The sequence below is a fragment of the Podarcis melisellensis genome, assembly GCF_964234715.1.
Source record: "Podarcis melisellensis genome assembly, chromosome: 15".
Lineage (NCBI taxonomy): Eukaryota > Metazoa > Chordata > Lepidosauria > Squamata > Lacertidae > Podarcis > Podarcis melisellensis.
The window spans coordinates 21,920,251-22,043,713 of NC_138532.1; the positions used below are offsets into that span (position 1 = coordinate 21,920,251).

Here is a 123,463-nt window from a genome sequence, read left to right on the forward strand (position 1 = left end):
TGCTGGCCACATGACAAGGGAGTTGTACGCCGGCTCCCTCGGCCAATAAAGCGAGATGAGCGCCGCAACCCCAGAGTTGGTCACAACTGGACCTGATGGTCAGGGGTCCCTTTACCTTTACCTTTAAGTATGTAAATCTGTGAATACAGAGGCAGATCAAATTTTAGTGATTTGTCATGATTCATGGGTGGCCTAAAGTCCTTGATGATATGCCTTAAAGGCATTAATTGACAGCAAAGTAAACAACAGAGGTACTCTTAAAATCAATGGCAATTAGGGGTTCACAAAACTGGAATGGCAAAGCTAGAAACAGCAACGACAATCCAAGGTTACCACTGTTGCAAAGGCTGTGAGTAAATATGGTGTTTATCGCTAGTTAAGCTACATGAGGGGACTTCACTTTTGTTGTAGGATATAATGTGTATCTCCTAAGAGGAGTGCTGCTATTCCAGATTTCAGCCACACACACAAACACACATCCTGCTTTCCCCCCAATCAAACAACACTTTCAGGAAAGACTCAAGTGGAAGAAAGTGATGCTTGTTTGCTTTGTTGGATGTACAAAACAATCATGCACAAAATGGCTTAATTTATTTGTGTTCAGAAGGGCAATTGGTCATGTCAAAGTTATGCATGACTGGGCCGTCAGGACTGGAGAGATCATCATCCGACCTGACTCACGGTGTGATAATTACTAGACTAGGCAGAGCCATAAGCAAACATATAATCAACACTGGCCTTTTAATGAAAGCATAGAATTCAGAGGTCCATGGAACCAAAATGTTGTGTTTGATCGAAGAGCCTTCTGGGGCCATCAGCCCAGAAAAGTCCTCCCCACCTCAATTACCCTGTACCTTTGTTCTTAAATGACTTGCTATGGGCTGCTTCATACAGCGTCAGAAGATTTTCCTACCTTACCTACCCACCCACTTTTTTACCAGTATTTTCCACTCTGTAGGTGGAAAATGTGGCATGGCAGTGTGGGAGAGAGACACTTGTAAGCTGCATACACACTATAATTTCAAATTCATTTACTTATTTATTTGATTTCTATCCCACCTTTCCCCCAGGAAGCATACATGGCTTTTCCTGTCTCCCAACTTTATCCTCACAACAACCCTGTGAGGTAGGTTAGTGACAGGCCCAAGGTCGCCTAGTGAGCTTCACAGCTGACTGGGGATTTGAACCCTGGTCTTCCAGATCCTAGTCTGGCTCTCTAACCACTACACCACACTGACGTAGCTGTTGGTCCACCCCTTGTGGCTGGTGCTGATGGGAGTCGTAGTCCGGGAGTTCTGGGTGACACCAGATTGAGAAAGGATGCCTGAGGTCTGAGCATGGGAACTTGTGACCCTTCTGATGTTTTGGACTCCAATTCCCATCAGCCTCAGCCAAAAAGGCAAATTGTCAGGGATGATGGGAGCTGCAGTCCAGCAACATCAGATTTCCCACTCCTGTTCCCAGGTTCTATCTCAGCCAAGCATAGGCAAACTCCAGCCCTCCAGATGTTTGGGACTACAGTTCCCATCATTCCTAGCTAACAGGACCAGTGGTCAGGGATGACGAGAATTGTAGTCTCAAACATCTGGAGGGCTGGAGTTTCCCTATGCCTGATCTAGGGCAATACTCCAACCATGAAACCACTTAAGCACCTTCAACACACTTTCCCTCAAAGGATTCTGGGCACTGTAGTATGCAAGTAGCGGTTCTCAACCTGTGGGTCCCAGATGTTGTTGGACTACAACTCCCATCATCCCTGAGCTCTGGCCTTGGTAGCTAGAGGTGATGGGAGTTGTAGTTCAACAGCATCTGGGGACCCACAGGTTGAGAAAGGCTCGTGTAAGTGGTAAAGCACAGGGCTCAGAATTCTTTGAGGGGAAGAATGTGCTTTAAACGGTGTTTCCGTGTGCTGCGCCAGTGCAGGCTTGCCAGAGCAGCTTCGTCACACTGGCCATGTGACCCAGAAGTGTCTCCGGACAGCGCTGGCCCCCGGCCTCTTAAGCGAGATGGGCGCGCAACCCCAGAGTCGGACATGACTGGCCCCTACGGGCAAGGGTACCTTTACCTATACTTGTAATATGTACCTAACCATAGTCATTGATCGCATTCTCATCCATGAATTTCTCAGTGAGCCTGAAGCAAACTGCTGTCAAAATGATGTTTTCAGCTTAGGGAGGATTGGATAAGTCTTTCGAAGGGGTCACGTCCTGCTCACCTGAGTGATCAACTGCACTTGAGATTTTACTTGTTCCTCGCCGGGGCTCCTTGTTCCTGGAAGACCTGGCAAGAGGCACGGAAGCGTCTCTCTACACCTCCCGCCCACTGAAATTATTGATAATCAGACACCCGCTCATTTCCTTTCTTAATACACGCGCACCTACCAATTCCGATCACGCCATGAAACGGGTGGGGTGGGTGTGTTCCCAGTTAAGATCTGCTAAACCGCTTGAAATGAATGAATCTAAGTGGCTCATGTCCATTAACTTCAAGGGCCTACTCTGAGCAGGACTGACATTGGTTGACTGACAACTGACAACCCTCACAACCATGGGTTGGGCGCTCTTGTGGGGTTGACGCTCAGCTCGTCTGGAAGCGACCTTGGGAGAGGGTTTGTCGCTCGCCACCATCTATCCTTTTTCTTCCCTTTCTCTCTCCTCCTTCTCCCAAATACGCCGAGGGGGTGGACTGCTTCAGGCTCTGCCCTCCTTCCCGAGCCGGCCCCTTGTCCCCACCCTGTCCTCGGCGCTGCGATCTCTCCTCCCCACCAGCAGGTGACCCTAAGCCGGCTCCTCTCCGCCTCCCTCCCTGTCTGCCTTTCTGCCGCCGCCGCCGTCGTTGCCGCCTCCGGCTCGGCGATCATCGTAACGCGGAGACGCCTCGCCTGCCCGGGGGGGCGGAGGAGCCGCGGGAGGGGGAGCGGCGCGGTGGCCCCGTCGGCGCTCCGGGCCAGGTAACCTCTCCAAGGAGCGCGCGGGGGCTCCCCAAAGCGGGCGCACGACCCTGCTGGGCTCTGCAGGGCAGGAGAAGGTCTTTGGGGGCCGGAGGGAAGAGTCGGGGGCCGGATTCCCAGGCTGGGGACCTCCTGTTGCGCTCCATCACGGCGGCGGAAGCCTCTTTAAGGGAGGGCGCGGAGAGCGCGCGCGGCGCTTCCCAGGCATGAAGACGGGATTCCCAACGGGGTTTGAACCCCGGATCTTCTTTCGAGCGCCAGGGATGCCTCGGCCCTGAAGACGGACGAGGCATCCAACAAGAGAAGCTCAAAGCACGTGCAAAGGGTCTCCCGCCTCCTCCCCACCGATCTGGAGGAAAGGGGGAAAGGAAGGGACTTAAGAGCTCAGCTGCAAGGAGCTCGGGTTCCCTTTAAGAAATTGTTGAAATGAAAAGCCCCCCCACACACCTGTTGCACCTCCACTGAAATGGCTCAGGTAGGAGGTGGTGTGCTGGAAAATCTCAGTGCTTGAGTACTGTGGCTCACCTTCCAGATGTTAGGCAGCATTTGCTGATCCAAAGGCTGTAAGTGGGGGGGGGAGGCTTTTTCTTTTAGAGTTTTCCCTTCCGAACCTCACATACCTCCCCATCACCTGTAATTTTTTTCTCCCATTTTCATTTCACGCTTAACTTGTACTTTAACCGCCCCCCCAAACTGCCAGTTTCTTTCATCTCTCATTTTACATTTTATTCTTCCTCCCATAACAGTTTCCCCTTCTTCCCCTCCTCCTTTCTATTTCGGATTTATCTGTTGTCATTCCAATAATAATAATACAGTGGTACCTCGGTTTAAGAACAGCCTTGTTTATGAGCTATTCGGTATAAGAACTTCGCAAAACCAGAAGTAGTGTTAAGGTTAGCGAACTTTACCTTGGTCTATGAATGGAAGCACCGGTGGCAGGACTCATTAGGGAAAGTGTGCCTCAGTTTAAGAACGGCTTTGGTTTAAGAATGGACTTCCGAAATGGATTAAGTTCATAAATCGAGGTACCACTGTATATATATTTAAAAATACTAACCTTTGATCTCACTTTATAATTTCCTTCTACACTTCTTCTGGCCCTGCAGAGGAGAGAGAGCTTTATTCTTTTCTCCCTTCTGAATTTCTCTGACTCCTGGCCACCTTTATTCACCATGCAACAACTTAGTCCATTGCAAGAGGCTATGGTGAGGCTAGGGGTTGGGGCAGGCAAGTGAGGAGGCACTGGGCAAGCTGTGGCATGTGAAAGTGCCCCCCCCCCAAGCTCACTAGTAGGTCTCAGTCCACTATCTAAGAAACACTGCTAGTGGAAACAGATGCAACTGTTAACCCTCCTTTTAAAAACCTAGTAAGTTTCCAGTCCTCACAGAAGCTGCACATTGTGTGATCGGAATAGACGACACCTTGCCTTACACAGGCATGGAGAGGGTTAAAGAAAAATACAAAGGATACAGAGTACTGCTTAGCACTGAGTGAAAAGTTATTGGAAATAAATAATTTGTGGAAATAAATAATTGGAAATCACTTGACCAGCATTTCAGGCTCTTTGTGCTTTGCTAACCTTTAGGTTTTCCCCAGAGAATGCTGGCACCTCCCATTTCTCAAAAGCTTCTGTCACCTCTTTTTGACAACACCCACCAACCCAAGATTGCTATTAGAAGCAGTGTTATAGAAACTAAGATATATGCCCCCCTCGAACCTGGGTTCAAATGGCACCTTGAACCTGGGTTATGGTTGCCACAATGGAATGTCTATTCACCAGGTGGTTGGACTACTGTAGATGAGCACTGGGGTCTCTTCCAATGCTACAGTTTTATGGTTCTGGAATCTTAGCTACATTGCTTGACTGTAGCTTCGTCTTACAACAATTCTCTTGCCCCAGTATGGAAGAAGGAAAAAAACACACAGTGGAAATGGAACTAACCATGGACTAAGGCAGAGGTTTTTGAATAGTGGTTGTCAACTTGGTGCCCAGAAATTGCAGTTGGCTCCAAACCAGTAGCAAAATGCACCTGGCGCCTGGCTAATTTCTAACTAGCAGGAGTGATTGGTGGCAAGTGATCCCGCATCTTGTGAGGGGCAGGGGGGTTTCTGGTTAGTTGCAAGAACTGAGGGATTTAACTTCATCCTTTTCTTTCTCCCCTCTATCCCACCACAGGATGGTGGCTACCATGGTCCTCCGAGTGGCCTTCAGCCTGATTGGCTGGCTCTCCCTCTACACGTGGTCTTGCCATTGGTTCAAAGGCCGCACCTACGAGTGGAGCTGCAGGCTGGTCACTCTGACTCACGGGGTTCTTGCCACTTGCTTCTCCGGCTACATCAGCTTTATCGATGGCCCGTGGCCTATGTCTTACCCAGGTACGCTGCAACCGCCTCACCTTAGATCAGAAGTTGGCTCCACGCTGGCTGAAAAACAACGTGGGGACAGTGACAGCAGCAAAGTAGATATAAGGAGCTATTGAAAATGGAATTGAAAATAGTTCAGATGGTTCAGGGTTCAACGTGATGCGCACGTGTGCAGTCGTGCACATGTCACACATGCCTAAAACGGTCAATGCCTGAGCAGGTATCCTCCCCCACTTAATGTGCAATCAACTTGTGTGCAACTATGTACACATGCAGCACAGGGAAATAAATAAATGAATGAATTCCTACTCAGAAATGGCAGGAGTTGGAGAGTCCTTATGGCTCATGTGGAGACCCTCCCTGGAGCCCAAAGAGGATATCACGGAGGGTGGAGGAAGCCCTGCAGAGACTGGAGATGCAGCAGGTCTTTGTTTAGGCTGCTCAGCCTCCCTGCCTAACAGCTGATGTGCAGGGGTAGCGCAGAAGCAGCCAGTTTCCCGTACATCCTCCAGCCTTCTGCCAGCCCCAGAGCTTCAGTTCTAGTTGTGGATATTTTTGGATACAGCTTTTTTTTTTTTGCAAAGATTGAAGAGAGAATGACAGAGGGTGTTTAAAGGATGCTCCCCACATTACACAATTTCACTTATGTGCATGGCGGGCCGGAACATAACCCTAGCATTAGTGGGGGGGGGGGGGAGCCTGTGTTGTATAATCTTAGAAAGCTGTATAATCTTAGAAGGCTGTGAGTATCATGAAGACTTCTGAATTTGCCACTACACTACTGGCTAGATGGACCAATAGTCCGGCTTGATATAAATCAGCTTCTTACAAGCTGGATGCAGTCTGACCTAGGGGTGGGTGATATCTGGTTTTCAGCATCGTGATATACCAATACAGAACTACCTTGGTTCTCGAACTCAATCCGTTCTTAAAGTCTGTTTGGCTGCTTGGCCCCAGAAACAATGCCGACATTCGGCTTCCAAAAAACGTTTGCAAACTGGAACATCTCTGGGTTTGCGGCATTCGGGTACTGATTTGTTCGTCAACTAAGCCATTCGGGAACCAAGGTACCACTGTATATCACAGCGTCTGAAATAAGGATGGCCCTATTTAGAGGCACAGGGGACGCAGGTGGCGCTGTGAGTTAAACCACAGAGCCTAGGACTTGCCGATCAGAAGGTTGGAGGTATGAATCCCCATTACAGGTTGAGCTCCCGTTGCTCAGTCCCAGCTCCTGCCAACCTAGCAGTTTGAAAGCACGTCAAAGTGCAAGTAGATAAATAGGTATCGCTCCGGCGGGAAGGTAAACAGCGTTTCCGTGCACTGCTCTGGTTTGCCAGAAGCGGCTTAGTCATGCTGGGCACATGACACGGAAGCTGTATGCCGGCTCCCTTGGCCAATAAAGCGAGATGAGCACCGCAACCCCAGAGTCGGTCACGACTGGACCTAATGGTCAGGGGTCCCTTTACCTTTTTATGTAGAGGCATTGGCTGGCTTCATGGTTTTCCCCACATTGTAATTTTTGCATAGCACACATACACACATACATCATGTTTCACAATACATTGCCAGGTCAAAAATTATGAAACTGATATAAGGGTGTGGACTTCAAACCGGTTTTGGATGATATATTGATATATCACCCAGCCTTAGTCTAACCTTCTTTTGCCTTTCCTTTCAGGGTCACCTAACACCACCCTACAGGTCCATGCGCTCTGCATGAGCTTGGGTTATTTCCTCTTCGACCTTGGTTGGTGCGTCTACTTCCAGGCAGAAGGGGCTCTCATGCTGGCCCATCACACCGTCAGCATCCTGGGCATCACTGTCTCCCTCGCCCAGGGCGAGTCAGCCGCAGAGGTCAATGGGGTCATCTTTGGCAGCGAGATCACCAACCCACTGCTGCAGGCCCGTTGGTTCCTCCGGGAGAAGGGGCTCTACCACACTCTTACGGGGGACGTGGTGGACTTCTTCTTTGTGGTGCTCTTCACAGGGGTGAGGATCGGGGTCGGAGCGTGGCTGATGTACTGCGTGTTGATGTCGCCCAAGCCCAAGTGGTTCATCAAAGTCGGTGGGGTGATCATGTACACCGTGTCTTGGGTCTTCATGGTCAGCATCTGCCGGTTCGCCCGGAGGAAGAGCATGAAGAAGTACCATGCCTGGAGAAGCCGGTGGAGCAAAGAGATGAACTTGAACACCAACGGGCACCTGAAGGACCATTGACACCCAATCTGGGTCTGTGTTCATGATCTGGTTAGCATGGGGCAGGGGGAAGTTTCCAAAGGTCTGGTGTACAAGGCCATGTGTGCAAGACAGGTCATATTGAAATGAATACCCCGGGCCGCCTAGTAGATATGTAGAGTGCTGAATTAAGACTGGGGAGACCCTGGTTCCAAGACCTCCTTAGCCACGAAGCTCACTGGGTGACCTTTGCCAGCCACTTTCCTCTAAACCCAACATACCTCCCAGGGATTTTATGAGGAAAATAGGATAACTCCTACACCGGGTGATTTGGAGGAAGGGCGGGATACAATAATGACCAGTTGATAGACCTACGTCATGCTGGAGTAGGCTGGAATAGGTGTCAACTCCAGGGAAATTTGCACTATGGAAACATTGGCGTATCGTGCTGCAGACGAGGTGCATTCAATGAGATGAAAACACTTGTGTACAACACAAAACCTGTTTGCACTCCCAAGGCTGTGAGCACTTGGAATGCAATTAACCACAACCTCCTCCAGCAACGTCACTACTATACATGAGAACAGAGGATGCTCCTTTATCTTGAGTGGGATCATTGGCCCATGTCTACACTGTACACTAACTGGCAGCTGATCCCTAGTTTTTTCAGGCAAGCAATGTTCCAGTCCCAACCCTATCTAGAGATGCCAGGGGACTTGCTAAGCAGCACCAGTTCATTTTTACGGTGCATTTCCCCAACATGCCATTCAAGGATCAGGATAGCTTGTCGTTTATAGCATCCAAAAACTAAGAGAAGTGGCACAGGAAGAGAAAGATTCCCATTCCTGCCACTTTTTGAATGTGTAATATGATGCTGAATCGGAACAAAGATTCACCCAGCCAGTATTTGTTTCTGACAGGAAAGCCAGATGTCAAGCATGAAGGTGGCAGCAGCTCTTCCATTCTGCCACCACTATGAGCCAATATTCGGGAGGTATTCCTCCTCTAGGCGTGGCAGTTTCACTTCCAATCATACTTAAAGGGACGCTTCCACTTTCTCTGAAGACCAGGCTTGAAAATGGGAGGTTGGGATATATCAACCAATCTTGTGGTGGAAACCAGGTAGACAAAATCATCTACCACCTCCTGCCCCAGCTGCAACAAATCCTGTCTCTCCAGTATCATTCTCTGCAGCCACAGCAGGTGCTGTACCTCTCCAGTGGTTTGACTTCACTCTCAAAGGCACACCCCTCCACTGTCTCCCGAGACAGACAGATGGATGCCAACCATCAACCCATTTTCTTAAACCACGCACAAACATGTATTTCAGGAATCGTTGCTCCAGTACGCCTGGGACTTCCCTGAACAGTAAATCAACGTTACATTGCCCAGTGTTAATGAAACCATTGATTATTGTTGGCTTGAAGATAATGCCTGAAAGCACATTTTAGAATTCAGGGGGGAGAGGGGACTAATCCTTAAAGTAGTTCTTGTTTTCTGATAGCTTGCTGTTTTCTCTTAGGCACACTCTTCTGTATTTTGAGTGCTAATAAGCAGAAGAACTAAAATGAGTGTTGTGGCGCTGTTGGGGCGAGAGATGTTTGGGTTTGGCTCCCCTACAGTCAGTGCTGAGGTTCTCTTGTTCAGCCAGAGCTGCAACAAAAGTCCTATTGGTATATTTGGGACGATCTGAACAGTGTCATGCTCGCGGGGGTGGACTGAAAGTTTGTATGTATAGTTTCTAGCTGTTTCCTGGGCTGTGTGGTCTGGATGTTGGTATAGTGAGTCAAAAGTCCCAGGTAGGCATTATATACCAGGGTTGAAGTATAGAGGCACCTGACAGCTTCCATAATATGAGCTACAATGTGACTGGGATTTATTTTTATACGTACCTGGGATACTGGTTAAGCTGGCCCTAGGAGTTTGAATGAACTGATTTCCTCCCTACTCCTTGGGGTTGTGGAGGAAGAAGATGCAGTCTCTTGCTCTTATGCCTCAGGAACATAGGAAACTGCCTTGTAATGGGTCAGAACGTGGGTTCCTGTAACTCAATACTGTCTACACTGATTGGCAGTGGCTCTCCAGTGTTCAGGCACGGGTCACTCCCAGACCTGCAGAAGCCAGAGATTGAACCTGGAACCTTCTGCATGCAAGGCTGATGTACTACTGAGCAATGGTCCTCTCCATTGTGTGTGTGTTTTATAAAAAATACATACCTCTGTTCATAAAATCAGAGTGGTTTACAGGCGGCCATTTTGCATGGGGGCGTTTCCATTCCCAGCCCCCATGTCCATTGGCTGAGTGTGCATAAGTATGCCCCACCCCTGTTCTGCCCTCTTCCGGGTCCAAAAGGACCTGTGTGTCGACAATCGCACATCAATTAGAGACGCCTAAAATTATTGCTGCCTGTACAACACTCAAAATATGAATCCATACAATAAAAAACATATAGAAAATTTTGAACTCAGAAATCAGCTCATTGTTATGGAAAGGTGGATTCTTAATTTCCTTCATAAGCCTTGCAGAGTAGTTTTCAGCAGGTAGTTTAGAAGATGACAGATGACAGTAGGTGATTGCTGAATCTCCATTGACAGAGTACAGTGATACCTCAGGTTACATACACTTCAGGTTACAGACTCCTCTAACCCAGAAATAGTGCTTCAGGTTAAGAACTTTGCTTCAGGATGAGAACAGAAATCGCGCAGCAGCAGGAGGCCCCATTAGCTAAAGTGGTGCTTCAAGTTAAGAACAGTTTCAGGTTAAGAACAGACCTCTGGAACGAATTAAGTACTTAACCCGAGGTACCACTGTATTCCACAAGACCGAACCGACGGCACTAAAAGCTAGGTTCCTTGTTGCTCTCAAAGGAGCCCCACCAACTAGAGGAACAACTGGTGATGCTCTTGCAGATAGCCCCTGTGATCAATCTGGGGTATAAGGATTCAGGGTGTCCCTAAGGTCCCTCGGACCTAAGTTGTTCAAGGCCTTGTAAATTAATAAAAGGGCCTTAAACCTGGCTTGGTACTAGATGGACAGCCAGTGCAGGTGTTTTAACAATGCTGCCTCCATCAGCAGTCTGGCGGCCCTATTCTGCACCAGCTGCAGCTTCTGAGCCAAGGGCAGCCCCACCAAAAGCACATTGCAGTAATCCAGCCTTGATGTTGTGCTTGGGCAGCATGCCTGCCATTCTTCGCTGGATTTTGGAATCTATATGGCTTTGATAATATAATAGAGCACATAATATATATCCTCTGAGGATATATATTTATCCTCTGAGGATAAATCTGGTAGCTTCTGCTTCCTAAAAAATAAAATTGAAAGGAGCAAGTTCCTTAGTCTGGGTTGTTGTGGACTTGTCCATTCACTAGTTTATCATTGTGGTGGAAAGCTGGGGAACAGGGGCTACTTAGCACCTCAGCTTCAATCCTTGGCATCTCTAGGTAGGACTGGAAGAGTAAATACTGACCTGGGTGGACCAAGGAAGTTTCCTTTGTTCCTAGGCTTGGGAGCCCTGGACTACCCATTAATAATGTCCCTGCAGGGATCTCTATAATGGCACTGATGCTGCTGGGCCTAATTTTATATATGTACATGAGACTCTTCCCCTTTTGCGTGCTCAGTGGGATCTCTGTGCATTAGAGGCGTGCAGGATGGAGACCGACTTGTGCAAGAAAGAAAGCTGAGCCGAGTGCTTAACTTGGCATAATCGCCTTATCCCCTGGATAAGGAAGGTCACTCAAGCCACCCTGATGCTTTGGAGCGGCATCTGTGATGTACAGGAGCAACTGCTTCCTTGATAAGGTAGTCCAAGTATGGGCAGGTGCAAGAAACCGATCTTGCAAAAATCAGGGAAGCTGCGTTCGCTGCCATTGTTCTCTGAAGGGCAGGCAGGCTCCAAATACTACACAAGATTGTAGCCACGTGTCACAATAACCAAACCTAGGATTAATGGGAGCAGGCTCATATCATAAAAAAGGGGCTCAGCAATTCCACCAATAACCAGGACTCTGGACCCTAGAAGAATATGATCAAACACTAAACGATTATATATGCAAATAAATGAACGGCCAGATACAGGCTTAGCACTGTTTAATTAAACATTCCTGTTTCTTCCTTCCTCGATAGCAATTCTTGAGGCTTCAAATGAATGTTGGGAACCAAACCAAGGCAACAGTTTTAAGAGCACTCAAGGTGGAAGGAGTTTGGCGTATGAAAGATAGTTTTGTTTTGTTTCTAAAGGAAACTTAAGCCCCACATAGAAATGAAGAGTTGCAAGTGGGATCAGCAACAAAATGTTACAGTGCAGAATGTTCCTGTTCAGGTTGCCAGACTTTTTCATTATATTCCATTCCATACCTGCCCTTGCAGTTTTCTGTCCCTCCCCATCACAATAGGTAACCAGCATTCTGTGGGTATGAAACATTCTCCGTCTTCATTGGGCTGTTCTTGTGTTTCCCCTCTAAGCACTTTTTGTACTTCTCCCATTTCTTCAGATATCTCTAACTTGTCTGTGGATGGTGCTGTTTTGGCTACACAGGGACCTACACTCAGAAAAATGAGTTTTCCATTATTATATAAGAAGAATATAGGATCACCCAGATAAGAGTTGATCAGGTGTTAGATACAGCAGTTCCCCTTTAATGTTTTTGGATTTGATTATTGCAAGTAGATAAATATTTGGGGGCCACAGCTCCCATCATCCCTGACCATTGGTCATGGTGGCTGGGGCTGATGCACTCCAACAGCATGGGGGGGGGCACAGGTTCCCCATTCCTTCTCTGTAAGTAACATATCCAAGTCAGAGTGACCATCAGAATTAAAATGTTTCAAAGGAGGTTGATTGAGCTTCTTTGCCAAGATTGCTGATGTGTGATTCCTCCAAAACCCATTTGCGAAAGTCTGTTCTTGTGCTTGCATTAAGTAACGTAGATTACATTGTTAGACATGCGGGTGACATTCTATTTAACAAATAGGTCTTATCGCTTGTTCTGCTTTTTAAAATATTTTTGCAAGGTAAGTGCAGGTGACTGGGTTCACCTGTCTGTGACTAGCATTTCAGAGAGAAGGCTGGATTCAAACACTATCTTGACATGCTAGATTTCCACAGGCAAAGACGTTTCTTTGATATGGAAGAGTGTTCAAATATTTGATCTCCCACTGCTTCCAGCACCTGCATTCTGAAGTGGTACACCTCAACACCAGGTGTGTCATGCCTTGATATTGTATCTCGGCTCCTACTGGCTCATGAAAGGCTCTAGAATTAAGGATGGGTCTCCTTTTAAAGGGATGTGCAATGCTTAAAATAATTTGTGATTTCACTATTCAAGGTGTCCTGACTCCAAGTGCGTACAAAGGACAGCATAAAAATACTAGCATAAAAGCACCATGTTTTGAATTACTCTGTAATAATTATTTAATGTTCCACCAGTGATGGGTGTAGCAACTTTGTATTATATTTTATAAAAAATAAAAGAGATTTTATGTATGAAAGGCTTGCCATAAAATGTGCATTCCTCTCCTTTTTCCTCAGGGACACAGATGAAAAGGAAACTCAGTTACGTTACTCTGTTCAAATTTCCTGGGGAGGCTATTCTGTAGATGAGGTGCTACTACCAAAAAGGCTCTGTACTTGGAAGGCACCCATCTAATTTCACTTAGCATGGGTGGCTGGAGGACCTTAAGGGTCAGTTAAACATATGCAGGAGGGAGCATTCCTTCAGGAAACATGGTCCTCAGTGGGGCACTGGTCCCAGTTTGTCAAGAGGAATCGGGGGTGGGGTAGGGCTCCCTCTGGATCAGTCTCCCCATGTGCAGACTGGGTGTTGATGACTGAACACACACAGATCCCCCAGTCTTGCTCCCATAAGCAGCACCATGTGTTGTATAATTGGTGGTGGTGTTGTTTAGTTGCTTAGTCGTGTCCAACTCTTTGTGACCCCATGGACCGGAGCACGCCAGGCATTCCTGTCTTCCACTGCCTCCCGCAGTTTGGTCAAACTCATGTTGGTAGCTTCGAGAACACTGTCCAACCATCTCGTCCTCTGTCGTCCCCTTCTTCTTGTGCCCTCAATTTTTCCCAACATCAGGGTCTTTTCCAGGGAGTCTTCTCTTTTCATAAGGTGGCCAAAGTATTGGAGCCTCAGCTGTATAATTGGTAGGATGCAGTAGGTGGTTATACGTACTTTTAAGAACTCACATTCCACCATAAATTAACTTCCACCAATCTTCCTTTTTGCCCCTCTCTCCTTTTGACAGGGTCCTTTGCATAGCTTTATCTTGTTTATATACTTCCAGCAGGCTGTAAAGTTCAGAGCTTTCTTCTCAGCGGTTAAGAAACGGAGCTTCAGGTCTGGGCCATCTCATGGAAAGCCAGCACCGTAAGCAAATCTGTTCCTTGGATCCAGAGATGAGAGGAGAACGTTTAAAAGTCTCATGAAAGCTCCAAACATGAATTGCTTGGTTTGGAGTTGGGGTGAAAGGCTGAAGAAAGCTTTCATTTCCAAAGAACTACGCCAAAACAGTTTTCAGCAGACGTTTTTCATTTCTTTAAACCGTGCCACTTTGATCTTTTCCACCCAGACTGAAACGGATGTTTTCTCTCTCTCTCTCTCTCTCTCTCTCTCTCTCTCTCTCTCTGTGTGTGTGTGTGTGTGTATCTCTGTGTGTAAGAGATTGGAAGAGACTGCTCATTGGAATTAATCTGCTGGATAATGATCATTTGTGCGGACCCATGGTGCCATCTGGGTAGGACTTTGGGGCAAATGTCCAGGGACCCACTCGGCAGAATTATCAGGGTGGACGCCAAATGCACTAAGGATTGCTTGCCACATTTTAAAGCAAAGTTGTGCACATTACTATCTAAAGGAGCAGGTAGCCCGATGCACCATTAATTCCAGAGTCTAAAAACTGATGGGTACAGGAATAATTTGGCTTGTGGGTCTTCCCCTATTTTGGGAGGTGGGGAGGAACTGGCAAGATTTTGCACTCTTAAGCTTGATGCCATTACCTGATATTGCGATGTTGTGAACTGCTTTGAGATCTATGGATCTTTTGATAATACTGTAAGAGTTCCACAGGTTAATTATGTGAAACAAGAAGAAGTACTGTATTTTTCGCCCTATAGGACGCACTTTTTCCCCTCCAAAAAATGAAGGGGAAATGTGTGTGCATCCTATGGGGCGAATGCAGGCTTTCGCTGAAGCCTGGAGAGCGAGAGGGGTCGGTCCAGGCTTCAGGAGAGCCCCAGCGCCAGCCCCACAAGGTCAGGGGACAGCAGGGAGGCGGAACGCCGCCATCCCGCTGTCTCCCAATGTGGTTTGGAGGCTGACGGCGGGGAGACGCAAGCTCCGGGGACAGCAGGAAGGACCTGGTCTGAAGGCGGGCGGCGGGGAGAAGAGCGCAAGCTCCGGGGACAGCGGGGAGGCACAGCGCGTCTTCCCGCTGTCCCCGGACCTGGTCTGAAGGTGGGTGGCGGGGAGAAGAGCGCTTCTCCCCACTGCCGGTCCCGCAAGCTCCGGGGTAGAGGGGAGGTGCAGCACGTCTTCCCGCTGTCCCCGGACCTGGTCTGAAGGTGGGTGGCGGGGAGAAGAGCGCTTTCCCCCGCTGCCGGCCCCACAAGTGCCTGGGAGGGAAATAAATTTTTTTCTTTATTTCCCCCCAAAAAACCTTGGTGTGTCCTATGGGCTGAAAAATACGGTACCTCTTTTGTCTGTCCAGAATCTACTGCCCAGTGGGTGACTCCAAGGTCTACTTTCCTCAGTATTTGGAATATTTGTGAATATTCCATGGTATCACAGCAGTTTGGAAAATTTGGGTGGAAGGCTAGGAGAGCCTCTGTGTGTTTATACGTTATGTAGGTTGCCAGCTCAGCCTAGTGCTGTGAATTAAGGAGAACTCCATTTTTGGCAGCCATTGCTTAACCATGATAGATTTCCTGCATTACAGAATGAAAAAAGGGAGGCTGCCAATGGATTTTCTGGCAAGCCAAAATAAATGGACAAACCTCCCTTCCCAAACAGTTCCTGCTTCAGCCAATCAAGATGCTTTTCCCTGGAGGTGCTAGATTCAGAGAGATGCTGAAAAACTCAATAAAACTCAATAAAAAGAACATTTGAATTCCTTTTATCCTAAGTAGGTTCCAATCCATTTATCAGGCTGTGTGTGTTGAATACTGCATTGTAGTTCAGCTATTTTTCTCTCCTATGTCAATAAATTGAGTCCCCCCCCCCCACATTTTGTTAAGCATACAAGGATTAGTTCCACCACACCCCCAATCATGCACTGTCTTTGTGTCTGAAACTACTAAAGTCCAAACTGTTTCCAAGAGTTGATTGTTTTGCCCCACTCTTTCATTTTAAAATGCATCTCCCATTGATTCACTGCCCTCTATCCATGAAATATACTCGGAGTTGAGAGTGGATTTCATGCTCTTTATTCAGCTCATAGTGTTGAGGAGGAATGGAAGTTCCCCCAGAATGTCTGCTTTATAAACATTATTTACACAATGGCCCCCATGCGATTGGCTAATTCTGGGATTCTCCTGTAGGCCAATCAGGTTGTGGATTCACTTCCACCTGGAGCTGGATTGGGTGGCTCCTGTGGACCAATCAGACTGCTGCATTCCTATTGCTCTAGGACCAATCAGTCTGCTGCATTCTGAATCCTATTGTTCTAGGACCAATCAGACTGCTGCATTTTGGATCCTATTCAGCTCAGTACATAACAATCCAGATAACCATAATAATATAATTTATTGGTTTGCTCATCTATCTATCTGTCTTTACAAGGCAGCAATGGGGGATTTCCTCCCAATGCAAACAGCACACCTGGAGGCGAGATTTTCCTTCAACCACAGCAGGGCACGAAATTGGGGGTGGATTTTCCACTCCACACCTGCTGTGATCTTGGTAATAATCACCCTTGTGACCCAGTTGCAGGAGTGGGAAACTTTTGGGGAGCACATGTCAGTGATGGGTGGAACCAGATGCAAAAGTGGATTGCCATATCCCCCCCCAAAAAAAGTTATGGGTTTTTTTCCATTTATTTTTAAATACCTCCTTTGCCATATGCCTGGGTTTTCCCAGACATTTTGCTGATTTTGTGAAAAATTGACCCAGACGTCATTAGTCATTATACTGCCCGATTCCAGGACATGTCCGGGAAAATCTGGACATATGGCAGCCCTAAAATTGGGTAGAGCAATGCTTGTGATCCTTATCTTTGCAGAGCACTTAGGCTATATTATACTGCTGTGCAGAGGTTTTTGAGGGGCACAAGGATTTATCTATTTTATTTTTATTTTATTTATTGAATTTATATACCGCCCTCTACCTGCAAGTCTCAGGGCAGTTCACAGGATAAAATCAGAAAATAAAAGCACAAAGTACAGAATCAAAATGAAAACAACAACCCAATTCTTCTTATTTTTTGGTGATCACTTGTAGCGAAGTAGGATTGTCTTCCATGAACACAGTCTTAACAGTGACTGTGGAGGCCAATTCTGGATCCCCACGTCCTTCCACAGTGGGGACATAGGTTTCCAGGCGGGAGTTGATCATTGTGAGGGTTTGCCAAATGTGTCTTCCTCTTAGCTCGTTTCTCCCTTTCATCCTGAGTTTGATCCTGAGTTCAAAGTCCACAATACCTTTGGTAAAGGCTATTCTCCAACTGGAGCACTCACAGGCCAGTGTTTCCCAATTGTCAGTGTTTACACTATGTTTCTTTTTTAAAAAATTGCCTTGAGAGAGTCTTTAAACTTCTTTTGTTGACCACCAGCATTATGCTTTCCATTTTAAAGTTTGGAATAGAGTATCGTATTTTTCGCTCTATAAGACGCACCAGACCACAAGACGCACCTAGTTTTTGGAGGAGGAAAACAAGGGAAAAAATATTCTTAATCTCAGAAGCCAGAACAGCAAAAGGGATCGCTGCACAGTGAAAGCAGCAATCCCTCTTGCTGTTCTTCTGGCTTCTGGGATAGCTGCACAGCCTGCATTTGCTCCATAAGACGCACACACATTTCCCCTTACTTTTTAGGAGGGAAAAAGTGAGTCTTATAGAGCAAAAAATACAGTAGTTGCTTTGGAAGGCAATAATCAGGCATCCAAACAATATGACCAGTCCAACAATTCTGATGTTGACGAATCATTGCTTTGACACTCATGATCTTTACTTCTTCCAGTACACTGGCATTAGTTTGCCAGTCTTCCCAAGTGATATGTAAAAAAAAATTCAGAGAAACCATTGTTGGAATCTTTAGAGTAGTTGGAGATGATGTTTATAAGTGGTCCATGTTTCAAAAGCATACAGTAAGGTTGGTAGTACAATAGCTTTTTAAACAAGCATGTTGGTTTTCCTGCAAATGTCCCGGTCCTCAAACACTCTGCACTTCAATCAGGAGAAAGCTGCACTCGCCAAGCCCAACCAATGCTGGATTTCGGCATCAGTGTTGGCCCTTGTGGAAAGGTAACTGCCCAGGTAGGAGAAGTGTTCAACACTTTCCAACACTACATCATTGAGCTGGATTTGTGGCACTGCAAAGGGGTTGTTTTGTGCTTGTTGGTGCAGCACTTTGTTTTTTGGATGCTGAGTGATAGGCCAAGCTTTCTGTAGGCCTCTGTGAAGATATTTAGGATGGTTTGGAGGTCATCCTCTGAGTGTGTGCACACTATGTTGTCATCAGCATACTGAAGCTCTATGATGGAAGTTATGGCAACCTATTCTTTGCTTTCAGCCTACTCAAGTTAAAGAGCTTTCCATCTGTTCAATATATGATTTCTGCCCTGGTGGGGAGTTTCCCTTCCACAATATGAAGGATCATGGCAAAGAAAATAATAAATAGAGTTGTTTAACGCCTGTTCGCACTGTGATTGGTTCACTTTGAGAGCCATTGTTATCTGTGATTGTTGCTGTCATATTATCATGGAGGAGCCGAAGCATGTTCACAAATTTATCTAGGCAGCTGATTTTCAGAAGGACAGTCCACAGAGCATTATGATTTACAGTGTTGAAGGCCTTAGTCAGGTCGATAAACGCTGTATACAGAGATTGGTTTTGTTCTCTACATTTTTCTTGAAGCTGTTGAGCAGTGAAAGCATGTCTACTGTCCCCCTAGATGATCGAAAACCATTTTGGGATTCAGGAAGGGTAGCCTCAGATATATTTAGGAGATGGTTTGCTAAGATCCTTGCAAGAATTTTGCAGCCTGCAGCTAATAAAGAGATGCAGTCCATTCTATCACCTTTTTTAAAGAAGGTTGATAATTTTAGCATCCCTTAATTCTGCTGGGATTTCCTCTCTCCCCCAGATTTTTGATGAGCTTGTGAAGCTGTTGTGTAAGTTCAATTCCACCCACTTTGAAGACTTCGGCAGGTATCCCTGGCTTTGTTGCTTTTCACTTAGTTAATAGCTGTATTAACCAAACTTCCCCAGATTTTGAGCTATATCTCCAACCCAATAACCTCCCCCTAAACCAAAGGCCTGCTTAAAGAGGGATGTTTTTGCCAGGCACCTAAAGGTGCATAACAGGGGTCAGCAAACCTTTTCAGCAGGGGGCCAGTCCACTGTCCCTCAGACCTTGTGGGGGGCCAGACTATATTTTGAAGGGGTAAAAAATGAATTCCTATGCCCCACAAATAACCCAGAGATGCATTTTTTTAAAAAAAGGACACATTCTACTCATATAAAAACACGCTGATTCCTGGACCATCCATGGGCTGGATTTAGAAGGCAATTGGGCTGGATCCGGCCCCTGGGCCTTAGTTTGCCTACCCATGGTGTATAATGAAGGCATCAGATGAACCTCCCTGGGGAAAGCTGGTAAGGCCTGGGAAGGGGGTTGGGAAGAGTGCTGAGGGTCAGATATACAGGCCCCAAGCCCAGCATTTGCCCCTGGGCCTGAAGCTTCTCACTCTTGCTCTACAGTCTACTCTGTGCTATTCAAAGTAGAGGCAAACAGGGTTTCTTAAAGAGGACTGGCCTCTGTTTCTCATCTGCTATGCAAATAGCGATAATGGAAATTTGCAGTACTAGGATCTTCCAGTAGATGGCAACATGTTGCAGAATGCACCCAGTCACTTCTGGTTTTCTTCTGAGGTGGGCAAATTGCACCCAACCGTTCTGCAAAACTCTATTTTTATGCTTCCTGGCGGTTCAGTATGCAAAACTGCATGCTGTGTGCACTATTAAACAGGATTTCTTTCTTTCTAATTTTACCTTAAGCTTTGCAGTTATGGCTTCCACCGTTTAACTCCAAGGGAACAAAGGCAGATGAGCCAAAACAATGCTCAAAGATGGGCACTTGCCCAGATCGTTCACCTGGGCTACCATCTGGTACACTAGCCCAGGCATAGCAACATCATTGATTTTTTAAAAGGGTGACTTTCAGACCTCTCTGCCTAGCAGGATTTCCTACTTGAATCATTAACATTTCCTCTGTTGGGTGAGCTGGAGGACTGTACTTCAGGGCTGGCACACACATGAGGCAAGGTGAGGCGACTGCCTCAGGTGGCAGGATCCGCAGGGGCAGTAGACCCAACCTCCAAGGAATGCATCATGTGCACTAGAGTATCTACATAGGGTCGGATTAAGACATGCTGGGGCCCTAAACCATGACAGCGTTCACACTATACCTTTGGAGCATATTCAAGGTACAATCTTTTTCTCAAAGAACTCTGGGCACTGTTGTTGGGAACTGTCACTGTTTGAATTCTTTGGGGGAAAGTATGGGCTTGGAATGTGCTTCTCAGGTATAGTGTGTACACAGCCTGTCAGGTTTAAGAAGCTCCACACCATTATGAGGAGGGGAAAGTCTCTAAACACAGTATGCAGGGCTGGATTTAGGTTTGATGAGGCCCTAAGCTACTGAAGGTAATGGGGCCCTTTATATTTCCAGCTGTCCTTTGTCAACGACAAATTGTCACTCTTTTTTGTGTTGAATATATGCTATATGGTTATTTATGGACCTAATAGGTGTAAAGCCATTTGCCACTGATGCTGTATGTATTTCTTTATTTTATTTGTTTTTTATCTTATATTTTGGAAATGTACATTCAGGGTTTTTTTACTTTAAATTTTTTTGGGGGCCCCCAAGAGAGTGGGGCCCTAAGCTATAGCTTGTTTAGCTTATATGTAAATCCGGCACTGACAGTATGACAAATAATTGTCCAGTATCTTTTTATCACATCAAACAATAATGTCTGTTTTAGAGTCTGTTTTCCCTGTTTCCTTTATTATGTAAAACGCAAAATTAAGTGGTTTTTTTGTTTTTTTGTTTAGTATTTAGAAACACTTCATAATCAGAGGCCCTAAGCTGTAGCCTACTTTGTTTGTGTGTTAATCTGCCACTGAACCTGCACCCAACTCAGAGATTTAACTGTGAGGGAAATGAAACAGTACACAGGGCTGAACCCTGGTGAAGGAAAACTTGAGCAACTTACCTTAACGGCATTTTAATACAGCAAAAACTGGGACAAAATGGGGACAGTGATTGAACAAAGCTGGGTACCAGAAAATCGGGACACTTGTATACTATGATACCAATGATAAATGCAAAATAATTAGTATAGATCCCACAAGCCTGAAGACTGCCCACTCCTGCACAGGTAGCAGGCAGCTTTCTGCAAGATTGAGGCCACATTCACACCATACATTCAAAGCAGTATTGTACTGCTTTCAATAGTTATGGCTTCCCTCAAAGGATTCTGGGAAATGCCGTTTGTTAAGGGTGCTGAGAGTTGCTAAGAGACCCCCTATTGCCCTCCCAGAGTGGTTTAACAATCAATCTCTCTTCCCAGGGAATTCTGGGAATTGTAGTTCTGAGGGGAATAAGGGTGTCCTAACTACTCTCAGCACTCTTAACAAACTACAGCTCCCATAATTCTTTGGAGGAAGCCAAGACTGTTGAAAATGGTGCCGTGGTTCTTTGCAAACCATGGTGCAATGGTGTGACTGTGACCTGAATGGCAAAAAAATGGCTACCTGCTGGAATCAAGGGTGCCATAAGTGGCTTAGCAGGGTGGGAAAGGGACATGCACTTAATATTAACAGGGCTAGTTGAGTTGGTAGAGTATGAGGCTCTTAATCTCAGAGTCGTGGGTGAAAGATTCCTGCACTACAGGGAGTTGGACTAGATGATCCCCATGGTCCTTTCCAACTCTACAGTTCCATGACTCCATGGCAGAATCTAGACACATATAAAAAACTTTGTGAAAAATATGTTTTGAAAAATACATTGGATTTGCCATAGCTCAGCATCGCCATCTAGTGCCACATTTGGCAATAAAAGCCATAATAAGGCTGTGTGCACACTATACATTTAAAATTATGGTAAGGAAAACTGTAATAAGGTTGTGTACACACTATACCTTTGAAGCACATCTGAAAGACTTTATTTCCCACCCTGCTCAAAGAATTCTGGGCACTGTAGTTTATTAAGAGTTGCTGGGAATTCTAATTCTGCCAGAAGCAAACTACAGTGCTCAGAATTCTTTGAGGGAAATAATGTCCTTCAGATGTGCTTCAAAGGTGCCCCAAAGCCCACCTAATTCAGCATCCTGTTCTCCCAGTGGCAAGCTGACAAGCAGGACTGGAGTTCAAGAGCCCTCTCCCCTCCTGTGGTTTCCAGCAACTGGTATTCAGAAATACAGTATTATTGCCTCCAGTCATGGCAGATAGTAGCCACTGACAGGCAAATACCTGGAGAATAAGTCTTGTCTGAAAGCCATCCAAGCTGGCGACCATCAATGTCTCCTGTGGGAGTGAGATCCATAGTTTAACCATGCACTGCGTGAAGAAGTACAGTGGTACCTCGGGTTACAGACGCTTCAGGTTACAGACTCCGCTAACCCAGAAATAGTACCTCAGGTTAAGAACTTTGCCCCAGGATGAGAACAGAAATTGCACCACAGTGGCAGCAGGAGGCCCCATTAGCTAAAGTGGTACCTCAGCTTAAGAACAGTTTCAGGTTAAGAATGGACCTCCAGAACGAATTAAGTTCTTAACCCGAGGTACCACTGTACTTCAATATGCAGTGATAGAACAGTACCCAAACTTCCAAACTTAGCATCAGGCAAAACAAAAGAACTTGGGAGTGAAGGGTCTCCTGGGACGCAAGACTGCGTTTTGCACAGTTCACACCACCCATTTCAAGCCTCTGCAACTACACATTTAAAGCACATGACTTCTCCCTACGAATCCTGGGAATTGCAGTTTTGTTAGGGCTCAGAGAAGGGAAACTATGGTTCTTGGGATTCCTTGGGGGGGAAAGTCATGTGCTTCAAATGGATACATATTGCTGCTGCTCTGCCCAAATAAGTCACCTTCTCGGGACAAGAGGGACGTGAGCGACGGCAGCGGAAGGGCCAAAGGAAGACCTGCTAGGTGTGGCCTCGAACGGACTCCTTTCCTTCTCTCTCACTCCTCCCTCACCCCCACCCTCCCGCCACGGACTGCGGAGGCGGCGCGCTGTGTTCGGCCGAAGAGCCGCGACGACGGAGATTCCAAAACGACGTGTGACGCGTCCCGGCGGAAGGATTCGAGTAATGGAGCGCCGGGAGAAGGAGGAGGAGGAGGAGACGAAGAGCGAGGCGGCTCCCTGAAGTGAAGCGCTGTGTGTGTGTTGGTGGAGGGAAGAATGCATTAAAGAAGTGGCGAGGGGAGGGGGGAAGAGGAGGGGGAACAAAATAGTCCCGGAACCGCCGGAAGAGGCCGAACGGAGCCGAGTGGAGTCGAACCTGGGCCTGCCCCAGCGAAGCCGGCGGGGAACGTCGGCCTGAGGAGAATCTACCCCGAGCGAGCGAGCGCCGGCGGGAGCGGCGAAGCCGAGTCGGGCCCTCAGACGGCGGCGGCGAGAGGAGGAGGAGGAGACGCGGCCTGTGGAAAGGAGCCCACATTTCTTCCCCTCCCGCTCCGCTTTCTCCCCCTCACATTCCGGACTCGGCGGCGGGAAGGAGCCTCTCCGAGAACGGCAGCTGCCTTCGCTGTTGTTTTAATCTTCTTCTTCTTCCACTCCTCGTCCCAGCCGTCGACGGGAGAGGCTCGGGTGGGTTGCCTCCACCGGCGAAGCCTCGGCGGCCAAGCGGGCCCCCAAACCGGACTCGAACCGGAGTCAAGCCGGTTCGACGCGGAGGGGCGAAAAGAAGTCGTCTCATCTCTCCTCACACACCCCCCCCCCACCCCGCGGCCGCCGCAACTGCTGCTACGACGACTTCGGGGCGTCCGACCTCCCCACCCCCACCCCGGACCCATCGACGAACTTAGTCCTGTCAGGAAGAAGATGATGCTCTTCGGGGCCTAGAAGAAGAAGAGAGAGAGGCGGAGATAGAGGAAAAGGGCGGGGGCGCGTCGAGAGAGCACCCCCCCCACCCCTGGCCTGGCTCGTGTGTCTTTTCATACTCCCAACCCCCACCAAAGTAGGGAATATTATGCACCCTTCCCTGAGGGGAGGCTCCGAGGTGCGACCTCAGTTCATGCAAGACTGATTTTCTTTCTTCCTTTAATCAGCCCCAGAGCCTATTTTTGGGCTGGGGTGCGTGTAGATCTCATTTCCCCACCCCTTCTTAGAGGAGGGGGGCTGGTTTACTCTGCTGGGGGTTTTTTGCCCTCCTAAAAGGCAGAGTTTCTCTTTACCCAAGGGAGAAAGAGGAGGTTCTGCCCAGTTCTCCATAGAAGGGCTTAAGGGGGTTTCCTGTTTTCCTAACATCCCCCCACCCCTCCTTGGTGGAAACAGCTCAAAAGTGGGACACCCCTATCAGCTTTTCTTGACAATCCTATAGAGAAAGGTCAGCAGGGCCGTAAGGGCTAGTGCTGCAAAAGGGGTTTCCCCACCCCGCTCAGAAAGGAAAAAGAAAATCAAGTGCAGGAGAGAAGTGCCACCCCACACAGTCCCATAGAAGGTCATCAAAGGGTTCTTCAGTTTAGAAAGTGGTGGAGCCCAGAGAAGCAACTTTCAGCAGTGGGGAATTGACCCCAAAGTGTATTAGATGAGGTGTTCCTGCCCTCCCATGGGGTAGTAAGGGTGGGAGGAGGCTAGTTGCTTCCCCACAAGGTTCCCTCACCCCTTTCTTTGGACAGGGATTGCTACGCTATTTGACTTCTTGTTGGTTTGCTGTGGCCTAATGACTTGAGAAGAGTTCTGGAACTGTGATGCCTGGACACAAGGCTTGGGAATAACTTGAAGCAGATGTGTCTGTGTCTGACAGTTACCATCTTGAGGCAACGGCAGGATTTTCAGAGGATTGAATCATGACTTTGAAGGCCTTCTCCCATACTACTTGGAGGATTTGGGGCAGAAAAGGTGCTTTGTGGCTTTTCCTGAGCGTACTCTGATATGGATCTTTTGGGCAATCGTGAAGAACTGCATTGCTGTTGTTTTTAACTGACTTCACTAGTACTTCTCTGGAGCAAAGCTGGTGTGTGTATGGGAAATTGACAGTAATGTACTTAAATTATAACTAGTACAATGCAGATTGGCTAAAAAGTCGTCTCCTTGCCAAGGGCTCCAATGAGTGGCACACAGTCTGCAATCACGGACAGGTCAGTATGAATAGTGTTTCTGTGCACGTTCTGCATTGACTGCTTGGAGTTTGGTCAGATTTTAAGTTTTAATATTGCAACAGTGGGAAAGGTGCAAAGGTTGACAGCCTTGAGTAAATGAGGTTGGAATTTACTTTTTGAGTTGGCAAGCCCAGCTTTGATCTGATGATGATCAAATCATCTGGGTTAGGTTCTAAATGGATTCAGATAATAGGGTTTTCAAGGCTGCTAGTCACTTGGTCCAGATGTGCGTTCTGGTATACTGTCGTAATAGGGTTACTTCTTGAAAGTATTTCCTAACTTCAGTGAAGGGGCTGTATAGAAGATTGATTCATCTTGGGGGTGCAGATGTTTAGTGGGCAGGTCGTTCTGAGTGGAGCTGGAACACACTACGTAATAACCTAACCTATTTCCCAGTTGGCACGGTGGCATTCTTTAGTTTCATAGTTCCTGGCACCCACGGTATTTATTTGGAGCATTGTATTGTGTTTGGACTTATATTTTGTTCTTCAAAATGGGATGCTGAAGTGTCTGTCTTTACAGTAGATCTGCTGTAGTTGGCACATGGGAGCCTGTGCTTCTCCCCTTTTCCTCTCCTCCTTCCCCTCTGACTCATGTTACTTTCCCTCGCTTCTCTTTGCATCCTATTAAACTGCAACCCCACCCCATTTCCTCCCAGCAATTGGTACTTAATGATACTGACAGTTCTGGAACCTAGGATATGCCCTCTTCATCTGGAGGGAAGTCCTGGTTATCTGGGACATGCAATATGTTGAGTTTAGATAAGAGGTTTCATATTGTGCTTTTATTATTAAAGTCTGCTTCCTCCTCATTAAGTACTAAATTAAAAAACAAAACCTTGGAAACAGCCACCCCTTCGTATTTTGGAGTTTGGATGCATAACCATAAAGAAAAGGATGCGGGGAATGAACTTGACAGCTGCTTTTTCTTTGGCAAGTATCTGTTACTCTTCTGGATAGGAATAGTGTTAGTTTGTACTTCATCACCCAATAACATAGGCATTACAAGAAGTGAAGTTTGGTCCAAATGTTTGGCCTTGTGACTGCTGCAGCAGTCCTGAAGAGTTTGTTTTGTAGATGAGTCATGGAGTCAACAGGCACATAATCCAGCTCTGTTGATTATCTCAGACAATTTTCTGGGTTCCAGAGCTGGCTACAGAACTGCTAAACATGCTGCTTATTTATGCTTCTAAAATGCTGAACCTTTTCTTTAAAAGCAGCAGCAGACTCAGTTTAAATGCATAATTGGATTTTGAATGCATTTTCTTGTTTGAATCATTCTTCCAGAAAAATGGGAAGAATTCTTTGGATTTTCTTGTACAGAGCATGTGCTTCAAGCTCTAATTATCTTCCTACAAATCTTTTTCGAGCTTAAAAAATAAGTGTAAGTGTTTTGTTTCAGTAGCTTACTGGAGGTTCTGTTAGGCCATTCATTTATTTCATGTTATCAAACAGGTTTTAGTCAGCTAGTAACTGATCTGAATAGCAGAAAAATAGGCTGCAGGTGAGCAGTTATAGTGGAGATGGTTGGTTGCTGAAACAAGGTATTCTTTTTATCATTGTACAGTGGGTACCTTGGGTACACTTCAGGTAACATACGCTTCAGGTTACAGACTCCGCTAACCCAGAAATAGTACATTGGGTTAAGAACTTTGCTTCAGGATGAGAACAGAAATTGCGCTCTGGCGGCGCGGCGGCAGTGGGAGGCCCATTAGCTAAAGTGGTGCTTCAGGTTAAGAACAGTTTCAGCTTAAGAACAGACCTCCGGAATGAATTAAGTACTTAACCCGAGGTACTACTGTATTAAAATAACCATTATAAAAATTGACACATTGTCTTTTTATATTCCTTGTCTTTTTAATGTACACATTCAACTTACAGTATTAGCAACTACTTGCTAATGGTGGTGAAAGCTAGCTTTCTGTCTTCAGCCTAGGTGTGCTGTATGGCAGGAATCTTGGACTTTTTATGCCACCCTCCTTGACCTCTGTTCTTGAGCAACTTCTTTTCTAACGGTGATAATGGTGTTTTCACGTTCCCACATTCACTTTCCTAAGCTTTGACTCTGAACATGATGCTGCATGAATATATGTCTGCTCAGTAGTTTCCTCTGCTCAGAAAACACCAGATAAATAATGACTTGGTGACTGTCCTATGCTTTATTTTGGTAGGAAACAGATAAATGATTCTCCCCCCTCAGCTTTTTTATTATTATTTAGGAAAAGAAATGAACAGTTCTGTTATTCCTTAAAGTCAGCTTCAAGCATAGTGCTTCGTAATGTTGTTTACTTGCAATGTATCCAACCTGGCCTTGGTTTGTCATGGACATCAGTCTTCACTCATAGGCTGATTTTTTACCAATTACTCTTGAAGTTCTAGAGATGAACTGGTGAGAAAGGGCTAATTCCCCCATGTCTTGCTTGTGGACCTCCTATAAGAACCTGGTTGGCCACTGTGGAAAAAGGATCCTGGAATAGATGGGCTTTTGGCCTGAACTAGGAGGACTCATCCTCTTTGAAATTTATTTCTTACATAGTGCTAATTTCTTCACTCTGTGTTGGATTAAGCAGGATATAGCTTTTCTCTCTGCTTTTTTTAAAAAAACAGAGGTTATGCTTGCAGGACAGGTTGCAGATCAAGGTCTAGATCTGTATGTCAACAGTAACTTTTATTTCCTGTTGGCTTCAGATCTGATTACCGGTGTTGATGCTCTTGTGTCCAGAACTGAACCTGCCCCTTCTTCTACTTGCAGCTTTTCTAGTTGGTGGTGATTTTTGCCTTATAATAATCATGCTTCCTATATGCTAAGATCATCCAAAGAGACTTTGCTTAGGTCAGTTTTTTTTGGTGTGTGTATGTGAAGCTGGGTAATCGGGACTTTCATTGAAGTAACACTTTTCAGAATTCTGGCTCTAGGACTAGTTTTGTCATTATCTTCTGGAAAGTAGTTAAGAGTAAGACATTTTTATTTCAGCAATATATTGCAAGGTGAAACCAATGCAATTTAGTCAAGTTGGAAATTAAACTACCCACAGGTTGTTGTTTTTAATATATAGCTTTATGGCTCTTTTAAAAAAATGTATACCTTTACAGGTTCTGTTTTGATTAACTGAATTATTGTTGTTAAATCTTTGTGTTAATATTTATATAATTTAGCTGCCTCAAGGGCCTTCTTAAAACTGCAGTATATGGCAGGGTTTGAAAAATATGTGTGTGTATCTATATCTCTATATATATCTATCTCCACCTAACAGTAGGGAGACTCATGGCAAATCTGTTCTCTTTGCCCTTTTATTTTATATATAGTAAAGAAACTTGGGGGTAGGGGTTGAACTGTTTAGAATGTGTTTTGGAACTGACTGCTTCACATTTTCAGTTTTCAAATACTGTATCTGCTTAGAGCTTAGTAATTATTTTTTATCACAATGTATCTTCCGTCCATATACTGAACTATATTATTCCTCTGTTTTGTTCATCTTTATAGTATGTTTCTTTAAAGGGAGCTTAACATCTCTCCTTATCTCTTTAAATGTTACAGAAGACTATTCTGTAGTTTAAATCTTTCATTGTAATGTAATCTTACTGTATCATGAGTTATATTTAACAAATTTTGCTTATCCTGTTCCTCAAGAGTGTGAAATCAGCACACCTATTACCCTCAGTGAATATCACTGTAATCTTTTCTTACTCATGCACAAAACTTGCTCCTTTTTAATTTTTTCACCTTTTTTTTAAAGTCATACCAAATAAATGTGAAGTCTTAATGACTTCTGGAGCCATTCTTGGTTTCCACTGAGTTAACAGTCAACATACAGATTTTCATGGCCATTGTCTTTGCAGTTACATAACAAAGATAGAAAACAATATTTTTGGTCTCTGCTGTCTGAAAGCAGGCAAGCGTTGGCTTTGAACATCCTATGTTTTGCCATTTGTGGCAGGCGATACATGGCTGAGTGGGATAAAGTGTGTTTTTCCTTCATTGCTGAGCAATTTGAAAACGTTTAAGATGATCATGATGACTCGAGTGCATTGTGTTGCTACAACCTAGAAACATCTAGATGTGCCTGGTTCCCTTTTTTGTCAATCTAATTAACTGCATTTATTTTCATAAATAATAAATAATGTTTGAAGCTACGAACATGAGTTTGACCAAGCTGCGGGAGGCAGTGGAAGATAGGAGTGCCTGGCGTGCTCTGGTCCATGGGGTCACGAAGAGTCGGACACGACTAAATGACTAAACAACAACAATTTTCATATAGCATTGCCAGTCATTGCCTCACACATTGTGTGCATTTTTTGTGTGTCCTTAGAAGGTAGTGTGTCCCATGTTTAGCAATTGATATCTTCTCTTCCAGCATGTTTTTGTTAAAGTGAATTCTTATAATAGCATCTAAAATCCCTGCTACCATGAGTGAAATAAGTGTTTGTCAAGAATTTACACAATTACTTAAAGAAGATTTCTTAATTGTTGTTTTCCTTCATTACTAGATGCTAAAATTGACTCTTTCTAATTTGCCTCGTATTTCGGGGTATGCCTGCATAATAATAGTGACATCCAAATGGGTGGAAAATAAGAATTGTTCTGCTAAGCACAACCATTTTCTATGAAATTCTTATCCTTTGTTGCAGTTGCTTAACTGAAAAGTTGTAGGTATATAAAAGTTGTGCATACTTCTCATTTTGCTAATTTGTAGTGCTCAGACATTTAAACTATATTTGTAGCAGACTTTTTAGCCAAACATTTCCAGTCATCAGGTTATCTTTTTTTTTTTTAACTTGTGTTGCCTATCACTGTAAAGTACCTATTCCCAGGTTATCTGGAAACACATTAAATGATGGTGTATACATCAGAATATAAAGAAAGATATTCTGTTTCAGTGTGCAGTGATAATTCAGACTGTTAGTGGCACTGATTTTCTCTGAGAAGAGACAAGCTATGCCTTTTTGTCCTCCCACCTAGAACATTCTTATGCTGCTTTTTAAAGCACCACAGCCCACTGCGTGAAACGGCAAGCTGGGTTTTTGATCCATTGTCAGAAAGGGGTCTAAATACTGACATTTCAAGAGGCAGCCTCTCGCGCTTCCCAGACAGAGGGTCTGGCCAGTTCTGTTCCAACATTTGTGTCAAACAGTACAGAATGTGAGTATTTCATTAATGAGATACTCCCTTTCCCTCAGTGGAAGCTGGAAGTGAAGCAACCAGTTGTTCCACCCATGAAATGATACAAATGATACAAACTGCACTAGCTGGTATGACCATATACTTAGTCTGAGCTTTCCTTTACTTATTATTTCCTCCCTTCAAGTTGGAAATTTTGATCATTGTTGTTGGTTAGTACTAGACAGTTTCTTCAGGCTTTTATTCTATCTCTAGCAAAAATTGGAGCTTGCTTTTCTGGTTTTGAAGAAAGCTGTGGGTGCCAAGGTAATTGCTTGGGTGGAGGCGGGATACTGCTGGCCAAATGCATGTAATCCTTTGGTTGCACTGAACTTACTATGACATAAATTACTAATGCTGAAAGGTTCAAGGCGGTAATGGATACCAAGTTATTTTCATTCCATCCAGTACATCATATTTAAATCCTGCCAAAGTCTGAAAGAAGCCAGTTAGGAGTACCTTATATTTCAAATTGGATAACAGTCGGAATGGGGATAAATGAGAACTTCACAATGACGGCCAATACACTGGAGGGACAAATATTTCTACCTTTTCTTGTACGTTAGAGCTGCTTCATTTCATCAGAATTCAGTTAAAGCCTGTGGTGTTGCATGCAGGATTCTCTTAAGTGTGACTATTGATTCATATTGATTTATACACCAACTAACAACCTTGCATAGACAGTCAAACTTAGTCAAACTTCAATTCCTTTCTATATTTTGATCATCAAAATTTGCTGTGGATCTGATGTTAAAACCAACTAGATGGGCAGTGGTGATTCCTTTGTTTAAACTGTGAGACACACTTTTTGTATAATCAAAACCTATAGCTGGTACTGCATGGGTATATATATATGAATGCTGCACTAAAAAGTATTGATGCTTTATATGCGCCATATTTTAACAGTACAACCTGAAGCCTATGTAACCCGAGGTACCACTGTACTAGAAGAACTCAATGGGCTACCATTTTCTAATGCAACCAAGGTGCTGGTTTTAACCTTTAAAGCAGTGCAGTGGGGCAGCCAGTTGGTGCCTTCCAGATACAGTATTATGGACTCCAGCTTCCATTATTCTTGGTGATTAACTGCATAGCCATAGACTAAGACTGATGGAAGTAGGAATCTACAGCATCTGCAGAGCACCACACAAAGGAAACATTCCCTCTTGCTTTGTGAGGAATTTCCCATCACCTCCTGGCAAATAGAAGGGGAAGAAATGGAGGCAGTGAGAGATTTTACTTTTTTGGGCTCCATGATAACTGCAGATGGAGACAGCAGTCACAAAATTAAAAGACGCCTGCTCCTTGGCAGAAAGGCGATGGCAAACCTAGACAGCATCTTAAAAAGCAGAGACATCACGTTGCCAACAAAGGTCCGTATAGTTAAAGCCATGGTTTTCCCAGTAGTGATGTATGGAAGTGAGAGCTGGACCATCAAGAAGGCTGATCGCCGAAGAATTGATGCTTTTGAATTATGGTGCTGGAGGAGACTCTTGAAAGTCCCATGGACTGCAAGAAGATCAAACGTATCCATTCTTAAGGAAATCAGCCTTGAGTGCTCACTGGAAGGACAGATCGTTAAGTTGAGGCTCCAATACTTTGGCCACCTCATGAGAAGAGAAGACTCCCTGGAAAAGACCCTGATGTTGGGAAAGATGGAGGGCACAAGGAGAAGGGGACGACAGAGGACGAGATGGTTGGACAGTGTTCTCGAAGTTACAAACATCAGCCTGACGAAACTGCGGGAGGCAGTGGAAGACAGGAGTGCCTGGTGTGCTCTGGTCCATGGGGTCACGAAGAGTCGGACACAACTAAACGACTAAACAACAACAACAAACAGACAAGCAATTACGCATTTGTCACTTGTTTTGGAATAATGAGCTCTGGTTAAGGAAGGTGGAGATGCAAAGTTAAAAACAAAGCCCCACAACAAAATCTTTAATATATTGCTTAATGTTATAAAAGAAGAAATGAAATTTATATGACGGCACCCTTTTTAGAATTCAACATTTCCTTAGTGTATGTTATGAATCCAAAGGTATAACAAATGAAGATGGGAAATGGAAGTCTGTCTGATCTTAAGACATGCTTATTTTATTTTGCTTCCTTAGGGGGAACATCTAGTAAGTTTCTGGCACCATGTAAATAAATGAAATTTGTTCCAAAACATTTTAACTCTTGAGCCACATGCATCTACTCATTACTTGGTGCCATTTTCAGAGACACTTCATTTATATATTGTTAGTGAACTCAGTTCTAGAGATGTGTGTGTGTTTTAATTAATTTGTAGCCTACCTGATCTCAGAGGTTCTGGAGAAAAAATGGGCCACTTTACAATCCTGATTTCTGGTCAGCAGAAACATGTATTGCATATGTTTAGAAATTAGAAAGGTAAGCAGCTACCATTTCTTGGCAAACACTTGCATATTTCCTATCCCAATGCTTGATTGGACTTTCCACTCCCCCAATCTGTAGCTTTTTGTTCTGTAGAGCAGTGTTTCCCAAACGTTTTTGGGCAACGGCACACCTGTTTACTGAAAAAAAATCTCGCGGCACACCACCATTAAAGCCCCGCCCCGTGACGTCAGCGCGCAGCGTCACGCCGGGAGGGACGCACAAAAGTGAAAGTTTTTTCCCTCCCCCTTGCTGGGGAACCTCCAAGCTTTGGGGGTGGGAGGAGGCAGCAGAGCGAGGGACTGAGGGACGGCGGCAACTGAGGCGGCGGCGGCTGAGGCAGAGCTGGGAAGGGGGTTTCCAGGGGACACGGCAGCTCCTCGAAAGGCTTCTCTCAGCTGCGCTCAATCCGCCTCGGAGAGGATTTCCCCTCCGGTCCCATGCGTTCGTTTGGGGCATCGCTCCGGCTGCTCCCTCTCCCGCCGCGCAGGAGCGATGCCTCTCTCTGGCTCTCCCTCCGCGCAGGCTGAGGGAGGGAGGGAGGGGCGCGTGTGACCCGTCTCTGCTGGGAGACCAAACCCAGCGAGGCAGAGTCGCGCGGAGGCGCCCAGGCAGCGCTGCCGGCTGCGAGGAGGAGCGCCAGGCAGCAGCAGGAGGCGCGGCCTCTCCTCGCCGCCGCCGCCCCGCCTCTCGCCGCCCGACTCGCCCGCCTCCCTCCAGGCATCTCGCGGCACACGAGGCAACGTCTCACGGCACACTCGTGTGCCGCGGAACACCGGTTGGGAAACACTGCTGTAGAGCAACAAGAACTTCTACAATTAACTCAAAGCAGTAAATAAGCATAGAAATGCTTCCCAATGGATGGAATAGTTGTGTAAACTATTCCCAATCTGTGCAGTTCATTCAAGTTCATCCCTTGTTTCTGTGTATTTAATTTGCGTAAATCATCATCATGTTTGTCAGGTGCCCTTCAGCTACTGATGGCCAAAGTATTGCTGTCTCTGTTGGAAACACATTGTCCTCTTTAGGATTGCAACAGGATATACTTACTGACTCGGGAGATGCACTTTAAGCTTCTAAACTTGTTTAAACAGCTCAGTGAAATTATGGCTTCTCTGTTAATGATCTCATTGGGGGATGTAGCATGAAGTGCAAGGTGTGAATTAAACAGAAGGGCCTCTCAGTGTGGATAAAGAAATGGCATGCATAAACTGCCAAAGGGAGAACTGCCTATCTTTCTGCCTGTACTCACATGAATGAGGTGTGGCTTTACAAGGGCAGCACACTTGGAACAGTTTGTTGCACTCCTGAACTAAATGTGTGATGCAAATAAATTTGACTTATTCAAGCAGTTTTTATTGTAGCGATGTGTCCTGGTCTGGCCAAATAGTTCCTGTTTGTGTAGGAAACTGATCTCAGACCCTCTCTATTCATAGTCTTGGTTTATCATGTCACATGGCATAGTGTTTGGATAGCTTCCAATGTTAAAAAATTAAAGCTGATGGTAATCTGTGAGCAGTTTAGGCATGTTTTTTGTGGAATTTCGAATGAGCCAGTATTCGAAGGTGCCTGGAGGAAGTGTTATTGGAATCTGGAGGCATGAAGAAGGGTCATTTGATTTTTGGCACCAGATGCAGGCAAAGGAGGGGGGATACAAGTTTGGAGAGACTATATATAAGAATTGAAAGAAATTGCAGGATTGCAAATTCATTCATGTTTGGCTGTCAAAATTAAAACAAGCAGTAGGTCTTGGGAGCATACAGATTTCTTTATACTCTGGTTGTGGTGCTAGGGACCAATTTATGCTCCCTGCATGTAGAAAAATAATGCCAGAGAGAAGGATTTGACATATCTTTTTCACTGGTACATATTCATTTTCTGTACATGAGTATACAATATACAAGCGCTCCCACTGCAACTGAAGTGGTACTTTACCACTTGATGCTACTGATTCTATAAATTGCTACTCCATTTATTATAGCTATTATGCACATTTTATTCTATTCAAGACTCTTTATATATGAGAGGGAGAGGAAGACTGAGGATGGGTATCATAAGCTTATTCCAAGTATTTATTTGCTGCTGTTTAGATATTTATCAACTCATTTACACTCTGTTTTTGCAAGGTAGGATACTGATGCTACCAGAAATTGGAAAGGGTGATATTACCCATTAACAATCCAACTGCATACAAGAAGTGATGAATAAGATACAGAAGGCAACAGAACTTGTAAATAGTCAGAAATAAGGATTATTATTATTATTATTATTGATTAAATTTGTATACTTTCCTATACCTGCAGAATGGCTTTAGCTGCAGAATTTTTATGGCTTTTCTGTCTGGGTAATGTTATTGATCACTACAGAACAGCTGAATAGGAACAGAATAGTAAACCTCAAGTTTGTATTACAGCAGTGTTTCCCAACCTTTTTTGGGCAAAGGCACACTTGTTTCATGAAAAAAATCTTGAGGCACACCACCATGCCAGATGGGGAAAGGTCACTTTTTACTTATGTAAAAAAAAATAAAAAAATAGTAACAGCTTAGAAGGTAGAGAAGGTAGGACTCGAACCAGTGGATTCACGTTACAATAAAGATTTTGACTAAACATGGGAAAGAACTTTCTGCTGGTAAGGGCTGTTCAACAGGGGAATGGTCTCCCTCGGGAGGTTTTTCCCTTCTTGGTGGTTTTTAAGCAGAGGTGGGATGTCTGTCTGCCATGGATGCTATGGCTGAGATTCCTGCACTGCAGGGGTTGTACAGTACTGGATAGCCCTGGGGATCCCTTCCAACTCTACGATTCTATTAGGATCCCTTTTATAAAAGAGAGAACTTTAATGGCACGGCCATTATTTATTTCGGCTTCTCCCAACGGGGCCACGAAGGATCAGAAAAGCTGAAGAAGAGACCCTTCCTCAGAGGAGGCGGGAGACCACCGGACCCGCCGAGGAGGGGAATCCGGCCGCCTTTCCCTCCAGAGCTTCGCCTTTTGCCCCGGCCAAGTTGCGCCGAGGGCGCCTTGCAGGCTCTGCGTGGCTTCAGGCGGAGCCTAGGAGCCACTTCCCAGCCTGGAGGGCAGGCTGTGCGCGGACCCCGCCACTCTCGGGGCGCGACCCAGACCCGGCTGCCTTCCACGGCCAGCAGAGGTAGGCCGCCGGCTTCTAACCCGGCGGAACTGGGGCATCCCGGGCGCAGCGCCGCGCTCCCCACTCCTCCCGCCCCGCCCCCTTCTCCCGGGTGCCCCCTCCCTCCTTTGTTTTCCGGAGCCCCGCCTCCCCCTCTGCCCCAGCTCGCCTATTGGCTCACGCAGCCGCCACTCAGGTGGGGGCCCGCTTTGGCCCCGCTCCCCGGCCGCCGAGAGAGAGTGGGAGCGTGCGGGGCGGGGCTGGGCGGCCGGGTGTCTCCTTCCCTGCACTGCTTCGGCCGCGTCTGCAGCCACCGCGGGACCAGGCGGGAGGCCAGTCATGCCCAGACACTGCCAGCCGCTCGGAAGGAGCCGTCGCTCCGCCGGGCAGCGCCTGCCTGCGCGCCCCTCGCTCCCTGCGCCGAGGATGGCGGGGGCGCCGGGCGCAAGGCAGCGCCGGGGCTGCTGGGCAAGCGGCAGATGCTGATGCAGTTTGGGGAATTCCTGTCACAGGGAGCAAGGCAGAAGCGGATGACGGGGCACGTTCCCCGGGGGAGCGGGGCCGGAGGATTAGCCCGACTCGCCCGCCTCCCTCCCACGGCACACTAGGCAACGTCCGGCGGCACACTAGTGTGCCGCGGAACACCGGTTGGGAAACACTGTATTACAGGACAGTGGGTGGAAGAGAGATGGAGTTATCTTCATATTGAAAAGTGCTATATAACATTTTGAGTCAGTTTGATTTGTCGCATAAAATGAACAATAATAGATCCATGAAATGAAGTGTAAAGGGAATTGATCTGCCTACTTCCTGGAAATAAACATGAATTCTGGGATAGAAGACAAAGGAATCTCCTTGGATCTTATCACAGATAGCTGCACATTTCAAACTGGGAACCCACTGTAAGCTTCTGGGGAAAAAAAGCTGTGGTTTGCCTTCTGCTGTGGTTTTTTGTGGTTTCAAAAGCGGAAGTGGCTCTTGTGGGTAATGATCTTATCGCATTTTGTACCACATGTTTTATTTCTGTTTCTATTGGCTGGTTGAGTAACCATTACCCCAGGGTGGCTTTTATAGACTTGAGATGTTTTTCAGTCCATGTAGAATTGAGGCATTAAAGTCTCCAGAGTTTTGTCAGTGAAGCTGAATTTGTTGCTGAAGTCATACACTCTACAATTAAATGTCACAGTCCTGAGTAGACATGAGAGTGCTTGGATGAGATACAGAAAGTTGTGTAGGGTTCTGGCATAAAAGGAAAACGTTTTATTGTTGCCTTGTTGTAACAGCAGCAAAGGGTAAGTTAACAAAATATTGAGATTGCAACCTTTACATCTTTACAATATAACATGGAGGTAAAAATGCCTCTGTATACACATAAAATTACTTTAGTGTGGAAGCCAATGCTCTAGTGTGAACACTGATTTTTAGGAACATATTATAAGAGCTGTTCTTGAAGCTACAAACATGAGCCTGACCAAACTGCGGGAGGCAGTGGAAGACAGGAGTGCCTGGCGTGCTCTAGTCCATGGGGTCACGAAGAGTCGGACACGACTAAACGACTAAACAACAACATAAGAGCTGTCCCCTCCCTCACCCCTATGTGGTGTAAGCCTTATTTGCCATAAGAAAATTTTGTCCTGGTTTACCTGTTTCAGGGGCTACCATATCCCTTGCAAGTTACTCTCCTGCACTCCATTCCCTGCTTTTATTGTTGGGGATAACAAGCATTTTATAGTGGTACCTCGGGTTAAGAACTTAATTCGTTCCGGAGGTCCATTCTTAACATGAAACTGTTCTTAACCTGAAGCACCACTTTAGCTAATGGGGCCTCCCGCTACCGCCGCGCCACCGGAGCATGATTTCTGTTCTCATCCTGAAGCAAAATTCTTAACCCGAGGTACTATTTCTGGGTTAGTGGAATCTGTAACATGTAACCTGAGGTACCACTGTACTTGTAGCAAGATCTTATTCCCATGGAACTCTCAGAAAATCTTGTGCAGTAGAGGAGGAATAACAGTTTTTGCCTGGCTTTGAAAATAAGTTCACAAAAGTTATTAGCCCATTTTAAATTTGTTTTTATTAGGTGGCCCATACTCTTTGTGACACTGAGTAGCCTGCTGTAAACATCAAGAAAAATATTTCCCAAGTTTTAGCTATAGATAATAAGTTCTAAGTATTTTCCTTTCTCTCATACTTGAGGGTTATCAGTTAATAAGGAAACATACCTACTTGATGATTTCACTGTATGGTCTTTCACATCCCCTGAAATTCTATGTGCTTTTTGGGAAAATCAGAAAATAATATCTCAACTTTTGGGGATAGGAAGCTGGCAAAATATAGAAGAGCTTCCAGCTGTGGTGACTCAGCTCTGCCATTGAGTATGGAAAGCTTTTTGGAGCTCTTTGGCCTTTCTGCAGGCTGACATCCTTTAGCAGTTGTGCTTAGTGGGTAGGTGTTGAACAAAGGTGCAGAAATAGATATGATGTGAAAATGTCTTCTAGAAGTGTTCCTTATTCACTAATAAAATAGTAGATGATTAAGCTTTGAGGATGAAAACTAAACTTGCAACAAGTTGCTGTGAGTCACAAGCAGTTTGATGTTCTCTGCTGTATTCTGGAATGCAGCCAGTTGACAAGAATCCCATTTTTTACATCAGTTGTTCCATAGCTGCTGGAAGTTCTTTGTTTATTTACTCCTTTGACAAGAACATCAGGATGACTGAGACATACTTCTAAAATCTTCCCTCTCCCTATCATTTGTTTGCATTGCAGGGAAATGGTTCCTTCTGATCTGCACTGTGTTTCCTGAGATACTGAAACAGTGCTTAGTCTCCAGGCCAGCTGCTGATTGAATTGTACTGGAAGTTCGTAGAAGCTTACATCAATGTAAAAACATGCCTTTTGCCTGCCTGTCCTGGCAGTGTAGAGCAGGCAGCTTTTGTAGAAACCCTTCTTGCTTCATCTTAGTATTGAGGATTTATTCTGAATTCCATTACTGAACGAGGTAGATTTCTTATTTAAATCACCACTTAGATCAGATTAATCAGAAATAAGCAAGCAAGAAAAACAGCAAAGCTAGCTGTTAGTGAGGTAAAATGACCGCAGAGATGACTGGGATTCTGGTGTTTGTCGTCAAAGGAGGACTGTTCTTTTCAGGGATTTTCCTAGGTAGAAGTCTGCTCCCAATTTGTTGTAAAGGCCACTAATGGGACCAATAGTTAGTCATTTTCATTTTGCTGTGAGATGCATAGTGACAGAATCTATGTATAGTAATACCATTGGCAGCTGGAATTTCCCAGAGTTTGTTGTATGTCTGTATCAATCCATATGCTGGATTGTGTGTGCCTGAGTGCACATTGGGTTGGTGGTGGTATTGTTGTAACTGTTAAGCAGATTGGTAGGGAAAGGTGGAGATAATCCCTCCCAGGGATGTTGCACTGACTTGGTCTTTTGGAGAGAATTGTGTTGCATTAGTAGCCTCCTTACATTTTTTTCTTTGCCAAACATTGATTGTGTGCAAAAAGCATAATAGACCAAAAGACCCCTTGGTTACCATCTCATGGGTGAAGAAAAGGTTTCATCAGTATGTGAACAATTATGTGAACTGGTTCTGAATACTTAACTGGTGTGGATTTTGGTGACAGTTCATTTAAGATTAACAGTGTGGATTGCACTCACAATTAAAAAGTGCTTTGGATTTTCTTCATTAATACTGGGTATTTTTTAAAAAACAATTATATCTATATATAGATATATATGTCTCCTGTTTTTCAAGATGAAAATCCTTCCAAGGTCGCTGAAATGGTAACCTCAAATAACACTTTTAGAAAACACAATAAACAGTATTAACAGCACTGTATAAAGTAATGAGAATCCTTCACACAGGACAGGTGGTTGGAAGGCCCAAAGAGATAGTCCTGCTAGAGCAGGTTCTTAGGTAGTCTTGTCCTCCCTCTCCTGTAGATCAGTATATTCATATATTTATGACATGCATACAGGTACCTTATAGGAAAGTGGAAATTAATAATTGATCAGTACATGTTCAAGATGAGAACACTGCAGACATTGGGATAGTGAGGAGACAACTGTGTAAATGACTATTTATTCAGGTACTCTTTGGTCTAAATCAGCAGTATGTCAGGCTGATTTGGTTATTGGTAGAAATGCATGACTTTTCTCCCCAGGCTCACATGGGAGTGACTTGGAAACTAAGCCAAGCGAGTTTCACTCCATTTTCTTTATGGAAGAGTTACGCTGTGGAGGAGAGCTTCAGCTATGGGAAAAATAAGAAGAGGGAGATGTGTTCTTTTTCTCTTCCTCCCTTTTCTTTCTTTCTTTCTCTCCAGTAAGTGGAGGAAGGCAGACCCTGGTGGACCTTGCAAAACCTATTGCAGAGGTGGATTTAGGGCAGTGCGACTGGTTCCCCTGCACAGGGTGCCGAGCTGAGAGAGTACCTTCCTGCCTCCTTCCCAAAGTCTAGTAAGTGCTGGGCTTTGGGAAGGAGATGTGAGGACTCTGCAAGGTCCTAGAATCTTCCTTACTCCTTCATAAAGCTTAGTTAGCGCTTGCCCAGCTTTTGGAAGGAGATGGGAGGGCTCTAGGACCCTGTCAGAGCCTCATGCCTCCTTCCCAAAGCCTGGTGCCTTGCTTAGCCAGCTTTGGGAAGGGGGTGTGTCGGCTGGGGGTGGGGAGCAAATGTTGGCCTCACACAGCACACCATATTACCAATGTCCGTGCCTGGCGGTGGGTGCCAGGGCCTGTCTTCCTGTTGTGTTCCAGCTGCACTAGAAAGGGTACAAGGGCACAGGGATTGATTCTCCCTATTTTCACAGCTTTTTGTCCTTGCTACTGTTGCCAGATGCCTTTTTTCTTAAGGGGTGGGAGGGGCTCTAGACTGGACTAGAGAAGGACTAGAATAGTCCATAGATAGAATTTTAAAGAATATTTTCAATTTTTCTTTCTGTAAACTGCTTAGAGGTTGTTGTTCTAATTGAGTAAGTGTTATGCACAATGTGAAGTAGGGTAGTGCAGATGCACAGCCCATCTTTGACTGCAACAGTATAATCTGCTTTAGAAATCTCCAGGAGAGGGGAAACATTCACAGATTCATAAACTGGTTGCTGATTTGATGATCAACATGGTGGCTTAAAAAAAGTTTCGCAATTTTTCTACACATGGCCCCATTTAGTAAGGTGAATGTTCACATGGTGATCTATGGTGTGTAGTTAACACTTTTCAGCTCTTCACTTCAAAGGAATTCCAAGAATTAATTTTTAAATTATAACCAGCCGATCAGAGTTCAGTGGCAGAGAATTGCTGAATTTTCATTGTTTATCCTCTGGACTATGCAGGTTCTTGGTTCCATTATTAGGTAAGCAATCAGACTAAATTCAAGAGTCTCTGTGAAAACATATTTAAAAGAAAAAATGGAGTAATGACAAAAAGTTAACCCCTATGATTGTTCAAACTCCCCCCCCTTTTTTCAAAGCATTGTTTTGAGTAGCAGTGCATGTTACTGTTAAACATAAATTTGGGAAGTGACACCAGAAGGCCTGGAAAAAAAGACTATTGATCATATATTGGCTTGGAGGGGAAGGGAGTGAAATTATCAGTGTGGAAAAAAGTCAATAGCTTTATCAGTGACAAAAAAAAAAAGATTAATGTGTGATGAGTGAGAATCAGAAGGTCTGTTGTGAGTCTCATACATTTTCTGGGCTTAAATTTGCTCATTGGTCTCCAACATTGAGATTTGAGCATCTGAAGCTGTTTTAGGCAATGGATCTCTGTGTTTTCAGAGGCTGGGAGAATGAAAATAGGTACTGTTGTTTTTTATTCTGTATCCATCCTATTGCTTTCTGATATTGGGTGTGTTCAGTTCTAGACTTATAAGTACCCAGATGTATAGATTTCAAATAGATTTAGGTATGTTAGTCCATATAGTAGTGACCTGCAGTGTTCTGGGCTGGTGCTGAAGATAGCATGGGATTGCCTGTGGGACTTCTAAAATGTTTTTTTGCCAGTGGAGATATCTCCTGCCAATTGTTCCAGAACTATTGGTAAGTACTGAAGGAATAAATATTTTACCTTGATCTAGGTAGGTGCAATAGATTATTTAATTCCTGCCATTATAATCATCTAGCAACTTGTTCTTTTGTTGTTGCCTTAATAGTTAGCTCTTTTTTTGTAGTTCTTAAGTGGTATTCACAAAAAGCCTGTACTGGAGTTGCCTCTAAGATTCATCACGTTATTCGAGTTGCTGCCTTTTTTCTTTCTTTCTTATATCTACAGTTTCTCTCTATTAATACTATACAGAGATCATGAACAACATATGATGTGTACATTCTCAGGTGGTTTAATAAATGAAAAAGAAAACCATAGCACTGTATGATAACTTGAAGTGAATGTTAGAATGCTGCAAGTAGCAAGCACAGCATGGTTTTATAATGTGCAACAGTCTAGACTGGATTAATATCACTTAGTTCAATATTGAAACTTGAAAATTGCTGAGAGTCTAAGTGGGCCGCTTAATAAACTTTCCCTTACTTTTACTAATCGAAGCATATACATTGTGTATGTAATAATAGAAAAAAATTTGAACACTGGCTTCTTCCAGCACAACTGGTGTTTTAATTGTAAAATTAGTAGATTTTAATATGAAAATCAAAGGCTCTAAGCCAGGGCCTTAGCAGCCTGTTTGATAATTTGGCCTTGTGGCGTTGTGTGGAAACAACTTGACATGAAGGACTGAAACAACTGTAACACCATGCTTCTGAGCCCTGTTCTAACCTGCTGATTCAGGAAGATACTATGGTCAATGGTATTGATTTCCCAAGCATCTCTTGATGGTGTTCAGCAGGGTCACATTCATTTCATTACCAGACACAACCAGAAGGAAGTTTGGAATTGTTCTAAATCAGGGGTAGCTTACGTTGTACCTTCCAGATTTTTTGGACTACAACTCTACTGGCTTGGGTTGATGGAAATTATAGTCCAAAATATTTGGTAGCCATCCAGTTGGCTACCCCAGTTCTAAACAATCCGCTCCAAACATGAATACTAAGGTGATTCATGTTTATTGCTCTCATCAATGTCAAAAGACCCATAGATTCAAATTCTGAACTTTTTTTACATTGAGCATTATGGGTTTTGAAAGCTTGCATGAATTAAAAGAAACTGTTCAACTTTTTCACATGTTCATTTATTCTGTGACAGATGTTTCTTTTTTTTTAATGCAGAAGATGGAGGAATCTGGGGCTAGTGAGAAGCAAGAGAAGTTGGAGGCTGTGTTGTATAAAATAGCTTGCCATTGCTTGGTAGACACCTAGCTTGGCCAAAATATATCTTAAGATGCTCTGTATTCTACAACATTTGAAATTACTCTTCTCAAATGAAATGTGAGAGCTTCTAGTTTAGCAATCTAGGCTGATGTAGTAGCAGTTCTCTTGTGAGTTTTGCAGATTCTCTCCCCTCCTCCAATTTTCTTTTTAAAAACTGGAGAAAATTGAGAGGCAGAGGACCCCCCGCCCAACACACCCACCCCAAACACACACACACAGACGGCCTTCTTGCCTCTACTCTTAAGATGCAGGAAGTGGCTGATATGAACATCTATACCTTTTCCCTTCTTGCTAGCCCTTTCCACCTGTTGGACTGTTGGACTGATTGCTGATGTTTAGACTCTTACTCTTAAACTTTTATTCAAGTGTTACTGCTGACATATTGTCTTGGTCTGATGTGTTGAGAGGGTGAACTTATCCAAGACCGCTTGACAATCTGTGGCTGTGCGTACTGTTGAACTGATACAAATCTTTGCAGAAGGGAAACCAGAGACTTTTTAGTATGACCCAGGACTGTAGTCACTGCACTTCATCTTCCATTGGTGATAAAGCTTCCGTTCCTCAGGGACTCCTCCATATCCGCTGTGTAGAGCTCTGGGAAGCTGCTCATTTCCCATGCCTGGCTCCTTATTTGGGGTAAAGGTCTGTGAATTCTGCGTAAATATTTACCATATCTTGTTCTGAGCAGCAGGAGAGCTTCTTGTGTTGTTTTTTTCCAAGAAGCTCCAATTTGCTTGGTTTGTTCTTGCACGGGATCATGCCTCTAGTAATCTAAAACAGGAAGGAGTTCCTTTATTAGCAAACAGGGTGTGAAGAAAAGCAAAGGCCAAATTGAAAAATGAAAAGACCTTATAACAGAAATAGCAGAAAGATAAGCAAGGTATAAGTCTGATTTTTAATGATATTTCCCAAGATGAGAAGTTGATTTAACTTATGTCCCCTAAGACCAGTGCTTTTAGTATAGTGGAACCTTTTCTTTGGAATGCATTCCCAATTCAGTGTTTGTCAGACAGACACCTACAGTATAGCACTTAAATACCTGTGTAGAACTAATCTTTTTGCCCTTGCTTTCCCTGAGGGCATGATTCAGTTATGTTTTAACCTGATCTACTGATCAGGGACATGGGTGGCACTGTAGGTTAAACCACAGAGCCTAGGGCTTGCCAATCAGAAGGTCGGCGGCTTGAATCCTTGTGACGGGGTGAGCTCCCATTCCTTGGTCCCTGCTCCTGCCAATCTAGCAGTTCGAAAGGTAAATGGCATTTCCGTGCGCTGCTCTGGTTCGCCAGAAGCGGCTTAGTCATGCCGGCTCCCTTGGCCAATAAAGTGAGATGAGCGCCCCCAACCCCAGAGTCATCTGCGGCTGTACCAAATGGTCAGGGGTCCCTTTACCTTTACCTTTACCTTTACTGATTAGTTATGTATTTTGTAGTAGTTTTATAAATGTAATTTTATTGTTTATTTTATCCTGTTTGCCATGATAATTATTTCTTAATATTGGTGATATATAAATATTTGCTGAATAAATATTCTAGGAAAGCAGTCTTATTTTAAGGCAACTTATGCTGCATGAAAGAAGAGGCATTTAAAGAATTTAGGCCACTTACACACTTCTTTTGATCTGACAATCCATATGTAATCTATTTTTAACTTGCTAAATTGCAAATGTATACCAAATAAAATACAGCCTTTTTCGTCTGAGTAAAGTATCATAAAACACAAAACAATGCTATCTTTGTCATGTATGTTTTCCCTGTCAGTATTTTCCTCTTAATAGGCCTACGTTTCCTCTCTCTTAGCTCTGTGAACAATTTTTTTTTTTGAATGATCATATATCTGCAGTGTTTCTCCTTACAGTGTGGTAAATTTCTTTGTTCTTTTACTTGTGCTGAAAATCACATTCTCACAATGCCTTACAGAGCTGTTGCAACCTTCATGTAACCCCCCCCCCTCGGTAAAATGGCTGTATTCATTCATGCAGTTTTTTCTGTTTGTTCGGTTTTTAGTCACTGCGGCTATTATGTATGCTCATAAGTATTTATTATTCATAATGTATGGAGGTGCCAGGGATTGAGCATGGGGCCCTGTGAATGCAGCACATGTACTGTACCACTGAATTACAGCCCTTCTGATATAGGTTGATAGCAGATATAGTAGGGTCAGCATTTCATAGGATCTGAAACTGCAGTAATGAATCTGTAATTTTTAAAAAAATAACTTGTCACTGGGATTGTTTATTCCCAGCTAATGATGATTTGATGGTTCAGTTAGTAAATGGGAGTGGTGTTTTGAGAGCTTTTCACTTTGCTGAAGGATATTTTTAAAAGCACTGCTTGCTTTACACCTTTCTGCATTATAACCTTGAACAAATCATGATAATTGGAACATTAACCTAAAATAACAATAATTGTAAAAAAAACCCAACAACAATAAATCAGTTAATACCAATGGTTTAACAGAGAGCTTGATGATATATGAGTGTCTAGGTGGGCTTTTTATTTGATTTGTCCTTTAATGCTGACTTTGATGTTTTAATTACTTGCCATACTGCCTCTTTCTCTGGCTTTAAATTGTTTTAGTTGCTTGGTGGTGCATTTTTGAGGATGTTCACTACCTTGGACATTATTAAGGCAAGATATCATTTATCTTAATACATAATAAATATGGATTTTTTTACATCACCAAAAATCAAGACACACTAATACTGGCAAGAGTTCCATTTAATCCTCAGATTGAACAAAAGTAAGTAACATTATACCTGTTTACAGCTAAGGGAACTGGAGCGATCTAGTTACTCAGTACATGAGAGTAAAAGAATGAGGAACAGAATTGGTTTAATTTTTTGTTCCCCATCAAAGTATCTGTGTCATATATGGGAATATGCATGAAGTATGGACAGTTGAAAGTTCTAGGAATGAGGAAGTTTCAACCTCCTGTCAGCCGTGTGCTGAGGATACCACTTAATGAAGTCCTCAAAGGCAAGCTGATAGAGGCTTAGTGTGAGAGGCTGTGGCCCAGGGCATCTGGCTTCCAACTGAACTGTCATTTAAACCCAAGTTTCCTAGATCAGATTTCCAGCACTATATAAAAAAGTCATATTGGTTATACAGAGAGATGTCTGCATTTTCAGTGTATCCAGGGCAGTGTTGGAGCAGCAACTGAGCAAGTGAGTTGGACATTTAAGAGCCTGGTATAGAGTTTTTAATCCAGTAAGGGTCCAGAGGAGACAGAGACATATTAAGACTGTTAGCCTCTCCTCTTCCTGGTCATCTGCTTGGTGTTTGAGGCTGGTTCTTCTCTCTCCTCTGAAGTAAACCGTTTTTCCTGAGGAGCCCCCTGGTGACAGAGCATTTGAGGCCCATGGGGCAAAAGGGAAGAATCAAAGATCAACGCAGGGCTTGCGATGTTGCCATTGGTGTAGTGGGGGCAGTAGAGCCACCAATGAAGTGGGGGAGCTTCAGGCTGTCTTCTGACTTCAGGTTCCTCTGGGTTCTCAGTTGCACTGTGGTTCTCTATGAGGTCTCAAGACAATCTCAGAAAAAAATATCCCCGGGGTCTGGGCAGTGTCAGGTCTTGACACCATGGTAACTGGACAAAATTTGGACTCTTTGGCTTAGCACCTACTTTTTTGACCAAATCCTAGGAGTCTGTATCAAACTCCTATGTAGCATAGTAAATGTTTCTAATTTTGCATGTGGGGTTTTTTTTTGGAGGAATTTTTGCTAAACTCTTCAGTCTTTTATCTTGGTTGGGACTCGTGTGTTGTCTGTAATGTGGAAATCAATGACTTTACTGTATTTCATCACAACAGTTGTTTTGTTTTTTTAAATCTTATATTGATCCAGACTGCAGATGATGTGATGCCTGTCTTGTAAGCTACAGGAAAAATGTAAAGAAATGCTACAGCTTCCTTTTCAGATTTGTTATTCCACACAGTTCTCTGGTTTCCAACCCTGGTAATGTGAGAATGAAGTGATATCACAGACAGTAGATTATTTTAGGGAAAATTATTGAGGATTCCCCCCTACTACTACCACCTTTGTGTTTTCTATCTGTTGTATTCAGCTACATGGATGCTTGTTAACAGAGCTTCAGCCATCATGTTGCCTGAGGCATGGTTAGTGCCTTGGGAAGATTTACATTAATCAAACACAAACAGACAGTGTAGCGTGAAGAAATTTCTCTCCCGCCAGCACTGCTCACAATCCTAATTATGTTTATTGGGGCAGAAAAAGAAAACAGCCCTTCCATCCTTGCCCTCCTTCCCCTGGGCTGAATTGGTTATGTCTCCGGAAGAGCAGTGAGCTGACTGCTCTCTGCACTGACCTGCTGACCTCCATTCTCCCTTGTGGGAGGAAGGGATAGGATTCCTGAATGTTGGTGCTATTTTTATAGTTGCCAGGTGTAAACTTCTGGAAGTCCTTGCAGGATTAGAACTCTAATGAGCAGATGAATTCTGCATATAGAAGTGTTCTGGACTGGCGCACCACATAAAAGTTGCCAACATATCTATATGAGAGAGAAGTGCCAAAGAAAGACAGGATTTAGAACTAATAAAACCATCTAGTTGAACACAAAGTAGATTTGGAAGTGTGGCCAAAATTGACCAGGCAGTAAAGGGCAGGGATTGGACAGTGAGCTGGACTGGTAGGCAAGCTGGGATATTTATTGTTATAGTTACGTGGGGCAGTCCTAAAAAGAGTGGGCCAGAGGTCTTCTTGCAAACAGAATAAACCCCTTGATTGGTGGAAAATCTGCACATTTAGGTTTTTTTTGGGAAGGTACAACTTCTTGGAACCGAGGATGCGAATTCAAGGCATTTTTTCTCCCTTGCCCTCATTCCTCCAAGGTGCACTTCTCTGCTTAAAGCAGTGAGAGTCAAGATTGCCTTGGGTGGGGGATCTCTAGTACTTGGCTTTGTCTTCTAATTGCCGTTCTTACTCCTACACAGTTACAAGCTCACCAGGCATCATTTTTAACTACATGCACCCTTTTTTGAGCAAGGGCATAGCTCAGTAGCACAACAGCTGCTGTATACATAAGATCTCAAATTCAATCCCCAGCATATCCAGCTATGGATGAAAATGCTCTGTCTGTAAATGTGGAGAGCCACTGCCAGTTAGTGTAGGTAGGAAGTACAAGCTACCGCCCACTAGTGGGCTTTTCAGGATTCTAGGTGGGCGGTAGGGGGTTCTATGGCACAAGCTGAATCCTCCTTACATCAAGCACTGGTGGGCAGTAAGGAAATTTTACCTTCAAGAAACATGCATTAGTGGGTGGTAGGTATAAAAAGGTTGACTATCCCTGAGCTAGATGGACCAGTGGTCTGACTTTGCACAGGACAGCCTATGTGTTCCTATGTTTATATTGGGAAGCAAAGTAATTTGCTGGCAGACCTAAAGAAATGATGGCAGTTAGATATTAAATTGTAATATATAGATACAATTTATTCTATGAAGAGATTAGAATAAACCTATATATTGAGATGTGAACACCACAAAAAAGAACTGACCCAATTTGTGGCTGTAGTATCAGTGATTTTTTTTACTCCCCTCACACTGCTATTGTGATTATATTTTTAAATATCTATTTTTTTGGTCTCTAAGATAGCTAAACACTCAGACCTAAGCTGTCCTTCCTCCTACTGGCTGAAGTCCTTTCCCGAAGATGTACGTAGATGCTGTTTTCTTCCTTTCCATTAGCAGTCTTCACTGATAATAGCTAGGAGGGAGGTATGAAGAAACTCCACCTCTTTTTGCCTATCCCAAGTGGACTGACCAAATGCATTTTCAAGAATATCAGATGAGCATTTTTAAGGAGCCACCAAAATCAGATGGGGTGGCTGGGTTTCTTTAGCAATTTGACCTTCATCAGAAATAGTACTGCTGGCTAATTTCTCTGGTCCCTTTCAATCCAGGTAATCTCTGTAAGTCTTTGTTTCCTTGTTCTGATGTGTGATGTGGGAAGAGGGATAGAAAACAGCTTTTCTTGGTGCAGAATAATAAAAGGTGAAACATTCTTCTTTATGGAAAACAATGTTTTAACAGAGAAGAGAATGCTGTACACAACTGTGTTGTGTTTTGTGGTCTAGCTCCTACTTTTAAAAAAGCATATTTCAAAAAATCTGAGCTCAGCCTCGGTTTGAGAACAAAGGTTTGACAGCCAGGAAAAATGTCTCACACAGAAGAGGCAGACAGCAACACTGTCTCCGCTATGCAGAATCCTCAGCTGAATCCTTATGCTACTTTGCTGGAACCACTCAACCTGCTTTTGTGATTTACCTGTAGGTTAATCTGTTTCATATTCATTTAGTAGTTACTGTTAGGTGTATGCTAGATCATCTCTTATCTCTGTAGTAGTCCTGAATATAGCATATCTCATTCTTATTCTTACCAGAAAAAAGCAAAAAGACTGCTTTTTAACCAAGGGATGTAAATTGATAGGAGTAAATGCTAAGGAACTGTATTTATTTTCCCTCAATTTTTATGGTCTATGGTTCATTTAATAAATTTGACATATGCTTCTAAAGCAGACCAATAGATTTTTGTCATAAGACACTCAAAAGCACAATTGCTGACAGGATCTCTGTGCTGAATTACTATTGCTTTTTTAAAAAAATAGGATGAGGGAGTTAAATTGGTAGTTTGTTTTCTGCAGAACATTGCTGAATAACAAACAGAAAGCATTCTGGAGATTCGGTTGTATTATCAGCAATACGCCATGTGTGGTGAAGCGGCTGTGTGGGTTTCTGACAGCACGGAGAGTGTTATGGTATCCATCATGCCTATTAATGCATGGATGTTAGATTAGATGTGATGGGCGGAGGATGTTGTGAAACCATTTCCTTGAGGGGAAACTGCTTCAAAGGAAGCAGCATTTTTTCATAGGAGGCAGTGTTCCAGTTACTCCTGTTCTAGGGCACAGCTGTGTAAAAAGGGATGTGCTTGACTAGACAAGGCATTGTGAGCTTTCACCTTTCTCTGAACTTAGTGAGAATTGACAACTCTTTGTGCTGAATAGAATTGGACATTTTAGTTTTCAGAGCTGGTTTTGTCAGCGATGGTTCAGCAGAAATATATGGAAGGGAAGGCTTTGGATTACAGTATTTGCATGTCTTTCGTCTAACCCTAGTGATCTCTCTGTCTCTCAGTCTCAGTCTCTTCTTTAAATGGGCAAGTTTTGTGAAGATGATCCAGGACAGATGGAGAAGGGTTGAAACTTAGTGGTAGGGCACATGTTTTCCATGCAGTTCAGCCCTTGGCATCTTGAGGTAGGAGTGGGTGTGACTCTTGACAGAAAATCTGAATAGCCATTGCCACTTAGTGTAGACAACACTGTGATTTAATGTTTTGCATGTTCCTAGATAATATGCAAATGTAGAATAGTGTTCCTGTTCATACTGTACTTCTATTAAATATCTTGCAGTATTGTTCTGCTTTTATTTTTGAAACAGGTGTGCCTCATCTATTCTCTATAAAAAAAATCTTCCTTTTAAATATTATTTGTGTACACAATAGCCAAGTCAGTATATGTGATAAAATATAACAGTAAACTGAGAGGAGAACAGGGTAAATTGATTTACATACAATTTACTTCCCAGGCAGTTTGCAAGGCTATCTTTTTTGTTGTTGTTGTTATTGTTTGGGGTAGCCAAAGCAACATTTTAATCAAATGGGATTCAACTTTTCCTTAAATTGTCACTTTTGATGATGCAGCTAAATAATAGACTAGACAGAATTTCTTTACCTAAAAATACATACATACTCCAGGTAGAAGAAAAGAACTTGCATAACTTATAATTTTAATTATTTATTTCATAAGATGTATATATCACTTGATTGTAAAAATCCTCAAAGCGGTTTACAAAAAGATAAAACAAGAAACTAAAAAAAAAATTCACAACCATACTTTAAAACATACAGCAGTTAAAATACTGAAATAGATAAAAATTACCTCACTGCTAAGCATCAAGCAACATATATATACCCTTTGGCTCACAGGTATTTTGGGACAATGGCCAGATGATTTCTAGGGAAGCATAGTTTGGAATCTCAGTAATGTATAGGTTCTGTCTGCCGAGAAGAATACCAGAATGCTCAGATTTATGAGATCTTAATAAAACTGCTGTGTTATGGGCAGTCCATGAAACCTAAGATGTGGAAACATTCTAGTTTACTAACTAGCATTCCTGTTTAGGCACTTACGTTGTGTAACTTACTGGGGAAGAATGATTTCACTTTCTCCTTAGATCCCCCCCCCCCATTTTGGAGATCTGGTAGCTTTTCCCAACATGCCTGTTGGAATCATCACTATGCTAGATCCCAGAGGTGCACAGGATGTGGCATCAACGCACTGCACTAGGACCGCTGAGCATGTATATGGAAAGAGTTGCTACTTAAACCTCAAAACCGAATGCTTTGTGTAAGTGTGGAATATGCATGATGAGTTGTGTAGGGTGGAATTTATACCAGGTTTGGAGTATCCTGATTCCAAACTTCTCCCAATATGCTTAAATTAAGGGATGACTTCATTCATTTTAATTCCCATTGGTAGTGTCAGACGACGGCTGTATCTCTGTGCAGTGAAAATATGGTCTTTAGAAACCTTTGAGATGGGAAAATTTGGTGTCACGGCACTTAACAATACTGTCTTGTGAGTACCTTGCCAAATGTAAACTAGTTTTGTTCCACAGGTTCAGTGGGCCTAAAACACTTATAGTGTCTTAGATGTAGAATGAACTGCCCCATGGGAAGTACAGTATTCAGGGCTGGAAATGTTTGATTGTAAAACACCCTTCTTTCTAAACAGGCATAATTTCTGCAGCAGCTAAAACCAATCTGCAAGGCTCTGCTCTGGCTGCAGCTACAGAGCAGCACAATGACCACATTGAGAGTAGCTGGGGAAGCCCTCCTTCCTTGCTGGCTCTGTAAATGCAGCTCTTTCTCTGTGAAAAGCCCTGACATCAGCTACTGGAAAAAATCAGAGGACTTGTGTCATGGAACAGTGCTGAGGAACTTGCTTGAGCAGGGTCTGAATGGCTGGACTGTGGCTGAAACTTAAGTAGCAAGACTTTTACACTTCCACCCCCTCTATCTTCAGCCTTTCTCTAACCCTCTTGCTGAGACAGATATTAATCTATATGCTTGAAGCCTGGCTTGGAACAAGAGCAGCACTGTACTTTGTTTCTGGCAATATATGTAAAATAAAAATGCACCTTGCTGTTTGAGGCTGATGAGAAGCTTTGGAATCTCTTAAGTGTTTGAGTGGGTTGCAGAGGAATTGGGTGGGAATGTGAGAAGCAGACTTTGAACACAGCATCCAGGGTTGCACCATGGTGGCTCTGGCTTTTAGTTTTTCCTGAAGTGGCACAGTCTCATCATGGGATGCACATATAGGGCAGAAACAGTAGCCTGATGCATTGATTTCCCAATCAAGCTTAAAGCCCATACTTAGATTTAGTGGGCACAGCAATCTCTTAAAACAATGGCTACTCTTAACTGCCACAGGGCAGTTGCATCAACAAATTAAAATACAATGAAAACAATTTCATTAAATTATTTTTCACTTCGGTATAATTCCCAACTGTGTGAGATCAGCTATCAAATCTTTACCCCACCCCTCCTCTGAAAGCCTGCAAAAAGCAATGTTTATTAACCTGTTTTCTGATAAATATATATAATGAAGAGGCTGGGTACATCTAAGTGGGGAGGAAGTTGCACAGATGTGGAACCACCACAAAAAATGTCTTTGTACTGTGCAGGGACCACTAGTCTCCTCAGATCCAAAGGCACAGGCAGGTTATATGGAAACAGGTATTCTCTTAGATATTTGGGCCCAGGCTTTTAAGGGATTTATGCAGGTGTAAGCACCTTGAATTGGACCCAGAACACAATTAGCAACCAACAGAGCTGCTGTAAAATGTGGTTTATGTGTGTTTGACCTGCTGTCACCATCATGATCCTAGCTGCCGCATATTGGCATCCTTGCATTTTCTGGATTGTTTCCATGGGCAACCCCATGTACAGTGGTACCTTGGGTTAAGTAGTTAATTTGTTCTGGAGGTCCATTCTTAACCTGAAACTGTTCTTAACCTGAAGCACCACTTTAGCTAATGGGGCCTCCTGCTGCCGCCGCCGGAGCATGATTTCTGTTCTCATCCTGAGGCAAAGATCTTAACCCGAGGTACTATTTCTGGGTTAGCAGAATCTGTAACTTGAAGCGTATGTAACCCGAGGTACCACTGTACTGCATATTACAGCAGTTCAACCTGGAGTTTACCAGAGCATGGTGACTAGCCAAGCTGTCCTGTGCAGAAATTTTCACTGTAGCATATAGTTGGAAAAAATATTATGAACTGGTTGGTTGTCTGCCTGTTGCCATAGTATCTAGTTGTTTATTTTAAAAACTAAGTCACATTGGCCACATGTCTCTTGGTATTCAAATTAAAAATGAATAGTACATACAAAAAAATTCTTAACACATTTACTGTATTTATATTTAGACATGCCTACCACTGAATTTGATAACACTGTGAAATGTGAAACTGGATGTTATAACTTGCCTCAAGTTCTGAGTTCCTTAAATCATGAAGCTTTAATGTTATTGCATTGAAGGTGGAGACTAGAAGTGTTTGTAGAACAGCCAGAAATCTAAAGCAAATAATACCGTGCATCATTTTCTCATGAGTCACTTTTTGGCTGTGTCTGCTGTCCTATTCTTCTACTAAAAATGTTTTTGTTGGTTTATGTACATGAAATTTGGGAGCAACTCTGGCAGTGTATATCAGCTGGTCATTCTCCTAGGCCAGAGCTTTTCAAACTTGTCATGTTGGTGACACAATTTTTTAACATGCATCATTTTGTGACACATTAAAACAGTTTTACTAGCAAACCAGAGGTTGAACTAACCCATTTCCAGCCCTGAGAGGAGAGCAGGGAGCGTTCACTTGACACACCTACACACTGCAGCCGACACACTAATGTGTCGCGACATAATTTGGAAAGCTCTGTCCTACACTGACAGGTTTTCTCCAGTCTGTGTCATATAAATCCTGTTGTCATCATTGGAACTGTAGTAAAGCGGTTTCTTTAAGAACTGTGTTTCTCTCACCTAAAACCAAAGCAATGCTTTAGTGAGAGCAAGAAGTATGAAACGGACTAGCTGCTTTATATGTAGTATCTGGAGAAACAGCAGAGGTGTAATCACTGGATGTGAATGTAAATCTAAAAAAACTCAAACCTAAATTGAGACTCATTGCTGTAGTTTGCACCACTACTATACACAGTTCTGCCTGAATCATACATATGGTTGATATATTAGTAAAAATGATTGTCTTCAGCAGACTTGCATGTGCTGTGAATGTTATATAAGTGGACTGAGAAGAAGAAACTCTTTGCATAACTAAATCTTTCTATTTTGTTTAATAGACATTAAAATCATATTTGATTTAATATGCGTTGTTCTATGGTTTGTGGAATATCTCAGAGATTACTGAATTATCCTTTTTAAGGAAGGTGGTCAGAGTCTAGCTTGACTATTTTCATTAAGTGAGCACTAAATAAAAGAATTTTATACTGGAAGGAATAAATGAGACATTATTAGATTCTACTTTTCAGTGAATGAGCCGGATATGTGAAGGATTGTGTGAGGTTACCCTGTGATCATGACTTGCTGGCTGCCCTGCCTCCATATCCCTTCTCTCTCTCTCTCTCTCTCTCTCTCTCTCTCTCTCTCTCTCTCTCTCTCTCTCTCTGTGTGTGTGTGTGTGTGTGTGTGTAGAACGAGAGACTGGGAAAGCTGGCCTGCAGCCCAGGAGCTTCCGGGAATCTATCACAGAATCCCTTTGGAACAGTTCTCCCCTTGACATATGCAACATTGTTTGGTGACTGGCATTCTCATGTAAGAAAGACTGAGGCTAAGGGAGATAAGCTTGGAGTTTATTCTCCCAGAACTGCATTTTGGAGTGTTTACGTCCTCAGGCTTCTGAACAAATCTGCCCTGGTTAACTGCAGATGCTTTGCTGCAGCATGGGGGTGGGGATATTATAGAGAAATGTCAACTGTTTAAAACAGCTGCTTCGCTGTGCAATAATGTTGTATAGCTTGAGCCACCTTTATGAAGGTAGATGTATATAGAATGGAGTTGCCCTACAGATTTACTTGGTGTGCAACAAGTACTTACACACCTTTCTAACTGGTGTTTTTAATAGTAGCAGTCAAAATATGTAGTTGCTAAAAGTAATTAGGCCAAACTCTGTGAGGTTACTTTGAGGTTTGTGTGTGGAGAGAAGCAATAAAGGAATGATAGAGCTATGCTAGAATTCTTATTCGTGTGATTCTTAAATGTTTTAACTATTCTAAACTAATTTTTATTTTGTTTTTTTATATTTCAGGTTTCCCCTCAAAAAACCTACAAGGTGAGTGTTTGATAATTTGACTACCTACATACTACCTACAATATTCTCTTCATAGTCAAGATAATATTGGCAGACTACCATACTTGCGCAGACAAGTGAGCTCTTGGATCCAGCTCGGTGCTTGTGTGTGCTTAAGAGTTCCAAGGGTTATTTACGTATCAGAGATGGATCTGCAACTGCATGAAGTTGGCTTTTCTTAGGCACACATTGCCTCCCTACATACAGGCAACTCCCCATTTTTGTGCAATCTACTTGCACGTGACTGTGCACACACATGATGTTGGGGACCTGGAAATGGGGAGCATCCTAGAGAGTCCTAGTGACTTGCAAGAAGACCCTCACCAGAACCCGAAGAGGATGTTCTATTTTGTTTCCTTGTGAGCTGGAAGCACAGCAGGGATTTATTGAGGTTGCTAAGCCTTCCCACCTAACAGCTGATATGTAGGGTAGCGCAGTGGCCACTACTGTTTCCCTGCACATTAGCTGAGAAAGCCCCGCTGCCCCTCTGGTTTGTGCAGGGGTGTGTGTCTCTGCATGAGCTGGAGGGGCAGCAGCGCTTTGTTGAGCTGTTAGGTGGAAATGTTGAATAGCCTCAACAGATCCCCACTGCCCCTCCAGCTTGCCAGGAGACCTTCCCTGGAGCCCAGAGAGGACATCCTCTTTGGGCTCGGGGGGGGGGGGTCTCCTCACAAGCTACTAGGATTCTCCAGGGTGTTCCCCATTTATGCACATTTCACCGATCTGTGTGGAAGCATGGAACGTACCCCCAGCATAAATGGAGAGTTGGTTGTAAAAATAATGTGGGAAGCCCAGCACTTGTTAGTGTAGGGCTAGGAATCAATCAGAGTTTTTCCATGCAGAAAACTTGGGCACAAAATTGACACCCTCCACCACCCCGCCCCAGTTTATCTTCAGGTTTGTGTCTCCTGTAACTTCTTGCACTGGAAGGCAGGAATTAGGCACGTCTTCCCTGTCTCTTCAGGTGCTATAGAACAAAATGGCTGAGATTACCATAGCTGTGACCATTTACAGAAGACAAACTTGAAGGTAAATAGAGTATGGTCAACTTCATACCCTCAGTTGGGTATTGCAACTTCACAGCCTGCAAAGTTAGGATAGCTTCAGCTCAGCTTTATATAAAACCTTAAATTTTTTAAAATGATATTCTCTGCAGATTTAGACAGCAGAATAGAAGTAGCAGCAAAATTTTACTCCTTTACTAGATACATGTGAGGAGCTGTACAGATTTCTTAAATTCTGCAGGGTCATTTGTGTTTATGATTTTATAGTATCTGTTGTCTTGGTTGATCCTCCATCTTTGCTTCTTTTTGTTTTGCTTCAGACATGGCAGCATTCTGAGCAGAGAGTCTCCAGCAGACAAGAAGCAGAAGGTTGAACGCTGCGTCAGTGCCCAGGACTTCGACCCTACAGGTAGATTCCTCATAGCCTCCCACACAACTCATTGCTTCACAACAAAGTGCTTTTAGAGTGAAAAAGTGACCTAACTTTTTCCCTAGTGTAACATTAAGAAGCTATTGCCGCCTTTCTTTTTCACAGTGATTGCATAATTTTAGATATCCCCTTTTCACAAGTTGAATTTCCCAATGTTATTAACTGTTGTGTTCTTCAGTTATGTAGATAATGACTCCAGTAGTGATAGCTGGGGTGAGTTGGTGGTGGCAGAATCTTTGGCCAAAGCAAATATGATGGACTTCTGTTGTTACCTGTTCTGTTTGATTTGATTTCTTTTATTTTAAGCCTATTTGGAGAGAAAGGGCTATTGGTGGAGCACACATATTCTGGTGGAAGAGGTGTTTTGAAACCTTGGAACCAAGCTATTTGAACTATGTGTTGGATCTCCAAACATTTCTGTTTTTGAATAAGTCTTCTGTGGCTGCATTTTTTTAATTGGACCAGTGGTCTCCTCCAGCACTCCTTCTATACTCAAAATTGTGGTTGCGTTTTGGAAACACTAGAACATCCAGTTGCACATCCTATGTCATTTATCCCTAAGGCTTTAGGAAACAATTATTTAAAGCAGCTGCAGCCCGTAACTATGCAGGTGCCAGTCTTGCTGATTTGGCACAACTGCAAGCTGCATGGGGATTATGCTGATCTGCGTGCATATTTCTGCAATGCAAAGGAGCAGACCATATGACTAGCAGTCATCGCCAAAATGGGTATTACTGAGGGTTTTGTTGTACAAAATCCTGCACACCTTTGCATCTCTTTCCCCACTTCACCTATTTTTAGGACAACATTATTAAACCACCAGTATCTGGGGACCTCCCTTTGGTAGGTTTTATAGCTATTTTTTAATAATCTAAAGCTGACTGTAGCACATTACTGGTCTAGATAAATTATTGGTTACACTTAAGGCTATTCTTTATCTGTGGAGTGAATTTTAAACATCACATGGCTTTGTGACCTGAAGAACTTCTTTTCAGTCTCCTCAGTGAAGTTGTACTTTCTCATTTTGTATTTTTATAAACCTTTAACTGGACATGGCTATTCAACTTTCTTTCTTTTTCCCTATACTTGTAGACCATCTATGTTGCATTCAGAGTCTATTGCTGTCTTGGAAATTAGTCTGCATGTGGAGGTTCCACCCACCCCAACCTACTAACCCAGTGACTGCTGTGTGCTCCTAACTGTATGACTGGCTTGCGGGTGAGCCTCTTGGCCCCATGTGTTGTGTTGCTTCTTGTCTGTGCACCATACTGTTTAGCCTGTTATTTCCCCAAATCATGCAGCAGGTAAGAGGTGACTCTGAAGGTTGCAGAATGTGATATGCAAAGATAGGTCAATCAGGTATTTATACTACATCTTCATGCTGGCTGGGTTCAAGCATGTTGGGCTTGAATTTTGGAGAGCAGGATTCATTGTCTAGTTAAGCTGTGGTATATGCTGAGTTGCTATAATTGTAAATATAATCATTATATATTTATTTATTTATATAATAACTTATTTCCCCTTTTGTAAAATTGAAACAGTTGTAACCTATTTCACTGTTTGTTTACGAGGGTGAGTGAAAACAGAAATATCTATCCATTACTTCATTTGCCCTGCTTAAAACTACTTATTTGTCACAGGAAGGACATACTGCCCATTTTTATGTTACAAGCTCATCCCATTTCTAAGAGTGAGGCTGGTACCAGTTCTTTTTTGTGAAAGTATAACATGTAAATTTGCATCCACAACATTCTGATCGTAGGTGTTCAGGATTCTTTCACCTTTGTATCCTAAGTTGTAGTGATGATCTGTTCCGACTGCCATGAAACATTATGTGATTCTAGCTTAAATAGGGAACTTGGGTAGCAGAGCTGGAACAAAAATATTTCACAGACAGATTCAAAACTTGATTTCATTCCCCAGAGTGGTGGGAGCAGCCCGTTTATTATATGGTGTTGTTATAGAGTAGGGCCTGGATGTTGATCATATTAAATACAATTCAGTAGTTGATATAGAAAAGAGAGAGCTGGATTGTGTTAACATTTTCTTCCTTATAAGAACCTTACAGTGTGATGTTACCTGTATTGTTCAAACCTCTGGTATTCACATTCTGATTTCAAAATGTTATCACCTCTGTGTTGCTCATACCTTGTTTGTGTTTTGCATGCATTAACCCAATTATACAAATCATTCTGACTTTTATGAATTTTTTTTCATGTTGGTCTCCATATTTCCTATATCTTTTTCTCCTGCTTTCGTGCAGATAGCTCCTCCAGGAAGACAAAGTGTAGCTCGGAGGAGAGTAGATCCGAGACGTATGGTAAGCTGAAGCAGCCACTGCAGCCTTGTGCCTTTGTTCAGTGTGCTCTGTGCTGTTGTTCTGTGTGCCCAAGGCCTCTGCCCTTTACCTGCCATGCATGGCTTATTCTGCAGCAGGGAAAAGGACTGAGCTTTTTAATGTGGCTGCTGTGTGCAAGCTTTTGGCAGATGGACACTAACTCGCATAGTAAAAGCCAGATGTCTTTTTATTTTGTCTTCCATTTCCTAATAGGAATCCTTTTTAGGGGTTGGAATATTTAGGAATCAGTGTCAGCTAATAGCAGCTTAGGGACGCGGGTGGCGCTGTGGTCTAAACCACTGAGGCTTGGGCTTGCCGATCAAAAGGTCGATGGTTTGAATCCCTGCAACGGGGTGAGCTCCTGTTGCTCGGCCCCAGCTCCTGCCAACCTAGCAGTTTGAAAGCACCCCAAAAAGTGCAAGTAGATTAATAGGTACCGCTCCAGCGGGAAGGTAAACTGCATCTCTGTGCGCTGCTCTGGTGTTGATGTTCCGTTGCACCAGAAGCGGCTTAGTCATGCTGGCCACATGACCCGGAAAAACTGTCTGCGGAGCGGAAAAACACTGGCTCCCTCGGCCTGTAAAGCGAGATGAGCACTGCAACCCCAAAGTCATTCGTGACAGGACTTAACTGTCAGGGGTCCCTTTACCTTTACCTAATAGCAGCTTAAAGGTTTGTGAATAGGTTGAGTTACAGACCATACAGGCTATGGTGCTGATATGGATGTATTTGCATTTTGTTTGAAGGAAATTACAGTCATTTCACTTTTCAACTGTTTGGGCATCTCTTGCTGAGTTTTCCTTAGAGAAGTGGATATCCTTACCATACCTAAGATTGGCAGCTAATTGCATAGAACCATTAGAACAGCATGGGTAGTTTTGTAACTGAAAATATTAAAACTTCAGTTAACCTTATAATAGGCATGCTCCACATCAGGTATAATTTCTACCCCTTAATTTCTGTTCTGCTACTTGTCTTGTGAATGATCAGACCTTTTAAAAATGGGTAAATCCAAAACTGTTAAGATTCTTTAATATCAGTGTTCCCACCGCTTTCCTTGCCTAGATTCCACCACCTCCTTACATGTATGTTGGCACAAAACCTTCTGATAATGATCTCAACTTGAACTCTGTATAATCACTTGTTACTCTGTGTCACTGTTGTTGTTTTTTTAGCACTTGAATTCTTTTCAAAACCATTTCTTTCTAGATAAGTTGTTTCAGTTTCTAGCTTTAATGCACTTTGGAAGAAATCCCATGCTTTCTCTAGAAAAATAAAAAATTAAAGGGTCCAGTCTTGTTACGATTTATGTACTGGTTTGCTGAACTAATTGTTCCCTGCTGCAGAATCCTCCTCATCAGTTTTGCTATGCTGAACTGCTCTGTGGGATGGAATGGACAGTGAGGCATGGTTTTTGCTATTCGTTCCAAACAATGCATATGCAAACTCTCCACAGCTAATTCATTCTTGTGTGGTTCCTTAAAAATGAGTTTAAGTAGCAGCCATAGTGGTAGCTGCTGAACCCTCTAAAGCAGTGGTTCCCAGTTTGCTATGTACTGTGGACCCCCTGTTTTTCAAAATCCAAACCAAGGACCCCCTACTTTTGAAAATTCTGATATGTCTATGGTAGTTTTGTTATGTGAATGATACCACAGACCCCTTGGGTAGATTGTGCAGACCCCCTGGGTTCACAGACCCCCATTTGGAAACTACTGCTCTAAAGCAACCTTGGCCAACCTGGTGCCCTCCAGAGATTTGGACTGCAATTTGCGTTGGCCTTATCCAACATGGCCCTAACAAATAGCTTGTACTTCTCTTTGAAGTACTGTAGAAGAGCTGACTATATTGATGTGCTCCCCTTTGGGAGAGGGGTTCCCCCTCCCCTGCAGCTATTTGCATATCCTCCTGCTATGTACAAAAAGGAGGAATAACAATATTGCTACCTTAGTGGTCAGAAGAAATCCCAGTGCTAGTTGTATTGAATATTGGTCTAAGTATCATTCAAAACTTCAGTAGTGGAAACTTTCCACTGCCATCAGTTTTTCTGTGAAGTAACCAATTAATCTGTCTTGATTACAGGAAATGTGTTGTGTGCCTTTTGGGATCCATCTTAAATTTTGTTCCCCCTGCCTTTACTGTGTGCCTTGGCTTTTCATGAATATGTAGTGAAACATGATTTCCTAACCCAAGCCTTTCTGCTTCCTCTCATACTTCCTGCAGAAACTCTGTCTTTGGTTAGGATTTATCTGTGTGGTTCCCATTCCTTTCCTTTTTTTCCTGTGCTGGCTCTCTTCCTCCCCTCCCCCCTCTTCCTACTGGTGGTGTAATTTGTGTGGAAAAGTTTGCAATATTTGTTTTGGATGGGGTCAAGCTATTTAAGAGCCTGCAAGTGGAGAATGCTATGCTTTATACGACTGCAGCCTCTTTTGCTTGTCTTTCGATATTACTGAGGAAATGTCTTGAACAGGTAAAATTGATTAGAGGTGTTGCAGTTACCCCTTTAAGGTGAGACCTGTTGAGATGCCTGTTTTGAATGAGAGATCAGTTCACAATACTTGATTGCGTATGAATTGAGATGTAACATAAAACATAAACAGGGACTATGGTTTTAAACTCCTGGATAATACAAGATGTGTTTTGCATTCTACTTTTTAAGTATTGCCAATTTCTCATATATTCAGCTGATAAAGACTAAACATTCCCCCCCCCCCCCTGTTTTGGAGAAATAGCTCCATAGCAGAGTTTGGTACCTTCACATTGACTCTCTGTGTTGTGGTGACTATTGCTGTGGGCTGTTTCTCAATACCTGTAATTTCAGACATTTAAGAGGTTCAAGGAATGAGTATTGATATCAGGTTCTTTGCATAAATTGTCGTTTTTGTTCCAGGAAAGCTTAGCCACCTCATGTTCATGGCAGATAATTTGGGGGTTGAGGGTGACTCAATTAGACTTTGTTGATCCTCCCCTCAACAATTTTCTTTATTCAACTTTATGAATTTTTGCAAAACATTTGTGTTACATAAAGCTAAATCTGAGATTCTTAGTCCTAAAATCTTTTTCTATATTTTTTGGGGGGATGGGGAGCTTACATGTCTATATTTTATAATGCCAATTTTTTTCTGTGGCCTAAATGGATGCTAAAGGAGTCTATAGATATTGTACTGCTCCTTTCCCCTCATTTTACGCCTTCTACGTCCTTGCAGTTGTAGCAAGAACAAGGAGCAAAAATGATCATGGATGCTGCCAGCTGTGTTACATCCATAACAATAACTTGAGCATAATAACAGCAGGGCTGACTGCTCAATGCCCACGAACTGATGATAGCTGTGGCTAAAGTGGGGGATGGAGTGGCAGAATAGGTGAATTTTGTACCAGATACCATAAGTAAAGGAGCACTATGTTGTTTTTTAAAAAATGACTGTGTCATCATTGGAAGAGAAGTTTAAGTGAATGCGCACAGGGTATGGATCTGTCTGACCTCTGCAATGGAATGTTAAGACTTGTAATTGGGAAGAGTTTTACTAGGAAAGTAAAAACCAAAAATATTTCATGCAATTTTTGAAGTGGCATGTCCTGTAAATCCTGCTCTTTCCTTCCCTTTGGCATTGTATTTTGAAATGAGACTTAGAGATACTTAATCATATTAAAGAATTGGAGATGAGGAGAAGAAAGTGGTGTCTTGTGCCACAAATGCAGGATACCACCTCTCTTCCAGTTCTGTCCTGGGAAGCTTCATATATTACCTTGGCAGTGTGGTTGGACCAATAACTCAAACCACATCAGCGTGCCTCCAGGCAATTGCCTCCTGGGTAAAACAATGCATAAGTTTGAACCTTTTTTTATACTCCTCAAAATTTTTGTGGGAGGCTTTTTTTGCATTATCAAAATGGGACCAACCTCATGGATGCCACTTCGCCAACCTGTATGGTGAGGTCCCTATATTGTTTGCTTCATAGAGTAATGACCATAGCTTAATAGATGTTTGAAGCAAGTCCTATACCTTTTGTATATATGTATGTATGAATGAATGTATGAATGAATGAATAAATAAGTTGAGCACTGGAAAAAATGGAATTGATTGAATTCTACAAGTAGTGTGTGAGCTATTGCTACTGTAATAATAAGCTCAGAATGCTTGACATATTTCTACTGAAATAATTAGTTCAGAATGCTGTAATACTGTTGAGTTGTTGCTTCTATACAGGGCTATGATTTTGGTTTTGCTTCTTCTCACCTATCCCATGTGTCATTGTCCAAATAGCTCGTTGTACTGATAGAAATGCTGGTATTCTTTTACTGAACGCTTGAATTTTGATTTATTGTTACATGATTCTTATGTCAAGCCAGTTGGCCAATTACCTGAAACAGAATTTTACCTCAGGATTTTTATTCCCCCAACCCCTGCTGCAAGGAAATAGCTGGACTAATGGCCTGACTTGGTTATACGGCTGCTTCCTACATGTACTGCATCATTTAAAAGACAAGCAACAAATATCCAAGGAAAAAGCAATCTGTAAAAACAATACTTAATTTTTTTATCATTTTCATTTATATACATTACAATTAATCAACAAACATTCTAACATTTCAAACTTTGACTCCCTTCCCCCTCTTTTTGTGGTTCTTTGCATTTATTTTCATCATTTCCTGCAAATCTTAACTTTTTTATTCATCTATCCTCATAAATATCTCATATACATTTTTGAAACTGCAGGTTGTAAAAACAATATTTAAGAGAATATTTAAGTTGGGAAGATGACTAAAAGATTTTCTACGAGGCAAAGCTTTAATGTTGCTTGCTACTTGCTTGTGCAATCTACTTTTGATTGAAAAGCAATGGCAAACTCTCAGCTGATTCTGATAAATCTGGATTGCATCCAGTATGATTCAAGTTTTATACTGAACTTCAGATATATAACCAGAAAGATAAAAATCTGTGTGCCTAGAGAATGTGTTGCTAGCCCATTCATTTACTTGCATGGAATTCCTAGTCACCTATGGAGATCAGGTGAATCGTGAAATAAAATACTATATTCAGTGCCACCACTTGACAGACATTCATTCTGGCCTTCATTTGCCAAACTGTTGGGCAGAAGGCGGTTTTTAAAACTGGTTTGCTTTGAGGCCAGTAGCCTGTGTTTCCTATTGGCTAGAGAAGAGGGGAACCTCTCTCCACCCTCTGCAATCAGCCTAGAAATCGAGACTAATTAGAGATAGGCAAGTCAGTGAGTTTTGTGGCTTTATTTAAAAGGTTAATTTTACATTATAGCTTTTAATACTTTACCAGGCTATTTGTGTTTTAAAAAGGTATGCTTTTAGTGTGTGGTTTGTTTAGCCCATCTGAATATCTGGAGTGGGATTATCCATTCTGCTTTTCTCCAGATGTTGTGAATTGCAGATCCCATCAGCCTAAACCAGCATGGCCAATGGTCAAGATTGTTGAGAGTCGTACCTTCCATATGTTTTGGACTACCATTCCCACTGCATATCAAATTTGGTAGCTTATTGGTGGCCATTTCCCTGATATTGGGATGCTCTCCTTGAAATGTACAAACCTGAGGATGGTGAGCCTGTGCACAGCTTTAGCAAGGGAAGCAGTTTTTATGGCAACTGTAGGTGCTGTATAGAAAACATTGGAAAGAGAACAAGTGTGCAGAATCATTAAGTAGCCTGTTAACTTGGAAATGCAGGAAAAAAACAGTATAAATGTAAGAAACTGCAGAAAGAGGGGAGGGGAGTCAAAATATGATGTGGAATAATGCAAATTTATGTTTTGTGTTTGTTGTAAAATGAAAAGTATAATTTATTTATTTTCATAAAAAGAATCATTAAGTAGCCCTGTTCTCTAAAGGTTATTGTTAGTTGACGGTGTCGCTGATGTGCCAGTGTACTTTACCTTTCTTTACTATACCTCTGTGTCATGCAATCAATGTTGTAAGCATGGCCAACCTGCTGTAGTAATTACCTTGCTTATGACCTGCTCTCCCATTGTTGGTTCTTTCCTCCTTCCATGTCCACCCTGCAGCTTCCCTTTTGCACACATTCTGTAGGTTGCAATTATCGCTTACCAAAATGATGTTCTGGCTTGATGCCTATATTGTGTCTCTTTAATTTTTTTCTTAATGCAGGTCTTGTCCAGCGTTGTGTTATTATCCAGCGGGATGAAAATGGATTTGGGCTGACCGTCAGTGGAGACAATCCTGTCTTTGTGCAGTCCGTCAAAGAAGGTGACGATGCTTGTTCAGGGCAATTCCATGTATTACAGTTGTAGTGAACACAGGTGTGTCTGCTTGTACCAGGCATAGGCAAACTCCGGCCCTCCAGATGTTTGGGACTACAATTCCTATCATCCCTGACCACTGGTCCTGTTAGCTAGGGATGATGGGAATTGTAGTCTCAAACATCTGGAGGGCCAGAGTTTGCCTATGCCTGGCTTTTACCTTGTAGTGTGAAACATGAATATGCATGTTTCACATTACAATGCATTCAGAAACATGGCAAAGAGAGCTTCCATTGACCCTTGTTATTAGCAGTTTATTTTTGTAGTGTACAGGTAAAATGAACATGATTGTTTTGTTTCACATTACAGATGTGCAAATAGGTCAAATATTGTAATGTGTATCCACTAAAATTCTAGCATGCAAAAGGGCACTAAGTTTTCATATGAATTTTTGTGTTTGAGGAACAATACTCATGTAGAAAATAGCATTCTGTGTATTTCGGTTGTGAATTCTGTATGTGTGTGTATAAAAAGGGCAAGCATAGAAAAAGAGGATGTTCCACATTCAACATGCAGTATACAGAATTTGTATTCAGGTATTCTGCCAAGTATATAAATCTCTTATGAAGTGATCATAAGTATGCTAGAGACAAAAATACAGTCCAGTAGTTAGTCTGTAGTCGATAGAGGCCTACATGAGGATAAAGTCTTGCTTTATTGCATAAGTGCAACTCTAGAGACTGAATTGAAAGAAGTGCTTTATTGTCTTTGCTATGAAGGAAACTAATTAGTTATAGCTCTGCTTGCAACCAATCACATCAGTTTCCTAGAATATATAGGCTCTTGGAATGGTAGAGGTCTTCCTTCTGTAAGGCAGAATAAAGACTTGGATGCAGCTGCATGGTAACTCGTATATTTTGGCCCCAAACAGAAGCAGGTAGGGAGGGAGGTAGACAAGTGGACTGTCCTTTTCCTCCTTATGAAATCCAGCAAAGCAGGTTTTGTGGCTCATGCTGGTGATGGTCTGGCATGGTCTGCAGTAGGGGACAACATGTGCCATTGGAACAGCATACATCAAGCATGTCCAAATTCCATTTTGGGGGCCTAATCCATCCCTCCAGTCGTTTAAATCCAGCCCCTGCGGCAGTTTATTTCCTGGGGTAAAATCCTAAAAAAACCTCATCAACTCCAATCATAAAAGAAGCTCAACAACTCCAAAACTCCAACCCTTAAAAAAGCTCAACAACTTTGGTTGGCCCTTTTGTTGGCCATCTGGCCCTCTTTGAAAAAAGTTTCGACACCACTGGCATACATAGTCTTTACAGAAAGGGAAAGGTGTGTTTGGCTTGGACACTAGAGTAGAAGAACACTGGGAACAAAAATGTGTTGAGTTCTAAATGGCTGATTTTTCCCTTTAGATGGAGCAGCCATGCGGGCTGGGGTTCAAACTGGTGACCGAATTATTAAGGTGAGAACATTTAGTGTCATTAGAAGAGTAAATTGCTGCTGGAGAGTGACAAGAATGCTTCCGTGGTCGTCATCACAGTGTTTTGCCAAAATCTACCTCCCAGGAACATTTGAGACACTGTGTGTTTTTCTATATTTAGAATTGGCAATGAGCAAGAGGTATTTTTTTGCCAGATGCTTTTTTTTGTACAGCACTCTAGTTTCATAACCTTGCTTTATAAGCTGATGTACATTGCACAAGGCTTCAATTTCATGTCTACAAAAAGGTCTTTAAGCATAGAGTTGGTGTTTGTATGTGTGTGTAGAGGAGGGCAGAGCCAGAATTCACTTCAGTTTCTCATACAGTCCTCCATCAAAATCACAAGCAAGTTTGGATTTGGATTTGATATCCCGCTTTATCACTACCCAAAGGAGTCTCAAAGCGGCCAGCAATCTCCTTTCCCTTCCTCCCCCACAACAAACACTCTGTGAGGTGAGTGGGACTGAGAGACTTCAAAGAAGTGTAACTAGCCCAAGGTCACCCAGCAGCTGCATGTGGAGGAGCGGAGACGCGAACCCAGTTCCCCAGATTATGAGTCTACCGTTCTTAACCACTACACAACACTGACTAAGTGAATATTTGGCTCTAAAACAATCTAAGAGTATGACTCCAAAGGTTTTATCTGTTGTTAAATTGTATGCCTGATGCCTGTGATGAAAATCTTCTACTGTTTTATTTTGATATTTCTGGGCATTCTTGTCTATCGTGCTGTTGGAGCATAGTTCCTGTTAAAAGGCATGAAGGAAGTGAAATCAGTTTAGCTTTGTAGCATGGAAGACCCATGTCATGTACAATTGAAAATGCAAATTCACACAGCTATTACCTCTTCCTAGGTGAATGGGACTCTGGTAACTCACTCAAACCATTTGGAGGTGGTGAAGCTGATAAAGTGTGAGTAAACTAAGGACAAACTGCTATTGTTCTCCCTGGGCTGAATCATGGAGGTTGAGCTGAGCCAGGGGACAGTTTGTAATGGGATTTTAGCCATGATACTGCTCTATTACTGTCTGAAGGCATTGGGGTGCATTTCAGGATCATAGTATTAAATGGAATCTGGCATAATTTGGAAAACTATGAACCTGTGGGTATAAACCTTGAGACCTGCGGGTATAGGGCGGTATAAAATTTTAAATATATAATAATATTTTTTTTTTAAAACTCTCACGGTCTATGAGACAGTTAAACCTATTTGACTAGCAGGTGACTTCCACTGCTTGTTTTGTTAAAAGCTAGGGGAAAATTGCTTATCTGACAGTCCTTCATCTTGTCAACATTATTCAGTTGATATTAAACCTGTGCTTGTCATGCTTAGTTGTCCTGATTCTCTGCACTATAGCTGAAGCCTGGGTTCATACTTAATGGCTAAAGTGGGTTTTGCTTGCTTGCATGTGTTCTCTCAGTTAGTAGTCTTGGCAGGTATCTTAGCGTGAGAAGTTGGTTTTCTGAATGGATAGACTTTTTCCTCTCTGGTCACAAGACCAAAAATAAATGGGATTTTGTCCTTTCTCTGCAGCGGGCTCCTATGTAGCTCTCACTGTGCAAGGGCGCCCACCTGGGTCGCCCCAGATTCCACTGGCTGATTCTGAGATGGATCCAGTAGCATTTGGACATATGTCTCCCATCATGACATCTCCACACTCGCCTGGAACATCTGGAAACACAGAGAGAATTACCAGCCCGGTGTTGATGGGGGTAAGATCTAGCAGGTTTGGGGAGAAGTGGGTTAGACTATGTGGTATGAAAATGTCCTTTGTCCTGCCCCAACCACTCTAATGGTAATAAAGTCTTAAGTCCTGAGATGCATCTGATTAGTCTGTACAATATATATTTCTCTGCCTAGCCATATTGCCACAGAACTCAAATTGTTGTATTTATATGGAGGCATGAGAAAGAGGCAGAATTGGGATAGCAGTGGGTGGCACTTCTGTTGATCTGTTATGCTGCTGCTTGAAATAGTATTTTATCCAGCCCATCTGTCATCCATAAATTTGATTCTCTGCTGAAGGCAAGGAGAGAGGATCACATGATAATGGAAATGCAACAAACATGTCCCTGCTAAGAAATAAAATTAGCCCAGTGATTGTGTTGTCTTAAATACAAAAATAAGTATGGATAACTTATAATGTGTTTTAACATACTGTGAGCAATTTAGAATACTTTGTAGAAGATCTATTTGAGAACAGTGGAACTTACCTTGTAATTATGTTTTGCCTTCTCTTCTTATCAGGAGGAAAATAATATTGTTCATAGCCAGAAGGTGGAGATTTTGAGGAAGATGCTTCAGAAGGAGCAGGAGAGGCTACAGGTACCAAAGAGGAATCTTTTTTTTGGGGGGGGGGGGAGAATGCTGCTTCCTAAATTGGCCATTTAACCTGGTTTAACACCTGAATCCCAAGCACAATGCATGAATGATTGTACATTTGAAAGCTCTAAGATTAAGTCTGCACTGAATGTTTCTCAGGCAGGCATCTTCATGTTACCTTAGAGCAGGGGTCAGCAACCTAAGGCCGATGGGCCAAAAGCGGCCCACAGGGTTGTTTAACGGGCCCATGAGCTGCCTCTGAACCGAGCTGCCTGCTTGGCGAGTCCCTGCACGCTGTGCTAAACTGGCACAGCGTGGCTTGGGGACTCGCTTCTGCGGTGCCGAAAATCACGTCGACGCAGACGCTGGAAATCGTGGGGGCATTTGCGCACACGATCTGGCCCACAGAGGGATGTCCACTGGAGTGAACCACTCCAGGCAAGGTAAACCTTGCCGACCCCTGCCTTAGAGAAACAAAAAGTCACAGAAAGTGAAGTGAATATTAGTGCAGTTTACTATTCTTAGGCAATGTTTCAAGTTAATTTATTTTCAGATTTGGGAGGCACATTGCCTCCTTATCCCAGCCATTACGTTAACTTGAATCCATGGTTGCTAATATGGAGGGGAAAGGGACAAATGGCTATAGAAACCTGTAAAGAGTTGTTTTTAGTCTTCAGTGTAATTGCAGAATTATGTGTGTGTATATATACAATTTTTAGTAATTTTATATCTGGCACATTTTTGTAGACTACAGAGCACTTCACCAATTCAAACTAATTTATCTTTACAAGGCTGAGGAGTCCTTGTCTGTGGCCTCCCAGTGACCTTCAGCCCTTTTTGTCTCCGACATTCTCTCACTGAACTGACTGCATTAGTAGGAAGAGTATTTATTTATTTTTATTTCTTACAATTTAAAATTCAATATTAAAAAAACAGTGTAAAACAAATTACAGTCGCAAGAATAAGGTGGGTGCTGAAAACATGGCTTAATTAGTATTTGAAACTTTGCCTGTAAATAAAACCAGGGGATCATAATGATGGAATGATTTTCCAAATCATTAAATTGTTTTAGTCCTTGCAAGAAGATTACAGCCGCACTCCCACTCCAAAACTGCTCAAGGAGATCCAGGAAGCCAAGAAGCACATCCCTCAGCTGCAGGAACAGTTGTCCAAGGCAACAGGCTCTATTCAGGTAATGGGAATTCTTGCAGTCTTGATCAGACTATCCTGGAAGGGAATGTTGTGTGGGAGGAGGAAACTGTTCCCAGCTCTGTCTGTGCCAGTTTGCACAAGCTTGCAGTGTTCTCTGAGTGCAGTAAATTAAAGTACACACAAGTTAAAGCTTGGTCTCATTTCTGATTGAGCTCATAGAAACTGATGATTGATGAGGAGATCATTATGCAGAGGATTTAAAGCCTTTTTATGAGTAATTACACATACTTTGTTCAAATGGTTAGGAGGGTTAAATATAGCTGTATGCAGATGCCTGGCCCTTTTGTAAAATTTTGAAGAGCCCTTAAATTAGAGGCCAAGATGTGTTTTGCATAGTTCTCATCAGGAACCTGCAAAATTTTACATGTCCCTCTTCTGATATAGCTCACTCTTTTAAATTTTTTGTTAAAACATCACTATATGGGGTGCTTGGTGTTTCTTACCCCTGTCTGTTTATTTACAGGATGGAGTTTTATCTTCCAAGTCTGTGGCAGAGTCATTGCAGATCAGCGAGGTAGAGACTGAGAGTGGGGATGGGCTGAACAAAGGAGACTGCAGCTTTGGTGATGGCTCCCAGTTAAATAGTGACACAGCTGAGGTGAGCACTTTGCTTGAAGCAACATGTGATTTGATTAGTGAGTTTTGTCTTGGCCAGTATCTTGTATTTGGAAGGCAACCAATCCTCTTCTGATAGAAGCAAGTGAGACCCAGTTTGAAAGAGTTGTTGTGGTTTTAGTGTCCATGTCACTTGACATCCCCCTTAAAAATTGCTGTTTCTATCCTATTTCTCCTGCCTTCCTCCAAAGAGTGCCAGGTGGCTTTATGTGCAAAAAAAAACACAACTTATGAGGTGGGTTTAAATGAGTGAGTGACTTGACCAAGATGAGCCTCCTGGCCTAGCAGGAATTTGAACCCACCTTTTCAAGCCCAGTTTTGATCCCACAAATAATTCCTGCTTCTGTATTCTTCCTGTTGCCTCTCCTACCTTTCAGATGTTTAAGCTGTTAGTCTGCATGCTTAGAAAGAAAGGTGTGAGGACAGAATCCAATGTTGTGTGGAAGCCTGCTGTGTGAGTCTTCATTGGCAGCCTGGAGAAGGAGTGCCATATTTTTCAAGCCCGGGGTTTCCTGGCATGCACCCAGTTGCTGTGCAGAGAACAGCAGTGCTGGCCTCTCCTAGAGAACCAAGGGGAATAACAGTACCTTTCAGAACATGTTAGAAGCCATTTTGTGGTTAGAATGACTCAAACTTTTAGGGGCAATTTGCCATTAAAGGGAAGGGGCAGGAGCTTGATTCCTACCACAGACATCTCAGTCCCTTTCCAACTGTTTTTTTGTGAATTGAAATATTTGGGTAGGGCTCAGGGCAACCTAAACCATTGCATACTAGCCTAGGTTAATATATCTCCAGCAAGAGAACTTAATGATACTTTTTTTGGGGGGGTAGTGACTGTCTTACGTCACCTTACTCCCCTCCCCTCCATAATTTTTTAAATAGTGACTTTTTAAAATCTGTGACACTATTGTAAGCTTGATAGTTTTAATTACTGGCATATGTTTATGAAAGGTGCCACACAGATGTGAACACTAGATTCCTAACCTTTGAAGCTGTATACTTGGAATGCTTTCAGACAGGAGCTTTTTGTGGAGTTGCTGCTGAATTGCTGCTGTTTGTACACCCAGTCCCAGCCCCAACATTCTTACAATGCCATCATCACAGTGCAACCCCCTTTCAGCTTCAATTCAGATTTCCCTTTTCTGCAGAGAATCTGATAAGCAAAAATAGCCCTAATCATCTGCAGTCATTGCTGCTGTGGAAGTTCATTAGTGCATTGCGGGGGCAGTGGATGGCTTGCCATGTTTGTGGAATTTCAGTGGGTGGTCTCTTACCACCACACCTCTCTTTCATTTTTTTCCTCACCTGAGCAGAACAGAGTGATTTTTTTTCCTGACACCCCACTGCCAAGCAAAATACACTTATTACGATTGATTGCTGCATGCTGTGAAGGCACACAGCAACCCATTTTGAATGAGCTATTCCCTCAAGATCTCCATACTGTAAATGTAGAGGATTGTCTCTGAGGCAGCAATCAAAGTACATACACCAGACTTTAACAAATGCAGAGGTTTTTAAATTATTTTTGTAAATGCATTATTATACATTTATACAAATAGGACAATACTTGATATACACACAAATACACTTTTCATGTTAGGCTAACCGTACATTATTCTGCCATGATTTTCTTTATTAAAACAAGTTGTACATGTTACAAATAGGAAATGCTATTTATATGACTTCTACAAAGTTCATAAGCAGTGAGTAATTTTTTTTGGGGGGGGAGTCTAAAGCTTATAATTCTGTACCGGTCTTTTTGGGGAGGAGGCTGATGTTCCCTTTCCATTTACTTTTGAAACATGATTGCTATTAAGTGACGTTTTAGTAGCCTTTGGTATCACTGGGCATTTTCAGGTTGAATGAATGAAGACTCTCAATTTAGGACCATAATCCAGCTTTAAAAATGAATGCAATTTGGAATTTTCCAGAAATGGAGGCTCTTCTCTTTACTCTAAGAAAGTAGTTGAACAGTTATTTACCTAAACTTTCAAGTAAGTGTGTGTACATATGCATGCACACCATTTTAGTAAATATAATTTTGAGAGAAAAATGAGGATTTAATAAAAAGTTGGTTGGGGATACTAGGCATAAAAACCCCCAAAACCACAGCATAGCTTGCCTCCAAAGGAGGCAAAATTCTTAGAGAGATTTGCACAAAATTTCTTGTAGGCTTCTCATGGTTAAGATGAAGTATTAGCGTTGTATAAACAATTACAGTTAAATAGTGGATCATTTGGCCACTTTGATTATCTTTTTAATACTGAGGTGCATTTTCGGCCACAATCCTATACTTGCTGGGAATAAGACCAGCAAAACTAGGTGGATCTTACATCTTGGTAGACTTGTGCAAGATTGTGTTGCCAGCTGTGTTTTTTTGAAAACAGTGTTTAGAAAGAGGAGCAAGCCAGAAATCATGAAGGCTCTATGTCTAAAATTAAGTTTGTTTCTCTTTCATGTCCCAATGAGATTTTAAGGCCAAATGAGATAACAGTATCTCGGGGAGGATACTATACTATTCTTTAACATCCTCAGTATGCTGCCTTAACAAGTTCTGCTTTATTGCAGAAGAATATAGAACTTGGTTACTCATATACACTATATGATGCTGGTGGTGCCCATTAATGTTGTTTTAGCTCTAATGTATACTTTACAAGTGTATGATTGCAGGAGTCATGGGATCATCCTTTCTTGTTTGTTCTCATTTTTTGATTCTGCAAGCACTGAGAATAAAACTTTCTCTTTGTTCTTCCCAGAGTCCCCGGGGTGGCCTGAAGGAACGAATCTATCTGGATGAGAGCCCAGAGAAGAGTGAGACACAAGATACTGTGAGTGTATGATAAATATTTTGGGTGTATGAGGTGTTAGGGGAGGGGGTAGTATCTCTAGTGTGGGACATGTATGGCTCCTTCTGGGGTTGTTTGTCCATCTTTGGTTCCCACCCTGCACTCAGCTTTCACCAGTGGCTCCTAGAAACTGTCAACATGTGACAGTGGCCACACCCTGGGAAACTGCTATGACTGGCCGGCTAAATCAGGTGAGGGTAGCTGATGGGTCTCAAACTCTCAGTGAGTTAGGAACTTCTGTTACATGCAAAGACAGGCAATGGTGGATTGAGTGGATGAGACTAGTTGTGGGTCCAACAGTCAAGAAGGTTTTTGCATGTGCTGTAGAAGGAAGTGAGGGGCAGGTGGGGCTCATCAACTTGGGAAAGTAGCCTATCTAGGAGAAGGAAAAGTCTTATCCTAAACCTCTGCTGCCTTGCGGGATTTATTCAAGAGAAGAAAAGGCTGAGGAGTAAACCCTACGCAAATCCGGAGCAGAGTCCCTAAGCCGCTTGGATGGCACCTTGGTTGCCTCCTTCTGGCAGCTCCTGCAACAGGACTGGTGCCAGATGTATTGCTCTGCTTTCCTTTGGACCACATTAGTGATGACAGGAGAGAGGTCTTGTCATCTGGGCAGTCCAGGACCTCCATACACACTACTGAAGCTTGGCCCCGAGGAGATCCCTTTGGTGTAGCTAATGCAGCGGTTTGACTTCACCCCTGGAGGTGCACTGCATTGTCTCTCAAGACAGAGGAATGGCAACAACAACCACAGCAACCATGAAGATTTAGATAGCAACTTCTGGTATAGCCTCAGTGTCAAGAGTCCCTGTTATTCTTCTATTTTCCTTATTCTTTAGATGTGAATTGGTTCCAGTCTTTTCAGATGACACTTTAAGCTTGAATTCATTTTTTGCAGAAATTCATCTTTATAGAAATCAAGGCTGTTGAGAAATTTGTGTTAAGAAACAAGAGATTTCATTCATTTATTTTATTGTCTTTTGTTGAATGCTTCCTAATGTGCCAGCCAGGATTTTGTATTTATCAGAGAGCAACTCCCTTGTTGTAATCAATTGAGAATTGCCACTCAACGCGAGGCTGAAGGGAGGGGCTAATAGGTCTGTGCCAGAGCACAGGCAGACATTCCTAGGTTCAGTCCTCAGCATTTTCAGTTAAAAGGATATGAGAAAGTAGGGCTTCCTCATGAGAGCAGTTGCCAGTTCATTGATAGAGCTGGGTTAGATAGATTAATGGTCTGACTCAGCTATTGCTTTGTGCATTGAACAGCAGCTATGGGCCCATGTGGATGTCTTCTGTGTACTTAGTTAGAAGGATTATATAACTTAATGAGCAAGGATTGCAGCATGTGGGTTTGAAGTGTTTTGTCCTTTTCTTTGAGTGCCCTTGAACTTGAGGGGCAGACTCTAGCAGTGCTTGGGTTAGTTCTGCCTTGCCATTAAGGAAGATAATTTGTGTTTTCCCTCTATGTTTATACCCCACTTTTTTACTGCAATCCGCAGAGTGGTTGACAACATTTTATAAACATACTACTCATTCATTTATATCGCAACCATTTATATAGTGCTTAACAACATAGTATCTAAGCAATGGTATAAGGCTACAAAAGAGATACTATATAGCTGAAACCAGTTAAAATTAGACAAACTTGGATTACTTGAAATACTCACTGAAATAAAAATAAACAGTAACAAAAGTTCTTCATCAAACACCAGAAGTTCAGCAGTGAGGGGGTCTGATCTGAGCCAGGATGGAGTTACTGAGCTGGTAGATAGATGTTGGCTGGTAGCACCATGCATTGAAGTCATAGGCCACTAACAGTGACTTCTCCAAAGACTTTTGTGATTGGGCAAGGATGTAAGGCATATCATTGCATCAAGAACAGCTCACTTAAAATGAAAACAAATCCTGCAAACAACCAGCTCTGCTGAAGCAAGAATTAGCATGTTCTGTTCTCATCTGTTGGGCAGTTGATGTAAGATACCTTATTAGTTTGAGAGGAGTCAGTCCAGGTGGAACAGAAGCAGGATCCTGATGATGTCTTGATCTCTCACACATATTTCCCGTATATTCCACTGTAGTTCTTTACAATGGTCTATAATTCTCCATGTACCACATATACAGTGCTTGCTACACGTATAAATATGGGTAATGGCTCAAATATCTTTTTTTGAGGATAAATTATACAGAATGTCATTTTCCATAACTGTGCTACATAATTCTGACTGCTGAATTTCAGTGCGGTGTAATTTTAGAAAGACCTTTGCAGCATACATGATGTGGATAAATTAAGTAGTGTTATTAAAACAAACAAACATCACCGGTTCTTGTTTTTATCCTAAACTAATCAGCTGAATAAAAATACTAAACAGAACGCCCTTGTTTTATCCACATTCGTCAAAAGAGCAGTTCCTTGGATTATTATTTGTTTCTTCCTTTGTCAATGCTAGGACTCTCAATCCAGTATTGGAAGTCCCTCCAGTCGTATTGCACCTCCAATCATAGGAGCAGAAGATGACGACTTTGATGGTGAACAGGAGCAGGTGAATTTTTAACTGTTCTCTTGTTATTGTAAAAGACTGGTTGTGGTGTGATTGCTTCCCTGTGGCTAAGTGACAGGTTTGTTCATGCAGGATTTTCTTTTGGTGGTGGTAGGAGCCCCTCTTGGGAAAATTCTATTAAACTTGTTAGAAGATTCATTGAAAGATTGGGATTTTTTTGTTTTAAAAGATATAGGGTGGGAGCCATTTTTTCTATCCTAATTTGTAAATATGCTTAACTTAGTGGCTTTACTGAATTTTCTAGTCCTGGTACAGAAGAGGGGTGGGATTTGGGGTCGCCATTTCTAACCCTGCTTCCCTTCTGTAGGATAGTGGCTTTTTATTTTACCGGTCATCAGGACCTTGATAATAATAATAATAATAAAAAAAATGTAATAATTGCTTTGCAGAACCTACCAGTTATAATGGTCTACACCTTTAGAATGAAACTGGCAGTAAAGCAAAATAATCCTTTGCCCTGTTGGAGAGTGCCTTAGATGGAGGAGGATATCCCCCCCTTTTTTGTCCTGGCTGCTTTAGTTCCTGAAATTATATATTTGGATGTTTCCACTGTTGATATTTATTGATTTCAACTGTTTTATGTATAATGTGAACCACATTAATATTTGTAATCATATGAATGAAAATTAGCATTTACATTAAAATAAATAAATAAGTCCATCTCTTCCAAAGTATTTTGACTGACTGGAGATTTATAAGGAGATTAAATGTGTGTGTTTAGAAACTGTGTTAAAATGCAGGGTGGTGTGGAAGGAAAAGGAAGCAAGCTTATGCCAAGTTTTTCTGAATCAACAAAATGAGGGAGGGAGGAGGCAGATATCTTGGAGATGCTGGTTCTGATATTGTCTCATCTGTATGTACAGATCAATGGGCAGTGCAGCTGTTTCCAGAATATAGAGCTGTTGAAATCTCGCCCTGCTCACCTGTCTGTCTTCCTGCATCATGTCGTGTCCCAGTTTGACCCTGCTTCATTGGTAAGATGCCATTCTAGATGTTGTTTGAATCTAATGGATTTTGAATTTCTATTTAACCTATTTCCATGCAGTCATAGCCTTTTGGGTTCAGGAAGAAAAACCCTTATTTATTTTCAGATTTTAAATTTAGTTCAGAAATGAAGTTAATGCTCAAAGCAACTCGGCTGCTGGTGTTGGTCTTGTGTTTCTCAAAGGAAATTGTAACTCCTTTAGACTATCCTTTTAAAAAATCATTTTCTTTCCTCATAGCTTTGCTATCTTTTTGCGGACCTGTACAAACAAACAAACTCCAAAGAGACTCGGCGTGTCTTTAGTGAGTTTAACCAGTTCTTCTTGGATCGAGCTGCAGTAAGTTCCAAAGCACGCATACCATTCTTCCTGTATGTATTACTAATTGCAACTAATTTTGCTTTACTGATCTTTGATTTGATGGTCTCAGGGAGCAAGTTTTAACTTTAAATCATCATAATTGCTCTGTAACCAAATGTTCACATTGAGGCAGAATAGGCAGAGTCCCTTACATTTCCAAGGCAGATTAATTTTTAGATGTAGTTCTTAGACCAACTAATTAATTTTTAGATGTGGATCTTTGCTCAGCTTACATTTCACATTATACCAAAGTTTAAAACACACTATGGTTTACTGTAAACAAGTTTCCACGGTGCTCCCCCTCTCCTCCTGCAGCTGCCATGCCACAGATGAAATGTGTCGGAATCTGGCTTGTTGTTTATTTGGAAAATGCAGACCTTGGTTTGTTTGGTCTGCAGCCCAGCAGCAGTAGAAGGGAAGGCACATCACAATAACAGCTTATTCACATTAAACCATAGTTTAATGTGAATTTAAGACTAATGTGACACGTGAACCAGTTCATAACAGTCTTGATCAAGGGACCCAACACAGTAAAAGGTTGTATGCCTCATGCTTTGTGTGTGTGCGCGTGCGCGCATGTGCATGCATGCATGTACACACCCTGAGATGATGTGCAGTCGGAGGACATCTCTGAGGATGTGAAGGTGCCTAGACTGATTGATTGATTTTACTTGTACCTTTTTATTGTTGCAGAATCTGAAAGTCCCAGTCCCAGAAGAAATTTCTGCAGATCTAGGTAAGATTATTTTAAATCTTGCATTGAGAATGCTTTCTGATAAGCACCTAATACTGAAGGGGTTTTGTGTCCTCACAAGACTCCCTGTGATATCACAGAGCTGAATTTGGGAGACAGAAAGAAATTGCATTGGTGTTTATGTAATACAGACCTGCTGTGGGCTGCTAAATCCTTTGGTAACTGGGCAGGAAGATAATCCATGCTGCAGAACCCAAGAAAAAAAAATCACAGAGAAGTCTTTCATTCTGAGTGAAACAGATTGACATTTCTTCCTTTTACCTGCAGAAAAGAGAAGGCTAGACTTGATTCCTGAAGAATTGCACCGCCACTATATTCAAACTATGCAAGATAAAGTTTTTCCTGAAGTCCAGAGGCACCTTGAAGATTTTAGGTATATATTGATTGTGTGTGGCTTTCTGCTGGCTTCAAAGAGTAATTTTGCATCTTCTTTCTGACCTTCTGGCATGGTCCCAGTATGGGATGACTAGAGCATAGGCCAAAGCATTGAAGCCTTTTGGAGAGGGTTTGGCTTCTGCCCTTTCACAGCAGCAGAAGTAGCAGGAGGAAGGGTTGCGGCCTCAGCCTTTCCTGTTTAGCTCTTCTCAGCTGCCCTGCCAAGCAGCTGACCTCCATAGAGTCAGTCCTTCCTGGGAAGAGAAAATCTCTGCTTTTCAGTGAAATGGATCACTGTAAAATTATTATTATTATTATTTTAAAAATAGTCCACTTCAAAATTCAGAACTTATTTTTGCCGAGATAAATTCTCTGTGTGGGAAACTTCCAGAGTCCAAGAAACTCATTTCCGTGACATTAAAGAAAGATAGGCAGTTATTGTTGCTGTTTCATGAGCAGGTCTTCTAGCCTGGTATTAATATTCTGTGCATGCCTGATAGGGAAACCAACTGGCTGACACAGGCATAGCAACTGACTTCACAGTGACCCAGCAGTTCCTGTGCTCAGCATAGATTGTTTACACCAGTACTTGCTGGTCACTGTGTGTAAAAATCAGTGCTTCATGTTAAGGTTGCTGCACTGCAAGCTTACAACTTTGAAGTACTTGTTAGCTTCACCTTCTGCAGTGTGAAGTACAGTCTGTTGGAAGCAGATTCCTCAAGGGTACAAGCTTGATAGTGGCATGACTGGCTACGATGCCCCGAGGGTACATGTTAGCTGCCCTGAGTGATGGGTGTAGATTTCTTCAGTTCTGCTTCCCAGTAATTTCATTCAGGCTGCTGTTCCCCTTTGTATTCAGACAGAAACGCAGCATGGGGCTGACCATGGCAGAAGGAGAGCTAGCCAAGCTGGATGCAGAACGTTTTCGTGACCGGAGCACACTGGAGAAGGAGAGAGCATGTGCAGAGCAGATCATTACCAAAATTGAAGAAGTGCTGTAAGTGTGCGTGTGTTGGATGTGGTATCTCTGGCTCCCATAAGCAGAGAAGGGAATTTGATGATGATGTCTGTCACAGCTGCATTTCGTTGAAATAAGGCTCATATCTAGTCCTAACCAGGACTCAATTTTTCAAAGGACCTACAGAACCTCAAAAAGAATTCCATTCTGTAAAAGTTTGGTCTGACAGATAATTCAGAATTTGTCAGGCAGAATTAGAGAGAACAGGATGATGATGCGACTGCTAATTGGCTTCTTCTGCCACTTTCCTTTGCAGGATGACGTCTCAACCCATTGAAGAAGAGAAGAGGTAAGCAAATAGTTTCGTAGCTGTTGTTTTTAGTAGTGCCTTTGTCACAATCCTGCTCAGTGTTGTCTTTGTTGTGACCAGGTGGAGAGAGCCCTCTGCTGGCTGTGTGGGCATATTTAACTTATAAGTTCTAAGCAGTGCACAGTAAACTCAGTACTGGAAGTGCTATGACTCCTATCTTTCTGTAGCGTGAAAAAGCTCCCCACCACTTTGTTTCTTTTTACTTTTTGGCAGCATTCAGTAAATTTGCAAATCCGGTATATTTTGCTTTTAATAACTTCTAGTTCACTTTCTACATGATTATGCAAACTTCTCCAAAGCTTAGCAGTAGAGTACATGCTTTGCATGCAAAAGGTCCTAGGTTCAGTTCCCAGCAGTAGGGCTTGGAATGTCCCCTCTCTACAACCCCAGTGAGCTGCCGTCAGTCAGTGTGGGCAATATTGATCTGGCTGGACCAATGGTCTTACTCAGTGTATGGCAGCTTCCTGTGTTCTTTCAATTTCCAGCTTTTAATTCCGTATTGGCCCGAATATAAGCCACACCTGCATATGAGCTGCACCCTTAAAATTCAAGGCTTATTTGTGGGTGCGGCCACCAAGCCGGTGCTGACGCTTGGTGCCCCGCTGCTCAAGCTGGCACCAGCTTGAGGAGCTGGGTGCCTGCCTCCCAGCTGGTTGGCGGTGTGAGGGGGGAAGCATGCACAGGCCAACCAGCTAGGGAGCATGCGCACCGCCAACCAACTGGGAGGTTGCATGCACTCCCTAGCTGTTTGGCAGTGTGTGTGTGGGGAGCGGTGTGCCTTGCTCCCAGCTGCTTGGCGGTACGCACACTCCCATGGTGCTTGGCGATGAGGGAGAGCGATGTTCCCCTCTCCCAGCTAGTTGGTGATGTGCACGCTGCCTAGCTTGTTGGCCTGTGCATGTTCCCCCCGCCCCACCGCCAACCAGCTGGGAGGTGGGCACGACACTCTCCTCAACCGCTAAGTAGTTAGGGAGCACTTGCCACCAACCAGCTGGAAGGCAGGCGTGCTGCTCCCTCCACCCCCACCGCCAAGCAGCTTTCAGCAGCATATGGTAAAATGTCACAAATATATGCCACACCTTAACTTTTCAGGGTCTTAAATTGGAAAAATTTACGGTAGTAGTCATCAGGCTTATTATTTCTTTACAAGCAGAATAGATATGCTGGCCATTAATAAGGGTATCAATGTGTAGTGCAGAAGCAGTACAAACTGATTCTCCAATGCCAGACAAGTCCTTAAGTGAAGAGAAAACAATTTGCTACTCTCTCATTTCCCCATTGCTTAATTCAAGCAACCTGATACTACTTTTTATGTTGCTTAAATATATTTTATATTTGTGTTTGACCTTACCTACAGTTCAAGCATACAATATGTGGTTCTCACCTACATGAAGCATCTTGGTGTGAGAGTTAAAGAGCCCCGGGGGCTAGATCAGAAGCGACGGATTGGGTTCCTGCCAAAAATAAAGGTAATAGTGGCACATCTTTGGTTAGAATTTCTATCCAACTAAGTTTGGCAGGCAGACAGACTAATGAAAAACAGTAGTTGACCTTAATAGAACCTTGGTCTTAACTGTTACTAAATACTTCTGCTATCTCCTGAGTATACTTCATTAGAAGCTACTTGCACTTCTTGATTGGCAATATAGGATCTAATTGAGAACACAGAAATCCTCTTTAGCCTGCAAAGGCATTTTGCCTCAATGGAAATCAGTTGCACAGTGGAAAATAATTCTGAACTAACAACGATGTTGCAAGACAATTCAGCTGTGTCCATGGTTCCGAACATCTAATGAATTTTTTTTTTTAACTGGGTTCATGTGGGAAGGCTGCCTCAATTAATGCTCTCTTTGACTTCCTTTCAACAACAGCAGAGTATAAAGAAAGAGAAGGAAGGAGATGAAAAGAAGAGGAGAGTCTTCCCCAATATCCTGGGACCCCCAAGGAGGCCAAGCCGCCATGACAGCTATGCAAGTATGTAAGATGAAGAAATATATTATTTTTCTAGCATCCTGACTGGATTGTCCCAAAGCTGAGCATTGCTAGTGTGGGGTGGATGATTTGAGTGAAAACACAATCTCTCTGCAGCTGATTGCCTCTTGTCTATCCAGTAGGCAGAGCCATGGAAATGCAGAAGCAGCGCCATCCAAAGCACTTATCCACACCTTCCTCCGTCAGTCCAGAGCCACAAGACTCAGTCAAGATGCGCCAGAGTGGGTCCAGCGATGGCACAGATGCAGCCTACCCACCTGCTAACCTCATGTCTCCACAAGCTGCTGGAACTTTTCCTTCCCAGGAAGGGAGCAAGGATAGCGAAACAGGTGAAAAGAAAATAAGATTAAAAACTATGTGCTTTACTCGCTCTTCCCAGATTCAAGAAAACGAATGTTAAACTGCCACCAGAATTTCACCAACATGTAGGCTGCAGTCCTTTTGGGGTTGCTGTAGGTCCCTAAATGCTGAAGACTCAGTTACTTCTTGCTTGGTGATGGCGGTGCAGAGAAATGAGGTGGAGACACAAAGTAATTTTTGAAATGGATGTGATTGATCAAAGTTTGAGAGCGAAACCCCTTCTTTTATTTTTTTAGGGTCGAAGCAAGTTGGAGAAACTCCATCGTCTAGTGACTCTCTGGATGGTACACCTCGTACACCTAATACCGTCTTTGATTTCCCATCTCCACCACTTGACCATTTGCAGGAAGAGGAAGGAGAGTTTGACAGGCAAGTCTTAGCTTTGAGGATAAGTCATCATTGCCCAGCCTTTGTTCTGGGTGTGGGTGAGAGGAAAGTGGGGCACCAATCTACGTAGAAACCTAGAAAGGCAATGGTGTTCTAAATTTCTAACCTGTTCTCTCTACATGTAGCATAGCACACTCCTAGATGGTATGGAACCTTTATGCACAACCTATAACTTTTGTTTTAGACCATGCTATAAGATTTGTGACTGGCTGCCTTGCTCCATCAATCAGCGTTTGATAAATAATTATTTCCCTTCTAGGTTAGCAGAATCAGGAACACCAAAATCTTTCCGCAAGTGAGTACAAATGTGAAAGCAGATTTTGTCAGTGACACCTGAATTGGGCAGAGATCGCTAGAATAAATATCTGCTTGTGCTGCCTTCAGGTTAGGGAGGGCTTCAGGTGTTTAGAGGTGTTTTTAATATTATTTTGGGAGCTGCCCAGAGTGGCTGGAGAAACCCAGCCAGATGGGTGGGATATAATTTTATTTTATTTTATATATTTATTATTATTATTTTTCAGATTCAAATACATTAATATAAAGTTCTGTTTGGATACCTAGGCACAGTGCAGGACTGCTTGGTATAAGGATAAGGTGTCAATAAAAAATGCAGCTTGAACTTGCAGATTTTAATACAGTACCGGAATGTTTTCAGGAGAGATTTCCACCCCTTTGCATTGATCTACAATGTTACTTTAGTTAAATCACTTAGTTTCTGGCTACAGCTTTTATCTGCAGAGGGCATCTACACATTCCATTTCTCTAACCACAAGGCAGACTTTTTGATCAAGTCTCTGGGGTGTTTTATTATTAGCTTACATTTCTTATTCTTCCCATTCCACAAAGTCAGTTTCTAAAATTAAAATATTTCACTGGAACTTCCCTTCTCACAGGATGGACAGTGTGGGTGCTGTGGATAATCAGAGTGAAGATGAGCTCTTTGATTTTGACATGGAGACAGACCCACCCAACTGGCAGCAGCTTGTGAGCCGTGAGGTGCTGCTTGGCTTGAAACCCTCTGAGATTAAACGGCAGGAAGTGATTAATGGTAAGTTTTTATTTTGCATTGATCAGATTTACTTTAGATTGTCCAACCCTCCACATGCCAGTACCACCTCTGTCTTCATCAGATTGCTCTGAGTAGGAATTGATCTTTTTCACAAACTTCAGCTTTAGAAATCCAGGTACACAGATGTTGAAGGACGGGTGGAGGCTATCCTGGTTCAGCTTCTAAGGTCAGGATCTAGCCGAGATAGATTGAAAGGTGGTGGAACAGCTCAAAGGGAAGCCTGAAGGCTTTTCAGACTTCTACAAAAGGCAGTCTAATATTTTTGAAAGGCACGATCTGAACATAAATCCAGAGCTTTCTGGAATATTTCTTAATCTCAGTGCATGCAAATCTATAGTCTTTTTGTCCAGAAGGAGCTAATACACTACTTGGGACCAAATGCAATCATTAACACATCTTCCTTTTTTGCATATTCAGTTTTCCCTCTTGGGAGCCCTCAAAAACAAGCAGAGGTTCCCCACAGATTTAAGCTGCTGACTATGCAAGATGATCTGTTCCCTGAAATTGCCTAAATCTGATTCTCCAGCTCCAGATTTTAAACAGTTTAATTTCTTCCCATCCTTTTCGGTTTTTCCATTCAAAGGCCATTTCATCTCTCTTGTCTCTTTTATTTCTAGAGTTATTTTACACTGAGCGTGCTCATGTCCGAACACTGAAGGTTCTTGATCAGGTCTTCTATCAGCGTGTGTCCCGTGAAGGGATCTTGCCTCACTCTGACTTGCGGAAAATATTTTCAAATGTGGAAGATATCCTCCAGCTCCATGGTGAGTGAGGGCATCTAACTGCTTTCAACCCTGCTTTAAAACAGTAGTGGCAATATGCACAGGCTCTTAATGTGGCTGTGTTGAAGTAAGAGCAACCCTGAAGTAACAGACGACTGTGTGCAACTTACCCAACAGGGAGACCTTACAGAACAGTAATTGGATATGCAATATTTACAAAATACTGTTCTTGGGTTTCCAATGATCTATAATATCTGAATCCTTTCTTTCTTGATACGAAGCTCCATAAGTTTCTGGTGTGCATTTGGCTTTCTGACACAAGCAAGGACTTTTGACTCACCTCACATTGAAGGGGCAGCACAGTGAGGGTTAACTCTGAACTGATTGGCCAATGTTTGCCTAAACATAGAAGATCCTTATTGCTCTCAAGCACATCAGGCGTCAATGGATTGGAGCAATTGCATGAATAGTTTGAAATTGGTTGGTAATTTCCTCTTTCTTCTTTTTCTTGGTTATTTAGCTGGATTGAATGAGCAGATGAAAGCAGTGAGGAAAAGGAACGAAACGTCAGTTATTGATCAAATTGGAGAGGACTTGTTAACTTGGGTAAACTGAATTCTGTTTGCTCCCCCCCCCTTTCCTTCTGAAAACTGAAATGTTTTGAGAAACCAAAGATTGAAGTAGCAAATAGAGCCACAGGTCAACATTGGCAATTTGTCTAGTCTGAGAACCCATTATCAGGAATTCTTCATTTCTAAAAGAATAGCATTGATCTGGGGGAGTCAAGTTGTGCAAGATGAAGGGAGTTCAGTATGGTGTATGTGTTTCATTTCTCTTACAGTGTATCCATCTATCTGAGCACTTCTTTTATTCAATTAACAATAAATGAATGAGTCATTTAGCTTAAAGGTGACCTACAAAACGGGGGAGGACTTGTTTATCTCTCTAAAAGTTGTCTGTGAAGTTCAGATAGCATAAAATTTGGATGTGATACTGGAAATGAACCACTGTAGAAATGTTCAAGTTATAAATTACTTCATCAGTTTTGTGGATTAACCCCCCCTTTTATTCCAAGAAGAATCATGATCTTATATGGCTTATTAAAACTATTGTCAGACTACATTTCTGAGACAAGACTTTTATCATAGAAATCCTAGGTAGACATGTACTAGTAATGGCATTCAGCAAGCTCTAGTTACCCTAACCCCACCATGATAACCACCCAAAAATAAGTGGCACCCATATCTACTTGGCATTAATTTACTTTCTATATCACTATTTATTGAGTTTTACATGGGCCATTCTTCACAGGAATCCAAAACTTAAACCATAACATGAATTCCTTCTTCCAATTTTCTATTTGAAAAGATGGTCCAATGGTGAGAACTGGGAATAGGGGCCATAGGAGGCTGTTCTTCTGAGGTACTACTCAGCCCTATTTTGGATACATTTTTGACAACATCTCCTTTGTTAACAGAATAACAGGGCATGCCAGTCTTTATGTCATTATATGACCTTTCTTGCTTTGTGCTTTGCTACATTTGGTTCCCTTGGTTTCTTGTCTCAGTTCAGTGGAGCAGGGGAGGAGAAAATGAAACAAGCCACTGGCACTTTCTGTAGCAACCAGCCCTTTGCTCTGGAGGTGATCAAGTCACGGCAGAAAAAGGACTCTCGCTTCCAGACTTTTGTCCAGGTAATTTTGATTTGTATAAATCTAGCTTATACCTGCTAGAGGACCGGTACGCATTGTAGATTAGGAAAAACCAATGTGGATTGTTGTTGTTTTTTTACTACCATCTTTGGTAGAAGAATCTTAATCCTAAATGCTGCGTGGAATACGTCAATCTCCGATTTCAGACCAAATGGGAGTTGGTCTATATAGTACAGTGAACTAGAAGATATCCAAGACATTCCTTTGGTGAGCTCAGCAAGTCAGAGGATGTGTTTAGGGAAGCTTTTAATGTTTAATAGGTTATTGTATTTTAGTGTTTTGTTGGAAGCCGCCCAGAGTGGCTGGGGGGGACCCAGCCAGATGGGCGGGGTATAAATAATAAATTATTATTACCCAGCTTGCATTGCTCCACGTCAAGTACATGAGATGGCAGGACCCCTTTAGATGGACTTGAAGACTGTCCAACACATCTAGTCTGCAGGCACTTAAGTTCTCAGTTCCCAAAGTAGGACTTCACAAGAAGCTCTTAGAAGTGTGAAATGTTAGTTATCTTAAACTAGAGTAAGCACAGCACTCCTTGTTGAGCAATGAGGGGAGATGTGGTGGGGTTTATGCCATCCATTACTGAGGAAAAGCCTTTTCACATTGGTTGGAATGTCTGGCAATTTGGAAGCAGTGGGAATTCTGAAAAATGTGTAGTGCATTTTCTCCATGGCACTAAAGACTAAGACGGCTCCTCTTTAAGTAGGTGACTGAGATTGATTGCTGATGATATCAGGTCCATATGAAGTAATGAGGGAAGGAAGCCACCGCCAGTTTTTGTGATGAGCCTTTCCTCTATATAATTGCCCAGTACAACAGGGCTGTGTTGTCTGTCTGATAAATCTTAGCGTTCCTTGACTTGTATTTAATTGCCAAAAATGTGAGCCAGCAAGACATTTATATGATGAATAGACAGTACACATTCAGGTAATTATGGCCTTAATAAAAATGACAAATGCTGTTATTATGCTGTTTAAATTTAGGATGCTGAGAGCAATCCACTCTGTCGCCGACTGCAGCTGAAAGATATAATTCCCACTGAGATGCAGAGGCTGACCAAATATCCCCTTCTGCTGGATAACATTGCAAAGTACACAGGTACCATATAGCTCTTTCAATTAGTGAGTGGTTGGGACTTCAGCAGTTGCAAAAGAACAATTTGGGTTTCAAAAGGAATCTGACATCCATGACTCACTCTATTCAGTGCCGTCAGTCCCTGCCCCTAAGGTATTGCCACGTTTCCTCTTTCAAGTGCCAAATGTCTTTCTCTGAATTGGTGAGGTAAACTGCTTTCCCTTGGTCAACAAAAATGTAATGCAAAAATTATTAAATTCTGCTGAAATAATTGTAAAGCATCCTCTTGAGTTTACTCTGGATGGAAGAACTCTGAGTGCTTTGTTTTGTCATTGCTGTTGCTGCCTTTCTATATTCTTAATTGCTGTAGCATGCATGCAACAGAACCTTGCTAAATTTTGGTTAAAAGTGCATCTGTGTAATACTATGTAATACTTTTATGGGGGCTCATCAACCTGTAAAGGTAGCCCATCTCAGGAAAAGGAAAACTGATCCTAAACCTCTGCTACCTTGCAGCTATACTCATTCATGAGAGAGGCTTCAGAACTTAACATTTGACTTCACCCCCAGAGACGCACTCCTTTTCTCATGTCAATAACAGATGATGTGTGTTGTTCACAGCTTGTCCTAATAGCAGGGTTGAGATTCTTGAGAGTGAGCTATACAGTATACAGCTCTCATTTGACGCCAACAATGTACATGATGTGTGCTAATGATATGTTAGGAAACACAGTAGTGACTTTTTGTCACACTTCTAGATCTTTTAAGTTGCAACATGAGAAGGAGGCATGGTAATCAGAGAATATTATATACACACTCGGCATAACGCTCTCTTTTTTGTATTGCTAATTGAGTCAAGTAGAATGTGACAACGTCTACAAGTACGTTTGTGGGCTATTCTCTGGAGACAACTGTCTTGATCACTGTTTCATTTCTAGAACAACCTGGGGAGAAAGAGAAAGTGAAGAAAGCAGCAGATCACTGTCGGCAGATCCTCAATTATGTGAACCAAGCTGTCAAAGAAGCAGAAAATAAGCAGGTGAGAGGAAGGAGGAGGTCCATGGGTCTGGGTCTGGAGAAGATAAGAGTGAGAGGTGCCGCCGTGATGTGTAACATCCATAGCAAGAGGATGGAGATAACATATGTGCAACTGTCCTCCTAAAGGGATCCCAAATTGAGATCAAGTGCTGTTGCCTGGATGCAGCCATTTAGTCACGCCAATGTAATTGGCTTAATTTTCTCTTTCATGTATAGCATTTGGAAGACTACCAGCGCCGTCTTGATTTGTCCTACTTGAAGCAGTTGGAGGGCCCTATGCTGGATGAATTCAGGGTGAGTGGAAACATTGTGAGACGAGCCCTGTCAATTCCATCAGGTTTTAATATATTCTTAGATCCTTTTGCCACCAGCTCCACCTCCAGTGTCACCACATAGAATATTTGTAACCTATGGAATGTACTGGTGGTGGTGCTCGCATCTTGCATGAAGCTGCATATTCCCTGGAGTAATTACTTACTATTGTTTTTCTCCTTTAAAGTCTTTAGACTTTAAGCTTCTTGCTGCTCCTCATTTTGTAAGCTTTATTAGACTTCCATATTTTATTTCATTATGTTATTTATTTATTATAAAATTTCTAACCCACCTTTCTTTCAAAATGAGCATAGAGTTTTCGTGTTAGCTGACAATAGTTGGTTTTTGACATTTATTACCTGATTTATTGATTTAATATTGTCACTGCTACAAGGCCCACCAGTTAAAACACAGAGATCTGTTAGATTTTGCTATGCATTGTATTGACAAAAATAAAGGCATGAAGTTTCATCTGATCAAGTGCCTTTTTCTAACCCATAAAAACACTTTAATGAATTAAATAACTTTTAAGCCAGTCAGCTGACTTGCACTATTGGATATACATGTGCAGGCATGTTATAAAAATTCCTAGAAGTACTCTCCTGGAATATGTTTCTTTAATTGTGCATTTCTAAGAATTTCAGAATTACTAAGGTTCATGCATGTCATGAAATTCAGAGTCTATCATTCAGTAGCTTTGTAATACCACGAAGTTTAAAATTCTACCAGAAAAGTACTACAAAGTGTAAACTGTGATATAAAGAATTCAAGGTGATCATGAAATGTTAAGTTTGTGATGGCAGTGCTTGAAAGGTCAGAAAGGAAGGGCTCATAAAAATTCTATTTTACATGCATAACGTCTCAGTATTGGAAACTTTCAGGTGCGTGACAGGCATTGAGAACTTACATGACCTTGCAAGTACCCATATATTTGTAACCCCTGTTGGTTCATTTTCATGCTTTTGATTTATAGTCTGTCATATTCATAGGACCAAAGGTGGGCTATGGATGTTTGGTGAATCAGCAGTTTAATTTGCAGATTTGTGATATGAGAAAAGATGATAGGGCCCCGAAATAGATGGTTCTACTGACTGTCCTTTGTTATGAAAATGGCTAGAGCAGAGCCTTGGGTTCATGTCCTACCCTCCCCTCTTTGGGCATAAAGGGAGAAGATTAGAAACTTATACAATACTTCTAGTTTATGACAAACCATAGTTTGCTGCATGTGGCCAAAAGAACAAATTATGGTTTTCTATAAGCTAGAAGCAAAAGCTCCCTTCATGTAATGTAGTGGAAGGAGGAAATGTGGAAGCCCAGTGGTTGCAACTGCTTCTGTAACTGAAAGTCATGGTTTGTCATTTTTGGTGAATGGAGCCTTTGTACAGACTAAGGAAACCTTTCCACTCCAGTCGTTATACTAGAATTTGATAGGTAGGCATAGGAATTCTAAATGTTAACTATCTGATATCAAAATATTAAAGAAGTCCTGCGTCTGGCAAAGTGAACTCTAGCTCATGAAGGCTCTTGTTACAATTTATCTGAATAGTCTTTGAGGTGCCCCGGGTTTTGAGTTGCTTGGGGCTATACTTAAGGTGAAATTGGCCCCTCCAGCCTTTTAATTAGGTACTGCTTTTCGTTTTCACACTATTAATGTTCAACTGTCATAGTCTGAAAGATTTCCACTATGGAGTCCTCCAGTCAGTATTGGTGAACCTCCTGTGAATGGTGCTTTTTTGCTCTGTGTTATGTTGACAGAATTTGGATTTAACCAAGAAGAAGATGGTCCATGAAGGGCCTCTGACGTGGAAGGTGAATCGGGACAAGACAATTGGTAATCATGTACATCATGTTGACAGGCTTTTTGTGAGATTTTTAAGTAGAAGGGGGAAATTAGGAGGTGCACCTGCACAAGTTAGCTACTAACAATAATGTATGTAGGTTTCTTGAAGCTGATTAAGCTATTTCTGGGCATTTTGGAATGGGTTGGAGGATCATTAAGATTATGCAAGGACACAGCAGTGATATGCAAGATGATTCAATCCCCTCTGTAGTTCCAAGGTGAATTATTTGCATGCCTTGCTGAGAGAGCACACTGCTGATTATTGTCTTTGCGCGAGTTTGCCATCTATGTGCCACAGAGAGTGATCAGTAACCCATTCCTGACTGCCCTTATAACCCACTGCAGATCTCTACACGCTGCTGTTGGAGGATATTCTGGTGCTTTTACAGAAGCAAGATGATAGACTGGTGCTGAGATGTCACAGCAAGATCCTGGCTTCTGCTGCAGAGTGCAAGCATATATTCAGCCCTGTCATCAAACTGAATACGGTGCTGGTTCGCCAGGTGGCCACAGGTTAGTGCAGCTCCAAGGGCCAGATGGTGGCAGAAGAAAGATGGTTTCAGGAAGATAGTTTTGTCTAACAGAGCCATTGCTCAGATGGAAAAAATGAGTCTACACTGAACTAGAGCTGCAGATCTGATTACAGTCTGCTTATGCATCCTTGTAACTGGATCAAGCCTGAACGGCACAGGGAAATTGTATGAGAACGTTTCCCCCCTCTCCATGTTTCCCACAATCAGTGTCTTGAAGCAAGGTTGTGTCTGTTGGGATGAGCCTAATGTTATCTCATTCTGTTTTTGAAACTTTGCCAAAGTATGCCTGCCTAAGCTTGGAACAGCTTTGCTGTTAGCTACATCTACTGTGTTGTATCATTTAGGTAGCTCCGACATTTACTTCCCAAAGCACTCCTTTAGTTTTCTGTCCTCACAGTAATGATGTGAGTAGGTCACTGGTATTTCCTGTTTATTATTTTCCAAGGCCACATAATGAATCCATGGTAAATATCAGACTTGAAGCTCATTCTTCCAGGTGCAAGCCCAACTTTCTGTTCAGTTTACCATACTTTCTAGAAACTTGACACCCCTGGGTCCTAGATTTGCTTGTTAATTGCATTAATTTACGGTGCATGACTGCAACTTATATGTGCTTATTGTTGTTCATCAGTTGGTTTAGAGTGTGTCTGCTTTGTTCATACCAGGAGGAACAGTCTCTGTTCAAATGTATTGTTTCGGACAGTATGGCCAGACAACACTTTGGTCTTATTGTTTTTGTTGGAAATAACATAGCTGGATTAAACACCAGTGTGCACTCAGTGTATAACCACCCTGCAGATTTGAACAGAGCAGACACTCCAGTAATATTTCTTCTGGGGAATTCAAGAAGTCAATATAGGGAGCAGTAACATTGCTCTGCCATCAATTTTTGAGCTCTAGAAATGAAATCCCATCCTGTATTCATGCAGTTCTTTGTGTGAGTTCTCCTCCCCAGCCTTAGCTACATTACATGCCTCCTGATTTCTAGGTAAAACAAAGCAAGACAAGATGCCATCAGATTTAACTTGTTCTGTATTTCCCTCCAGATAACAAAGCCTTCTTTGTCATCTCCATGTCAGAGAATGGAGCCCAGATATATGAATTGGTGGCACAGACGGTTTCTGAAAAGACTGTGTAAGTGAGCTTGGCAGTCATCGCCAATGCAGTGTGCTTATCATTTTCTAAGGAGGGAGATAAATCTTGTGTTCCAGATCTATGAAGCAGCTTCCCACTCAAAGTAGTATAGTTGTTTTTAGAATTCCTGATTTCCCCCTCTTTACAGCCTCTGAGTTAATGCTCTAAACTCCTCTCCAGCTAGGAAGAATGGGGCATATACTTAGAGGGATTCAACTGGTCTACAGCATTGGAGCCTACATAGCTTACCCATCTGTAGAGCTGGCCTTGGTTGTAAGCTTAAGTCAGCAGCACCTCCAAACTTAGATGGTTGAATACATTGTATCTGGTTACATTTAGTAATGATTCAAATAGAGAGATATGATGCTTGCTTTCAGTGAGATATAATGTTGGACAACCTGTTTCTTTTTTCCTAAAATAAACGAGCTAGTATAAATGCCATCTTCTTGCTTTGTGGTCTTCTAGGACTTCTTTCTCAATTGACTCAAAAGCAGGGTGCAGGGTACAATCTTCAAGCTAGAAGTTTTGATGAAACTGCCCATTTGCTGTTTCTGGTCCATTTTGTGCCCTGCAGTAAATTATTCAAGGTTAAAAGGAACAGCTTTTTTTTCTGGGCAAAAGTGGTGTAGGCTGCTTATAGAAATTTTGAAGTCTTGGCATGTCCCCACCTTTTCTTTAAAACTGTTACAGCTAAGAGAGAGAAGGGAGACTCTTAGAAAATTTGTCAGCTTCAGGGAGTTGGCAGTGATCCAAACCTTTTGCTGTTTGTTTTAATAGTCCTCAAGTCTTGTATAGCAGAAAATTGTCATTTCCTCTTTCTGCATGGTGTTTTAATTAAGAGTTTGTTTAGAAGGTCAGGGATTCCAGAAGTGACTATGCCATACTGATTTAAATACATACATACATGCATACTATCTTAAGACAGGGGGAAATTGAGGGCATCTCATAAATTTTGCTCCTCGTCTTTGGTAATTCCCTGGTCGTCGTTGGCTTTGTTGTTTCATTGTTTTGGTGAATTATATACTCTCTGCTTATTTTACTGTAATCTTCTCAGAAGAATCCATTATATTACAGTACAATTTTACAAGATCATATTTATATGCATTTAAAAAGCCTAACTCTGTTATTATCAAATATATTTCCTGAAGCAAATTTAAGTAGCTGAAATCACCACCATGTGTTGAATGCTATGTCAATTATGTTCCATCCGCCTAACAGTACCATACAATGCAGCCTATAATGTGGTTGGGGTGGATGAGTGGGAGGTTGCTGCCAGTTTCTCTAATTGAATACTTTCTCATACTTTCTGTTTCTGAACTCACCTCTATGTAGCATGAGAGATGATAGCTCGGCTGTTATTTACAAGGCTCCTTTCTCCTGACTCAAATCCTGTTTTCACAGAGGACTGCTCTTTCAGCCACTAATTAACACCTTTGAAGCAAATCCCAAAGGTGGAGGGGGAACTAACATTGCAGAACAGTTATGTCAACAGGCCGCAGCTTTGCTTTCAGAATTTCCTTTCCCATGTTACTTGTTTTATTATTATTTCTTTGATTTTTATCCTGCCTTCCTCCCGGGCAAGCCCAGGGCAGCAGAAGCAGCAATGGCAAAACATTACAAAAAACAAAACCCTACTACTAAACACAATTTAAAAACATTCGTAAAAACATGCTTAACCAGTGATCTCATGGGTGTCAAGGACAGTGTGTTTCAGCTGCCAAATGTTTGGGCAAAGAGGAATATTTTAAATTTTCTCCTGAAAGTCAGTAATGAAGGAAACAGGCACATCTCACTAGGGAGAGCATTCTATAAGTGGGGAACTTCTGCTAATAAGTTCCTCTCAGGGGTCACTGCCAACTGAATAACCCACCAACAATGCCTCGCATGCTGATCATTTGGTCCAAGATGATGGTTAGTACTTTCCCCAATATTTTAGGTATTTTGCAGTGTTCAAAACTCCCATTGTTCTAGGCACGTTTTGCGACAGGGAATTTCATTAATGTGTGTAGTTTGTGTGCTCTGGGTGCAGTACTGCACCTAAGATTTCAGATTATAACTGCCACTGCTGGAAGAAAAGGAGGACCTTTTTCAGTCTCCCGACTTCCAGCCACTCTCTGAAGACTGGAGAAGGGACCATCATAAGAATATTAGGGGGGCGGGCAGGAGAAGTATGGCTTTATTTTTTATTTTATTTTTTGCAGTCTTCAGATGAGGACTAGACCATGTGAAAAATGAACGTAAGATTTTAGCTGCAGCTCATTCATTTTCAGCTTTGTATTCTTGTTATAAAAAAGTGTGCCTAGACACTCTGTTGCAGTGGCCATAATCTAAGTTTAAGGTGCCATTTAGCTCCTAGCTTTCATATCTCAGTTTCTAACATTGGTACTTTGGTCCACAGCCATTTAGGGATTTATATGCTAGGAATAACATATTGAATTTGGCCCAGTAGCTTACCTGCAGCCAGTGCAGAACTCATTCACCAGGCTACCCACTTACCAGCCTAGTAGCTGCATTCTAAACTTGCTGCTCCCATTGGATTGTCTTCAAGGGCAGCGCCACACACAGCTGTTTACTGTAGTCCAAGTGGGAAGGCACCAGAGAATGGACAACGGAGGGCAAGTTATCCAGATCTAGGGAAAGCTGCAGCTGGCAAATACGTCTAAGCTTTCCTAGCCACAGAAGGCACTTGAGTGACAAATGAAAAGTTGGAATCCAGGGCTACTGCCAGGCTATGAAGCTCTTCCTTCAGGGGGAGTGCATCTTCTCTCAGGACAGGTTGTACACCTAATTCCCAGACACAGGAACCACCCACCTACATCACATCCATCTTACCAGAATTCAGCCTCAGTTTATAAGCTTCCATCCAGCCATTCACTACCTTCAGACCTTGGTCCAACACCTGCACAGCCTTTCCTAATTCAGATGGGATGGAGAGATGGAGCTGTGTGTCATCTGCATACCAATCGCATTGTGCTTCAAATCCCCAGATGACAACTTTCAGTGGTTTCATATAGATGCTAAATAGCACAGGACACAGAATGGACCCATGTGGATTCCCATAGCCCAAAAGCCATGAAGCCAAGCAACAATCTCCTAGTACCACTTTCTCTTAGTGACCCTGCATGAAGGAGTGGTAGAACCACTATAATTAAGTACCTCCAACTCCTGCCTCCCTGAGTCATTCCAGACAAATACAATGAGCAGTGGCGTCAAAAACTGTCGAGCTGCCAAGGAGACCAGCAGGGTTGCACTCCCCCATCTCTCCTGATAGAGGTCATACAGGTTATGCCAGAGATTAAAATTATTCATGCAAGAGGCCCAAATGGGCCTTTTGTGTTGTGTGTCTTGGGATGTGCCTTGAATTTCTTTCCCTAATTGATAATGTTTCTTCCCACTCAATAGTTAATCCTGAATTGCATATTTAGCAGTTGCTCTTGCACACTAGACATATTTGGTGACTGTAACAGAGGATTTAGAGTTTAAAAGGCATCTTCTGCATCATCTTCCTGTGCACACTGCAAATGTTTTGAAAAGGCCTGAGGAGCATTAATTATAAATTTGAAAAGTTTGCTGCAGAAAGAGAAATCTGCAAGTCTGTCTTTCCTACAGGCAATGTCCAATTAAAATGACTTCTTCTGTGTACCTAAAGATCTCAGCAGCCTGGCAAGTTTTGTCTGTGTGTTTTTGTTCACCTACTTGGAATCTCAAATGGGCTATTAAGTTCTAAGTGCAGGAGTTAGAGGTGTATGTTTGGGGATAGTTTCTGCAGTGATTCTCTGCATATTTAATAGGTTGCAGTGTTTTCTGGTGTTCAGCATAAACTCTTTACTCATCAGTTGCCAAATAATCTGACTAGTTTTTTCAGTAAAATGTTACATTGCTGGAAGTAGTTTGCATTTTCCAAGCAGACTGCACATTGTGGAGCTTTTCTTTAGCCAGCATGGAAGCAGTGGTTGTTAGTTTCTTAGCAGATTATTTTTTTAAAAAATGTAAATGGGATGCTGAAGGCGGGACAGAACAACTTATTTCTCCTTTGCCAGGGGTTGCCTTTCCTGACTTCTCTTAACCCCCCCCCCCTCTCTCTCTCTCTCTCTCTCTCTCTCTTCTTTCTCCCATTGCTGCATTTGTACATTTCTTAGGGCTTTGGTGTTTGGTTTCTGGGTGTCCACTGATAGATGTGGCAGGATCAGTTAGTTTTTATGCATTTTTTGTCATTGTGCGTACCTTAAACATTTAAGGAAACCAGAATAGCAACATGCTGTGCTTTGTCACCAATTTCCCCCTTTTCAGTGCTCTGCTACTGGGATTTTCCCCATCAGCTTCCCTCCCTGCTCTGGGTCCCTTCAGCCCTCATCCAGTAGCCACTTTTTTCTTTTTGACAACTGAGTGCATGTACAGCAAAGCAGCATGTGCTCCAGGAATAAAGAATTTCCTTTCGTGGCTTTGTGTGAATGTGATGGAGACCCTGTGCAGTCTTAGCTACTTGGCCATCGCAGAGACAAGGCTTCTTGTTTCTAAGCTGTTTTTCCATCTCTCCATACTGAACAGTCATTTATTGCTTCTGTTCACACAGCAACCCTAAGAGAAGGAAATAAATGTATGCAAGGAACTGGCAACGGTAAATTTAAGCCGACGGGGGCAAACTGAAATGATAGGTTGAAAGAGTTGTGAGCAGCACTGAAACCTCTTGTCCCTGTGTATTAGAAAGATGTGAGGAAGAAGTGCAGGAAGAATTAGTTAGCAGTTTTGCTAAAACTCTGCACACTTCTTTTTCTTGGGCATCATGTTTTACACTAGTTCTTTTTTTACTTATCTACAGGTGGCAGGACCTCATAGCACGGATGGCAGGAACAGTGAAAGTTGGACGAGGTAGAAGCGTAATTCCATTTCCGCCGTCTGGGCCATGCGAGTAAGTTGTGTGTTTGCTTGTGTCCATACATTATAACCGGGCAGGTTCTAAACGAAAGAAAGAAAGAAAGAAAGAAAGAAAGAAAGAAAGAAAGAAAGAAAGAAAGAAAGAAAGAAAGAAAGAAAGAAAGAAAGAAAGAGAAATTGTGGATGGTGATACCACTTTTTATGTGGTTGATTTGTTTTCTCTCTTTGGTTTGCAGGGAAGATCATGAGGAGGAAGACCAGCAAAAATTAAAGGAAGAACAAGCTACTCCTGATAGCAGCATGCAGAGTCCAGGTAAAAGTTACATGCTTGGTATTGGGTCCCACCACTGTGGCGTGAGTTACCTTTATACCTTTAATGGTTTATGGTAAATCCAAGGTTTTCTTTATTGTGAATTGTGTTTCAAGTGTTAGATGTGCATGTGGCACAAAAGTCACTTTTGAGCCATAGTCGATTTATTCCTTCCAGGTTTGTGTCTCTTAATAGCCCAATGTACTGTATCTATTTATACTTTACTGTCTTCTGTCCCCATCTCCAGGACTAGAAGCATGCATGCATTTAGCATGTTTAATAGCAATGTTTGTATTTTGTTATAGCCTTCCTAAAGCTATAGGCTAAGAGAGATAGAAATTTAAATAAGGTATTTTAAGCAGTTTTGAGTTTGCATTGATTTTGGTGGTTTGTTTGTTAGATAAAGATATGGGACTGGAGTCTCCTCTGATGGCGAAGGTTCAGTCTCCTTCAGCAGCAATGTCTGAGAAGCTGGAAGAGGAGGAGCTCCTGGAGGCAGACAGGCAGTTTGGAGAAAAACCAGCAGCAGAGTTGCTGATCAAAGAGTCCTCTGAGCACTACAGCCACACAAGTCCAGAGCACTTGTTCCAAAGTTCAGAAGAGCGATGGGCATTGGATGCACTAAGAAATTGTAAGTAGATGAGGATGTGTGGGGCCCAAGAGTAAGTGAATGGTGGATTTGATGGTACTCAACTGCTGTCCATTGCCTCTTGAGCTAAATGAGCATCACCTACCCTTTTTTGGAGAGAGAGAGAGAGCCAAATATGACATAAAAGAGCTAGGTGCTGGCTGGTTGTGTGTTTTGGTAAAATACCTTTTAAAATGAAATGGTTCTTTGGTACCATCATTAGGTTGGTGAATTGGTGGTATAATATAATATAATATAATATAATATAATATAATATAATATAATATAATATAATATAATATAATAAATATTCTATTCTGTTCTATTCTATTAATACAGTTTGTCTTACAGCATGTCTAAAAACATAATGAAAACATCAAGCGTTAAAAACCCGATACTGGGCTGCCTTCAGATCTCTTCTAAAAGTTGTGTAATTCTTCATCTCCTTGACATCTGAAGGGAGGGCATTCCACAGGGAGCGTGCTCCCTGTTAAAAATACTTTGTATTCTTTAAAAAATTTCTTGCCTACTCAACCATGCCTTATGTCTTTGAGAGGTGTCAGGAAGGTGAGGCTCAACCACCAAAATGTGCTTTCTGATTAAACCAGGCCTAGAGCATGAGAACAAATGAAAGGCAAGGGATATGGCTGCTATGCTCCAGGTGTTCAGAAAAGTACTGCTCTACCTAGGCTGGGAAATGGGATGAGATTTGTGGAGGAGCTGGCAGCTCTTGCCTTGACATAGAGATGTACATGGCTGCATTCAGATAACATGCCAGTCTTTAGATTATTGTCTCCTGACATGTCTTATATCTTTCACCTTCTCTAAAAAGAGAAAAGGAGCTGGCTGCTGAGTTTGTGCCTTCTTCGAGCACCAGTCTTTAACATATGATTTATGTGCACAGGTTAATTTCAGTCGCAGGAGATGACCTGCAAGATCTGTGATGATTTTATGTTCCCTTTCAGTGGGCTTATTGAAGCAATTGCTAATGGAGCAGCTGGGCATGTCTGAAAAGGAGTCTCCTGAAGGCTGGCAGCGTATTGCCAGGCATAGGACAATTTGTCAGAGGACCCAAGTGGAGAGTTGTGTCCAGAGAGGACTACAGTACTCGGACAATGACAAGACATCCCTTTCCGGGGCCAGTAGGACACCCTCTGCCATGGGAACAAATAATTTTGGACCTTGTTGCAGTCATCGGACTTCAAGTGAATTAATGCAACCAGGGGACACTGTGTCAAACAGCAGTCAGTTAATGGACCCCTTGAGCACAAACCCAGATACCCCAACCACCGAGCCTGAAGTGATAGGTTCTGAGGATGGTGGAGAGCACTTTTTTGATGCTCGGGAAGCCCACAGCGATGAGAACCAATCAGAGGGTGAAGTGGCAGAAAGGAAGGAAGAAGAAGAGGTGCAGTTGCGGATCTCAGGTGAATAAATCCCACAAATGTGTAAGGCTGAAATGAAATATTGCTATAATTTGGGCAGAGCTCTTAGAACGTCAGTTCTGATGGCACATATCATTGTGAAGGAAGATGTGTGCATCCACTGTATCTCACTGGTTGTGAGAATGCATATTTAACCTAAAAACCCTGTGGGAAGATACCTCCCAGTACATCAATTCTTTTTTGGGGGTTGGGGAGGTGGCAGGGGGCCCACATCATCAACCATTCAAGGGCAGTGTTCCATGGAAGAAATTTGTAAGGTGGCAAGTGTGTGAGCACCTCTACCTACCTTCACAAAACTTAAAATGATGTGTTCTTGGCTGCAAATACTGACTTTGGCAGAAGAATTATGCAGAGGGTTCATATTCACAAATCCAGGTTCGTGTCAGGAGCCACAGGAGAGATGGGGTAGCTTTTTTACCATGAATTCCTGTTTCACCAGTTTAACCCAAAGCACCTGAGATTAGGGAGAAGAACCTCCAGAGAGGTTTGAGTCCAGTCACGTTCTGAATGCAACTTAACATTTTTTGCTAAGGTTACACCAATTTCATACTTGCATGGCATGCACAGGTGTTAGGGGCAGGCACATACGGTATTGTTGCTGCCATCTTAGATGAGCTGCTCTTATCTGGAAGCGTTAGTGTTAAGATATTGTCTTCACAGGAAATTATTTGATCCTTGACGGATATGGCACAGTACAGGAGAGCTCCACAGATGAGGAGGTAACTTCGCTGGTTCTACAGTGCACTGCAGGCAACAGCACAATGGACTCTGCCCACCAACCACCACCATCTCTGCAAGACACCCGGACAGACGAAGGAAGCTTGGCATTTGCAGAGGAATTAATGGCCTCCCACTGGGAAGCTGCTAAGGAATCCTGCTCAGGTGTACTAAGGCCTCCCTTCTCCGTGGAGTCTTGTGCCCTGATAATGCATTACATCCAGAAGATAGAAGCCAACCTTGAACACTTAAAGGTACGGTGTGTTCTTGTGTAAATTTGGCTGCATTTTTTTTTCTAAAAACGTGTAGAACGTGGGAAATTGGGAACAAAAACGCTTCCTGGAGGACAAGGCATGCTGAGGATTTGTATGTGTTTTATTTTCTTCACTGATTTTCACTGTAGCTTTTCAAATTGAGATTGGTGGTAAGTTTTGTACCCTAAGTTCCACGACCAGGAGAGTTCAGTTCAGTTGAGTTTTTCAAAGGGAAAGAAATGAAAACCTTAAGGTAATCCTGGAGAAAGAGAAGGCTTCATGTAGGGAATGTGAATGAAGGGAAAGAGTGATTTTAGGATCCAGTATTGTGAGGTATCATTCAAAAGCTCAGGCAGCAAGGAGGCGGGGGGTGGAGCAGAAAAACTAGAGGCTAAGATCAGTTTCTATTTACTGAAACGAGTGTGTCAAAAGCCCCAGTTTCAGGTGAGAACTTCTCTGTATCTTAGAGGCTCAAAGAGAGACAGGGACACTTTAGATCTAAAGTTGGCAAGCTAGGGATTTGGCCACAGTGAAATGAAAGTACAGGAATCAAAGTAGGGGAAAAGATGTGAAGACAATGCAGCACCTTGGGAAGAAGGGCTGGCTGTTACATGATGGAACCAGGACTAGGGCAATGCTGTCAGAGGCAGGCCAGTTCCTTACAGCCAACTGGATGGCTCTTGCAATTTTTTAACAGTCCCAAGAAACCAAAGAGTGTTGTGCATCATGTGTGAGTCCAATATGAAGCACATTTTTCTTTGTAAATTGCATTGACTTTTTTAAGTAATCAAGCGGTGTACACATATTATGAAATAAATAAAATAAGGGTTTAAGGGCTTATTCTCTACAATCTGTTTTTTATCCTGGCACCAACCTGAATAAAGATAAAACATTGCAAGATAGAGTCCAGTGATGAGAGAATTCAGCCTTTGCTTCATTAGACTTAGGCTTGGCTTCCTGCTGCACCACAGATTGATAAGGTGCAGCAATTAATATGTTTCATTTTTCCAGGCACATGATTGCTCCTGTGAGTGATGCCATGGGCATAGGCATAGGATGTACACATGTATTTATAAGTTAGACTTCCTTCCTTGTCAGCTTTGCACTGTGGCTCAGAGATACTCTGCTCACAGATTACTAGGAATGTGGTCCTTCTGAATAAGACAGGAATTTTCATGGAGCGTGAGGTTGACATGTGAAAATGCAACATGGGATTTGACTGGAGAGTCTTCCTGTGTCTCTTCTCCATCTGGGAAATGTGCTCAGTGACTTTTCACCTTCAAGATGCTAGAAAGTGCAGAGTTTTGCTAGCCCAGTAATGATTGTGTGAGAGTTGCTTCAGGAAGATAAACAGAAGGCAGACAGGCCAATGCCAAAGAGATGCTAAATTGGGATGAGTGGTGTTCCTGTGGTGTAAAAATGGCATTGCTCGCTTCTGAGGCAATGCCCTTCTGTCCTTGATGGGCTGCTGTTTTCAGCTGCTGCCAAACCTGCAAGACCTTTTCCATATCTGGAGAGAAAACAAGTAATAGCTTGAAAGAATAGGAGAGGTTCTCTCATTACTGGAGTTCTCAGTGATAGAGGACTGAATCTGTTCCAGAACTTGGCATAGACACAATTTCAGTGAGTCTGATCTGATTGCTGTCTGCAAGTGAGCCACAGATCAAATGTGTGTTGGGTTGTATCTTCCAGGAAGTGGAGGAGAACTATGCTACTCTTCTTCAACAAAGGCTGGCTGGAACAGCCCCCACAGATGAGCACTCAGGTATGCCTTCCCCATTCCCTGGGCACCTTCTAAACATAAATACAAGGGGAAACAGTTGTTAATCTTTCTTGCAAAAGTTTTTAGAGCTTTCACTGCAGCTCCTGAATTTTCAGGAAAAGATGCTGGCTATAAAACATTCTAATTCAATACCTGGGTTTGCTGACATTGTGCACCTTTCTCTTAGTGGATTGTATGGTATAAGAGGTGCGCCCTTCCTTGCTGCTCAGCACTCAGTCCACTGATAATGTGATAGTTCTAAGGGCCCAACAGAAGATCAGCTGAGTTATTTTTCTATGTTCCAATGGTCATAATTTACAAGATGACCTGCCCCACCCAGTGTAATATGTTCATTCTTATGACATTTTTGTAGCCTCCTATTTGTAGATATGAGATCTCTTAAGAAGCATACAATTCTATAGGCACTTTTACCCTTCTCCTGTATTAGCGTTAGTTAATACAGTGGATGTATCTTCTATCTCAACACCTCATGTTCTTTTTGCAGCCTCAGGGAGCAGACAAATGGAAATAATTGTGTTTTGTTTTTGGCTCACATCTAACTGTTTAGTGCAGAGATACATCTCTGTAAAGCACCAGAGCATGGATTGTGCACCTGCGATAGAAACACCTGTCAATAAGATCCATAGTGCTCGGCTGCTGCTTTATAATACTGTGTTCTACTTCTTTCTTTCTCTTTAGATAAAAGTTAGTCAAGCTTCTCGGAGGTTGGATGGAAGCATCAGCCTCGCATTGGCACCTGTTGGCTTCTGCCTGGACTCTTGCAGCATGAGGGCTCTTTCCGTGGACCATCCAAGTGCAGCAGTGGGAACTGGGGGGGTTGGGGTGGAGTATGGTTTCCTTTTAGGCCTCTGCACTAGCTTGTCAGGGAGAGGTGGTGATTTTTTTTCTCCTCCTTTGCTACCAGTAATTCTTTTTGATTCCAAACAAAAGGAAAGAGAGGAACAAAAAGAAGAAACCAAATGTATAAAGCTTTGGGTGTAGGATATATAAAAATGTATTTAGACATATACAAAAAAAAATCAATGTATTTATTTGACTTCATTCCATGTACTGAAAGCACACTTTAATTTGTATTTTATTAGGCCCCAACATCCCTATGCCCCTGGACCCACATTCAGGGCTACTTGTGTGTGAGAGCGTGTCTTGACTTTTCACTGGATTGGATTCTGCCAGCAACCAGTCCACTGCTCAAAAGAGCTTCTCCTGCAATGGTCCCCCGCCCCCTTTGCAGTGACGATATGCCATGCTGTACACAACCAGGCACTTGAAAGGTTGGCAGCCTTTGGGCTCTCCTTGCAATGGCACCTGGTGCTTTGACAAGGAGATGAAAGGCTTGGGATTTTTACCTTGGCTTTGAATTCTCTTTGAAAGCAGTGAGGTGGGGCAAAGAATGTGCCTGCTAAGTCACTCCTGGTTTGCGCATCTTCTACCACAGGAGTTAGCCACAGGTACTTCTGAGTAAAATCCCAGGTATGTTCGACACCCAGAGGTGTGCTTTGTTGGCCATTGCATGTGCAGGGAGAATGGGATTGGTTTGGGGTGGTGGGGTTTTGTTTTGTTTTTTGCACTGTTTGTGCCAAAGTGCTCTGAAATCACACTGGTTAGCTCAGAAGCCTCCATGGGAGCAGCTCTGCAGTATTTTTCCTAATAGGAATTCTGACATCCTTGTGTTTTGAAACTGAACCCTGTCTAAGAATGGAAATTGAAGGCTCACAGCACATATGTAAAAACACTGGACATTCCAGACTGGTTACCGGAAGTGGTACAAGGCTGGGTGCTACCTCCATGAGACAGACCGTTCAGGATGCAGCTTCTTCCTTTCATTGCAAGTGGCTGGTCTTTTTTTTTTTTCCTGCACCAGGTTCCCAAATCCTGGCCTTTTTTTGGGGGGGGGGTACAACTCAGATCTAAATGTGCCGAACTCTAGAAATCCCCGTAACTTGTGTTCCTCATGTTGAATGTGCTGGGAAGTGTGGAGAATTTTTCTTTTTCTTTTGTTTTCTCCCCCTCCTTCCAGCGTGAAGGTCATACTGCCTGCTCCATTAACACAGAGACACATTTCCCCTGTAGCTATAATGGCAGAGAATCAAAACGCTTGTTGTTTCCCAGTCATGCGAAACACAAACCTCTTCTTCCCTTAGCAGGCGGAATAGTAGTACTAAGAATGGGCAGGCTGTGCAAGGACAAATTTTAAAAACCTCCCCTTCCCTCATTTTGAAACTATGAACTGATGTCTGTCAAGATAGGGAGATAAGATTTTCCAGAAGCAAGTTGTACGGATTGCCATCCCTCTTCAGTGGCAGAAAGTGCCCCAAAACCAAAGGGTCTCCTTCCATATCTGCACGAGCTTCCTTTTATCAGTGCTGTTCTGAGTGCCTCGTGGATCTGCTTGTTCCCATTTCATAACTGCTTGATTCTATAATTTCACGTTGTTTTCCATGTAAAACTTCTATTTTGCCACCTCTTGGCATTAGGAAAACTAGGTGTGCCTGAGTATGGAAGATAAACATGGACCTTTTCAGATTTTAAATAGCCCCTCTTTTTAACCTCTTAGCTATGTGACATCATGCTAGCAACACTTTTACATTCCCTTTCCACAGCCCATGTCTAGGACGATCAAGAAATCACGCTCACAACATGGACCTCTCCCTAGCATGAGTAGCTTTTGAGCAGTGGAGAGTTCAGATTTCCACTGCAGATTGTTGTTGCCGGTCTCTTCGCTGCATTCCGTGGCAGGAGTCCCAAGATCATTGTCTGCTGTAGCACTTCCACTATAGATTTGACCTGCAGAGGTGTCTGGCAAGATATTGCTTCAGCATCTTTACAATATGCCTCTGGGTCAGGTTGCCAAAATCTCCTGAGGATCAACCTGAGAAAGGAGGGCATGCAAGGCAAATGCAGGTTTTGTGGCAAAGCCTGAAGAGTTCTTAGCCATCCTTAGAGGATGTGACCATCTTATTCCCCCCCCCCCACCCTGGGAAGTGAAACAGTACTGTGCTCCTGTCCTTTTGGTGGTGTTTGGTTTTGTGTGTTTTTCAGGCTTGTTCTTATGCCATGTTATGCAATCTCCTGTTAAGGGCATTATTCAGCTTATAAGAAAGAGAAGGTGGTGAGAAATGGGGATTGTCCATTGCTCCCAACACAGTATCCTAAAATCACTGGGGATGTCTTAACTCCCTAGCGTGTCTACTGTACAACAGACCCCAGGCACAGATCCATTTTTGTGAAGAGGGTCAAAACTAAAATGCACTTTGCGGGGATTCCCATTGGTTTTGGGTGTGTGTGGTCCCCCCCTTTTTTAAATATATTAGAATAGCCATGAAAAATTCCAACCAAAGAATCCTTTCCTGTCCTTCATGTCTGGCTGTGAACATTCCCTTCTTTAGACTGGACAGTAGTATGGAACAGCCTTTTCTCTCTCCTTTCCTCCTCCCTTGCAAAATGAAAAACAAAACAAAACCACAGGCTGAAAAAAGAAGTAATGGAATATTTCATGGACAAGATAACATTATGTTGGCTCCACTGTACTTTTTTGTGTTTAACCTGGATTTATAGAAGAAGATTATTGCAGGGGGTGGGGGATTCAAAAGGCAAAGGCCTCGATCCAGATGTCAACTTCCTGCACAGCCTGCTTTTGCATCATTGGGACCTGGTCTACACATGAAGCAGAATGAGTTGGTAGAATGCCAAGAGTGGTAGACTGGACTGTTTGTTCGTTTCTTTGGGTTTATTTTCTTCCTTCTGGGCTGTCTGAGAGCACAAGCAGCGCAAAGCTTTAGATGAAAGTTGGGATTTCTTTATATAGCACTCAACTTTTCCAGTAAAAACAGAAGGGCCAAAGCAGTCGTCTCTGTTTGCAGTGCTTTTGCTTTTATCTGCTTTTAGTAACATTAACTCCAATTCTTGTTATAAATCAACTCTTAACTGCCACATCTGAGGGCCTGGTAGACAGTTTCTCTCCCCCACCCCCGTGTGTTGATATTTTTAATGTTTTCTCCGAGGCACTACCTATGCCTGTACCTTGTTGAGTTTATTTTTTAAAACTTGCAGACCATTCTTTCTTTGCACTGTAGGTGGGTGGAATATTGTAAAATATGGTCCCCAGTCCAGTTTGGCACTTTGTCTTCAGCAGTACAGATGATGATGATGATGATGATGAAGAAGAAGAGTTTGGATTTGATATCCTGCTTTATCACTACCCAAAGGAGTCTCAAAGCTGCTAACATTCTCCTTTCCCTTCCTCCCCCAAAACAAACACTCTGTGAGGTGAGCGGGGCTGAGAGACTTCAAAGAAGTGTGACTATCCCCAAAGTCACCCAGCAGCTGCATGTGGAGGAGCGGAGACATGAACCTGGTTCTCCAAATTACAAGTCTACCGCTCTTACCAACTCTGATTACAGTGCAGTTAATTTGGCTTTTAATAATTTGCAGTTAATAATTTGTAAAGATATAAACTGAAACTGTGTCTTTTCGCTCATTATGACAAGCAAGATGGTATTCTTGCCTTGGACTTCAGCAAGAAGATATATCACATACTCATTTTTTTAAACACTTTCTGCCAGAGTTGAGAAAGATTTGTGAGCGGTGGGATAGATAAATAATCCTGGGAAGGAGCAGGAGGGCTACTCACATCCCAGGGCTCTGCTTCCTCATCCTCCCCTCATTCTGCTTGGTGTGTAGATCAAACCTCAATGTGTAAACGCTGTAGTAAGGGAGGAGGAAACAGTACAGAGTCTTCTGTGCAGAGTTTATAGCACAGCGGTCCTGGGCCCAGTCGCCTGGTTTGACGCTGCCACCTGCTGTTAACCTACCATTTAAACATGCAAGGAATGGGGTTGCTAGGTGGCACTTGCGGACATCGGGCATACAGTACTTGTGTGACCAATTCCTGGAGTGGGAGTGGGCGGAGGTAATTCCTGGGCAATAGGGACCCTTGATTCTTGACAACCAAAGCTTAAGAACAGCTGTGGCCCTGGCTTCTTGGACTCTTCCATGGTTGTCTAAGCATAAATGTTCCAACTTGATAGAAAGCTCCTTTTGAGGTAGAGGAAGTTGTTGGTGTTTGCTCCTTGTGTTGTTCTCATCTTGAATATTGGTGCATCTTGCATCTTATGGATGGATTTGACCCCTTGCTGTCCCCATTTCAAAGAGATCCTTCAGTCCTCCTCCTCCCTCCATCCCCAGATGCCAGCTGATAAGCCAATGGTCTCCAAAAGGGATACTGCAGCCAGAACACTACACTGCTCTTTAAGAATTAAAAAAACTAAAAAGAGTTGTTTTGAAACTTCCTTCGTACTAAAATGTATTTTATTTGTTCACTATACAATCATATACTCCTTTTAACCGGTTTTACTTTTAAGGAACACAGGAACAATCTGGAATTTGAAAAGCAAAATGCAAAAAAAAGAAAAAAAAGAAAAAAGAAATCCTCTTAATACCTTGTATTTTTAACTGATCATGTTTGAATGTTTAAGAAAAAAAGAATTTATTGTTCTAATTATCCAGATGTATTGTATGTTTGTAAAATAGCTCTTATTAATTAGCTGATAAGGTGGTATGTTTCTGGAACAAAATATTGCTCATTTTTAAAAAGAGGTTTTGTTGGGTTTGTTTGTTTTTTTGGAATCTGGGAAATAGAAAATTAAAGCATTCAAATGCCAGTAAATAAGCTTAAAGGAACCCAAACATTTGACTATGGTATTTTGTTGAATCCAGCAGATTCAAGTTCACACTCCTGGAGTAGACTAATAGCCTAGTGGACCAGTGATCCTGTCTGTCTGCACTGATTTGGCAATTCCATGATAAAGAACCTCCCTTTCTGACATCTGAGGCTGTCAGATCTATTCTCAGCTTATAGAGAGCACGCAACAGTCACAAAAGAATGCAACATTTCTGAATTGTCTTTTGCTTCTCAGGCACAGAACACTCCGCCCCTGCAAACAGAGGACTCTTCTGCCAGTTTCATGAGATTCAGTGTAATCCTTCAAACTAGGAGAGTTTCAGCACAAAACTGTTCATGCTGAACTGTTAAAGTGAACTGTAAAATTCGTTCAGTTTATATATCATCCTTTTTCTAAAGATCCCAGGGCAGTGTACAGCATTAAAAATATAGTTTACTACTGCTACTGCTAATAGTAGTAGTAGTAGTAATAATAATAATAATAATAATAATAATAATAATAATAATAATAAACATTCACAGAAAAATAATCACAATTATCTCTTGCTTTGAGAAGGGAGCATGAAAACCCTAGTTGAAATGTCAGAGGAGAAAGCTGGATAGGGTCTTTATTGCCTCTGAATTTTTCACTTCTGGCTATTGTTACATATTTAATTGTTTTTTTTTTTCCCCATCTTCCCCTTCCATGACTTGAGTTCAAATGTGACTGAATAAAGTGCCACATGTTTCATGGCCAACATCTGTGCTAGGCATTGTGCCTGACCCCCCTGACAAAGGGTAGTTTAAAGTTCTTGTGCCCAGTTTATCCTCTTCACTCCAACTATGGATTTATATATTTCTGTTTTGTGGATTGCTTGCCTCTACATCCAAATCTCTGGGACCATTGAAGGAATCGAAACCTTCCTGCATTTCCCAGCCGCCACACAACATCCATACAAAACTCTGCTATTTACTTGCATTGTAATTGCTAATTGGAGCTCAGTTATGCTTTTCTAGCGATGCGTTTTTCTGGATTCTGTTGTCTTGGGAAATTGTGCACTGCTGATGCAGATGCTGCCATCTGGGTCTTCCTGAAACCGAGCTTCCTAAACTAAGACAGGATTGCTTTGAAGAAAAGCTTAACTCGTTAATTTGGAGGTTATCTTGTCACAGGGTGACCTTGCTTCCTATGGCCCTTCATTCAGGGCCCCTCCCTGGATGCTCAGGAAAGAGGTCATGTGGTGGGGAGTCCATGGATTATCTAGTGTCGAATACTCCAAATAGATTTGTATTGTTTCTCCATTAAGACTCAACTTGGCTGGTGCTCAGACCATGGGGCATTGGCTAGCGAAGAGTCTGTGCACTGCAGATACACTTTGGGTGGTGCAGCTTCCATAAGAAGAAGCAAACACTTGAGAAGGTTGGACAAGGACTAAAGAGCAGAGGGGTAGGAGGGAATGGGGAAGATAGCTTGGTTCTGAAAATCATGCACGTGTTAGGAAGCTGGATGGGTAAAGCTGGGAGATAGAAGAAGTGAAAGATGACAGACTCAAAAGGCAGTGAACTGAGAAGTGAGACCCGCAGGGGAAAATTGCATTTGGACAGCTGGAATAATACTTGGGATTCTAAACAGTTTATGCTCAGTACCTTTTAAAGGGCAACTTGTATTCTCAAAGCTATGCAAAAGCTATTCTTTGTAACATTCTCCGACCCAGCTATATCAGTTTCAAAACTGGTAATTTGCAATGCAGTTAAAGAGCACAGGTGAGGAGCTATATTTCTCTGTTTTCCCATGTTCCCAGCATTATTTTGTGTTATGCAGGATACAGATATCTGTATCTTCTCATGCTTGAGGTTCTGAAAAATGAATTGCTTTATTGGATTTTGTCCTTAGTATAAGGGGACACTGGGAAGGTCCGGTAACTTGTTACATTGCCTTAGAATCAGATAATTTCAAGATAGCTGTCATTCATGGCGGCTAGTGAGTTTTCTGGGCCAGTCTTGCTGCCGGTGAAACCACGTGCTTCCAACTTTATAAAGAAATTGACAGCATTTTTTAAAATGTTGAGGGCCTGTCTGCAGTTTCCCAGAATGACAAATGACTTTCCTTAAATATTAATGATAGTTACTCAGCAGTAAATGCAGGCTGGTGCTTGATAGGGGATAGAGCAAGCTGCTCTGAGTTGATTTTTCTTTTCTTTTCTCTTTTTATTACGTTTTCATTTTTCAGTTATTTGTTTATTTGTTTAGGTAAGTGGATGCCTCATTGAAGAAACAGATCCAGCTTTGAGTGTCCTAAATTTTTAAAATGCTAATAAATAGTTATACAAACTGTCCAAATGAATAAAGAATAGAGGGAGGGGAGGCATCTACAAGTCTTCATTTTTATGTTGGCAGACTTGAGGCTTCAGCAGTGGATGGAAAACAGAGGAGACTGGTAAATACTTATTGAGTTACTCAGTTATTATTAATTTATTTGGTTTCTTACCCTGCCCTTCACCGTAAGGTCCCAGGGTGATTTACAGAGACTTAAAATTCAATATTAGAAGCAGTGTAAACAAATTGCCTTTTCAGGGATATGGTAGATCTTGAAAACATAGAATCATAGAGTTGGAAGAGACCACAAGGGCCATCGAGTCCAGCCCCCTGCCAAGCAGGAAACACCATCAGAGCACTCCTGAGATATGGTTGTCAAGCCTCTGCTTAAAGACCTCCAAAGAAGGAGACTCCACCATACTCCTTGGCAGCAAATTCCACTGTCGAACAGCTCTTACTGTCAGGAAGTTCTTCCTAATGTTTAGGTGGAATCTTCTTTCTTGTAGTTTGGATCCATTGCTCCATGTGTTTTCATTACAGATGGCCAGGGTACAGAGGTGTGTCTTCAGAATACAATGAAAAGTATGGGTTGTATCTAACATCTGCTCAAAGTTGTGCCGTTGAAACTGGTGGACCTAGATTAGGCGTGCCTGATTTCAGTGGGCCTATTTTGAGTAGGACCAGGAGACGATCCGATATAATCAAGGTGTCAGGCACACCTGTGAAAAGGGAATTCCACATCGCAGGAACTGTCACAGGGAATGCAGTCTCCTGGATCACCACCAACCCAAACTCCTGAGGGTGGTGGACCTACCAAGAGTTTTCCTGTTGGCAAGCTTCTCTGGTCCTTCAGACTCACTGGTCCAGACCCATTTTTGCTCTGGAACCAGCAACCTCCAACAGCACGGTTGCGCTGTCCGTGAAGTTCCATTGTACAATACATGCACACCATTCTCTTGAAACTGAAGGTCCTTGTGTTTTCAGTGTTCCTAAATGCTTGGTTTTGGAGCACACAGAACAACTCCATCTCAGTGTTCTTTTTGTATGCTTTCGGCAGAGTGATCCTAAGTGCCAATCCTCAGTGGCTGACTAACCTCCTTTCACTCTGACTGGCTCCAATCCACACAAAAGGTGAGAAGACTTCCCAGTGGCTCAAAAGTGTCTCTTTTGTGCTGACTGGGCAGCTCTTAAGATACTGGAGACAAGGACCCTGCTGCAGAAATAGTAATGTGCCTTTGACCCACCCACTGTGAGATATTTTAAATGCACTCAAACCAACAATGCATGTTTGCTAGATAAGCACATGCTAGGAGCTGAAGCTCAAAGAGTTTTCTTGTTAAATTTGCTTGAGAGAACTCTTGAGAGCCATTCCCACTGTGTCCTGTATCCAGACATATAATCTCAAAACCTGGCTGAGCATTTCCTCTTTGACATTTGACCTCATTCCAGCAATGTGAGAACACCTGCATGTCTCATGTCTGAGCTCCAAACTCGGGCTACATTTTAAGCCAGACTTGAGTATGCCTTTGTAACTGGATTGCCCTTTTAAGCCTGCCTGAACAAAGTTGCTGCATCTGTTACTTTTCAACAAGTATTCTGAGTGAGTAAATGTTATTTTTACCTTTTACAAGATTGCGTGGAGGAAAGGGGGGAAATGCCAGGAGAAGCCACTCTGCCTTAATGCTTCGGATTACTTACACTAAAAGGCTAAAACTAGCTTGCCTTTTAAGCTGCAAAGGGATGGCACTCTTCTGAACTCACAAACATGGGGAAGGAAGGGTAATATCTAATATATCCTCTTCTAGCATCTATACACATCCCTACACCCACTGCCCCCACACCTGAACTACTACACAATTACCATTGGGCCATGGAGAAATCAAGTGTTAAAATAAGCCAGCAAATGGGCACAAGGCCAGTTTTGAAGTTCTCACCTCTTCCATTTCCAAATGATCTTGAAATGCCCAGAGAGTCCCTTTTTGGAGACCTGTGAAATACCACACCTGCTCCTGGTCCTACTCCTGACCTGCACCTAATGGAGCCTGGCTTTGTCGTTGGCCTCTTGTACTGCATCATTAAAACGAAGCAATAAACAGTCTGTCTCCCTCTCTTCCAGCCCAAGAGCTTCTGTTTAGCTCTCCTCCCCTCCAGCCCCAAGCAGCTGGGATTTTTACAGCTGCAAATCATCAGCCATACTTTCAGATAAATAAAACACTCCTAAAACCTCTCCAATGGTTTCTCTTTTTTTGCTAGTTTGTTTGTTTCCAGATGCCTGCAGTTTATTCAGTATAAAGTATTTCTCCTCTCCAGCACCTCATCAATGTTTTAAGCAAATATCAACAAGGAAGTTAAGCAGGTCTCCCTGGATCAGGGTGCAAATCTACATTTCTGTCAGCTGCTGGGATGGCTATCAGATAATTCATATCTGAGGGTGTTTCTCGGGTCAGTGCTAAGAAAGATGGGCAGTATCTTTCCTTTCACTAGCATATATTTTGCTTGCCAAAAGCGTTGTCTATTTGTCAAAACTACATGCATACAAAAATGTCTTTACATTATGAGTAATTAGCACTAAAAAAGTTGATGAATTTTCATGAGGATTTATTATTATTATTAATTGCACAGTGCTTCAGAAATGTGAACAACTTAATTTAAGTTTGGAAAAATGAGAAACTGGGAGAACCAGAACTGTCAGATTCATTCATCCCTGCCTATAACTCAAATGGAGCACATGCAGCCCAAACAGCTGCACATTCTTTCCCTGTTTGCCCCTTCATCTCTTGTTCCCCCTGTGCCAAATTTTAGATTGGAGGCTCCTCTGGGCAGGGACCTGTGCTCTTGTACTTTTGTGATAGGAATTTTGAGGTCTTAGATATATGGTAATGTTCATAACTGCACGTACCTAGATCAGCACAGGAAGACCGACCTGAAGCCATTTTGATTCCTAAACTGAGCAAATGTTTTCTCTGCAAGGTCAAAGTGGAAAAGCCTCCCCATTGTCTTTTCCTTCACAAATCCTGTCTGTGTTTGAATAGGGTGTGAGCCTGTGACCTGGCCCAGGAACTAAGTACTTATCATTACAAAAGATTGGCCAGGCTCCCCAGGCAATCCAATCAAGTAACCTGCCAGACAGGAGATAAACAAGGACAGGAGAAAAACAACATTCAAATTTCTGTTTAGACCACCTTTTTTGTGATGTAGGTATGATGTATCTGAGGGGTGGTCTTAGGTTACACCCCTTCTGTGATGTATGTATGATGTTTCTGGGGGTGGTCTTGATCTACAGGGTGGCAATTTCAAAAGTCTTTATAAGGCCTTGCACACCATTTTTCTGGGTCCCTCCTCTCTCCTGCGGGTGAGGGGAACACCCTGTTGCAACAGATCAATAAAGGTCAAGCCTACAAGCTGCTGTTTTGCTCCAAGTTATCCTGGTTGGTGTCTTTGTTTTTGTCCAAGGGAGCCCTCGGATTTTTCCGTTAACACTTTGAAAAGTGCTAAGCACACTGATGCCACTATCTAAATAAAATTGTAGTAATCCTAAATTGTATGGTGCACATGAAAATGCTCCAGTTTTCAAGAACAGCTGAATAGCTCAGCTGGTTGAGCATGAGACTCATAATCTCAGGATTGTGGGTTCAAGCCCCAGGTTGGGTGAAAGATTCCTGCATTGCAGGGGGTTGGACTAGATGACCCTTAGGGTCCCTTCCAACTCTACAATTCTATGGAAAGGTTAAGGTCCTCCTCTGCACTTCAACAAGTTGGTTTGTGTGTGAAAACTGTATCAGGCTAACTAACTCAAGGCTGCGTTGTGCAAGCAGTATAAATTATACTAATTCATGCCTACTGCATAATTTAGCTCCTGCTGAACATGAGGAATGGACAAAGAGATATAGGCACCAAATAATGCTTGTCTCCAGCACAATGGAAATATTCATAAACCATCTTGGACAAAATCCTATTGCAAGTGAACTTTTCATAGCACAATTTACACAGAAGTAGACGCGGGTGGTGCTGTGGGTTAAACCACAGAGCCTAGGACTTGCCAATCAGAAGGATGGCGGTTCGAATCCCTGCAATGGGGTGAGCTCCCATCGCTCGGTCCCTGCTCCTGCCAACCTAGCAGTTCGAAAACACGTCAAAGTGCAAGTAGATAAATAGGTACCGTTGTGGCGGGAAGGTAATCGGCGTTTCCGTGTGCTGCTCTGGTTCGCCAGAAGTGGCTTAGTCATGCTGGCCACATGACCCGGAAGTTGTACGCCAGCTCCCTCGGCCAATAAAGCGAGATGAATGCCACAACCCAAGAGTTGGTCACGACTGGACCTAATGGTCAGGGATCCATTTACCTTTACCTTTTAAACTGATAGCATTGTCTAGGGGTCGGCAAGGTTTACCTCGTCTGGGCTGGTTCACTCCAGCGGAGATCCCTCTGTGGGCCGGATTGTGCAGGTACGATTTCCGGCGTCTGCACATGCGCAGACTTGATTTCTGGCGCTGCAGAAGCGAGTCCCGGCGCTGCACTGGTTTAGTGCAGTGTGCTGGGACTCGCAAAGCATTCAGCTCGGTTCGGGGGTGGTTCGTGGGCCGGTCAAACGACCCCGGGGGCCGCTTGTGGCCCATGGGCCTTACGTTGCTGACCCCAAGCATAGTCCATCTATTCTAGAGCATCATCAGCTGCACAGTGTACCCCAGTTTCAGCCAGCTACTGTTTACAGTTTTTTTCCTACAAACAAAAAGCACCCAGGACACCCACTATCCCAATAAATTTATTGGTTCTTCCATTTTAGGTTGTTTTTTTTTTGTCCCAACCAGGTAGCATCTTAAGGTAAACAAACAAAAAAAATCCCAGCTGAAGCTTGTCTAGGGAAGCAGATGGAAGGACCTGAATAGAGTTTTCTTTCTAAAAATGAGTAAGAGCTCTGGACTTAAAATATCAGAAGAGAAATCTCTTGATTTCTGCCATTTGGGGGTGATTATTTTTGGTTCCAGTCAAATGAAAATGTTTTTATAATAATAATAATAATTTATTATTTGTACCCCGCCCATCTGGATGGGTTTCCCCAGCCACTCTGGGCGGCTTCCAACAAAGATGAAAGATACACTAAAATGTCACATATTAAAAACTTCCCTGAACAGGGCTGCCTTCAGATGTCTTCTGAATGTCAGGTAGATGTTTATCACTTTGACATCTGATGGGAGGGCGTTCCACAGGGCGGGTGCCACTACTGAGAAGGCCCTCTGCCTGGTTCCCTGTAACTTGGCCTCTCACAGTGAGGGAACCGCCAGAAAGCCCTCGGAGCTGGACCTCAGTGTCCGGGCAGAACGATGGGGGAGGAGACGCTCCTTCAGATATACTGGACCGAGGCCGTTTAGGGCTTTAAAGGTCAGCACCAACACTTTGAATTGTGCTCGGAAACGTACTGGGAGCCAATGTAGGTCTTTCAAGACCGGTGTTATATGGTCTCGGCGGCCGCTCCCAGTCACCAGTCTAGCTTCCGCATTCTGGATTAGTTGTAGTTTCCAGGTCACCTTCAAAGGTAGCCCCACGTAGAGCGCATTGCAGTAGTCCAAGCGGGAGATAACCAGAGCATGTACCACTCTGGCAAGACAGTCTGCAGGCAGATAGGGTCTCAGCCTACGTACCAGATGGAGCTGGTAGACAGCTGCCCTGGATACAGATTTGACCTGTGCCTCCATGGACAGCTGTGAGTCCAAAATGACTCCCAGGCTGCGCACCTGGTCCTTCAGGGGCACAGTTACCCCATTCAGGACCAGGGAATCCTCCACACCTGCCCGCCTCCTGTCCCCCCAAAACAGTACTTCTGTCTTGTCAAGATTCAACCTCAATCTGTTAGCCGCCATCCATCCTCCAACCAGACACTCACACAGGACCTTCACTGCCCTCACTGGTTCTGATTTAAAAGAGAGGTAGAGCTGGGTATCATCTGCATACTGATGAACACCCAGCCCAAACCTCCTGATGATCTCTCCCAGCGGCTGCATGTAAATGTTGAAAAGCATGGGGGAGAGGACAGAACCCTGAGGCACCCCACAAGTGAGAGCCCAGGGGTCTGAACACTCATCCCCCACCACCACTTTCTGAACACGGCCCAGGAGGAAGGAGCGGAACCACTGTATGACAGTGCCCCCAGCTCCCAGCCCCTCAAGACAGTCCAGAAGGATGTTATGGTTTTTAGAAGGGGGCGTCACACATTCTCTCCCCCCCAAAAAAAACCTGATATGAGAAGGCAGACTTAAAAGACATCACATGCATGGATTTGTTTGGGGAGGTTTCACTTTAAATCAGGTTTTGGTTTAGGGCAGTAAAATACCCCCCCCCCCGAAAAAGAACATTTGTGCAAGTTTTTCTTTGTGCCTGTTAAATTCTCCAGCTTCTGATATTTTACTTCAGGTTTCACCCCCCCCTTCAAAACCCTTTTTCGCACTTAATACACTGAAAGCTGATGCCGAACTCTGCATCCCACCCAAATTTTGTGCTTCCACAGAGCTGTAAAATGCCTTTTTGTAAACTGTTTTTGCTTTGTTTCTCTGTACATTTGTTCGCGCACACACACACTTCCAATTTCTTGTGTGCATTTCAAAGAGGCTTTTAAAAATGACAGTTTTTATTTCTTCTCATTACATAAACGAGGCAGACAGAAGTAAACATCTTTTGATGAGAGTAATTACAAGGCCGCCAGCACCAAAATCAGAAAGATTTGTACAGATGTCAGCTGGAGGGAGGGGGGGAGAGATACATTGCAGCCAGCCATCTGAACAAAGTAAGTTGTGTGTGTGTGTGTGTGTGTGTGTGTGTGTGTGTGTGTGTGAGAGAGAGAGAGAGAGAGAGAGAGAGAGAGAGAGAGAGAGAGAAAAACTTTGCCTGGACTCTTATGGATCTTCAAACTGTGTTAAAAGCCTGGAGCCTAGACTGTTGATTTCCTCTGTGATTTTAGGTAGCCCCTTAATAGCTCCGTATCAATTTCTTGGCTGTAGGTGGGAGATGTTAAAGTTTAATCACCTTGTTCTCTCCCTCCCCACCCCCCTGTGCAGAGGTGGTAAATTGTTCCTAGACTGTACAACTTCAGGTTGTAGGCATGAGAGTCCCACAGTCGCACAAATCTAAAAGCACTCCCCATACATAGGAAAGGAGCCTCTTGCACTGATAGGAAAATAGGGTTGTCACCTTTGGTTGGGCAAAATACGGGACAGGTTGGGGTGGGTGGGGATTGGGCACACACTCTCATGACACCAAATCCTCTCCCACTTTGGGGGGGGGGGTTCCTTGCATTTGGCTTCCCGCCTCCCTCACCATCCTGGTCCCACTCTTCCCCTCAACTCAAGTTGACAGAAGAGGGGCCAGGGATAGATGCTCAGTTCTCATGGGCAGCTTGAGCCACAACGCCAGCCTCTTGCCCAGGGGTCAGCAAAGTTTTTCAGCAGGGGGCCAGTCCACTATCCCTCAGACCTTGTAGGGGGCCAGACTATATTTTTTTGGGGGGGGGGGTGAGCAAATTCCTGTGCCCCATAATTAACCCAGAGATTCATTTTAAATAAAAGCACACATTCTACTTATTTAAAAACACCAGGCAGGCTCCACAAATAACCCAGAGGGCCAGAATGAGAAGGCGATTGGGCCGGATCCGGCCCCCGGGCCTTAGTTTGCCTACCCATGCTCTTGCCCATGCTGGTGCTGGAAGAGACTTGAGGAAAGAGGATGAGGAGGGAGGAGGCCTCTAGAAAGGGAGAATCTGACATCCCTCTACTTAGTTAATTTCATTGTCCCAATTATTTATATTGCTACGTTTCTGAAATTTACCCTTCTATAACTTAAGACTGTTAGACCTAGTCTTGCTTTCTGGAGTAGCAAACAACAACTCTTTGCTCTCTTCTCCACGATAGCCCTGCAGGCAGAAAGCTAGCATGTAAGGATGGGACACTGTATTCTGCTGTTTTCATTGTGAAATGAGCTTTTAATATCTTTGTACAACGAAATCGGGAGCAACGTTAGAGTAGGGGAAAGAGGCTGTTCAGAAAGCTGGAGGTGTCCCACTTTATCTGTCTTAACCCGAACACAGACCCTTCCAAGCAAGCTGAGTTGCCCCTCAACTTCCCAACACCCTTTCAGATTTGTTTTCTTCTTATTTTATTTGATTGGCTATATTTCTGCAACCCTCAGGGTTTTTCAGAGCATGCTGATACCATGGCTAAATATGCAATGACACTCACCTCTGAACTTTAGAAATAGAGGGAACAATTTTTAAAATAAAAATCTGTCTGATTTCTTTAGGTGTACTTTTTAAAGTACCGGTAACTTTATAAAAAAGTCCAATTGATTAATCTGTTAAATATCACAACACTAGAAATAATGAGTTATGTTAACATCCAGATTAGCTAGCGAGGGCCCCAAACAGAGCTGAGTTCTAGTGCTGGTTTGGGAGAGTAAAAGCCCGCCCCACCAACACCTCTCCTTTGATAACCATGAAAAAGAAAAGTGTACAAGCTCACAGTGCTTTGTACCATCCCAGACTTGCCTATTTTTGCCATGGTTTACGACTCTGTCTTCTGTAAAAGAGGGACAGTCAACACGGTGCTCATCAGGCATTAAGGTAAAGATAGAGGGCCATTAGGTCCAGTCACGGATGACTCTGGGGTTGTGGTGCTCATCTTGCTTTATTGGCTGAGGGAGCCGGCACACAGCTTCCGGGTCATGTGGCCAGCATGACTAAGCCGCTTCTGGCAAACCAGAGCAGCGCACGTAAATGCCGTTTACCTTCCCGTCGGAGCAGTACCTATTTATCTACTTGCACTTTGACGTGCTTTTGAACTGCTAGGTTGGCAGGAGCAGGGACTGAGCAACGGGAGCTCACCCCGTCACGGGGATTCGAACCGCCTACCTTCTGATCAGCAAGTCCTAGGCTCTGTGGTTTAACCCACAGAGCTACAACTTCCATCAACCCTGACATTGGCTAGGGTAAGCAAAGCTGATAGGAGTCACAGAATCATAGAATCTTAGAGTTGGAAGGGACCCCAAGGGACATCTAGTCCAAACTCCCTGGAATGCAAGAATCTCAGCTAAAGCATCCATGACAGATGGCCACCCAACCTCTGCTTAAAAATCTCCAAGGACAGAGAGTCTTGGTCTAATAAAATCTGGAGTCCACCACATTGGCTTTTCTTGCTGCAAAACCTGAATGATCTTTCCTTTTTGCTCCCTGCCCTGCAGTGGAAACCACGAAGGCATTTCCCTAAAAAGGTGTGTGTGTGTGTGTTTGGTCCTTCTAATTCATCCAAGCTTGCTAGCGCCACTCCAAGAAATACACATAATTAGGCAGTAGGAGGTGGGCGGGGGAATGAGAGAGAATGGTTTACAATGCCTATTATGTACTTCACTGCACCACAATTGTTCCCTCAAATCTGTTCCTGCCTATAAAAGCATGCCATTTGGATATGCTAGCAAGAAATCGCCATGAACATTGGTGGGCAGGCAGGGAAGAAAGATTCCAAAAGGCCATTGCTGCAGCTTGTATACAGTTAGGTATCATTTCACACCAGTGGTGTAGGGTGGGTTGTCAGCACCCGGGGCAAGGCAAGTAATTTGCGCCCCCTAACCCGTGGATTTGCGCCCCTTAAACCTAACCCCCAGATGTTGCGCCCGGTGTGGCTGGCCCCCCCTGCACCCCCCACGCTACGCCACTGATTCACACAGATGCATCATCCTGGCCCATGTTTCTCCATTTGCCTTCTCTACCGAAGCCTCACTGAAGTGAGAGAGGGCAATTTGCCGGCACTGTGTTTTTAAATAGGTGTGCAGATTACCAAAATAGGTGCCTTTTCATTTCCCTTTGAGACATGGGAGGGAGTGGGAAAACTTGCATTCTATCTGGGCTCCCACTCTCGGACACAGTATTTAGATTCCCACCTTGATTATTCCCAAAGGCTTTATTCCAAAAAATCAGGTCTCTATGGGTCTCATGAGATATATCAAATGTGAGGCAGGGGGAGTAGATGGAAAGGAGAGGCCATCTTGAATGCTTTCTCCTTTTTTTCATCTCAGTAGCATGCTGTGAGTTCTACAGTGCATTTGTTTGTTTTTGAAATTAAAAATAAAAATAATACTTTAAAACATTTCTACCCGTTTTTTATCTCAGTAGCATGCTGTAAGTTCTACAGTGCATTTGTTTGTTTTTGAAATTAAATTAAATTAAAATAATTTAAAACGTTTCTTCCCCGCTGTTCATAGCAATTCCAAGAGGCACTTACTCCAAGCCAGGTAAGCAGAGCCAGCCCTGCCATTAGCCATAGTTAGGCAGCCACCTTGGATGGCAGATGCTAAGGGGGCTTGCAGGGGGAGGACCATAGCATGTTGGTAGACCATCTGTGTTGCATGCTTAAGGTTCCACATGCAAGCCCCAGTATCTCCAGGCAGAGCTAGGATCGTACCTGGTTCAAAATCCTGGAGAGCTGCTGCCAGCCAGTGGAGACAGTACCAAGCTTAATGGAGCAGTGGTCTGACTTAACATGATGAGACACCTTCCTAGGACCCTCACCTCCTTGCTTGCCTGCTGCCCGAGGGTACCGTGGAGGATACTGACCCATCGCCACCCCCATCATCCAGCCCGGACACTGAGGTCCAGGATCGAGGGCCTTCTGGTGGTTCCTCGCTGCGAGAAGTGAGGTTACAGGGAACCAGGCACCTGCCCTGTGAAACGCCCTCCCAGCAGATGTCAAGGCAATAAACAACTATTTTACTTTTTAGGACAACTGAAGGCGGCCCTGTTTAGGGAAGTTTTTAATGTCTGATGCTGTATTGTTTATAGTGTTCAGTTGGAAGCCACCCAGAGTGGCTGGGGAAACCCTGCTAGATGGACGGGGTATAAATAAATCATCATCACCACCACCAGTGTTGAAGAAATGCAGAATTTATTTTATTACCCTTCATCTGAGGATCACAGCACATCCAGATTGCCTGGGCACAGGATGATAATTCCACATATCTATAGATACAGACTAAAACACCTTAACTGTAAGGAGATGATTAGTGTGCCTGGAAGCTAATAGCTGCATACCAATACATTGTTGGGTGCAAATATGAGAAGTGTGTTTTGAAAGAAACCATTCACTGGAGCTGTTGCTACAAGGACAGAACTGGGGCAAGGACAGATGCTCTGAAGCTGCTCCTATCCCTGTTTCCCGTGGATCTTCTGAGAAACATTTGTGTTTCTGCAGCAGAAGCAAGAGTCCTTCTCGCACCTCCCTTTTCCCTCTTGTGTCTCTGGAGGCTGTTGCCACGTCTTCCTGGCAGGAGGGAGCTCACGTAGTAACACAGCTCATTTCTGTTAATGCAGGAGTCCGGTTAATTGAAGGTTTAAAAGCTTTACTTTTCTCGCTGTTAAAATCGAGAGAGACTACAATAGCCTGTGGCAGTGCTCCAAAGCACTATATCTTTCAGAGGCGTACAGAAAGCTGGACTTAACCAAAGGGAGGGGAATGCCTCCGTTGGAAAGGCCCACATCATCACCACATCTTCTGACAAGTAAATCATGGGTTGCTGGGATCTGGCAAGTAACAGCTACAGTCAATGAATTAGCTAGTCACTTCTAATGAGTTGCCCCTTTTCTTGTAAAGCTCCATTGCCTTTAATAGCAACAACCCGGCTAGCATCAATTCAACAGATCTCTGCATCTTCAGGTCAGGGGAAAGATGCACGAGAACCCGCCCACCTGATTGTAAATCAATGTGAGCAAGCTCAGCCTGGATAGCTCAGTTGGTTAAAGCACAGTGCTGATATTGCCAAGGTTCCAGGTTCGATCCCTGTATGAGACAGCTGCATTTTGGAGATCTAGAGCAGGGGCCCCATACAACATCCCCCAGCAGTGGCTTCAAGAAACATGGAAGAAGTCCCTGGAGCAGAATTCGGATCAGTGGCCCCCTTTTTTGTTTGCTTGTTTATTTCAGGTTTGTGAGCAAAGAGGAAGGGGTTACAATGTGAGGAGCAAGAATGCAATATACATACCAGCAATTATTCCGTGGACTCTTTGATAACCAAACATATGCTGATTTGAAATATTGAGGTTCTTTATTAGATTACAAATGGCTGTTTTCAAAATGTGCTGGGTACAGCTGGGCAGCTTGCAGAATTGTATATGAAGCTTTAATCGAACGACAGGGCTTGCTGATTCCATAAATTGGTTTTACGCATGTTATGTAACCTATTATTATTTTAATGAACAACAGCATAATTCTATATATTCAGTGGAGCTTACTCCCAGGTAGGTGGGTATCAAACTGAGTCTGCAATCCATGTATATGAGTACAATTAAAAATATAAGTTTTTATTGTCTTCTTCCTTTGATTTTCTATTATTTTGGCCTGCTTTAACTGCTGCACTTTTATTGACTGAGCTGGAATGTGTTATTACTATGTCATGTTGAATTTTGTAGACCGCACTTGTGTGAGCACACACTGTTCCCCCCCCCCCCCGCCTCCAAGTTGGTGAATATATTCTCCTCCTCAAATCTATCTATCATCTATCTATCTATCTATCTATCTATCTATCTATCTATCTATCTATATCTATCATCTATCTATCTATCTCTATCTATCTATCTATCTATCTATCTATCTATCTATCTATCCAGATCTGGACCTTCTGTGTTTTGCTGCTTTGTTTTTATGAATGGGGAAAAAATACAAGTATTCAAAACTGAGAGAGATTTAGAAAGAAAGAATAAACATCATGATTGAAAACTCTCAGGCTTTTGAATTGTGTTAAAATACTGCACTTATAACATTGATAAATGTTTTATATATCATCTCACCCCACCCTGCACTTACTGCTCCCAAATAATCAATGTACCAAACGTCTCCTGTGTTCTGAAAAAGCCACCACATTCTTGCAGCCTTTTCCAATCTGCTGTCCTCCAGATGTTGCTGAGCCACAGCTCCCAACATCCCTGACCATTGGCCATGCCAGCTAGAGCTGAT

The 123,463-nt window shown here is 42.9% G+C and overlaps 2 protein-coding genes and 1 long non-coding RNA gene across 9 annotated transcripts; 2 read left to right on the top strand and 1 right to left on the bottom strand.

Moving 5' to 3' along the window:
- The first annotated feature begins 2,298 nt into the window (after positions 1 to 2,298).
- On the top strand, positions 2,299 to 8,907 carry LOC309357662 (TLC domain-containing protein 5-like). 4 transcript variants are annotated; one of them, XM_081890032.1, is made up of 3 exons: positions 2,299 to 2,608; positions 5,127 to 5,326; positions 6,996 to 8,907. In XM_081890032.1, exons 2-3 carry the CDS (start codon positions 5,128 to 5,130, stop codon positions 7,532 to 7,534), a joined length of 738 nt encoding a protein of 245 aa, XP_081746158.1. In that variant the 5' UTR covers positions 2,299 to 2,608; position 5,127; the 3' UTR covers positions 7,535 to 8,907. The 4 variants fall into 4 exon arrangements, with proteins under 4 accessions (XP_081746158.1, XP_081746159.1, XP_081746160.1 ...); XM_081890033.1 differs by lacking the exon at positions 2,299 to 2,608 and adding an exon at positions 2,864 to 2,950; XM_081890034.1 differs by lacking the exon at positions 2,299 to 2,608 and adding an exon at positions 3,106 to 3,425.
- Positions 8,908 to 22,927: 14,020 nt separating this feature from the next.
- Positions 22,928 to 108,192, top strand: ARHGEF12 (Rho guanine nucleotide exchange factor 12). Of its 4 annotated transcripts, XM_081889738.1 has the most exons (42): positions 48,955 to 48,972; positions 55,447 to 55,470; positions 56,813 to 56,901; positions 58,015 to 58,140; positions 59,186 to 59,242; positions 65,389 to 65,487; positions 66,899 to 66,948; positions 67,821 to 67,878; positions 68,501 to 68,679; positions 69,215 to 69,292; positions 70,362 to 70,481; positions 70,965 to 71,099; positions 73,873 to 73,944; positions 76,410 to 76,502; positions 77,384 to 77,494; positions 77,744 to 77,842; positions 78,557 to 78,599; positions 78,885 to 78,990; positions 79,852 to 79,989; positions 80,267 to 80,299; positions 81,678 to 81,789; positions 82,192 to 82,294; positions 82,432 to 82,641; positions 82,909 to 83,041; positions 83,319 to 83,354; positions 83,953 to 84,107; positions 84,746 to 84,892; positions 85,371 to 85,456; positions 86,418 to 86,543; positions 87,548 to 87,662; positions 88,577 to 88,677; positions 88,893 to 88,970; positions 90,744 to 90,819; positions 91,174 to 91,341; positions 92,408 to 92,495; positions 97,315 to 97,404; positions 97,607 to 97,683; positions 98,081 to 98,311; positions 99,274 to 99,735; positions 100,414 to 100,724; positions 102,417 to 102,489; positions 103,186 to 108,192. In XM_081889738.1, the coding sequence occupies exons 7-42, from the start codon at positions 66,910 to 66,912 to the stop codon at positions 103,194 to 103,196; spliced, it is 4,293 nt and encodes a 1,430-aa protein (XP_081745864.1). In that variant the 5' UTR covers positions 48,955 to 48,972; positions 55,447 to 55,470; positions 56,813 to 56,901; positions 58,015 to 58,140; positions 59,186 to 59,242; positions 65,389 to 65,487; positions 66,899 to 66,909; the 3' UTR covers positions 103,197 to 108,192. The 4 variants fall into 4 exon arrangements, with proteins under 4 accessions (XP_081745862.1, XP_081745861.1, XP_081745863.1 ...); XM_081889736.1 differs by lacking the exons at positions 48,955 to 48,972; positions 58,015 to 58,140 and adding an exon at positions 22,928 to 25,024 and having other exon boundaries at positions 82,435 to 82,641; XM_081889735.1 differs by lacking the exons at positions 48,955 to 48,972; positions 58,015 to 58,140 and adding an exon at positions 22,932 to 25,024.
- On the bottom strand, positions 69,219 to 76,384 carry LOC309357740. The gene is made up of 3 exons (XR_014163217.1): positions 75,630 to 76,384; positions 71,487 to 71,676; positions 69,219 to 69,307 (listed from the first exon to the last, which is right to left on the bottom strand). It is a non-coding gene; the product is annotated as an uncharacterized lncRNA (long non-coding RNA).
- Positions 108,193 to 123,463: the final 15,271 nt, after the last annotated feature.

Excerpts from the sequence above, each read along its gene's own strand:
- ARHGEF12 (XM_081889735.1), top strand. The coding sequence starts at position 24,993 with ATGAGTGGCACACAGTCTGCAATCACGGACAG. Across the intron at positions 77,495-77,743 it reads AGTTTGACCCTGCTTCATTG|CTTTGCTATCTTTTTGCGGA; the intron begins GTAAGATGCCAT and ends CTTTCCTCATAG. Across the intron at positions 81,790-82,191 it reads GGTTCCTGCCAAAAATAAAG|CAGAGTATAAAGAAAGAGAA; the intron begins GTAATAGTGGCA and ends TTTCAACAACAG.
- LOC309357662 (XM_081890032.1), top strand. The coding sequence starts at position 5,128 with ATGGTGGCTACCATGGTCCTCCGAGTGGCCTTCAGCCTGATTGGCTGG. Across the intron at positions 5,327-6,995 it reads GTGGCCTATGTCTTACCCAG|GGTCACCTAACACCACCCTA; the intron begins GTACGCTGCAAC and ends CTTTCCTTTCAG.